The sequence below is a fragment of the Ovis aries genome, chromosome 19 (genome assembly GCF_016772045.2).
Source record: "Ovis aries strain OAR_USU_Benz2616 breed Rambouillet chromosome 19, ARS-UI_Ramb_v3.0, whole genome shotgun sequence".
Classification (NCBI taxonomy): Eukaryota; Metazoa; Chordata; class Mammalia; order Artiodactyla; family Bovidae; genus Ovis; species Ovis aries.
In genome coordinates this window covers 58,956,244-59,078,404 of record NC_056072.1, presented here as the reverse complement: position 1 = coordinate 59,078,404, position 122,161 = coordinate 58,956,244, and the positions used below count along the sequence as shown (strand labels likewise).

General features: G+C 54.7%; 4 protein-coding genes and 1 long non-coding RNA gene across 12 annotated transcripts; 2 read left to right on the top strand and 3 right to left on the bottom strand.

Annotated features, from left to right (window-relative positions):
* Nucleotides 1-18,638: 18,638 nt before the first annotated feature.
* LOC101106288 (histone H1.10) lies at nt 18,639-20,061 on the top strand. Its single transcript, XM_004018554.5, has one exon. The coding sequence runs from the start codon at nt 18,993-18,995 to the stop codon at nt 19,635-19,637; it is 645 nt and encodes a 214-aa protein (XP_004018603.2). The 5' UTR covers nt 18,639-18,992; the 3' UTR covers nt 19,638-20,061.
* Nucleotides 20,062-26,840: 6,779 nt separating this feature from the next.
* On the bottom strand, nt 26,841-40,955 carry HMCES (5-hydroxymethylcytosine binding, ES cell specific). 2 transcript variants are annotated; one of them, XM_060402692.1, is made up of 7 exons: nt 40,850-40,955; nt 39,964-40,169; nt 34,656-34,799; nt 33,812-33,937; nt 31,956-32,137; nt 29,136-29,328; nt 26,841-27,977 (listed from the first exon to the last, which is right to left on the bottom strand). In XM_060402692.1, the coding sequence occupies exons 2-7, from the start codon at nt 40,144-40,146 to the stop codon at nt 27,741-27,743; spliced, it is 1,065 nt and encodes a 354-aa protein (XP_060258675.1). In that variant the 5' UTR covers nt 40,147-40,169; nt 40,850-40,955; the 3' UTR covers nt 26,841-27,740. The 2 variants fall into 2 exon arrangements, with proteins under 2 accessions (XP_060258675.1, XP_027813656.2); XM_027957855.3 differs by lacking the exon at nt 40,850-40,955 and adding an exon at nt 40,396-40,449.
* Nucleotides 40,956-41,342: 387 nt separating this feature from the next.
* On the bottom strand, nt 41,343-59,470 carry COPG1 (COPI coat complex subunit gamma 1). Its single transcript, XM_027957854.2, has 24 exons — nt 59,336-59,470; nt 58,387-58,439; nt 57,735-57,815; nt 57,424-57,495; nt 57,217-57,296; nt 56,194-56,269; nt 56,000-56,092; nt 55,439-55,525; nt 54,464-54,621; nt 54,239-54,372; nt 53,880-53,947; nt 53,479-53,667; nt 52,795-52,890; nt 51,501-51,744; nt 50,866-50,941; nt 49,710-49,813; nt 49,236-49,361; nt 48,876-48,944; nt 47,105-47,247; nt 46,664-46,835; nt 45,786-45,883; nt 44,021-44,159; nt 43,470-43,568; nt 41,343-41,831 (listed from the first exon to the last, which is right to left on the bottom strand). The coding sequence occupies exons 1-24, from the start codon at nt 59,370-59,372 to the stop codon at nt 41,701-41,703; spliced, it is 2,625 nt and encodes an 874-aa protein (XP_027813655.1). The 5' UTR covers nt 59,373-59,470; the 3' UTR covers nt 41,343-41,700.
* A 90-nt stretch (nt 59,471-59,560) lies between these two features.
* Nucleotides 59,561-117,799, top strand: CNBP (CCHC-type zinc finger nucleic acid binding protein). 7 transcript variants are annotated; one of them, XM_060402697.1, is made up of 7 exons: nt 59,561-60,161; nt 60,777-60,919; nt 78,886-79,135; nt 115,566-115,703; nt 115,802-115,894; nt 115,999-116,197; nt 116,801-117,799. In XM_060402697.1, the coding sequence occupies exons 3-7, from the start codon at nt 78,907-78,909 to the stop codon at nt 116,916-116,918; spliced, it is 777 nt and encodes a 258-aa protein (XP_060258680.1). In that variant the 5' UTR covers nt 59,561-60,161; nt 60,777-60,919; nt 78,886-78,906; the 3' UTR covers nt 116,919-117,799. The 7 variants fall into 7 exon arrangements, with proteins under 7 accessions (XP_060258680.1, XP_042092624.1, XP_042092625.1 ...); XM_042236690.2 differs by lacking the exon at nt 60,777-60,919; XM_042236691.2 differs by having other exon boundaries at nt 60,777-79,135; nt 115,566-115,682.
* LOC132658195 (uncharacterized) lies at nt 85,426-87,774 on the bottom strand. The gene is made up of 2 exons (XR_009597476.1): nt 87,053-87,774; nt 85,426-86,218 (listed from the first exon to the last, which is right to left on the bottom strand). It is a non-coding gene; the product is annotated as an uncharacterized LOC132658195 (long non-coding RNA).
* Nucleotides 117,800-122,161: the final 4,362 nt, after the last annotated feature.

Below are 122,161 nucleotides of genomic sequence, written 5' to 3'. Positions count from 1 at the left end.
CTCTGGCCCTGCCTCGTGGGCTGGGTGTGGGGGGCCCAGCGGCCTCCCCTGGTGCTGGGCGGCGGTGAGTGGACCCCAAGTGGCACGTGATTCACAGACCAGGGTGTTGCCCTCTGGTCCTGACCGTGAACAAGGTGGGGACATGGACTTGGACCTCCGACCTCAACCACCTCGTGAAACTAGTGACTATCGTTACAGTGACCCACCTTGTTTTTTAAATATTTAATAGTGCTATCACCATGCAAGCATTAAAGTCACCTTTAGACAGAGTGAAAAGGTAAGCCAAAAGTAGGAGAAGCTATTTGCAGATCACATCTCTTTCAGAGACCTTGTGTCTGCAACATGGGAAGTAATAGCTTATAATCAGAAAACAAGCTTGAAATGGGCAGAAGACTAGAATTAAACATTTCATCAAAGGACACATTCAGACTGTCTTCTAAGAATTGGAAGGAAACGTTCTCAAAATTGTTAGTCACTAGGGAAATGCCAATTGAAACCACGATGGGGGGACCTGACTTCCCTGGTTGAGGAATCTGCCATCCAATATCGGGGACTCGGGCTCAGTGCCTCTTCTGGGAGTTGAGACCCTACGTGCATCCAGGGAAGTACCCGTGTGCTGCGGCTGCTGAGCCCGCACGCCACCACGCAGACCCGATGTAGCCCAATAAATATTTAATAAACACGCAGAGGAATTTCACTATACGTGGACCAGTCACTATAATGCAAAAAAGACAATGCCAAGCCTTACGAGGACTTCAAGAAAACGGAACCTCCCCACAGTGCTGGTGAGAACTAAAATAGTACAATCCCGGCTGGAAACACCCGCCAGTTTCTTAAGAAGCTACACATAAGCTTAGCATATGACCCAACAACTTCACTCCTGCGAATCCAAGAGAAGTAAAATCATACCTGCTCAAACCCTCCTGTCAGCGCTCTTGGCAGCATCGTTCATAACAGCTGAAATATGGAAGCAAAGAGTTGGACGCAACTGAGCGAATGACCTGATGGGAGCAACTCGGCTGGCAGATGGAGACAGAGGTGTGGTGAGCCCGTGCGGTGGCCACACAGAGCCAAGAGGCGGGCGGGCAGCGCAGACAGACCGCAGCCTCAGCAGAGGCCGGCGCAGAGTGACGCCGTGCGGCTGCGCGCGCAGTGTTCAGAAACGTCCAAACAGAAGTCAGACCCGCCGTGACCTGGCGCTGCGTGGGGTGGGGCGGGGGCTGGGCTTCAGACAGGCTCAGGGGAGACGTCTGGAGTGATGAAGGCATTGTCAGACCAGGCCACGGTGACGGCATAGCTCTATAAACCCACCAACTTATTTTAAATAACTAAAATGTATTGGGCCCAAAGTCTCTTCAATGAAGTTGTTAAAGTTCTCTTTGGGAAATAACTTTGAAGAACCGTAGAGAAAGTCTCTGTACTCAGATGACGTTGGGCGGTAGGCTGCGCTTACAGAACGGCTCACTCCGCACGCTCCTGCACAGGCCAGCCGTGCTCTGGAATGAGCTCAGGCGTAACTTCGTGGCCCTGAACCCAACCGCAGCCAGCCGATTTTAAGTCAGATTTGACTTTGACCCTGACTCGCATCTCAGTTTCAACTCCTCACTGACAAATCATCCTAAGCATGGTCCCCTTGAAATGACCTTGAATCTGACCCTCCTCCTGACCCTGTTATATTCCGACTTGAAGTCACACTGAGCCCCTACCCACTGTGACAACTCTCCAACCTGGGGCTAATCCATCTTCACGTTCCGTCAGCCCAGCATCGTCTTCCTGTGTCCTGTACACACAGCTGCGCTTGCCTAGACTTGGTTTCTCCTCAGTAAGAAGCGGGTGGAGACAACTCCACTGGCGCAGTGTCTTCCCCATATTCCTACCAAGACTGCACGTGCTCTTGAGACACCAAGTTTGCTCCAACAAGGAGTAAGGTGTGCTTTTGAAGAGAATGGGGCTTGCAGGGTTTGCACGGATGCAAATTCTTACCGTCCTCCTCCTCAGATCCTTTGAATTTGCTCTGCTTCCAGGGAGAATGTGAACTGAGACGCGTGTGGGGGGGTGTGCCGGAGTCCAGCTCCAGCAGCCGGGGGTTCAACCTGACGGGGCGAGCGGTGTCGGCGAGAAACTGAGGCAGCCTCTTATGTTTCTTGGACTGCCTGTTTATTTCAAGCTTATGATTCTCTTTTCTACTTTTACAAAGGCATTAGGTCAGAGGTTTGACATTTTTAGTTCCCGTTGACCCCGATTTATTTTTCTCCAAAGATCATTGTTGCCCCTCAGAAAGAGTTTCTGCCTCAGCGATTCTCTTACCTACTTTTTCTCATGTGTCCTTGTGAATACACTGTAACTCATGCTAATGTCTGGGCTGCGTACCGCATTCCTGTTTCTTATCTTTCTAAGTCCTGTCTGCCCCTAGCATCCTAAGCTCACTATTTCTTAGAAAGGGCTTCTAGCTAATAATATCTCTGAAGTCCCTAATTTCTATAAGCTATAGTAGAATATTGTAACATTACAGCAATCCTTAAACCTTTAGTTCCTAACTACTTTAATTATTCCTAAGCCCTAAATTCAGCAAACTCCTTTCCCATAAACACTTTTCTCACAAATAAGCTTCAGATAGAATCCCTCCCATGGCCTCAAGCTGTGGCCTGCATGCTCACCCTGGAACACTTTTTTGTAAAAGTCCTTGAACAGATGTCAGTGATTAACTTTATGGATTATTCTTTGAGCACAGCTGCAGAAGGCTTTATGCCTTCTCCTGCTCCTCTCAAAAACAATAAGTACCTTAATATTCTCTTCCGTCAACTCAGCTGAGGAAAGGAAAACACAAGTCAGAATCACAAAGCCTAACTCCTTCATTCCGGGTCCGTGCCTACGGAACAAAGGGAGGGGGTTTAGGGCCGTGCCCCTATTTTGTCAGTAATGCCTAAGGCGGCTCCTGACAGTGGTGTGTCTACGTTCATCTCAGTTCCAACAAAGAAGCGGTTCCTTTGAGAAACAGCCGAGGGCTGTTGCGCCGATGCTGACCCTGACACCCTCGGCCTTGAAATGACTGTCACTCACTCACTGTGCCCACGTCTTGTCCTGACTTTCGGTTGACTTCATCCTTAACCTCAGGCCAGGTCTTTACCTTGAAACTGGCCTTGAGCCTGACCCTGACCCATCTCTCACCCTGTGAGGGAGCGTGCGTTCCACCTGACTTGCCCTGACTTTGCCCATGAGCCGAACGTGTGGAATCTGGAGAACACACAGTGAAAACCCAAGTCCGCAGATGCGGAGAGCACACGGAACCAGGGCCAGCGCGTGTGGCGAGCAGCGTGGGTGGAGGGCCGGGAGGCCAGGAAGGCCTTTACGAAGTCAGTCCTGGGGAGGTCACGCACGGCCCGGTGCCTGGTTCGGAAACCTGCATGTGTGGAGCCACCGGGAGAGCAGACCTTAACATCCTCGTCACAAAAACGCCAGTGCGCGTGACGAAGGGTGGTGGTCGTTTCACAGCGTGGACAACGCCGAGTCACGACGGCCCGAAGCTCACCGCACGTCACCCGGGGGGAAAACCAGCTAAACCTTGCACGGGATGCAAAACAGCTCCAGATGGATCACAGCCTGTAAAGCTCTGAGACTGTAGGACTGGACACTTGGGAAAAACACAGGAAAAGTACTCAAGAGCTAAGGCTTGGTGAAGAACTCTTAAACGTGGCTCCAAAAGCATCTTCTATAAAAGGAAAAAAACAATAAATTGGACTCCATCAAAATGCAGAGCTTTTTCTCTGGAAAAGCTGTTTAAGGGGGTGAAAGGACCGACTACACAGCGCAGCTCCCAGTAGCCCTGGCATCCAGAGTGTTCCCTGGGGCTCCGTAATGGCTGATGATGGCCCATGGGGCGTCTCGGCCTCCGTGTCAGGATGGCGCCTGGGCTGATGAGCTGATGGCCGTGAGCATGGGGTGGGGGGCCAGGGGAGGCCCCCTCACGCCTGCTCGTCCACCCAGGGGAGCTGACAGCATGCACCCTCATAAAACTGACACAGGGGACACGGTGCGACCCTCGACCCGGCCCCAGCTCACACTGCAGACTTTCCCCGTCAGACGCGCCTGCCACGGACGACGTGGGGCGCCTCCCTTGGGCAAGGCCACATTCTTTCCCACACACCAGGGGGTTCACCCGTTTGAAGGGGGTGAACACAATTCGCGTTTGAGAAGAGCGTCCCAGGAACTTGTCTGGGAACTAGGGGGGTGGGGGACCCTGCAGGAAGCATTCAGCATTCCAGCTCTAGACTGGACGCTCTTGTGGCCACGGACCCCAGACTGGAGTTGCACGCGCCCCACCTCCAGCCAGCCACGCTCGCTGCAGACCTGCCCCCCAGTCCTAACCGGCCAGCGCCGAGCTCGTAATATCTACGCTGAGCTCCCACCTGCCCTGAATCCGGGGCTTTTTGTACATGGACAGACGCCATGGTTTGTCCAAGTCTGAAGGTCTGACAGCAGCCCAGGGCTCTGTTCAGTCCGGAGCAGGCTTTCCCTTCAGGTGCTCGGCTTGTCCTTGCACTCTCCGCCAGCGGATGTATGAGGCGTGCAGCTGTTCAGCCCTGGTGAGGCTCTGTTTACTACACTGGGCACAGTGCAATACCCTGCACCCTTGAAGCTGCCTGTCCATCTTTATTTCAACAATCTCAACACACGGCCAGTGAGTATTTAAGTTCGGTGTCTGATGGTGCAATTTAAACCTGAATACGATAGTACACACACCCCTAAAAAGTGCACAGCTCAGCAGTTTTAGGATCCTCCCAGCATGTGCAGCCACTAACTCTAGACCATACGCATCACTCTCTCACCCCCCACTTCATCGTGTTCCAGTAGAAAATCGAGGGCAGAAACACGGTCAAAAAGGTTGGTTTGTTCTTTTCTCGCTTAACTTACGTGGAACCCAAACATCAAAGTGATGAAGATGACCAAGCTGCTGCAGATGCTTTTCAAAGCTTGATTAGGATCAGCTCAGCTCAACCGCTCGGTTGTGTCCAACTCTTTGTTGACCCCATGGACTGCAGCACGCCAGGCCCCCCACTCCGTCACCACCTCCTGGAGTTTACTCAAACTCATGTCCATTGAGTCGGTGATGCCATCCAACCATCTCATCCTCTGTCTTCCCCTTCTCCTCCCACTTTCCATCGTTCCCAGCATCAGGGTCTTTTCCAGTGAGTCAGTTCTTCGCATCAGGTGGCCAAAGTATTGGAGTTTCAGCTTCAGCTTCAGTCCTTCCAATGAATATTCAAGACACTTGATTAGGATACTTGGAGTATATCTGCTATCTCCCACATGGCATAAACATCGATTGTTCTCAATGTCTTGATCTGATTGCTATCAACTTCATCTGATCTTCCCAACCCTGGAGCATCATGCAGCGAGAAATCTCCAGCAGGAAGCTTCACACACCGCCTCTGACACCTTCGGTCACAGCACTTTGTCTGTATACTGCACGAAGCTCTCCGTGAGCTTCAGCTGTATTTTTACCTTCACTTTCACTTCACTTTCAAGATGCTGAAAACGTGGCTTACTTCCCCTCCCGTCTTCAATACTGAAATGGTGCCGGGGTCCAGCCCCGGTGGATCCAGGGAGATTCGAAGGTGGGGACGGAGTCGGCGTCTTTGGAAAAATACATATTTAATCACAGATATAGAGAGATTAGAAATGGATAGTGTAGTAGGAAGATTAGTGGAGAAAAGGAGGCTGAATAACTTGGATTACGTGGAATAGCATCCATGCTCCAGATGGGAATTCAGCCAGAAAAATGGGAGCAAGAAAGAAGCGACATGGGGGAATCAGTCTTTCTGGAAACTGATCCGATTTCTTTATTTTTGGGTTAGCTTATATACCTTTTGTTACACATAGCGATGAATACAGAGTCACGCGGGGGTCAGCAGTCCTGACCGTTATCAAAATCAGGTGCTTCACATAAATGTATAAAAAAGGTACATCATCTTCTGGCCATGAGTGAGACCTGCTGACATTTTATGATCCTTTCTTTCTGATAACCAAAAACTTATTTCTTCCAAGGGTGTTTTTTTCTTCAACCCGACACCACCCTCCAAATAAAGTTACATTCCTATAGGGTGAGGGTGTAGTGAGTTACAATCAAGAAAGGAATTTATTTAATCCAAGGTTAACATGATTAGTCTTAAAGGTTAATACTTATTTCTCCTATATGCTTAAAGGTTAATACTTATTTCTCCTATATGCTAGTTATATTCATTATAAGGGCAGGGAACATGGAGATTTAGCAGCAAACATCAGCCCAACAAATGAAAATCCTTTCACCTATGCTCCCCTTAAGATCTATTTAGTTTTAAGATATGATAAAGTTACATTTTTACGTAGCAAGGACACAGTGATTTAAAACAAAGTACAGTGATCTTTTACAAAAGAGAAAATCCATTAACTCAAAAAGTCTAGTATTGCTAACATCAAAAACTACTATATTTCCTTTGCTATATTCCAAATACATTGATTAATATATTCCCAGGTGCCTAAGGATACGGAGGCCTGGCGGCAATCATTGACTCAACAAGAAGAAAAAGCCCTATGCTAATTAAGACTCTCAAAATACTCCAAAACTCTCTGTGCTGTTTATGGTTGAGAGGTAGTAAACAATCATGTGGCAGGAGGATGGATAATCCTGTCACACAAGCTAGTCTGTCAGCAGAGAGGTTTGACCTGAGACATCCTTGTCCCACCCAGGGCAGGGAATTAGCAGCAATTATTGACACAACAAATGAAAAACCCTTCACCAATATAATTCCTAACCAACCCACTATACTAATAATTTCCAACTCCCCAAAAGAATTTGCCTTTAGTAAGTCTAAAACATCTCGTGCCTCTCAGGTTGGGAGGCTGTAAACAATCACATGTGGCCGGAGGAACCTGTACAGGCGGGCTAGATAACCTTCAGAGGAGTCCGTAAGCTGAAACACTCTTGTCACGCCCAGGAATTTTTATTGCCTTGGAGCTGCACGTTTACTCCTTCTCCGAGAGAAACGGTTATGGGGGAGAGCCCCCCGTAAAGTCAGAGGTGTAGGTGAGAGCATAAAACAGACTCTGGCTTTGGGGTTAGATGCTTGGGAACAGGGGGTTTCCTGAGGCTTGATCACGCCTTTGCGTATGCCAAGCCTCCTTCCTCATGACCTTTGCCATGGGCGGAGTTCCTCACACTGGCTCGCGGCAAAATGGCTACACAAAAATTCACCAATTTTGATTTTTTTTAAATGCATACTGATGAGACAGCTGTCACCATACAATGGCACAAAATTGTTTCAAATGAAGACGAGTGAGCGCTACCAGAGCCATCTTACAGAAATAAACGAACATTTTGGCCAACCCAGAGCAACACTGCTGTCATCAGTACAGTCAGTAGTGGTCCTGGCACAGAACAGAAATAGACAAAGATGGGACAGTATAGAGAGGGCAGAAATAAGCCCGCAGCCCTGTGCTCAGCCACTCTAGACAAAGGGAGGGGGGATACACAGTGGAGGGAAACAGCCTCTTCAAGAAACGGGACTCGGAAAGCTCACAGCTGTGTGCAAACACCAGAAATCAGAACCTTCCCTAAGGACGTATACAAAAATAGACTCAAAAGGGACTGGAGCTAAGTGTGAGTGGGTGCAGCCGCCGTGGACACCAGTATGGGAATTCCTGAGAAAACTAAAAACGCAGCTGCTATTAATACACAACCCGGCAACCCCACTCCTGGGCATGTATGTCCAAACAGAAGTGTCAATAAAAAGACACGCGCACGCCTACACAAAAATTCACCAATTTTGATTTTTTAAAAATGCATACTGATGAGACAGCTGTCACCATACAACGGCACAAAATTGTTTCAAATGAGGTTGAAGACGACTTCAGCGCAGCACTATTCGCGGCGGCCAAGACAAGGACACGGCCTGAGCGACCACGGGCAGACGGACAAAGAAGGTGTCATGGGGCTTCCCGGGCGCTCCGGTGGTTGAGCATCCGCCCACCGACGCAGGGGACACGGTTTCTATCCCTGGTCCAGGAACTAAGATCCCACAGGCTGTGGAGTAACCCGGCTCGCGCGCCACCATTCCGGAAGCCCGGGTGCCTACAGCCTCTGCTCCGCCACGAGGAGCCCCCAGTCGCCGCAAGTAGAGGGCTGCCTGCACAGCAGCAAAGGCCCAGCGCAACCAAAACGAAAGACAACTTTCAACCCGGAGGATCCCAACTACGCACTAGCTCTCCTGATCGCCACCCCTAGCTGGCGCCCTGCTCGTATTCCTTGGGTCCACTGCCCCTACATGCATCCCACCAGCATTTTCAAATGTGCACAGTCCAATTCTCCAGCCGCGCCTAGCTGCGGCCCCAGCGCACGTGCCTGTCTCCGCGCATGCGCCTGCTTGCGGGAGCCGAGAAGCGTGCGGCTGGAAGCCGGTGCTGCCGGAGCCCTGGCGTGCCTAGAGCTGATGTGGCTGCCCTGCCCGGCTTCCCTCCGACCGCCGGGTTTCCTGGCATCCGGAAGAGACGCGAGTGTCAGCCCGGCCCTCCGCCCGCCTTCCCCCGGCGGAGGCCTGCCTCGGTTCTCGGGGCGCGGCGGGAGGGGTCCCTGTCACCGGGAACTCGTCACTTTGCTGGAGCTCCAGGGGAAGGAGCCGGTGCTGGAATGCCGTCCCCCACTCAGGGTCTTGTCTAGTCCGTGGGTTAACGGCGAGTCCAGGGAGGAGGAGGAGGGGTGAGGGTGTAATAAAGCCCCAGCTTTAGGGGAGCAAAGGCCCACCGACCGCGGTGGGGTCCGCATGGGAAGCCCGCACAGCTGTCAGCCCAGAAAGGCGCCCTCCCTCTCCCCCCAGTCACGCCTCCACCCCTGGAAGGGCTGTTTGGGGGTCGTCTTGTCCCGGGGCTGCTGGCTTCACCCCCCACTCCAGGTCCCTTTTGGGACGAGAGGACCCTCCAGCTCTGGCACCCGCTCAGCTTGCCCTGGGCATCGCCGGAGTCCTGTCAGGGGATCGCTTCCCTGCCTCTTTCCCCTGAAAAGGAACTGCTAGAGCATCCTGAAAGGACGATGCACTGTGGCCAAGCGGCGTGTATTCCTGGAATGCATCTGCGAAGTCTCCCAGTGCAGGACGTTTAGAGGGAGAAGATGAAGGCCCAGCATGACCATCTCAAATGGTGCAGAAAAAGCACTCCAAAGAATTCAACTATGACGTTTCCGCAGGGGACTTGCCCAGTGGTCAGGACTCCCGAGCTTCCACCGCAGGGGCCACCTGGTGGGGGAACTAAGATCCCGCCTGCCAACTGGGGCAGTGAAAAATATAATGAATTTCATAAATAAAAATTTTAAAAGTAAGCCAAACTCAGACACACGGAGCAGACTGGATGTTGCCACAGGTAGAGGATGGGGGTGAAGGGCGGAAGGCCTCCAGCTCCTGGGGCTGCAGCACCCGTGATGGCGACTGGCGTTAGTCACGCTCAGCTAACTGCATATTGAAAAGCTGCTAACGCCACTGAACCAAGCTGTCTTACCTGACACGGAGCAGGCCACACTCCACGGAGACGCCTGAGATGCCAAGGTTTGAGGGTTTATTCAGAAGGCAGCCAAGCATGGAGACAGGAAAATGAACCTCTGGGCAGGCAAGAGGCTGGGGCATGATGGGATCAGGAATAAGAAATAGGGAGAGGTGGTGGGGAACGGCGTCCCATCGTGGGTCTGTGCAGGTGGAACCAGGGCCTGGCGTCTGCACCTTCCAAAGGTCACCCTGTGGACACCCGTGCCGGCCCAGTTGGAGGGGCCGTGGTCCCACAGCTCAGCTCACACCAGGGGCAGCTGAAGCCGAGTTCTTGGAGGACAACTCGAGCAGGCATGTTGTTTAGGCTCTGAGCTGCGTGGAGGACACGTGGCTCTTTATGCAGCAAAGGTTAAAATGAGCTTGAGGCGTCAAGGCAGGTTACAGGTGAAATGGATTTAACTACAGACTCCATATAGTTTCACAGTGAGGGTAGGTCTTAGAAAGTCCTCATCAGGACAAAAAAAAAATCTGGAACTGTGTATGGTGAGGGACTGTGCTGTCTCACAGTACATACAAACATTCAAGCACCTGGTACACTTGAGAGCTTCCCAGGCGGCTCAGCCAGTGGTCAGGAGCCCGCCTGCTACTGCAGGAGACGCAGGCTTGATCCCTGGGTCGGGAAGATCCCCTGGAGGAGGGCATGGCAACCCACTCCAGTATTCTCGCCTGGAGGATCCCATGCCAGAGGAGCCTGGCAGGCTGCAGTCCCTGGGGTCACAGAGCCAGACCCGACTTACTGACTAAACAAACGTTTAACCACAAGAGATTACATACTAAACAAGATCATTTTCCTACTTGTCTTCAGAGTATTTTGCAGCCCTGAGCCTGCCCTCCGCCTGGCATAGCAGCAGGGGCCGCTATCAGTTGCCCCCTTATGGACCCACCAGGCCTTGCAAACCACCTCATTCACTGGTATTTTCTACCTGGTCAAGTAGGCCTGTATGTTTGTGGACCCTGGGATAGATACAGTTGGTGCTTTTGTCTGTGGTTTTCTTGTGGGGTTTTTGGTTTCCTGGGACAAAGTGTGAATAGACAAGCATCCAGACAGAAGAATGGGGAGCAGGGAGAAGGCGGCACAGAGGTGTGTGGGGGGGCCCCGTGAGGACGCAGCTCTGGTGGCTCACCATCAGGGGAGTCTGTGATGCCCTGCTCCCCGGGGCCCACAGTCCCCACCCGGGCTGGGGGCACGGATTCCCGACCGGCCAAGGCCAGCAGGTGCCGACTGGACGTCCTTGAAGGCAGCACCAGGGAAGGGCGGAGAGGACGGTTGAGAGGTCACTCTGGAAGCCAGCTCTGCCGGCTGGGGTGGCCGCAGGTCCGGTGCGCGCCAGCTGTCACCTGCCCAGATGCCTGGAGAAGCCAGCCTCCAGCTGGGCCAGTCTCCACTGGGGCTGTGGACATTACGCGTGTGTCTGCGGGGGTGCAGGCGGCAGGGATGTCCTGTGAGGAACGCGCGCTGGTCTCCTGGCCCGAGGAGAGGGGCCCAGGCTGCTCTCTGAGACCACAGAGCCCGGAGACCGCGGTGGGGGCCGGCAGGACGGCGTCCCAGGGCGCGGTCTCCGCACGGGCCCGCACCGCAGAGCCGCCTCCAGAGCGGCCCTGCACGAGCGACCGCCAGCGAGGGTCCAGGTCGCCGGCTCTGGCTCAGCGCCTCTCCCGGAGCGGCTCCCTCGGCGGCCGCGCCAGCCCGCGTCGCCCCGAGGCCCCTCCTCCGCCGGCCCCGCCCAGGGCGCGCGCGGTCTCCATGGAGACGGCCGCGGGGACGCGCGCCCAACGCCCGCCGGCGGGCCGGTTGGGCGGCGCGCGCGGTCTCCATGGAGACGGCCGCGGGGACGCGCGCCCAACGCCCGCCGGGGCCCACAGCCCAGACCTCCGGCGCAGATGGAGGCGGGCGGGCGCGAAGGGCCGGGGGCGCTTGGGGGAAACGCGGAGGCTGGGCGCCCGCTCCCGCGTCCCTGGGGCAGAGACGAGCGTCCCCACCCCGGGGACCCTCCCCCTTCTGTCCCCAGAGGCCGCCACCCTCTCCGGGGGTGATGACTGTGCTTGCCGAAAACCTCCCCGCTGCCCACACGGAAGGCTGCCCCCAAGTCCTCGGAGCCCCCCGCCCAGGGCTCCAGGCCACAAGCGTCCCGCTGGCAAGGCTCCTTCCTCGCTTGGGCCCGCTGCTAGCCCCTCGCAGGCCTAGTGGGTGTGTGTGTGCGGTAACGGGAGATGCCGCCTAGCTCCCCGCACTCTCCAGACAAGCAGCCAGGACTGGGGGCCGAGAGGAGAGGCCGCATCTCGGAACTCCTCCTAGTCAGGGCCCTTTCTTCTCATTCACACAAACTTTTACTGAGCACCTACTGTGTGCCGCCTACAAAGGGTCCGGTGACCCACAAGCCAGACAAGCAGAAGCTGGGTGGGGAAGAGAGACTTCGCCTATAACTGCAGAAGCTACAGCAGTGTCGAGTGCTTTGAAGAACCAACCTGGGAAAGGGAGAGACGCTGGGGGTGGATGGCCCTACTTCAGATGGGGTGCTCAGGGAGGGCTTCCCGGAGGAGGTGGTATTCACCTGATTGGCAAGAATGGGAGGCGAAGGAGGGCTCACCAGCACAAAAGCCCCAAGTGGAGGGGCGGGTAGGGGCCACGGTGTAGGGCAGGACACCGAGGCAGCACGCTTGGATTCTATTCTAAGGGCCACGGGAAGCCGCCCGAGGGTTTAAGGAGGGATGGGCAGGATCTGATGGGGTCCAGTGGGGGCTCTGAGAAAACGGTGGCTTCTGTGAAGATCTGGCCACAGGGAGGCCCACTCGGAGGCGCTGTCTTCTGGGGCTGGTAGTGCCTGGCGGACAGGTCCAGGGTGAGCTCAGAGGCCAGGAGACAGCTCGGGCTCTCCCCCGGGTCCCCTCCCGATGTTCCTAAGCTCTGGGGCCTGGCCCCAAAGGACAGCCTTCTCACCCAGACAAGGCGGGCACATGGCCAATGTCCGTCCTCATCCAGGGGCCTGGCCTGGCCTCCCCATCCCTTCCCCATCCCCAGCTAACTGGCTAGATGAGATGTCAGGAAGGACAAGAGCACTGGACTGGGAATAAGACTTGGAGCACAACCCAGAAACCCCGGGTGGGCTTGGCCCCTTCCCTGCACCTGGTACCTCAGCTTCTTCAGGTCCCGGGGGGTCCCTTCCCCTGAACCCATCGAGGATGCTCCCAAAGCATTCAGGGGGCCACCTCCTTCAAGCAGCACTGGCGGATGAGAGGGGAGGGGCGGAGGAGGGCTCAGTTTTGGAGAGCTGTGTATGCCAGGCTCTCGAGTTAGGAGGAGGTGTGGTCTCCTGGGCTTTGCTGGCCTCTTCATTTTCACAAGTGGGTCCCCTTGCACCTATCTTCTGAAACAGCAGTTAGAGCCCCTTCTAGAGTCTCATATTTGAGGCTACACAAGACAGAGGGGTCTTGGGGGCAGATGTCAAAGCAGAAGATGATTCAGCTAAGGAAGACTCAATGAGAGAAGAAGTTGGGATGGCCAGGGTTGAAGGAGCTGGGGTGGGAAGCGGGCTGCGGAAGGGAGGGCAGGTGAGCCGGTGGTATAAAGTCGAAGAGGTCAGCAGGGCCTGGATGCTGTGGCCAGGGCGGGTACCCTGAGTGGGAAAGCAACAAGCTCCCACTCTCCTCTTCAAAGGCCTCTGAAGCGGGGGATGGTGGGCAGTGGCGGGCAGGAGGAGGGGCACCCCCAGAAAGTGGCAGTTAGGGAGCTTTCAGGGCAGCTGGGTTGGTTCTAGATCAGGAAAGAAAGTCAGGACCCAGGACTGGGCGAGCCTGATCGCTCTGAGATGAGCTTCTATGAGCCTTGCAGGCCCTCGTGCTAACCCTAAGCCTGCCCAGCTTTGACTCCCATTTCATTCATTCAACAAATATTTATTGAGGGCCTACTATGTGTCAGGCCCTGTGCAGCGTGGCTTGAGCGCATCCCTGCTCTCGTGGGGGTGACAGGCACAGACAGGACAATCTCAGAGAGCAATTAACGGTGTAAAACCAAGTGCTACTGCTAGAATCGGGGTGGTGCCGCTCCTTGAAATGAGGGGAACAGCAAATGCTTTGCTGTCTTCCCCGGCCGGGGGGCCTTGCCAGTGTGGCCACACTGGAAGATGGTTTCTCTGCTTGTCAGGCTCTGCCCTGGCCCCAGCGCCCCTCCCAGAACAGTGTCTGGACGCGACCTTGCCCCAGCCCCTCGGCCTTGATCCCTGGGGGCCCATGGAGAACAGATGTCAAACTCTACCACGGCCGAGGCCGGACAACAGTTCCGACCTTGGCCTCCCTGGTGCATGGGCCAACCCACCCCCCAGGAGACCCTGCCGGAGGAGGGAGGCAAACAGGCAAGGGGGCAGCCTCTCCCGGGCCTCCCTGTCCATGGAACACGGCTCGAAGTCCACTCAGCGCCACTGTCCCCCCAGAGCCTGCCCCCCTCTGCTGGGCAGCGATCCTCCTGCAGAAGAGGCCCTTCGGGGAGGCAGGGGCAAGCCTCTCCTAGGCTGCCGTGCCCACAGATCACGGCTCAAAGGCCACTCGGCGCCACTGTCTTCCCAGAGCCTGCCCCCGGCCGGGCAGAGATCCCCACAGGGGAGGCCCCTTGGGGAGGCGGGGCTGTGGCTGAAGGAAGAAGGAAGAAGGGGGGGGCAGAGCCAGGCTGTGAGGGGGCAGGAAGCCAGGCCATCCAAGCCTCCAAAAGGCTGAATTCGATGGGGGAGCCGGGAAGGCCCGAGGCTGTGGCCAGGTCACCAGGGGTGGCCTGATGGCTGTGCCTGAAATGTGGGGCAGGGATGGAGTTGGGAGACACGCGCAGGCCAAGCCGGGTGGACTCACAAGGCCCAGGATGGGTGCTCACGGGGGACGTGGGTTGGGGGGCACACTTGGAAGCCTGCCGGGTCACAGGGCATCAACACTTACGTGGATCTATGAGTGGTCTGGAGGCTCGTTCTGGGCTGGTGTACAAAGGACAGTCAGGGAAACACGTCAGGAACTGAGCGGCCTGCCCCGAGGGCACGACCAGACGGGCACAGGCCCCCGGACTCGGACTGGTGTCCAGGGCCGAGACGCGCCCCTCGGCTGTCACCTCACAGCCTTGTTCCCCCAGTCGGGTTTTATACCACAAATAACTTCACTAAGAAAAGGGCTCTTAAAGGAAAAAGACGTAAAAGGCCTGGAGAAGGCCATGTGGCCGAGCAGGTCCCCAGCTCTGGCAGAGCCGGCTGCGGGAAGCTGAGGGGGACGCTCCAGACACAAGCCTCTGCTCAGGTCCAAGGGAACAGCACCACCTGCCAGGCCCCGTGTCAGCTGTCGGCTCCGGGGCTGGGGGGGCGCTGTCACTTCGTGCCCCTCATCCACAGGCCCCCAACCCCCGGATGAGCTGGGACCCCAACACACGGCGCCTGGCAGTAGTGGGTCCTTGCACGCTGAACAGCGCCCATCCCTTTTTTACACACTGTCTTCTAAGCACAGCTGCACTTTGGGGGCGTCTGCAGCGGGGAAGCGGAGGTGGATGGGCATGGGGCTCCGGGCTCGCTGCACTGCTCCCTGGGGACAGGGCATGGTGGTCTCTCAGTCGCTAGCCCTGCCTCAGCAAGGGGCCCGCCCGCCGCTGGCGGGGAGAGGGGAGACCAGAGGCCCCCAGAGCACCCCCATTCAGGGCTTCACAATACACATTTGCATCTTAAAGGTGACCTTTCCCCACCCTTACACCTGGTGAATTCCCCCATTTCCCTTTACATACTAAAAAGCACCTAAGGCCTCTTACTTCCATTTTAAACCCCAAACGGGGCCAGGCTGGAGCCAGCCTCGCTGTCTAAATCAGTGTGGGAGACAGAGCTTCCTGTCAGCCCCGGAGCCCGCTGGGCCTTCCCACAGGGCTGCGGCCCCTCAGACCTCTCGGCCTCGCGCCTGGGGCCCCATCCCAGGCTGTCTAACTGTGAGTGTGTGAGTGGATCCCTACAGGGGTGGGGACAGGGCTGGCCCAGGGCCCAGGCTGGTGGCTCGCATGGGGACTGTGTGGGCAAGCGGGGGTCCAGGCCAAGCCACATGTCTGCTGCAGGGCCGGTCCAGCTGGCGCTCAGAGGGCCCCCTCGCCCCCCTACAAATAGGCAACCTAGGCTCAGATAAGGATAAGTGCTATGAGGAAAATAAAGCGGGGCGGCGTGAATGGATTCTGGAGGAAAAGGGCCGGCCACGTGGCTGTGCCAAGGCCCCGAGCGGGATCCCTGGGCGTGGAGAGAGCCTCGAGCGTTGCGGGAGCCCCAGCAAGGAACAAAAAGGCCAGAGCCAGGGGGTGGGGCGGCGGAGGGGGGCGCGGCCCCTGCTCTCTACAAGTGTCGGGGAGGGTGGGATTGCAGGGGAAAGAGGGAGACACAGAAGAGGCACTCCAGACTCCCCGGAGGGGAAGGTGGGCGCCACGGGCCGCTGCTCAGGAGAGAGACATGGGTGTCACCAGCGTATGGATGGTGTTTGGAGCAGCAGGACCCCAGGACCTGAGGAAGGGGCGGCCGTCCCTGCCAGGCCCTGGCCAACTGCAGAGGCCTTCGCCACCTGTCCTGTCCTTACAGGGGGGCAGGCGGCTCCCCGGGAGTCGGGGGTTCGCGGGCCATGCCTTCCCGAAGGCATAGGCCCAGTCCTCTGTTTGCTCATCTGTATGCTGAGGTCAGTGAGAGGAAACTGCTCCATCCCAGCAGCTCCCGGAGCCCACTGGGCTGGAGGGGCCTCTGGAGCTTGTGCAGCACGTCCTCCTGGTGGTCTGGGCTGCGCTGCCCGGCCTGCATGCGTGCACTCTCTGCTCCGAGTGCTTCCCTCCTCCCGGTACGGCCAGGCCTACCCCTGGCCACAGAGCCTTCCCCTACTCCCGCTGACCCCCTTCTCGCCAGTCAGGTGCTGGACATCAGCCCACTGTTCCTCAGCCGCCACCCTGCTTCTGCCCCGACCCAGGTCCAACCTGCAGGTTTTTTTTAAAAGGGAAAATTGAAATCTGGACTGTATTTTTGTGTGAAATGGCCTGATTTTTAAATTTCACCTTTTTAAATACACTGGGCTGAACAGGCAAAGTCCAGGCAGAGGTTCTGAGAAGTCGGAAGCTGGCCAGTCGGCTCATTCAACCAGTTTCCTGAGGGGCTGCCCTGGGTAGACAGGTCCTCGGTTCTACGAATTCTCTCAATCTGCAGGGCCTGGGCGGGTCCCCTCCTCTCTGACGGTTCTTCCTCCGTCTCCAGAGGACAGCCACTGTCTCCTGCCAGCCCACACCCTCCCCTTCCAACCAATGTCCAGCAGCGGGGACAGGGCCCTCATCCAGCCTCGCCTGCAGCTGCAAGCAGCTCGAGAGTCTCATTTTCAGCCCATCCCCCGCCCCCACAGGACGAGCAGATTTCAGTCTGGGGCCTCGCCCTCTGTTCTCTCTTTGACCTGAGTCCCTCTCGCCAGTCACCGGGTTGCCTGGGCCAGCTGTCTCCTGGGTGCCCCTGCTCACTCTCCACCTCCGTGCATCCTGAGGGGGACAAGGCGTCTCCACCTCGCAGCTTCTCGCCCTGCACACACCTTGCATCTCTGGAACCCGAGGTCTTCGCTTGAGCCCTGTGTGTCCGCAGGCCCCTGACCACTGCTCCCCATCTCCCTCTGGACTCGGGGCTCCAGGCCGCTGGGCTAGAAGGGGCTCCGCCTCTCCGCAGGAGCCTACGCGGAGACTCGTCTCCTCCTCTCTCGGGCTGCATGTACTCAGTGGCCCCTTTTGTGGCTCCCAGCCCCTGACCGCCCCCCATCCCCCTGCGGATCCCGGCAGCCTCACACTTCCCTGGGTCAAAGTCCTCCTCTCCTGGGGTTTATTATAACCGCAGCTTGTTGGAGAGCACACCGGGCCGGGCAAACGCTGTGGCAGGGGTGCGCAGACCTCTGAGGGGCCGGCGGTTCTGCTCCACGCCCCCACTCCGTCCCGCCAGCCCCTCCTCCATGCTTGGGCCTCAGGAGACTGCAGGGCGCAGGATCCGGCCTAAATCACTCACCCTAAAAAGGATCCACCCTCCTCCTGGAGCGTCTCTACGTGTCTCAGCTTTTCCCAAGTGACGGCTCCTTTGGCTTGGAGAAAGATGGTCCGACGCCTCCTCCTCACCCCCAGTACTGGACCCAGCGGCAGGGCCACCAACTGAAACAAGCTTCCGCCTGGTACCCAGAGAGTGTCCCCGCTCTCAACTGCGCTCCCCACACGAAGCGGGGGGGGGGGGTGTTGCTGCCCAGAACGAGGAGCCGCTCCCCTCCCTCATCCTCCTTGGGAAATCCTCCCGGGGCCAGCGCCTCCCCTCGCCCCCGCCGGAGCCACCTTGTGGCTTTGGGGTAAGGGTAGAAGCTACTTCGCACCGTAAAATGGGGGCACTTGTAGCATCCGCGGCGGCGGTGGGGGGGGGAGGGGGGACGCCTAGGGAATGTCCCCAGAGAAGCACCTACAGTCCTCCTCGCCGCCTCCCGCGTGGTGACCTGGGCCCTCGAGGCCTAAGGAGGCCTCGGGTACGCAAAGGAAGGCGCCTGCATCCGCCCTCCCCTTGCACTCAGGCGGAGACCCCCCTCGAAGCGTCCCGGCTCCTTCCACACTGCCCCAGCCGACCGCGCGAGGGCGTGCCCTGTGTTAGTTGGGACAAATTAAAGCTCGTCCAGCGGGCAGGCCCGGGGTCCCCTGGACGCGATCTGGGCTTGGGGGCCCGTGGAGCACTCTTGGCTGTCGGCTGCGGAGCTCTGGGCTGCGGGGTCTCCCTGGGGGCGCGCGCTATTCGGCCTCAAACGGGGTGCCCCCCTCCTCTCGCGCTCCCTCAGCCTAGGGTGCGCCCCTCCGTTCCCCTCTAGCGAGCCCTCCGTGGGCGCGGGCCGCCTCTCCATCGCGCCGCGGGCTCGGGCCCTGTCCAGGGTGCACAGCGGCGCGCACAGTGGTGCCGGGGAGGCCGGGTCTGGGAAGCCAGCGGCCGGGGAAGGGGCTCCAAGAAGCACAAGTTGGCGCCGGCCCCGGACCAGGCTGTTGTTGTTCTCAACGTGGTCCGCCGCGGAGCCATAAAAGGGGAGCGCGGCGCCCTCCCCGCCAGAGCGCAGCGCGCACGCCCAGCGAGTTCCGGTGTAGGCAGCGGTGGCGGCAGCTCGCTAGGCCGACTCCCCGGCTCCCAGGCGGTCTTTGCTCCGGCCACCTCGCGCCGGACTTCTGCGTTCCGATCGCTCCTGCGCCGGCCCCGCTTCCGGTCCCGATTCGGGACCCCCGCTCCGGCCGGCCCGGCCCCCACCCCAGCCCTGCCGCCCGGCCCCAGGCCCGGCCGCGGCCGCTCCCGCCTGGAGCCGCCGCGCGCCCCCAGTCCCCCGGCGCCCCCGCGGCCCCTCGCCTTTCTCTTCCCGGCGCGGCCTCCGGGTTTCCGCGCCCCGCCCGCCACCAACCCGCTCGCCACTATGTCTGTGGAGCTCGAAGAGGCCCTCCCGCTGACGACTGCCGAGGGGGCGGCCAAGAAGGCGGCGAAGGCCGGAGGCTCGGCCGCATTGTCCCCGTCCAAGAAGAGGAAGAATAGCAAAAAGAAGAATCAGCCGGGCAAGTACAGCCAGCTGGTGGTGGAGACCATCCGCCGGCTAGGCGAGCGCAACGGCTCATCGCTGGCCAAGATCTACGCGGAGGCCAAGAAGGTGGCGTGGTTCGACCAGCAAAACGGGCGCACCTACCTCAAGTACTCCATCAAGGCGCTGGTGCAGAACGACACCCTGCTGCAGGTGAAGGGCACCGGCGCCAACGGCTCGTTCAAGCTCAACCGCAAGAAGCTGGAGGGTGGCGGCGGCGAGCGGCGCGGTGCCCCGGCGCCCGCCTCGGCCCCGGCGCCCGCTGCGCACAAGGCCAAGAAGGCGGCCCCGGGCGCGGCCGCCCCGCGACGCGCGGACAAGAAGCCGGCTAAGGGCCCACAGCCCGAGAAGCGCTCGCACAAGAAGGGCGCCGCTTCCAAGAAGGACAAAGGCAGCAAAGCCAAGAAGGCGGCGGTCGCGGGGGGCAAGAAGGTGAAGAAGGCGGCCAAACCCAGCGTCCCCAAAGTGCCCAAGGGCCGCAAGTGAGCGCGGGGCCCCGGCGCGCACTTTTCCACCCCCCAGTGCACGTAGGTTTTGCGCGGAGCCCGAACCGCCGTGCGCGCTTCGACATCAGTGGGCCCGGGCCCCGCCGGCCTGCCCATCCCCCAACGTGGGAGCGTTTTTTTTTTTGTTTCGTTTTTGGTTATTGTTTGCTTTAGATTTTTGAAACGGCCCTGGCGACGCCCTTATTGGCTCTCGCCCTTGGCCCGGGCTGTCGCCTTGGTTACCGGCTCTGGGGCGCCAATGGCCGGGCTGCGCCTGCCCGCCCCGTCCCTGCGCACGAGGACGCCACGGCGGCGCAGCCCTTCCCGCCTCTGGGCGCGCGCCGGGTAATGGCGCGGGAGCGCGCGTGGCTTTCCTCTCTCCGGTCTCCATTTTTGGGGCAAAATAAATTGTTTAAACCTTTCAACCGCTCTTGTCGTCTTCGGGTGGAGTAAGGCTGGGCGCGGCCGCCGCGGGGCTTGAACTTGGGCTGGATGGGTAACGGAGGGTACCTTCCGCGCCGAGTCCGTTAAGAGATGCAGGCGGGGAGCTGGGCGGTTCGTCCCAGAAGGTGGCATGGGTTTACCTGGGTAGAATGGCAGTTTTGCCCCGGGGCTGGGGGAGCAGGGGCTTGGCGAGGGTCTGCTCTCAGTCGCTGCAGGGTGGGTCTTCACAGAGCTTAGTGAACTCGAGTTCAGTGAGGCTCCGTTGATGTGATGGGACAGCGGACCCAGGCTCACCCACCGTGATGCAAGTAGTGGTCTGAGCAAGGCTGACCCTCTTGGAGCTTGTCAATCTGCAGCCTACGTGGGATCCAGAGTTAAGGGTAAATTGGCAGGAATGAGACGGCCCGGGCAGGTCCCTACCCCTTTGTGTTGAGCATATGAAATAGTTGTTCGTCTAGTTGGGCAGTAAACAGGCCTATTTTAATATGTTTCTATGAAGAGACAACCCTGCAAAAGGAGAGAACTCTGGAGCGATGGGGAAGCCAGCGAAGATTCCAGAATAATGCATATCTATGTACAGACCAGGCTGAGCAAGCCTGGGGCTAGATGAGCGCGGAGAATCCCGGCAGAGCAAGTTTCCTGAGTGCTGCCTGGCAGCCACTGCCCTCAGGAACAGGGAGGAGTAACAGCGCAGACCCTCCGCGCGGCGGGCAAGCGGCCACCCAGACCCGATTGACCTCTCCCGGCCCTGCTGGGGGTCCGCACTGCCTCCTGCTGCAGGGAACTGCGGGGCCAGCTGCCAGGGTTATTGCTCAGCCTTGTCCTGGGCCAAGACAGCTCAGGTGCCGGCCCTGCCCACGCTTTTGCTGGGGGTGGGAGGGAACCACGTCATCCTCTCTGAAGTGACCAGGCCGCCAGGCGGAGGAGGAATGCTGGACTTGGCGGTGGCTGTCTGGATTCTTGGGAAAAACACCCACCCTGCCAGCCCAGGTTTTGGCTACAGCTTCATCTACTCTGCAGCTCTGATTGGGGGGCAGTGTGCCCAGTACCCTCCTGCAGGGCCACTGTGCCAGAGTGGGCCAGTCCCAAACTGTCTGCAGAGCTAGCCAATAGGCTGCCAGCAGCTAGCAGCCCTGAGGGATCTTGGCCTCCCCAGGGTCCAAGGGATGGTGCTCCTGACCCACTAAACGTGAGCCCTCAGATTCCACCCTCTCCCTGAACCAGATGCCACCTGGGCTCACCCCAGCTGTCCAAGTCAGCCTCGGGCTGGGGCCTGGCTCTCTGGCCCTCTCCCAGGTGGCCCGGGGAGGGGTGGGGGCAGACCGGCAGTGAAGTCTGCCTCTTCTGGCCAAGCTCTTCACACCAAGCAGCTGCCCCGTGCAGAGCTCCCCCGACCCAAGCTCCTCCCCTTGCTAACTCCACCCTTTGATGACCTCCCTCCAGCTCCACACCCCCAAGCGGCCCTGCAGGCCGGCGTTCTGCACGGTCTTTCCAGACTTCCCTCCTGAATTGGCTCTGCACTGCTCAACACCCAGTTCTCCCAGCAGCCTCCAGCTCTGATGCCGCCTCCACCTCTCCTGGCACCCCCTTCCCTCTGCTCTTTGAAGGCTGGGCCCCTGGCTTGTTGCCTTTTCCACGCTAAGGCCTGTTTCTCCAGGAGCACTGGCGCGCCTCTTCTGATGCTAAAAAGCAGTTTCATTTTCTCCCAGGGACAGTCATGCCCCATGTTGTCCAGCCACAATGCTCTGGGGTCTGGCTCTTCCAGTCCCAAGGGTGGTCACGTGGCCAGAGAGCTGGCTGATGCCTCTTGAACCTGTTGCCTGGCCATGATCAGTGAAATGAGTTCTTGACCTCAACGAGTCAATTTGGAAGTAGTGAGAAAGAGGTGCTCTTCCGCCCAGGACCACTAAGGGTAGGGACATTGGGCCAGAGCTGCTGGTGGCCACCCTTGTCAACACACGGAGAAGGCCCACCTGAAAAAGAGGCCAAGGCAGAGAAAGCTGGAGCCAGTACACAGAGAAGCAGATCCCTAAGGATGTGAATGCGAGGTCCAGGGCCAGCCGTGCCCGAAGCTGCTTAGACCCGGCTGTTCCAGGAGTCGACGCTTGCTTTTCACATAAGCTAGTCTGACTCGCGTGTTTGTTACCTGCAGTCTGGTCTCCCTCCTTCAACTCATTCCATCCTCCCACGCCCACATCCTGGGCCTTGTCATCCATTCCAACTGCTCTTCCTTAACCCCCCGCCCAGGACCTCCCTGGGTGTCCAACGGAGGAGACGCAGGCTCTCACTGGTCCAGGAAGATCCCGTGCGCCATGCAGGAGGTGAGCTCGCGGGCCACAGCTGCTGAGCCTGCACTGTGTAGCCCGAGCCCTGCGCTACGGAGCGGCTCCTGCAACTAGAGGAAGCCTGCGCGGCCGCAGTAAACCCGTGAAGATGGACACGCGCTCTCCTAGGGGCCTTCACTCCACCCACAGGCCCCTCCTCAACTCTGCCCAAGTTGCCTTCAGCCGAGCGTGGCTGGGTCCCACACCCTGAAGTTGAAGAAACACTCTTTGTGTGCCGGGCACCCCAGGAAGACTGCAGAGACCTCAGCCTCAAGAGAGCCCTAGAGGGAGGTGTTCCAACACCCACCTCACTGGTGCGGGAGGTCTGTTTTCTGCTCCTGCACAGAGTGGGGGCGGATCTACTTACTGTGTCTCTTGGACTTGGCTTCAAGCGGCCTCAATTCCAGGCAAACACTGAAGGCACGTGACACCGTGGGGCCCTGGAGGAGGGCTTCCTGGATGAGGTGAGCGTACTACAGCAAGGAGGCAAGTGACCACGAGCACGGCCACAGCCCAGGCCTACATCTGCCAGGCAGAGGGGCTGGGTGGGGGTGGGGGCCCACAGTGGCAGGGCAGGGCTCTGGACCTGGCTCCACCATGGTCTGATGTCTGGGGCAAGACTGCTCTCTCCAGGCCTCGGTGTCCTCATCTATAAACAGAGCCGAAAGAGGTTCCTTTTGCTCCCTCATCTGCTGAGCAGGGCTGTCTGACCCTCTGGCCAGGGTCTCGCGTTTTCCACCACCTCTGGGTGTACGGCCCTCTCTGCCGCGAGGCTGCCTGCGTCCTCTGTCTGGGCTGGGACCTGCCTCTCTGGGAACCTCCTCAGACCTCAGGTCTGCCTCTGTGTTCCAGATCCTGCTTCTCCCTGGGCCCTGGATGGCTCGACAGACGCTGCAAAGGCCCCTTTTAAGGCCAAACTTCCCGAGCAACCCGTAGAATGGGCTCTTGACCCAGTCAATTCCAGCTCAAGCTGTCCTCCGCCAGGACAGGACCTGATGCTGAGCACAGGACTGAAACCCAAGTCCATGTTGCATCTGACCCTAGTCTGCAGAGCTGAGACTCTTCGTCCAGAGGTGAACATGTCCATACCTGGCCCGGGAATCAGGAACCCTGAGAATCCAGGGAAAGCAGACCACCAGCTGCGGCGCCACTTCCCACCGAGGAGGTAAGCGGGCAGCCCAGCAACCACAGCGGCGGCTTCCACCCGAGTCCGGCAAGAATCTGCCCGTGGCTGCCCCGCAGGGAAACATACAAGTGAGGGCGGCCCCGTGCGGCCCAGCCACATCCACCATGCAGAGATTGCCATTCCCCACCATAAGGTGGGTGCATGCCAGCCGGAACTAGAGTCTCAAACAGAGGTGCACAGACCCCAGAGCCCTTCTGATGGTGTCCAGGCAACAGGGGGACAGAAGGGAGCCAGAGCTTTCTCAGACACGGCAGAAGCACCTGCAAGTTTCTGAGCTGCCCTCTGGAGGAAGGGAGGGGAGTGGGTTATCCAGGGAGGCTGGCAGGAGGGTCCCCCAGCTGCCTGTGGTCCAACAAGGTGCTCGGTCATCCGAGGCACCTCCTGAGAAGTTTTTATGTGGCGATCACACATTTTGTGTGTGTGTGTGTGTGAACCCTCTCACTTTCAAAATGTGGGCTTGAAACTGGAACTTTGTGCATTCATGGCAGGAATGTAACGTGGTGCAGCTGTTGGAAAACAGTATGGAGGGTCCTCAAAAGATCCAGCATAGACTTGAGCCATCAATTTTACTTCTGGGGACACAACTGAAAGAATTGAAAGCAGGGACTTGGAGACCCGCGCAGCCATGCTCAGGGGGGCACTCGCCACCGCAGCCACCCAGCAGGAGCACCCAGGGCCCATCGGTGGCTGACGGATGAACACACCGTGCACTGTTACTCAGCCTTAAAAGGAGGTTCTGACACTGCGCCATGGATTAACCTGAAAAACACTGCGCTCAGTGACACAAGCCCGTCAAAAAGGGACAAGCACTGCACGATCCCGCGTATGCGAGGGCCGACAGGAGCCAAGTTCCCAAAGACAGGAAGGGGGAGGGTGGGTGGCAGAGGCTGGGACAGGGACGGGGTCAGAATCTCCGGTTTGCAAGATGGAAAGTCTTCTGGGAACGGATGCTGGTGATGGCTGCACAGCAGTGCGAGCCTCTTTCATCCCACTGGACTGTGCACCGAAAAACGAGTGCGACGGCACCCTTACATCGTGTGGCTATCACCAAAAATCCTGTAACAAAATCCGTAGCAAAATAAACTCCTAAGCCAAACAAAACCACGTGTGACGTGCTGTGGCCTGCAGTCGCCACCTGTGTGATCCCTCATTTTGATCTTTGCGGGTTGTTCTGGCTGTTTCACGAGACAAGCAGCTTTGGATGGCGGTCTCCTGATGGAACAGGAGGCAGAGCAAAGCCCCGCGGTGGTGACGCGCTCAGCCTGCCGCTGCTGAGGGCCTGCACCCTGGGTGACCACCTCCCCGCAGAGCCCTGCGCTGTGCACCTCCGGGTACGTGCTTCCCTGTTCTCGCCCAACTCCTCTTGCCTCTCCCAAGTGTGCTCTTTCTCCTGGCCACCTCCATCGGGGGCTAAGAGCAGGGCAGTGAGGCCCTGTCCCAGCACCCCCTCCGGCGCCTCCACTGGGAGGGTTGCCCCTGGAGTCTGCAGCACGTCTCCCTGGAGCCCGGGACCCTTCTCCACATGAGCAGCGCCGTGACAGCGGCAGGTGTTGGCTCTCCAACAACCAGCACCTGTTGCTGTGGGCTCCTGGGAGTTCAACTGTGAGCACCCACTGTCCTGATTCAGAGATGGACAAACCACACCTCAGGGCAGCTTTGTATGTACTGGGGGCCTCCCACGCAGCCCAAGCCAGAGCTCCTTCCCCGAGGACTGGGGCTCTACCCTCCCCCTGGCTGAGGTCAGCCATCGGCCCCTCTGGTTCCCATCACTAACCTACCCTCTGGGCTTTCCCAGTAGAGAGCAGGGTGCTGTCCTCATCCTGCAAGCTGAGACCCAGGCCAGGAGCCCCTCCATCTGCCCCTGGGGGCAGAGTCTCTCCCCTGCCTGGGTCTGTTCCGCTTGGGTGCGCAGAGCTTTTCAGGTACAAAGCTTTCCAGGAAGCTGTGAAGCCAGGTGGACTGCACACAAGAGTCGGGGAGCCATATGTCCACTGCAACAGAAATCTGGAGTCTAGGGGACCCTCTGCTTCCTCTGAGGCCTGGCACCAAGCCTTGTGCCCGCAGGGAGGGTGGGCTGAGGAGAGCCTGCTGGCTGGGAGCCCAGTGAGGGGTCAGAGAGCCTCAGGCAGGAGCTGGTTGCCCTTCTCCTGAGACTTATTGGCAGAGAGAGGAGAAAACGGCAGTCCAGCGAAAATCTGGAGCGCGATCTGGCAATGCCTAGAAACGCTGAGGAGTCAGACAAGAGGAAACCTGCATAAGAAAATGCCTGCCTATGACGCCGTTTACGTAGACCTGAAAATCACAAAACCATGTTTTGATATGAGAATGCGCCTTTAAGCATCACATTTCTGTCGAGGTTATAAGAACCGGAATGAAAAACACGCACACTCGGGGAACATTACATGCTGTGTGGTAAAAGCCCCCATCAAACTGCCAACTCTGGAAAAAAAGAGTGCGGAAAACCAAGGAAATTGCCCTCTTGCTGCTCTGCTAAACGAAGGAAACGCGACAAGTCTTCACAGTCGACATTCCCGGACGTGCTCCACGCAGAAGAGCCCAGAGGAGACGGAAGCGGGAGGAGAGCGCCCGCCCCTCCGCCGGCTCCAGGACACCCTCCGCGGCCCCGGAAGAGGAACCGGGGAGCCCGGGCCGCGCGGGCCCCGCCCCCGGCCCCGCCATTGGCAGGAGCAGCGCCGGGCCCCGCTCTGATTGGCGGCGTTGCGATCCCTGATTTGCATAGACCCGGATCGGGCTGGCGGGCCGGGGCTCGGTCGCGGAGGCGCCGGTCTGCAGCAGCCCCCGGGACACCTGCGCGGCGGGGCGGACGTCCTGGGGGCTCGCCCTGGAGCCGACGGGTCCCTCCGCCTCGGCGCGCCCCACCCCGCGTCGGCGCCCCCCCATCCAGACGCGGCGCCCGGGTGAGCCTGCAGAGCGGCGCGCAACCTGCCTTCGCGGATCCGAGCATCCGGGCGAGGGGCGGCCGGCCACAGCCACACAGACGGACATCTGCCTGCAGAGCAAACGGGGGGGCGCCGGCCAGGCTGGGCGGGTGGCCGCCTCCGACGCGTGTCCCGGTCTGTGCGCTCCTGGCCCCGGGCGCTGCGCACCTGAGCCGGGGCTGGGCTCGCGCCCGACCTGCGCGCCCGCCCCCGCAGCCCCTCCTGCCCGGCAGGCGCTCCTTCTGGTTGCTTTAAGCCAGTGGATTCAGACAACTTCCAGGTATTAAGAGTGAAAAAAGACTCAATAAAGAGCCCCTTGCCAAGTCTTTATTGTTCACCAAAAAGCAGTTTTGCCAACAAAACCCCCAGCTGCCCCCCCACTGGTGACAAAATCATTCCCCAGGGCCGTGGCCAGGAGGAAACAGATCAGAGTTCCTCCCACCGGCTGCATTTTCTAGACAGGTTATCAAATACAGTTTATTCAGAAAACAAGACAATGTTTTAAGAACCTAACTCCCAAACACTGAAAGAGCCCATAGGCTGAGCAGAATACAGCCTCTGCTGAGAACCGCCAGTAGGGACAGGCTCCGAAGGAGGGCCCACCCGGCCACCTGGAGAGGGCGGTGGGCCAGGGCTCCCTCCCCTCCCTCGGAACTGATGGGGGTGGCCCGCGCCTCTTCCCAGGCTGCCTGCCCACCCCGCCGGGCAGTCCTGGTCGCAGCCAGCATGCACTGCCTGGGGAGGCCGAGACCCTGAACCAACATCGGGCTATGATGGCGCCACTCCGCCACCTACCAGCCCCCACAAGTGCCACCGGAGATCCCAGCAGGATTGAGCACAGCACTCCCCCAACACACACACACATACACCACACCACACCATACCACACACACATACAACCCATGAGCCCAGCAGGATTGAGCACAGCACCTCTGGGCTTGGAACTCCCCCAACACACACACCACACACCACACACACACACACACCCTGTGATCCCAGCAGGATTGAGCACAGCACCTCTGGGCTTGGAACTCCCCCCCCTACACACACACACACACGACCTGTGATCACACACTATTCACAGCACACCTCGGCCTGGGAACTCCCCCACCACACACACACACACACCACACACACACCCACACACACGACCTGTGATCACGCGGTATGCAGCGCTGTGCCCCTCGGCCGCGGTCTCCGGAAGGCCTGAGCTACTGCGTGTGAGGCCGCTTGGCCACAGGCTCTTCCTCCTGACCCCGCTTCAGCCATCGCTCCAGGAGGCTGGCGCTGCCTCTCTTGGGGGTTACTGGGCTCTTCTGCAGGAACTGGCTGGACCACTGGGGCGCATCTGACTCTGCCTTTTGGGGTGTTTTGGGCTCTTCCTTTTTGGGTGACTTCGTGGCCAGCCACTGCAGCATCTTCTGGCTGCTGGCACTCCCCTTGAGCTCCTAGGAGAAAGCAGCAGCAGCTCAGACCCCCAGCTCGAGCTCCCGGGAAAGTGGGGAAGAGGCGCTGCGTGAGGGACCGACCTGGGCACGAGGAGGGGAGCAGGGTGGGTTCCCAGGGCAGGAAGGGAGAGGGGGCAGCTCGTGGTGGGCGAGACCGGCCACAGAAGATAGCGGGCAGGCTCTCCAAACCCGGGCAGAGGAGGAAGCAAGCGCAGGAGAAAGAGCGTCACTCGGCCTGAGCAGGCCGTGCAGGGAGCAAGCTGGAGGGCGAGCAGCCCTCAGACAGAGGCTGGGCGAGAGGGGCTGCTGCCTCCTGCGCCCAAGCCCAGCACAGGATGCCAGCTCTCCAGAGCGCGAATTCTGCAGAGAAGACCGTGGCGAACATGGGGACGGGTCTGGTGCAAAACGAGTATCTACAGTTGCATTTTTTGAGAGACAGGCAACAAAAAGCGCTACCAGGGATACAAGGCTTTGAGAGAACCGAGAGAAAAAGGCTGATGCTGACTGTGTGAAAACGTAAGCGGCTTTGAGGGAGATGGGGCGGGGGCCGTGGTTCCGGCTGTCCCGTCCTCTGGCCCCCGAGGAGCAGCTGCCGCCCCCATGCCTCACCCCAGGTGTCGGCAGGGCCAACTGCTGCTCTGGGGCTTATCACCCAGGCCTCTTGTCTATCTACCTTCCTTTCAAAATACAGCCCCGCGATCCCCGCCAACCCTAAAAGCTGTGCTCGTCACAGGAATGCTCTCCAGTCTCCTGAAGGAGAACGAGGACTGAATCCCCTCCATGCTGCAGCTGGGAAAGCAGAGAAACCAGACAGAAGCACATCTCCCATCCGGTCGGCAAGAGACAGTTCTGGTCAGGGCCCCTCTGTCCTTTTCACAGTCACCCTCCAGAGGAGTGCTCAAAGGGGGCTTATCAGACCCACCCGAGCAGCCTCGTGAAGTCACAGAAGGCCCGGCCCAGCCTGAACACTGACAGGCACGCGCCGGGCCAACCCGCAGCCCGCTCTGAGGGTCACACCCTGGGCCGCCCTGCTGTGCATGGGGGGACGAACTGTGGGTGCTTTGGATTCAGTGTCTGGCGGTAAAGGTCCCAGCGTGCACGGAGAGGCCCCTCAAAGCAGGCGGAGCTCGGCAGGGACAGTGGGCGTCCGGGCCCTACCTTTCCGGCCAGCAGGTGGAGCGGGAACAGACACTCTGGAGTGTTGTTCCAGGAGCTGTTCACCACGGACGACACCGGGTGGAAGGCGATGTTCTCCGTGGGGCCAATCAACTTCAGAGCTTCCTGAGCTGAGACCTCACCAAAGTCCAGCCACTTAGAGACCGCTTCCTCACCATCCAGTATGGCAGGCATCCTGGGGGGTGAGCGCAAGACAGGGGTCAGGGGCACCGGGGGGGGGGGTCTGGTCAGCTGAGGCACAGGCTGCCCCCCTCTCCACGCCTGCACCCTGCACGCTGTCCCGTGCCCCCGGGAACAACAGGGCATGGAGCTCAGCACAGGAGAGCCAGCTCAGAGTGTGGTGGCGAAGACCGTGCCCGGTGCTGCAAGTGGGTGCCCTCCCGCGCAAACGCTGCAGACTGGCGACCTTTACGGCGCCCCGGCCTAGACTCCAAGGGGAAACAAAGCCTGGAAAACCTGTGTGTCATGAAGACCCCAGCCTTCCCACCCACGTCAGGCTTATGTAAGGAAGAGCTATTTATAACTGTGACCAAAAGGCAACCGAAATGCAACTGTGACTGAAATGGCTCAGAAAAGTGAAGAGGCCGCCCCAGACGACTCCCGGTACCCACAAGATGTTAGGAAAAGAGCTCTTGGTTAGCTTCCAATTTTATGCTCTAGGCCAGTGCAAAGCGTGTACACACTCCATTGGGGGATGGTGCGGCTGACTGTAGGAGAGAAATGCGTGACTATCCCTTTTAATAATTATTGTTACTTCAACAAATTAAACACATACTTGCTTTACTATTTTATTTTTTGGCTGCGCCACACAGCTTGTAGGATCTCAGTTTCTCAGGGATCAAATTTAGGCCCTCAGCAGTGGCGGCATGGAGTCCTAACCGCCGGCCTGCCAGGGAATCTTCCCAGGATATACTTTTAAGCAGTATTTTTAACCCTCTGCCATCTAGATTTACAACGGATGGCACCTCTGCACTGAATCACGACTTCATCGGCAGTACTTGGCAGCAGTTTACTTTTCTTAACTGTATAAGACAGTGGAACAGAATCTTAGATTTGATGAAATAGGACTTTATTTTAAGGTGAATTAGCAAAACCAGAACTATTATATCCCAGGAAAGCATCATTTCAGACAGAATGCTTCGGACAAAGGGGTTAAAATAGATAACCCAATAAGTGCCGTACTGGATTCTTCTCAGCAAAACATCATAAAATTACCCCTGAGGGCACTGAGACCTGGCAAAAATCCTGAAATCATCGCACAAGTATGTCAGTTCTGCTAATGCTTGTTTTTAAAATGAAAACTTATTCCAGTGGGATTGGCTGTTAGACAGCAATTTAAACATAATGCAAATTTTGCATTTGCTTATACACAGTTTCATCTGTGAGGAAACCCAATGTGAACACAGAACGCGTCCCCCTGCTGAGCTGAACCTTGTAAGGGCACGGACCCGCGCCTCAGACGCTGCCGGCCGCCTCGGCTCTGCGCACGGTCTCCTCCAAAGTGGCGGTCTGCTCTCACTTTGCCCTTGTAAACGCTTCTGTTCAGAACCTGCTCGTTTAACACCTCAAACATGTCTTAAGCTTCCTGGCTCAGACATTCCAAGCAGTGCACGAAAATGGAAAACGTGAAAGTCTTGGGGAGAAGGGTGAAATAATAATAAACCATCTTGAAAGCCAGACTTCCCAGGTGGCTCAGTGGTAAAGAATCCACCTGGCAGTGCAGGAAACGTAGGTTTGATCCCCGGGCTGGGAAGATCCCCTGGAGAAGGAAACGGCAGCCCACTCGGTACTCTTGCCTGGGAAATCCCGTGGACAGAGGAGCCTGGCGGGTTACAGTCCACGGAGTCGCAAAGAGCCGGACACGGCAGACTAAACAGCGCTCCCGAAAGCAGGGAGACAGCACGTGGTGTCTCCCGGGCAACAGGCACACAGGACCCACAGCAGCGAGGCGGCTGGAGAAGGGAATACCCACGGCCAGGACAGGTGCCAGCAGCGTGGAGAGGCGCACCGACCAGGCTCGAAGGGACAGACGCGGCGGGAAGGTTTCTCAGTATGCCGACAAAGCCAAACAGTGAAAAAAAGGGGGCCTTTCCCACAAAGAGAATGCGCTGTCTGTACACAAAGAGCGTGGGGGGGCGGGGGGGCGCCTCTCAGGCCTCCGGCGGCGGTCTGCGCGGCTCCAGGCGGGTCGCTGAAGCTAACTGGGGGAGGCGGCCCATCGCCTCAGAACGTTTGGTTCTGATTAAATATGTATCCACTGTGAAGGCCAGCCTCGGAGGAACAACAGTTCAAAGGCAGAAGTAAACACCCCAGGATTTAAGACCGGAAAAGACAAGCACTCCGCATCACCTCCCTCCCACCACGTCACAGTAAGTCACGAACTGCGGCTCCCCCAGCACAAGCTGACCTCAGGCCCTTCTGCGGCGTGCTGCCAGACTTCCCGTAGCTTCCTGGTGCTTCTCAGCCACGGAATGCACGCATCTGTAGTGCGGGCTCTGTTAGATCCCTGTCATCTTTTTAACTGGGTCACTGACGAAATGTTTAAGTGCTGTCCCCTTATCCCACTTTTCTGTAGGCTCTCTGGGTTTCACTGCACTCTTGCACAGCGTGGCAGCTTCCAGGGACGGGTGTCGTGTTAGCCTCACGCAGACTGTGCCTGCATCTTGTGAATCGGGCTCAGTTTCCGACTCTCTAAATCTGCGCATGCAGAAACTCTGAATTCCGAAAGCTGCTTGTTTAAACCCAAAGACGACAACCCCTGCCCTGAGTCCCTCTGAACGCAGGCGCGGGCGTGTGGCTTGCCTGTTATGGATGTCGCTCATGACTCTGCAGGAGTCCACCGTGATGATGCTGTAGGAATAGAGGCAGTCTCCTCCCGCCGGGGGCTCCCAGCAGTCAAAGATCCCGGCCATCGTCAGCGGCCTCCAGTTGTCCCAGATTTTGTCCCAGTCCTCGGGGCTGGACACAGCGCCCACCTGCTCGGACTGGAAGCAAACCCATGGCAGATCAGGCAGTCCTTGGCCGCCCTCCCCTGCAGGCGACACCACGGCCATCATCTCAGCACGGAGGCCCTGGACCCGCTGTCAGAGGACAGAGGCTTGGTGGCAGAGCCTCCCCGAGGCAGATTTATGGCCCCGGAATGCTTTCCGCATACGGTCTAACACCTCCCGTGGCACTCAGGCCTTCAGGGATCTGGAGCCTCACTCCAGCTTTCACGCCCAAGGGGAACTTGCGACCTGCCCAGCTGTCTGTAAACAAAGCCTTCGGGTCAGGGAAGTAACTTTCCTCTCCCTGCCCGAAAGGTCTCTTCTGCCAGAGCTCAACGTGCTAACTCCCACCTGCCTTCAAGATTCAGTTCCCAGCTTCCAAAGGCTGGAGAGTCGCCTCCAGCCTCCCCCTTGACAAGAACAGATAGAGACTCTCCATAACCGTAACTTTCCTTAAACTCATCAGAGAACGCAGGCCATAGGGCAGCCACTTAGCCTCAACTGTAAAGCAAAGACAGGGTCATCCAAAGGGAGAGGAGACCCTACTGTGGGCTTCCCAGTGGTGACAGGAGGCACACGAGGCCTCCTTTATGCAGCAGCTAAGCGTTCAGATAAAACGATCATCCAGCTGCTCTCTGCAGAGCGCGGGCTTGCCCGAGAGGGCTGCAGGCATCTGCACCAGCCTCCGCGGGTGCTCACGAGACAGACAGGGCCGGGGACAGAGGAAGACTCCCTGCCCGGCGTGTCCAGGTGCTCGGGGACAGCAAGAAGCCTCACCCCGCCCTTCTCCTCCAAGGAGCACCAAGCTTAAGGAGCCAGGGGAGAAGGGATAAAGCTTGTCAAGGGAAGCCCCGCTAAGGCTGCAAAAGGGCGACAGGAACAGCTCTCTGCTCCCCTGGGGAGCAGCAGGCTCACGAGCTTTCTCGAGAGCTGGGGCCACAGTTCCGCTTAAGACGAGGCTGAACTGGGACAGCAGACAGCGCTCTGCAGCCTCTGTGGACGAGCAGGCCCCGGGTGACGGGCAGCAGCGGGTGCCTGGGGAGAGCGTCCTGAGGGCTTCAAAGCGCGGGGAGCAGGGCTCTTGAGGAAAACCCTCCGGAAAACCAACCCTCACCCTGAACACAGGGCAACACCAGACAAACAGCTGAAGCGTCTGGTGTGCGACGAAACCCAAGTCCAGCCCAGCTCCCGGCAAGACCAACGGGGCCTAAGGGCAGACACACGTGTCCACGTCCAGCGACAAATATGAGCCGTCTCAGTCTCTCTCCTACCTCCTGTGTCTGGCAACCAGTGAAAAAACAAATCTAAGATATACACAACAGCCAGATGGCCAAGGAACTAAGATACACCGAGATCAACAGGACCAGACTCGGGAGTGAATAAGAAGCAAGAGCGAACTTGAAAACAAACCAGTAAGAATGGCCCCGACTGAGACGCAGGGAAAAGAATGAAGTTTATGAAACACCTGGGAGCTTGGGACAGCGTCACACCGGCCACACGCGTGTAACGAGACTCCCAGAAAGAAGAGATGATGGGACAGAAGGGAAATCTGAATAGACAACTTATGGCTGAGAATTTAAAAAAAAACAGGAAAGACACCCAACCGAATGTCCGAAAAGCCCGCGAGCCAGATGGAGGACGCGCCGCCGCCACCGCTGCCGCCGCCGCTACCTGCTGGGCCCCGATCTGCGGGAAGTAGATGAAGTAGGGCTGCCGATGGTTCGAGGCCTGCCGACGCTGCCACTCGTAGAAGCCGTCCGCCAAGACGACGCAGCGTCTCCCCTTGACCAGAGGCACCTGGGGGAAAGCACAGGCGACCTCAGGGCGGCAGCTCCTCCGCACGTCGTGTTTCACAGGTGTGAAGGCACACGTACACAGGTGCTGGAAAGATTAAATAACGTGCCCAAGAGGACACAGGCGCTGTGGAGCCAGTCTCCAAAGCTGGCCGCCCCCACAGCGAGCCCCACCCAGCAGGATTCACAAGCGATGAGGTCCCCTCCCTCAGTGACCTCAGGCTGGCTCGGTATAAACCAAGGAACACAGCAGAGGTGATGCTTGGGACTTAGGCAGGGCCATAAAGCCCAGCGGCTGTGCCCACTCGCTGGAGGGTGGGCAGGATGCCGCGTGAGATGCCTGACTGCCCACCCTCACGAGGCACGTGGGCAGGCCTCCCACTGTCCCCACATCCCGGCTGAGGGCGGGACACGTGGGTTAGAAGCCACCTGGACCACCAGCTGTCCTGCGACCCAAGCGCTACACAAGGACCTCTGGTTGGGTACCACGTGTCCAGCTGGGCCCGGCAGCCCACAGCTGAGTGGGAGGAAAAGCCCCGCTCTGTCCACCGGGGCACAGAGAGCAGCACTCAGCGCGGAGCGGGACACAGCCTGGAGCTGTTTGGCAGGCGTCCAAGGCGCCGCAGCTCTGCGCGCGCCCGCCGGCACGCGCCCGCCGGCACGCGCGCCTTCTCCCGCCGGCACGCGCGCCTTCTCCCGCCGGCACGCGCGCCTTCCCCCACCTTGAAGGAGCGCTTCTCCATGATGGTGTCGCTGCGGCAGTTGCTGGTGTTGATCTGCAGCTTGGCAGGGTCCTCTTCCCTGAACCAGAAGGGGACCAAGCCCCAACGCATGGGCGCAATGATCCGCTCGGACGGGTCCGCGTCCTGCCACGAGAAAGGGCGCGGTGCAGCGAGGAGACGGTGCAGCGAGGAGACGGGAGGGGCCCGCGGACGCCCCGGAGGGCTGGCGGCACGCCGCGTGGAGGAGGGCACGGCCAGCCCCTCCGGCGCTCTCGCCTGGAGAGCCCCGGGGACAGAGGGGCCTGGCGGGCCACAGCCCAAGGGGTCGCGAGAGTCGGACACGCCTGAGCGGCCTACCCACCACCGCCGCCAGTGCCGAAACGCAGAGGCGGCGCCTGTGGACAGGGAGAGCTCCTGCCAGCAGTTCTGAAGACTTGTTTCTCACGATGTGCGTGGCTGGCGCTCTCAGGCAGCCGTGCTTATCAGGACGGTGACATTCTGCCCGCGGGGTGGGGGGTACAAAGAGGTTCAGCTCCTGTAAGCTGGGAGTCAGTGCCGGCCACAGGAGAGACAGGCTCTGAGGCCCTGCACCTCACGTGGCCCAGCTCTGACAAGGCACACACGACAGGCATCTCACGGAAGGTCCGTGCGAAGACGGGGACACACCGAAGACGTGCCCCATGCCTTGTGAGGCCACACAGACACTGAGCGACACGGGGCGAGGCGATGCCACGGGCTACGGCCCTGTACGTGGTGCCACAGGCGTGCTGGGAAAGTTCAGCGGACAGTGATCTGTGAGAGGGGGCCAAGCGGTCAGCTCCTTGGGAGGGGCAGAAGGGGGATCGGGTGAGGGGGTTCTCGGATTGGACCCCAAAAGAGGAACAGGACTGGGACAGAGAAGAGATGGGAGGAGGGACCAGAGGGGAAATCAGAGGCCGCGCCAAGACTGGGCAGGAAGCGGTTTCGCGCAGCAAGCATATAGCAAGCCTAGGATGCTATTTTTAGGAGGCCCGTTCACAGGGCTGGCCCTCAAAGCAGCATGTGAGAGCTTGGCTTTGGAGAGCGCCCCTCTTCCCCTAACTGACTGGGATGGCATCCTATGCCCGCTTCAGGCAGGAAACAGGTTCTTGCTGAGCACCGGCTTTCCTTCTGGGCGTCTGGGAGGATGCTGCGTGCTGGGCAGAGCGCCCACGTGACCAGCGCCAGCACACCTGGGGCCTGTGTCTGACGGGTCTCTCTGGGCAGAAACGCTGCACACGAGTTACCACCTCTTTCACTGCTGGAGAAGGAACTTGCTCGGTGTGTCCCCTCCCAGGGAGGGAGAGCAGACTGTAAAGAAGCCTGGGCGTGAATTTCTCCGGATCTCTACTTGCTTCTCTTCCCCTGCTGATCCTACTGTGTATCCCTTCACCGTAATAAACCGTAGCCACGTTACATGCTGCTTCTAACCAACCTCCAAATGCGAGGGTAGTCTTGGGGCCCCCGCCCTGAACGTACGGTTGCTAAACTTTTCTGGGTACCTGGCCCCCCGAGAATTTGACGAGACCGGCAGATTGAAACGCACTCACTATTCTCTCGGCACACACGCTGGGCTGGCACAGGCTGAGCAGCGCGTGCGTGCTGGGCTCTGCTGCAGTGCAACGGTGGGTCTGGGGAGAGAGGGGAGGGGCCTCTACACCAGATGCGCGCAGACTTCTCTCTGGAAGGCTGAATACTAAGTCTTGCCGACTTTGCAGACCCCACGGTCTCTGGCGCGTTAATAACCACTATGACAGGGGCAGCGCAGCCACAGGCAGCAGGTAAACAGGCGCTGCTGTCCCAGAAAACTTCATGCAGGGATATGACCAGAGGACCTTGGCTTTCTGCCTCCTGAGACCCTAGACTCCAGGGAAGAGACAAACCGTACCTGCAAGGCCTTGCCCTAATTCCTCACTGGTTAATGAAACAAAAAGGTGTTCTGAGTCACCAGAATGAATCCACAGAGAGATGCTTCCTGCGTCCAATGAGCATGTGGAGCTAAAACTGAGGAGATGGCGGCCTGGCAGAGGGGCAAGCAGGCTCTCCTGTGACGGGCCAGACAGTGGGCATCTGTGGCTTTCTGAGAAGAAAAGCTTTCTGCTCTTGCCTGGAGAACCCCAGGGACGGGGGAGCCTGGCAGGCTGCTGTCTATGGGGTTGCACAGAGTCGGACACGACTGAAGCGCCTTAGCAACAGCGGCAGCAGAGCCCATACAGTCTCTGCTGCCACTCAGCTCAACTCTGGCACCCCTGGCATGTCAGAGCAGCTGAGAGCCAGTGAGCGTGGCTGCCTTCTAATAAAGCTGTTTTATAAACTCAGCTCACAGGACTTGATCGGAAGACCATGGTTTGCCGAGCTCTGGAATAAAGGCAACAATAAGGTCTTCGTAAGAAGACCCTGGTTAGACGTGTGGCAGGGAGTAGGCACACACGTGGTAGCTTAATATTTTTCGAGGTTATGACTAAAAAGAATCTGCAAAATCTACATAAAGGTGACTGGTGAAGCCATGAGGATAAAATTTCTTACAGAGTAAATCAACCACGGGATGAACCTGCGGGAGGTGGTGGGGGGGAGGGGGTGGAGAAAAAGGGAAAAAGAGGAAAGTGCAGTCCAAGAAAGAGTATCCAGAAAGGATGGCAGGATGGAAAGAGCTGAGAGCAAGGGGCTCCAAGAGCACAGGAAACCATCAAATAGAATCTTAGGAGGCTTTCCCTTTTTGTTCCAAGCTAATGCATCACTGACTCCATGGACATGTGTTTGAGCAAACTCCAGGAGCTGGTGATGGACAGGGAGGCCTGGCGTGCTGCAGTCCATGGGGTCGCAGAGTCAGACACGACTGAGCGACTGAACTGAACTGAATGCCCCAACTGTGCTCTTCACAAGATCCTGTCTCATTTCTTTCAAAACCTTGCCTGTATTAATGAGCCAACCCCTCCCCCACACACCACAGAGGCCATGCTTGTCCCACATGCAGTCAGCTTTCGCAAAGTCACTGCGAACAGCAAGTCAGGGAAACCCAAGAGCTGCTCGGGGGAAATACAGAGTTAGGTGGCCAGGAGCCTGTAGTGATGTTTTCATTAACTGGTCCGTATACAACCGTGCCTTCTCTCTATTTCTGTGCACCATATTTACTATTATGTGTTAGACTTTATTTAACATATATTGTTGGTTCATTAATTTTGAATTCACGACCAACAGTCACAGTAACTCATGCCTGAGTGAAGCGTCTGACACCCGATGTTCTCTGTAAGGCATGTTACCTCCTTCTTGCTTTTAGGAATCCTCGCCTGCACTTTACCACTACGCCTGGAGACAATTTTAAACAGCGAGATTGCTGGCAAAAAGCACAGAAATGCAAAAAAACCCAGCAATAAATAGACCTCAAGAAAGACATTTGTTTATAGTATAAAAGCCAAACGAGAAGGTGGAGCTTTGATCTCAGCTGGGAATGTGTATTTGGGACGCAAATTTCACCACTCTATGAACACAAGGGACTCGAAAGCAACGTGAGTATTATTTTGGGGGGTTCCAAAGTAGGCCAGTGATGCTGCTAGACAGTCTACAATGCAGACAGGTCAGCTCCCACAACAAACATTTCACTCAGGGTGTCAGCAGTGCCGAGGCTGGGAAACCGTCCTCTTAGAAATTCCACGCATCGCCTTTTAACTTGAGTCGTTCACTCGACAACTGTAAACCAAACCCAGGTAAGGGGCTGCCCCACGGGGGGGGACATGATGAATAGAAAGTACTTCTAAGCCAAAATGCTGAGAATACTGCTCACTATTACTCATCTTCTCCTCTGCCCTCTCGGACCTGTGATCAGAACAGCCGGTGGCACTGGGGTTGGACAGGGAGAAGGGGAAGTAGGGAGCAAATCGGCGGTTTCAAATGCAAATGTTACAATCTGAACACCGCGCCGGTCTTTGATGATGTGGATTAACAAGCTGAAATGGTTCTATTTGGCTTTACGATTCCACAATTTTTCATTTTCACATGAATGAAAACTATTTATCAAAATCAGGAAATTCTAGCGATCTTTATAAAATTTATGCGAGAGGTGCCGTCAAAACACGGCATCACGAAATGCGCAGCACTCACAGGCGAGGAGGGCTGTGTGCGCTCCGGAGCCCCACCGTCCCATTCCTGGTTCCAGGAGGCATCACCGGAGCGGAAGCATGGACTGGGCCTTCGCACCAGCTGCCCCTCACCAACTGGGCAACCTGGGACCCCTCACAGCCTTTCTGCACTTCTGTCTTCACACCTGTTAAGCTTGCTTCCAGCTGACACTCACTCGATGATGAGGTGGTACAAAGAGAACCGTGGCTAAACACCGAGACGCCGCATACAGTCGGTCCTTGTCTCCAGACTATGCTTTCTTCTGAAATGTTTTTTTTTTTTCTTTCCCAGTCAAGGTTTCCCATAGTATTTATTTTGATTTTCTGCTCATTAAAAAGGTTTTTTAGTTTCAATAGGGAAGTATGCACCGACTAAAAATGGCTCGAGTAACTATTTCATGTAAATAATGGCTTCACTCAACCAAAAAAATCAGTTATCTCATATGTTGATTTCAAAATATGATCTTCCTAACGTAAAGATGAACCTGTTGACTACCCTATAAACACAACACTTCTGAAGAGCACGCAACAGGGACTTCCCTGGGGGTCCAGTGGCTAAGACTCTGTGCTTCCACTACCGGGGCGCAGGCTCAGTCCCTGGTCACTGAACACTTTCCCTACATGCTGCATGGTGGGGCCTAAAACGTGAAAAAGAAAAAAGTGAGCAACAGGGGTTCAAGCAACTTTGTGAAGTGTCTCATGCATTATGGACCAAATTGAAGAAGGAAACAAGCAGGATTTTAAAACATATCAAAGATATTCAAAATACCTAAGACAAGGAGAAACTATCACTCTCCGGAATGAAGCACTTTTACTACACTGCATATATACAGACACTCCCCCTCTCTCTCTCAGGAGATAAAGCAAGGAAGCAAAACATTATAAACTACTGACCACTCCAGGACTACAGATGTCGATTCTAGAAACACAAGAAAGCAATCGAACTCTGGAATACCAGACCAAACACCTCTGTTCCTGGCTTCAGTTAGAGATAAAACGAGCAGAAAGGGTAGAAGCTTCAGCGTTCAAGAAACATCAGAGGCGTTGGAGGCTAGTGTTGGCGCTGCCCTAAGCCTAGAGAGTCTGATAAGCTGGACTCCTAAGGGGCACAGCGATCCCCTTGCTCCTTTTTCTCTTTAAGATCCCTAAACGACCCAGATCAGGTCGGCGCTCACCTTCTCCAGGTGCAGCCGGGACAGCAGCACCGGGCTGCTGGACCGCGGGCTCTTGTTGTACGAGGGGCAGTACCGGTCGGGGTCCCTCCACTCCGGGAGCCGCTGGTGGCCCTGCCGGTCCCGGTAGGCGCAGGCCCGGGCCAGGACCTCCTTGGGCAGGTGGCAGGACGTCCGGCCGCACATCCTCGGCGCCCACACCGCGAGCCCTGCGCGCGGGGCCAGAAGGAGTCGGACTCGGGCCTCGCCCCACGCGGCCCGCCTCTCCCCAGCCCCAGCCCCGGCCCGCGCGCCCGGCTCCCGGGGACGCCGCCCGCCCCGCGGCCCGGCGCGGCCCGGCCCGCCGACAGAAGGGAGCCCGCCCCGCCTGGGCCGCCTCCCGCCCAGCCGCGCCGCCGCCCCCAGCCCCGCTCCGCCCGCTCCAGGACCGCTGACCCCGAGAGCCGAGCGCCGCCGCCGCCCGCGCCCGCCGCGACTCGCCCGCAGCTCGCCCGCCGCTCTCGCGCGCCCGCGCCTGGCCCCGCCCCCAGCGGCCGCCTGGCCCCGCCCCGTGACAGGCTCCGCCCCCCGCGCGCCGGCGCCTCCTCCCGGCCCGCGCTGCGCCCGCTCCCGCGCTGCGCCCGCTCCCGCGCTGCGCCCGCTCCCGCGCTGCGCCCGCTCCCGCGCTGCGCCCGCTCCCGCGCTGCGCCCGCTCCCGCGCTGCGCCCGCTCCCGCGCTGCGCCCGCTCCCGCGCTGCGCCCGCTCCCGCGCTGCGCCCAGGGACTGCCCGGGAACGTGGCTCTCCTGAAAGCGCCCGACAAGGAGACGGACAAGGAGACGGATAGTCTCGGGGTCCACGTCCTCCGTGTTGGCCGTGCCCCTGCGGGGTGAACTGCCTGCATGACTAACCTCGGGGAGGGGCCGGGAACGGCCCGAATCACGGGTCACTCACACTTCAGTGGGCACCGGAATACTTTGCAAGGCCTCCACCTTTACCCCCACCCCAAATACGAATCTTTAACGGTCGACGCCAAGGTTTTTAAAAATAGGCAAAACATATGTATTGGCAAAACCACCACACCTGGGTTTAAAAGCCCAGCTGCGGAAACCAGGGCCTTCCGCTCTGCGGGGCTGTTCCTCCAGCCTCAGGACTGCACCCCCACCTCAGACCTTGCACTCGGCCCACCCAGACCCCCAGACCTCACCCATCTCCTACAGGAGGGTGGTTGTGCCCGCCCACGGCTGTCATCCCCTCAGCAAGCCCGTGCTGCTCCCGCTCCGGGGTGTGGGGCACGGGCAGAGGCCCGTGAGAGGGTCCTGCCTCCTGTAGGTACTGTGGCAAAGGGCTACGGGCGGCAGAGAAGCCGGACCCCTAAGCACGAGTCTGCAGAAGTAGCAGTCATTCAATAAATACATGCTGATTTATTTGTAGGGATAAGATGATGGTTCCAAAGGGGATAAAGTCAGGTGGTGCAAGCACTTTATTCATTTGCAATGCCCCTTCCCTGGCAGGCAAGGCAGCACGACGTTCTAGGATGAGCTAAAATTACGCCATTTAAAGAGTCACTGTCAGCAGCGGGGTTTGGGGCGGGGGGTCAATTTAAGAAAACGAAAAACACAACAAAAGACCCTCAGTGATTCCTAATTGCTTTTCAATACACAGGCTTGGAAAGGAGCTTCCACTGGGTTCAGGAGGAAGGCGCGACTCCTGCGTAGTGTTCGGGGAAAGGGGAGGACGTGATCCGATGCAAGCTGGCCCCTTAGCCCACAGACGCCAGGACGATGTCCACAGGCAGCTCCTCCGAACTTCTGGCTGTTACCTGCAGAGTGACCGTGTCCAACAGCAGCAGCCGGGAGCGCACCAGGACATCATGGCCGCCCCGGAACACGCCTGCAGGGGAGGGGAGAAGGCAGGCGCGTAAGGCCGGAGGGGGCTGCGGGGCTGGGCTGAGGGCGGCGTGCCACAGCTGGCAGAGGCAGCTCTGGGGTGAGACGGGAGCTGTGCGAGGCGCTGGGCACGTCACTACACCTCTCTGAACTACAGCGTCATCAGTGACCTCGGCAGAGATCAGTCTGCATGTCACGCTGCTGCCAAGCCCCGATGCACCACTGGACGTGTATGGTTCTGTGCGACATCACCGAGGCTCTCAGACCGCATCGAAGGTCACAGACCGAGGGACAGCCCCACCAGGGCAAAATCGCAGTGCAGGCGTCTGCAAAGCCCAGGGGATGGGGCGCCGCACTGCAGGCTTGGGGGCGGCCAGCTGTGAGCGGGGCACTGGAGCAGAGCCACTTCCTAACCCTGTTTATAAACACTCAGAAAACAGAACTTCCCTTTGCTCACAGTCCCAGGTGCAGCAAGCGCACTGGCTCATTAGCTTTTGGAGAACCAACGGGTCAGAAATATTTACATACGAAATATCTATGTATGGGGCTTGCCCTAGAATAATCTGGGGGTGGAGACCGCATCTGGGTGGAGATGCTTGCTGCTACGGCTGGGGGAGGAGTGCACGGGGGTTCCGTGTGTGTGTTTGAAAATTCCCAGAACTGCTTAAAAACCCCATTCCTATCAGAAAGGAATAACCAACTCAGTGGAAACTATAGAAATAAATAGAATGCACGCGCTGTTTCACGTCAGAGGGGGTGAGAGCAATCATGGCAGATCGCACTTGAGATGCTGAGCGCCCGTCAGTACACAGGACACTCAGAGTGAAGCCACTCGAGACACACGGACACGCCCAGCACAGGCCGCGCAGGTTGCGAACACGCTGCCCGGTTGGAAGTGTGGGAGAGAAGGCACACGATTCCTATGGAAGGCAGCTGGAGATATTTACCGAGATGAAAGATGCACTTTGACCTGGTAAAGCCTTGAGAAACTCACCCTACAAATACCCAGAGTGCACACATCCAAAATAAAGTGCCTAAGCAGACACGTGTGTGTGGGGTTGTTCCCTGCAGCGCAGTCTGTAATGGCAGAACACGAGAACCACCTAGGTGTCCCTCAGTCCACGTGCTGGTTCTGAGAGACAGTACTCAGCCATGAGAAACAACCAGAGCTCAGTCTGGGAAGACGTCTGGGAAGACGGGAAAGTTCTGGAGGTGGGTGATGGCGATAGTTGCAAAACAGCGGGAATGTACTTAACGCTGCTGAGCTGATGTGAAAATCACTACATTGGTAAATTTCATGTTATTAAAAAAAGGAAAAAAACCAGGAGGCTCTCCAAGATGCACGGTGAAGTGAACAGCCAAGTGCAAAGCAGCGTGCCCGCCGTCTGCATACGGCTGTCTGACTCTGCACAGGGCAGCATGCACACTTGCTCTCACACCCTTAGGATCACAGGGAGGCGCCTGGAGGCCTGTGTAGGAGCTCACTGGCTGCCCGTGGGCAGGGACACTGACTGGCAGCAAGCGCCGGGGGAAAACGGCGCTAGCTGGCCTTCTCATACCTTGTGATGTTCCGCGCTGCGAGCCCTAAATCCCCGGGTTACCCAGGGGCACCCAGGCCCTTCCCACGAGAAACGCCACTCACCGGCCAGGAGCAGCGTGTGCGTGTTCTTGTTGTCCGGCACTTTGTCAGACCGCTCACAAGGGTGCATTCCTAAGAACTTGACGATATTGCCCACAGCCTCTGCAGGGAGGAGTCCCAGAGTTATTAACCCACGTAGCTCATCTCCACTTGGCGCTATCACCACTCCCCCAGCCCCAAATCCCACTGTATGCAGCTTTTAATGAGCAGCATCTGAACTGTCCCTTGTGGCTCAGCTGGTGAAGAATCCGCCTGCAGTGTGGGAGACCTGGGTTCGATCCCTGGGTTGGGAAGATCCCCTGGAGAAGGGAAAGGCTACCCTCTCCAGTGTCCTGGCCTGGAGAATTCCATGGCCTGCACTGTTCACGGGGTCGCAAAGCGTCGGACATGACTGAGCGACTTTTTTATTATTCTGTGTATCTGAACTGTATGCTCTAGACTTGGCCCTGGATCTTTGGGGGACGGGGGCGGGGACGGGGGGAGGAGGAGCACTTTAACAGTGGCCAAGGGTCTTGAAAGGCAGGCAAACCAGAGCCGGCACCCCCAGCATTTACCCTCGAGTGTCTTGATGGTGGACAAGGTGAACGTCTCCTCCTTCTGGAACTCATCCCCGACCTCGTCCCAGGCTGCCTCGAAGTTCAGCTTCATGACCTTCTGGATGTGATCCGCTATCGTGACTTCCAGGTCCTCCAGCTGGGGGGCGATAGGAGGGTCCTGAGGCACACAGCTCCAGGAGAGACGGCGAGAGCCTCCGCTCCGCTCTGCCCACCCGCCCCTCCCACCGCGCAGGCTCCGAGCGCTGGGCTCCGGGGCGGGCCCCAGCGGACCAGCGGCCTGTCCTCAGCAGCTCACGGCCGGGTGGTGGCCCCTCGGCGGGACGCGCCCTCAGACAGCGAGCTCCTGGGGGCTCCAGTCCTCTACGTGGAGCAGCGCCGTGTTTGCGTTTAAGCTGCGCACGTTTTCCTTATGCTCTGCGCCACCTCTCAAGCGTTTATAATACCCGATATGATGTAAGTGTCATGGAAACAGACGTAAACACAGTGCAAACGCTAAGTACATAGCTGCCTTGTGTGACAAGCTCACGTTTTGCTCTTGCGAATTTTCTGGAACCCACTCCATTTTCCGTCTGTTGGTTGGATCCATGGAGGCAGAACCCACAGATATGGAGGGGCCCCTGTCCTCCTCTCGGGGTGTTGGCTGTGAGAGCGCGCCCTCCGAAGCCGCCAGTGCCTGACTTGATGGGGCGGGGTGGGGAGGAGTGCTCAGAGGCCGCCCCGAGTCAGCCGGGCCCGCTCTGGACGCGCACCCTGGACCGACTGTGTGGAAAGGCTCCCGCTCATTCACCAGCAGCTCTCTGCTGAGCCCCTGCTCCCGTGCGCGGGGAGGGCGTTCACAGGTAGGACACAGCCCCTGTGGCAGAAGCCGGGCTTCATACCCAGCCCTCCTGGCCTTGGCTGCGCGCACTGCTGGCTCAGGCCTGGACCCGGGAGGACACAAGTGCCCATCGGGTGTGCCCCAGCGACTGCCCCTCTGGCTACGAGGGCCCTGGCCGTCTCCATCCCAGGCTGCCTGTCAGGGTCTGCACTCAGATGGCAGGGAGCCGCCGCACGCCGGGCAAATCGAGAATGACCCTGCCCTCGGCTCTGTGCTAGCCCCGCGAGCTGGAGCCGGAAGGGGCACCTCACTGCGTCAGAAGGTCGCTGACAGACACAAACTGACCCCGTCTCTCTAGAAAGCGACTGATGGCAGGAACCAAAAAGCCCTGAAACCGTCCTGCGTCTTTGACCCGATTATCCTACTTGTTTTTTTAATTATTTTAAATGTTTTTTTAATTATTCTACTTCCAGTCACAAGACAGGTCTGAAACACAGGCACAAATTTTTACTGAAAGGGGTGTTTACTGTAGCACTCAAAAACAGTGAGAATTTGGAATCACAAATGCCCAATGTTATTGGAATACAAAGTGAGGTGAATTAGGATATGTCAATAGAAGGGAGTATTTTAAAGTCACTAAGACTTGTGTTTATGAAGTATTTGTACTGACGGGAAATTACACCCTGGTTCTAAGGGAAACCAACAAGATCTGTAATGTATGTAATGACATCAGACACAGCTTCTCTCCCCGCAGCCATTCCCAAGGGCTACAGTGAACGTTTCCCTGCCTGAGTGTACTTGTTTTTCTATTTCCCAGGTTTTCTTGTGACACTTGAACATGTATTTTTTAAGTTAAAAACAAGAACTCTTTTGCGACGTCTAAACCGAAACCAGCGCACACGCGTGCAGGCTGGCGTGAGCCCTGCGGGCCCCGCCGGCGCTTACCACATACTCATCCTCGTAGCCCTCATCGTCCGCCTCCCCGGTGGTGGGGTCGCAGTCCTTGACAGTGAACTTCATCATGCAGCTGAACGTGCAGGCCACTGCAGGAGGGAAGGCACGCCGTTGGGGGCCTCTGCGGGCAGGCGGCCACAGCCTGTCCTCCAGGCCTCGACCGCGCCAGCGGCCCAGGCCAGCCTGCCCGCGGGTCTGGACCAAGGGCAGTGGCGTGGGGAGGCAGGAGCCTGAGGAGCTGCCCTCACGAGGAAAGAGAAGCAAGGGTGGCAGAGACGCTTCAGGCTGGCCACGTCCACATGCCGCCCAGGCCCACCGCCCCAGGCCCGGAAAAGCCCCTGCCTCTCTGGGAGGAGAGGACTCAGACGCTTCAGGCTGGCCACGTCCACATGCCGCCCAGGCCCACCACCCCAGGCCCGGAAAAGCCCCTGCCTCTCTGGGAGGAGTGGACTCAGACGCTTCAGGCTGGCCACGTCCACATGCCGCCCAGGCCCACCACCCCAGGCCCGGAAAAGCCCCTGCCTCTCTGGGAGGAGTGGACTCAGACGGTCACGTCTGTGCCTCTCTCTGGCTCTTTCACGGCCGAGACAGAGTCCTGCCTGAGGGCCGGGGCTCGGCCTCGCAGCCTGGTGAACTCAGGCAAGCTGTTTACCCCATCTCGGTGGCCCTCTCAGAGAGAGAGAGCAGTGCTGCCCGCAAGGGTGTGTGAGGAGGAAACGAGCTGCTGTGTGCAAAGCCCCAGGTCGGGCCGGCCTTCTGCTCTGGACAGACCTCGAGGAGCTGAAGCTCTGACCAGAGACGAACAGCTGGTGCACAGGCCGCCCTCCCTACCCCGACCCACGGGCGCCTGGGAGGCCGGGGGAGCTCACCCGCCGTGGGGTCCTCCTTGGGCAGGGCCACCAGCGTGTAGCAGGTCCCGGGCTGGTTGTAGGGCAGGCTCCGGGCGGGCACGTAACACAGCACCTCGTAGGCCTCCGTGGGCTCCATCTGCACCGTGACGTTCTCCAGGGTCTGATCGTTGAGGGTGTTCGTGCAGTCAAACTGGACCAGGGAGCAGAGGGGCCGAGACGCTGAGCCGGGGGGTGGGGGGCCCCCCGAGTTGCAGAGGAGGCGTCGGGAGCCCTGCCTCCTACCCCAGGGCCACCCTGACTCTCGACCCAGGCCCCCTGCCCAGACCCCCTGTCTCCAAGTGGACACGCGGGAGCCGCACAGGCCCTGAGTCAGGGACTCGACACGTAGCAGCTGGAGCCGGCATCGAGCCCGGCTCCAGCCACTCGGCATGGGGGTCCCCCCGGAGGGCCCCCGCTCACCTGGAAGACCATGTGGTCCACGAAGGTGTGCTTTGTGCAGCGGACGACGTACTCCGTCTCCGACTCGGTGAGGGCCACGGGCTCAGGCGCGGACTTGAAGAGGGGCCCCAGCCCCTGGAACTCGGGCACGGCCGCCAGCTGCTCTGAAACCCATAGGCCGCGCATTCACCCAGCAGCTCAGCGGGGTCTCTGATCAGTCCTCAGGCCTCTCTCTCTCGGTTCCCCGAGACACCCGAGCACTCCCCGCTGTCCCACATGGGACGCCAGACCAACCGATGGACGTCAGGCCCACGGCCCGGCCTCATCCATCCAGAGACCCCCTCAAGCTTAGAAACTCAGCAAGGGTGCTCAGAAGAGGGAGACAGGGAAAGACAAAGAGGAAGCGAACGCTGCTGGCCACGGAGCCAGGCAGAAGGACAGACTGCTCTCAGACACGTGGCTGTCGGGACAAGCGGCCCCAAAGGAGAGGGGGCAGATTCAGTCACAGAACGCCCGGCTCAGAGCGGCCGGCGGGCACCCGGTGCAGGCCAGCTTCCGGCCCGGGTGCGCCTGGGAGAACGAGGCGCTCCCAGCTGGCCCTGCTCTCCCCGCTGTGCTCAGGAGTCACTGCTCCAGAAACACCCGGGGCTGCGGGCATGGCCACAGTGCAGATCCTCAGGCCTCCCCAGACACGCCCGTCAGAGGCCCCCTCCTGCATCTCGAACAAGCTTCCCCTCGTGACTCTGACGCACACGGATGCCTGAGGACCATGAGTCAAGATCCGTCACTCACCTTCCCGGCTACACTGACCTCCACGTGGAAAAGAACTCTACCTGAGGCGGTATGATCCTCTGCCCTAGACTTAGTAGGACTTCAGGGACAGAGGGAGAAGGCAGGCAGTATCATCATTATCCTGCTCTTTCCGCCCGTAACGAGGCTGAACTCAGGCCTCAGGACATGGGGTGGAGCAGCCTTGAGTGAAACCACCAAGTTCGTGCTGATCTCTGCCGGCAGCAAGAGGGAAGGACACACAGGGAAAGCCTGCAGGGAGAGCGACGCCAGCCAGCTCAGGGTCCTGGTTCAGCCACACCTGAGAGATGGCGTGTTGGTGGAAGACAGGTTCGGGAGTGGAAAGGACAAGGCGGACTTGAAATGAATCCCACAGTCATCGGGAGCCTGCTAGGAGGAGGCCGGCACCAGTGCAGTTACGGACAGAAAACAGGTCAGAAGCTGCGAGAGCACGCAGCAGGGCAGCAGAGGAGGCGAGTCGGGGCGGCGGGCTGGGGCCACCTGGACGGGAGGCTGCTGCTGGGACTCGAAGGCAGGAAGCTGATGGACAACGTGGTCTGCCAACTAGACACACAGCCTCTCCCCTGAGAAATGCGGGAGCAGACGGACAGACGGAATCCTCACCAAACCCTGCCAGACAAGGTGGCCGGAGCACATTTGGAGCCCGAGACACAGGACTGTGGCGTGCCCTCAGCTCCGCTGAGGAGCGCCAGACGTCCCGAACCGACTGGGCCCAGGGCCTGCAGCACTCAGAACAAGGCCAAAGCGGCTCTAAGCCAGCTGGAGCTGGACTTTGTTTCTGCCCTCCCCCTGGTGCTGTGCAAACTGGGGCAAATCACCCTGTCTCTCTGAACACCCAAATCCTCAGATCCCAAATGGGTGCACCAACCTCCACTAAGGGTCGAGCACGCTGTCTGAACACACTCAGAGCCAGCACGCAGGGGAGCCCCGATCTCAGCTCCTGCGGGAAGAGTCGCCGCGGCCTGCGAGCCCCCTCACTCACCCTGGAAGATCTCCTGCCGGGTGGCAGCCACCTTCTCGGGCTGCTTGGCGGCGGTGACCGGGGTGCTTTCTGCGGGAACAAGCATGCATAGCTCAGAGATGGCCAGGGCACATGGACCACAGCGCCATTACTCGGGAAGTGTGATCCCCACCTCCCACTGTGAAGCACGGAGCACGGGAGACGGTGCGCGTGACTGTGTGCAGGGGGCTTCCTCTCCAGGGCCAGAGGCAGGCAGGGGGACTCCCCCCGCCCAGCACAGCCCCTTCTACCCTGGGCAGCTGCGGTGGCCTCGCAGGCCAGGCAGACCCTCCAGAGGAGGCCTGGGCCCAAGGGCCTCTGAAGGACACAGGTGCGCCTGACCTGTCCTCTGCTCTGCCATGGGCGCAGTGGCCAGGGGCACGGACTTGAGGTCGAAGGGCTTCTCCGACGGCTCCAGCGTGTACTGCTGCAGTGCCCTCTCCAGACCCGGGATGGACACGGTCAGACCTAGAGGCCAGAGCGAGCCGGGGGCCGGGGGTCAAGGCTGTAGGACCCTGAGGAAACCAGCGAGACTGCCGAGCCCCGACTTCGCAGGACACCCTCCTCTGCAGCACTGTTGCGAGGAGCGAATGGACACGGGACAGGGGCTTGGACACAGCGGGGAGTGCTCGGCAGGTTCGTAGGACTGGCGAGCGGCTCAGCTCTCTGGGCTGCTCCCGCCCTTGGGGTCCGGCGCCTCCTGAGATGACAGTGACGCCCTGCAGTTGCCGCGGGAGGCCAGCGGAGGGCACGCCGCCCGGGAAGGCCGCCGCCCGGGACGGGGGCGAGGGGAGTGGTCGGGCGAGGAGGACTCACCATTCAGGATATAGCCTGCGTTGAGGGCCTTCTGCTTCTGCTCCAGGACGTTGAGGTAGAAGGTGGCCCGGTCCCTGACCTCATTGTCGTCGTCCATCACACACCTGTGGCCACAACACGGAGCTCCTGACGGGCGCCCATAGGGGGCAGGGGGGCGCTACAGGGCCCCAGCAGAGGGCGGGCAGAGGTGGCAGGTGCTTCCACCCCCATCACCAGAGGCGGTGCCCGGGTATCAGAGGCACAGGGGTGGCAGTATTCACTCTCCAGGGACCCTCTCCCAGAGCCCACCCAGGGAGGGAGCCACGAGCCTGTATCCGGCAGCACATGTCAAAAAAGACTTGAACTCGACTCCGCAACCCCCTCCTGGGTGCACACCCCAGAGAACTGAAAGCAAGGCATGTGGAGCCTCGTGCACGGATGTTCATAGCAGTGCGACCCACGCAAGCCAGGAGCCGGAAATGGCCCAGACGCCTCCCGACCGGTGGCCAGACATGCACACGGGGGCTCTTCATGCCACACAGGAGAACCTGCCCATAAAAAGGCATGGAGTGCCGGCACGTGAGCCCTGGAAACCCCATGAAGGAGCCGCACTCGTGAGAGGCGCCACGCTGAACGCCTGCAGGCGCGTGACAAGCCGGCACAGGCAAATCCAGAGCCGGGGGGCAAGCGAGGGCCGGGGCAGGGCTGGGGCAGGCTCGACTACTCGCTGGTACACGGTTTCTCTGGGGTGGCAGAAGTGTTTTCAAGAATTCCCTGGTAGTCGAGTGGCTGGGACTCTGCGCTTCCACCGCAGAGGGCCCAGGTTCGATCCCTGCTCAGGGAACTAAGATCCCAGAAGCTGCATAGCGCAGTCAAGAGAAAAGTTCTCAACTCAGACGGCGGTAATGGTTAAATGACTCTGAATGTAACAAACCCATTGTGTGTGCACTTAAGATGGGGACACTGTGCGGATTACGAGCTATAGCTCAATAAAGCTGCTTCTTAAACAGAAAACACCCCGCGCTGACACCCAGGCAGGGGCGCTTCTGCACAGCACCGTGTTTCACGCTTTCCTGTGTCTCCACTGCTTTCCACCATCAATAGCTGTGCATCTTTCCCCACCTTTCCAGCTACAGAGACGGGGGGCAGCCGCCAGCCGAGGGGACGCCGCACGCACCTCTTCAGCAGCACCAGGATACTGGGCAGCATCTCTTCATTCTGTGCCCCGAACTTGGCCAGAGCGCTCACGGCACCTGCGGGCGCAAGGCAAACACGGCTCAGGCCAGGGCTCAGAGCGGGCCGGCCAAGCAGCCTCCGGGCCTCGCTTCTCCCGGGGGAGACGGCCCCGTCCTCGGGCCCAGCAGCCCTTCTCAGCTCTGACCACCACGCGGCCACGAGAGCTGCCCTCGATCTCTGTGTCCTAACGGCCTCAGGGGCAGCGAAGCCTCACCTGACCGCAAATGAGGGAGAGAATGAGCTACAGCTGAGGAAGCAAGAACTGCTTGGGGACCGCCTGTCCAGAGCAGGCAAGAGAGGCAACAGCAGTGAGTCTGAGTGAAACGAAGGGTCGGATGGCTGCACGTGGAAGTGCGCACTCAGCGAACAGAGTGTGTTATGTGAGTCACACGTCAAGAAAGCCACCATGAAAAAGAAAAACGAAATACCGAGGAGAAAGGGAGGAGAAAGGCGGAAAAAGGAGAAAGGCGGAAAAAGGAGAAAGGCGCAGGACTACGTGCAGTGGAACAGAAGGGAGCGCCTGCCGGGGGCGCCCTCAGGCCTGCAGGCCCCGGGGCCCGCGCCGCGCCCACGCACCTGCGCGGACCTCCGCGTGCTCCAGCACCACGCGGTTGTAGATGAAGCGGATGTACTTGGAGGGGTTGCTGGTCTTGGGCCCCTCCTGGCCCAGCAGGTGCAGGATGCGCGTGGCCAGCACGGTGAACTCGCAGTCCTCGATGAACTCGCACAGGTGGGACAGCCCCGTCTCCTTGCTCTCCGCGTTCTCCTCGATGATGCTGATGATGCAGTCCACGATGGCCCGCTTGTACTCAAAGCCACCCTGTGGGCCAGGGCCACAGGAAGCTGAGCACCAGGCGCTCTGCGGAGCCCGGCGGCAGCCCGGCCCAGCGGCCCAGCCGGAGCCTGCAGGCGAGGGCCTGGCTCCCCCGCTGCCACCTCCCTTCTGTGTGAAAGCTAAAGGCTCAGGCTGAATGCTCGCCGGGGCCATTCTGGACTAACTGAAGACGCTTTAATAGAAACCTCTGGGACTTGATTTTCTTCCCACCTTTGAAACAAAGGAAGAGTGGGCGGTATAAAGACTGGAGGGGTAGAGAGTAGGGGGTTATCGTTAAATGGCAACAGAGTTCAGTTTTGCAGGATGAGAAAGTTCTGGAAATTAACTGCACTCCTGTGTGAAGGTATTTAACAATACTGAACAATATACAAGGTGACGAATTCTACTGTGACAGGCACTCGGTCTTTGTGACCCCATGGACTGATGTCCAGGCCAGAATACTGGAGTGGGCAGCCTTTCCCTTCTGCAGGGGATCTTCCCAACCCAAGGATCGAACCCAGATCTCCCACACTGCAGGCAGATTCTTTACCAGCTGAGCCACCAGGGAAGCCCAAGAACACTGGAGTGGGTAGCCTATCCCTTCTCCAGCGGATCTTCCCGACCAAGGAATCGAACCGGGGTCTCCTGCATAGCAGGCGGATTCTTTACCAGCTGAGTTACATGGGAAGCCCTTGATGAATTCTACGTCGTGTGTATTTTATGACAGCGGTCTCCAGCCTTTTTGGCACCAAGGACCGATTTTTGTGGGAAAATTTTTTTTATGAAACATTGCAATGGCTAGAATATTTCTATACCAGATGACACCAGACAGATTGTTATTCATCTTCTGCTTAAGCATCGCCTTGGGCATCTGCTGAGTCTATATGGCCAGGGGGGCACGTTGTCAGTTACGACTGTAACCACAGTGACTGGGGCATGTTTGCACTGCCTGCACACAAGGAGCCAAGGGGGCTGCGGGCACCAGAAGCCAGCCAGCTAACAGGTGGCTCCAGGCCCGCCTGCCCGGGAGCCAGCAGCCAGGCCACCCACGCTCACCTCTTCCCGCAGCATGGAGAACAGGAAGTTCATGAGCACGGCGTGCTTGCGGGGGTACTTCTGACACAGCGCACTGATGGCCTGCACGACCACGACCTGTGCCGGAGACAGGCGTGAGCCGCGGCCCAGCCCCGCGGGCGGCTCCTCCAGTCCCCGAGCCCAGCAGAGCCCCTCCTCAGGTGGGGCCGGGCCGCGGCACGGCAGGCCAGGGGCTGAGGGGACCTCCGAGCCCCCCGGGCAGGGCAGCGAGCACCGCGGTCCAAGGCCCCGATCCACACTGTGGGGCTCCCCCGTCTGCTCATCTACTCAGAGCTCAGGGCAAGCGCACACACGCCCTGGCTGGCCCTTCCCAGGTCCTCCCAGGCGGCTCCCCCGGGAACTGCCGCCCTGAGGGTCTCCTCGCTGCTCCAGCATGGGGGACGATCCCGTCCACTCCGGAGTCAACTCCCGTGGTCCCGCCCCAGAAAGCGAGCTCCGAGGGCAGGCCGGCGTGCGCGCTGCTCTGCTCGCCCCTCCAGACTTTGCCCAGCACAAGACAGCGCGCACACGGGACACAACAAAGGGCTTGACAGGCCTGGAGCCGCCCGCCTCGCCGACGGAGGCTGGGAGCAGCGCCTCGCATGGCGCCACAGCGAGGCCCCGCGGCAGCCCCGGCCCGCCCCGCAGCAGGCGCAGCCTGTGCACCTTGAACTCGTCCGAGATCTCGGACATGAAGGAGGAGATCTGCTTCATGAGACGGTCGATGCTGCCCTCGCTGCCCGTCTTGAGCAGCGTGGTGATGGCCAGCGTGGCGATGCTGCGGTTTGCGTCTGTCACGAGGTTCTCCAGGTCCAGGTTGCAGGCCGTCACCGCGGACGGGTGCTTCATGGCCACCTGTCCGGGAGCAAACAGGTGACGACACGGACGGGCCACGGGAGGCCTCCCACTGTTCTGCTGGCCCTTCAGGTGGGCTCACGCCAGCACCTGGGGGATAGAGGCCAGCTGCACCTCTATCTAGCTGCAGGAGGGCTGCACCTCCTGCCGCGGGGGCCCCCGCCCCCAGCCCTGTCGGAAGGCCGGCCCCACTCTGTCCACTGCGAACTCACCTTGTTGAGGGTGCGGACGGCGGCGTAACGGAGGGCGGCCTTAGGCGAGCTGCAGAAGAGCTGGAGCACTGCGGGGGGAGACGCCGGTGAGGGCTGCCCCCGCGAGGCAGAGGCCGGTGAGGGCTGCCACCGCGCCGCAGCCAGGAAACCCAGGGGCCCCGGAAGGGGCACAGACAGGGCACCGGGCGCAGTTTGGGGACCAAGGCTCAGAGACTGTTCAGACCCAAATCCCCCACTCACCTATCCCCCAACTGGCATGGCCTCCCCAAATGAGGAGAGCGCACCTGTCCACCCCAGGCAGGGCCTCGCCCCTGGGAGACCCAGCTGCACGGGGCGGGCGGGGGGCGGGGCCTGGGCACCTGAGACAGCTGGGGCCAGCTCCTTGGCGCTGCACCCGGGCAGGTTGACAATGGCCGAGGCGGCCTCGTACACCACCATCTCGTGCTTATTGCGCAGGCAGCTCTCGATGAAGTCGAACAGGGGGCTGTCACGGCTGCAACGACAGGCGGCAAGAGGACGCTGGGGGGCCGCCTGGGGGCTGGGCGAGGGCTCGGGGGGGTGTGCGGCTGGCGCGGTGCCACTACCTGCCGTCCTCGTCCTCCAGCTGCCGGCTGGCCACGCGAATCATCATGCAGTAGGCGAAGGGGGATTTGAGGCCATGCCGCGTGAACTTGCTGATCATCTTGCTGACCGCCAGGCGGTCGTTCTTCCGCACGTGGTACAGGAGCCCCAGCGCGTGGTACTGGGGGTTGTAGAGCAGCGCGAGTGAGGCCTGACGCCACGGGGCCCGCTCCCCACCTCTGGGGTGGGCACAGAGCCCAGGTGTGGGCCACGCCCACTGAGCCACCTGGGACTCTGCAGGCCTCCGTCCCCCAACCCCGCCAGGCGCCGCGCAGACGGAGGAACTGGAGACCAGGGGTCTCCGCCCAGAAAGAGGAAGCGGAGCCGGCCTGGGCTGAGGACATCTCGGGGGCCGTGCAGACGGGCGCCCTTACAGCAGGCCCTCGGCCCCCCGGCCCCGCCCCAGGATGCGTGGCTGCTGCTGCGAAGCCAGCAGGGGGAGGGGAGGCACAGACCATCCCCTCTGCCCTCCGGAATCCTTACTAGGGCGGCGCTCAGGGCCTTTTACGTGGGAAGAAGCCTCTGTGATCCTGGAGGGTTTGAGGGGCCAGAGTGGGCCCTGGAAACGAGATCCACCACTAAGACATGGGGAGAGGGAACAGATGCCCACACGGGGGGCCTGCAGGTCTGGACAGGAGGGCAGAGGCTGCCACTGAACCCTCACCAGGCACCAGGGAGATGGCATCACACACCCAAAATAATACTCGCTGGTTTTTAAACCAAGCCAGTATTTTAGCATGAGCCCATCAAGTCTGTACACCAATTCTCCCTGTAAGAGATGACCTGGATTCTTTTCCTCAAACCCCCAAGTCTCCCCACCACGAGATAAGGACTGAAGCCTGCTCCGGCCAGGGGCCGCCAGGACCTCCGTGATGAAAGCCCATCCTGCTGGCCAGCGCCTGAGTATTTTTAGCATCCCTGCCCTGTTCGCGACTCACCTGGACCATGATGTTGTCACTGGACGCGGCCTCCTGGGCCTCATTCACCCAGCGCTTGACCACGTCGAAGCTGCACTTGAGCAGGTGCTGTGGGGCACAGGGCACGCTGAGCGGGGCGGGCAGGACACCTTGCTGTCGGGGTCCTCCGAGAAGGCGCAGACTCAGCACGGCTCCCACCCTCACTCCTCCTGCCCTGGCGGACTTCCTGCCAGGCTCAAATCCCCAAAACCTGTCACCCCAGGGCATGGGTCAAGGCCGCCAACTGGGCCCTCAATCCACCCAGAGACCCCTGGGCACTCTTCACAGAGCAGGGGGTGGGACTCTCACAACTGGGGCCACACAGCTTTGGTTTTCCTTGCGAAAGCGATCTTTGATGTCTCCTCAGCTCAGCCTCCGGAGCAGCCCCTGCCCCTGCCCCTGCCCCTGCCCCTGCCCCTGCCCCTGCCCCTGCCCCTGCCCCAGCCCCAGCCCCGCTCCGCCCCAACCCAGGCCCCGCCCCAGCCCAGGCCCCGCCCCAGCCCAGCCCAGGCCCAGCCCCAGCCCTGGCCCCAGGCTACACACCAGTGAAGACACGAGAGCGGAGCTGGAGACGCTGGGCACCTTGTCCACGATGGCCTGCTTCATGTAGCGCTCGATGGCCTGCAGCATGGTGCTCTGTGGGGGCGCAGGCGACAGGATGTGGGGCAGAGGCCAGGAGGAGGGGAGCAGGTGTGCGCCCTGGGGACCCCACGCCCCTCCCCAAGCGGGGCACTCACGTCGGTGATCTGGCATAGGGCACGCACGGCCGGGCCCCGGTAGCTGTCCTCCTTGCCGGTCATGTCCTTGGTCAGGCTACGGGGACACGGCACAGGCCTCACGCGGGGGCCGGGCCTGCTCCCACACCCCACCCACCCCAACCGGGTCAGCAGGCCCGTCTCCATTATTAATGGGTGTCTGCTCTGGGCTCCTAACCCTTCATCAAGAGGTCTCCATGAAACTCCACACTGCCCGGGTCACTGCCCTGCTGCGACGGCAACCTCCCCAGGTGGGACTTCCTGCCACTCTCCCCGTTGAGGGGTCACGGAGAAGCCCCTGGACTGCCCCCAGGTCCTGGCAGCTGCACTCCACCCACCCCACCTTTGTCCTGCTCTGCCTGCCTTGCCCTGCAGGACTCCACTCCCCCAGTTCCAGGAGGCCTTGCCTGACCCAGATTCAAGCTGGCGGTCCTCCTGGCCTGCTCTCACAGCCGTCACACCCCTCCCCCCCCAGTGCCGGTCTGTGGGGTTACCTCCCGGGAAGCTCTGGGGCTGCGGAAGCCACGTCTGCCACACTCTCTAAGTGAGCCTACACACGCATGGGTAGCAAACCCCCAAACTGCGTCGAGGAGAAGCACGCGAATGGAGCCCAGGGGCGGCCCGGAGCCGAATGCCTCCTGAGCACAGCAGCCCTTCGTGGGAAAGTCTGCCTGGGGGCTTCGTGCACCCCACCGCCCCCCGTCCCCGTCGCTTCTTCCCGGGCTCTCCTGGGAAGAGCCGGAGTCGCCGTGGAGGCTCTGGGCTGCCTCAGCGGACCAAGAGGAAGCAGGGAAGGGACGGTTTGTGCCTAACTCCAGGCCAGAGAATTACAAGCAGAACCGCCCCCCCTGGAGGCGCCATGGCTGGGCAGAGTAAGTGAAGGAGAGGGCGAGGAGAGAGCAAAGGAGGCAAGGGCGCTGGCAACACGTGGCCGAGGACTGAGCGGCGGGAGCTCGGAGAAGACGGGCTCGGCATGGGTGCAGCCATCAGGGACCTGGGACTCGCCTGCTGGTCACGATGATGACGTCCTCTGCGATGCACGACATCTCTTTGATGGTCAAGTAGCACATCCGACGGAGGGTGGGCTGGGCAGGAGAGGAGAGAGCCCGGTGACCCCCGGCTCAGCCTGACCCAGGGGCCGCCTCTGACAGGGGCCCTCCCACCATCCTGAGAGCTGTCCCCCCGGAGGAGGGCAGGGGTGGCGGCACTTACGTCATTGGACTGGAAGAGTTTGGTCATGGCGAAGAAGGCCTCGGTCGCTTCCGTGGTCCCCAGGTGCTCCCCCTGTTGCAATTCAGAAAGAAGCCTCAGCTTGGGACAGAAAGGCCGGAAGGCTCTTCCTGCTAAGACAGCCCAGGTCGGAGCCTCAGACCCAGCCGAGGCTGCATCAAGGGCAGCACCTCAGAGTGGGACCCTGAGGGCACCCGGAGATGGGCCGCTGGCTGCAACCACACAGGGGCTGTGCCCCTGCCTCCAACACACCCCAGTACCATTTTCTGCACCCCCAAGCCTCACCCTGTTACCTGGTTTATGAGGTAAAGGATCTTGGTGAGGATGTGGGCACATTTCCGAGGGTTGATGGGCGTTTCGTTAAACACACGGGCCTGAGAAGAAGCGATCAAGGATATTTACCTTCTGGCTGAGTTTACTTCCCTTCCATGACTGTCCTCAAGCACTTCAGAGATCTGAGCAGGCCCAGGGTAAAGAAATACACTTGTCCTACCTTATTTTCACATGAAAGGAGCTTTGTTTCCCTTTTTTCTTTAAATTCATCTATTAACAACTCCTGAAATCCTCCCTAGATGTTACCTGGACATGTGCTGACTTAGAGACTAATGAACACTCAGTAAAGGCTTTATTTTTTGGGGGCGGGGGCCCACACCCCGTGGCCTGCATGCAGGATCTTAGTTCCGCAAACAGGGCTGGAGCCAGTGCCGAAGTGCAAGCGCAGAGCCCTACCCACTGGACCACCAGAGAAACCCTCAAAGCTTATTAATTAACTGGCAGGAGAAACAAAGAAGAAGAAAAGGATCAGCATGATGAATTCCCCATCTTTCCACGACCAGATTTCTCCCCTAATGTCCTACAGACCAGCACTCTGAATGTGCTGGCGTTTCGATCACATTGACTGTGAGCATTCTCAGCGGAAGACCCAGGGGAGCAAAGGACACTTGCCTCCTGCAGCACCGCACTCTTCTCGAGGTGCTGGAACGGGTTGGAGCCTCCACCTTCCATGGGAGAAGAGACGGGACTGAGCAGAGGTTGTGACCCTGAATTTCAAAACTCTCCCAGTTGTAGACGATGGAGAAAGACGTCCCTATGGCTGGGAGGTTCAAGCTCCAGCTGCTCTGAACAGCAGTGAAAGATCCAGTAGATCCCGCCAGCCTCCTCCAGGGAGCTCCCCTGCCCCCAAACCACTAACTCGCAGTCACCCAGCAGCCCTGGTACAGTGCTCGTGTGCCTCTCAGAGTGTCCTTTCATTCATCTATGCCACTGGTACCTAGCTGCGCCTCTACTGCGTGAGGGACCACCATCTCCAGTGACTAGGGTTTCTGCACACAGCAGAAATCACACTTGTAATTAATGACACACTTGAGTATCTGACTGACGTCTGTTCCCTCCACTCCGCTGCGACCATCCTTATATTCTTAGCTTGCTCACGAGCGCGTCTCACTAGCTCTGCTGCAGAGTCAGGGCGCAGTGCAACCTGGCACGCACCGGGACCTCGAAACGTTTGCTGGATAAATGAATCGGAGTCAGGGTTCTCAAGCACCGATCCGGGCACTACCGACTAGGCCGCCCCAGCACGGGCGCAGCCCCAGGGAGTCCCCAGAGGACCACCGGGTCTGGCCCCCTCCCCTGACAGGCGGGGACGCAGAGGCCCAGAGGCGCAGACCCGCCCAAGGTCACCCAGCGAATCGCGGCCCGAGCTGCCGGGCGAGGGGCAGCGGGGCCCGCTCGGGCTCTCCGGCGCCGGCCGCGGGTGGGCGCCGCACCTTCGCGCAAGTCCCCGGGGCCTCCCGGGGCCTCGCGTCCAGACGGAGGTCCGGCAGGAGGCCTCCCGGGGAGGGCGCGGAGGGCTTGCGCGGGCGCCCGGCCTCCCCCGGGGCCTCGGCCCTCTCACCCGACTCCTCGTCCTTCTTGTCGAATTTCTTCAGCATGGCGACGTCGCTTCGGGAGCCGAGCGGCAGCCCAGGGCGGACGCGGCGGGCGGCGGCGGCGGTTCCGCACTGGCTGCTTCCGGCCGGCCACGTCGCCCGGGCTGCGCGCAGGCGCACTCCGCGCAGGCGCACTCCGCGCAGGCGCACTCCGCGCAGGCGCACTCCGCGCACGCGCACTCGGCGCACGCGCACCCGGGCCGCGCCGCCGCGCCGGGCGCTAACCCCGTGCCGGCTGCGGGCGGCGGGGCCTGGGCCGCCGGGCCGCACGCGCTCCCGCCAGGGCCGTCGTCCCCGCCCCGCGCGGCCCGGCGGCAGTCTGGGCGGGCGCTGTGGCGGCGAGGCCGCAGCCGCGCTCCCCGGGGCCCCCTGATCTGGCCAGCGCCCCCGGCGGCCTCGCCCCCCGCCCGCCGCGCCCGCGCCGGCCTGCGCTGCCCGCTGGCGGCGCCCGACACCTGTCACACGCTCGCCCGCGCCGGCAGCGTCGGCGCCCGGCGGGCCGCTGCCTGCCCGGACGCCCGCCGCCCGGCGCTCCCGGCGCGCAATGCCGCGGGCGCGGCTCACCGGCGGGGCCCTGACGGACCGCGCTGCAGGCCGGCGCGGCGGCGGCGGCGGCCCGCTCTGGAGGCGCGCGGGCGCTGGTGGAGCGCCCGCTGCACGCGCCGCCGGGCGCTGGGGGCGGGCAGGGACGCGCAGGGCACACGGGCGGCGCCCAGGGCCACCCCCGCGGAGCCGGGAGGACCCGCCGAGGCCGAGGCGAGGACGCGCGCCGGCCCGAGGGCGGGAGCGCAGGTGAGTGCGGGCGCCGGCAGGGCCCGGGGGCGCGGGGACCCGGGGAAGCGCGCGGCCGCGCCCCCGGGGGGCTGGCTCTGCGAGGGCCGGGGCCGCGGTCGGGGGGCCGCAGGGGGCCGGGGCCGTGGGTCTTGCGCCGGCGGGAAATAAGGCAGGAGTCAGAAAGGTGCGCCCAGCCTTTAACCAGTAACTCCACCCCTTGTCCGGAGGAAATCATCCGAAAGAAGAAATTAAGTTGCTCGCTGCGGCGCTTTGCGGCAAGAAAATTGCAAGCATGGAAACATCCTAAACGTCCGGCAATAAGGGGGTGGTTAACGGAATTAAGGTGCACCCATTGGTTGAAAGATTCCACATCCGTATATAAAGGGATATTTCTGATGGCTTGGGAGGCAGTAATCCAAACTTCTTAAACAAAATGAGACATTAACAGAGAAGAGCAGACTGTAAACGTCTCCTTAATTCAGTTGAAATAAGAACCCTTCTTGGTTAAAAACCAGGAAAGAACCCCAGAGATTTGCGTCGTTGGGTTAAGACCATGAAATACGGATAAGTTATGTAGAGTAAAATACAAATAAATACAGAATACCCTTTTATGTTATGATATGAATTCTACAGAATTATATAGTGCTACTGCTACTAAGTCGCTTCAGTCGTGTCCGACTCTGTGCGACCCCATAGATGGCAGCCCACCAAGCTCCCCCGTCCCTGGGATTCTCAAGGCAAGAACGCTGGAGTGGTTTGCCGTTTCCTTCTCCAAGGTATGAAAGTGAAAAGCGAAAGTGAAGTCCAACCCTCAGCGACCCCATGGACTGCAGCCTTCCAGGCTCCTCCGTCCATGGGATTTTCCAGGCAAGAGTATTGGAGTGGGGTGCCATTGCCTTCTCCAATAGAATTATATACCAAGGGCAATTTTTATAACACCTCATTTTTACAGTGAGAATTGTGGGTTGTGACTCCAACCCTGAATATGAGGTCGTATATCATTGTGGGGGTTTTACTGCTTTTAAACAGTAATGTACATTCTTTGGATAATTGCTAAATCCTTTGTAGAAACACAGGGTATGGGGAAGTACAGAGGAAATTAGGGAAATCTGAGTAAGATTTGTGGGTTGAGCCAATATCAGTGTTATCCTGGTTGTGGTATGCTCTCTCTCTCTCTCTTTAAATTTTTTAAATTAATTTTGCTAGTTAAAAAAAAATTGAGATGTAATCCACACGCGTTAAAATTCATTCTTTGGGACTTCTGTGGTGGTCCAGTGGCCAAGTCTCCCAGCTCCCGATGCGGGGGGCCCGGATGTGACCCCTGATCAGGGAGCTAGATCCCGCGTGCTGAAGCTAGGAACTCACAGGCTGCGACTGGAAGACCGTGCGTGCCGCAGTGAAGATGGGAGATCCCGCGCGCTGCAGCTGAGAGCCGCGCAGCCAGATAAACATAAGCGGTTTAAAAAAACAATGAACTCTTCCGTAAGTGTAGAATTTGGTGGTTTGTAATAAATTTTAAAAAGATTGTGCCTCCATTACCACTAATTCCAGAGCTTTCTCATTATCCCTCAAAGAAGCCCATCTCCGTGAGCAGGCCCTCTCCATTTCTCATTCCCTCCCCCAGCCGTTACCCTCCTTTCTGTCTGTGGATTTGCATGTCTGGGTATTTCATGTAAATAGGATCATACAACTTGTGGCCTTTTGTGTGTCTGGCTTCTTAGCATAATGTTTTCAAGGTTCATGTCACAGTATGAATCAATATTTCATTCTTTATTGCTGAATAATATTCCATTTAGGGACACACTCGCACACACACACACTCACTCACAGAGACACACACTCACGCGCACACACACAGATACACACAGAGACACAGACACACACACACACACATTTTGTTAACTTTTATCAGTTAGTGAGCACTTGGGTTGTTTGCACTTTTTGCCTCCTCAATAATGCTGCTGTGAAGGTTTCTGTACAAGTCTTTGTGTGACGTATGTTTCCGTTTCTCTTGAGCACAAATGCTGTGTTGTGGTAACTATTTTCCCTAGCTGCCTGATTTCCAAAGCATCTGCTCCCCCTCTGTTTTCCCACCAGCAGTGTGTTACAGGTTTCGATTTCTCCAGGTCCTCGCTTACACTTACTCTCTTTTTTATTACCAGTCACCGTAGTGAATGTGAGCTGGGATTTCACTGTGGTTTTCATTTCATTTCCCCGATGGTTAATGATGTTGAACATCATTTCTGGTACTTTTGGCTGTTTGTACATCTCCTTTGAAAAAATGTTTACTCAAATACCTTGTCCATTTTTAAGTTGAGTGATTTATCTTTTTATCATAGACCTATGAGTTCTTTATAACCCCGGCTAGACCCTTACCAGGTCCATGGTTGACATGTACGCTCGTTCGTTCGTGGCTGTCTTTTCACCGTCTTTACAGTGTACTTGGAAGCACAAGCGTGTTTTACTGTGATGAGATGCAATTTAGTCACTTGTTGCTTAGGTCTCTACTGTCTTTCTTGTACATAAGAAATCATTGCTTGATCCAAGGTCATGAAGATTCACCCATATGTTGGCAAGAATGCTATAGTTTTACCTCTTACAATTAGGCCTTTGGCCCATTCTGAGTCAGTTTGTGTAAAAGGTGTAAGGCTGGGGCCCATTCTGAGTCAGTTTGTGTACAACGTGTGAGCTGGGGTCCAGCCTCATTCTTTCGCATGCATCCAGTTGTCCCAACACCGTTTGTTGAAGACCGTTCTTTCTCGACCACAAATGTATGGCTTTATTTCTGAACTCTCGTTTCTATTCCACTGATCTTAGTTTTGCAAGACCTTACCATTGGGGGAAATTGGGCAAAGGGCATGAAAGGTCTTTCTGTATTATATGTTACAGTTGCTAGTGAGCGTACAGTTATGTTAATACAAATTTACTTTAAAAAGGCAGATATTATTTTCATGAGAACGTTCTCACCACCACCACCACCCTGACACCACACCCCATCCCAAATAAAATAACTGTTCTGTGTTAAGAATTTCCCCAGCCTTCCTCTGTGGTCCCTGTTCTTTACCACTAGGTGGCACCAACTCTCTTTTTTCAGAAGCTACCGCAGGAAGAGGCAGTGCCAGGACTTCTTGCCAAGAGCAGTGCCCTTTGCCAGGCCCTGGCTGCCACCGTCATGATTCAGGGCAGTCCTGGCCGCCCTGACTGTGCCGAGATAACAGGGAGACTCAAGGCTGCCTCTGCTTCAGAGGCTGCTTGTCGCTTTGTGAGATGAGCTCTCCGCACGTCTCCTCTGCTCAGGCTTCGAGAGCGTTCCTTCACTCACGCATTTGCTGTTCAGTCGGCCACTCGTGGGCAGCTCTTTGCAACCCCGTGGACTGCAGCACGCCAGGCTTCCCTGTCCTCCACTGTGTCCCAGATTTTGCTCAAACTCATGTCCACCCATGATCACATAATGCTCATAAACACAGCTGGTACTTTATCCAGGTAAGTCATTGTTAGTCATAAAAATTAGACCTTTGGGGAATTTCCTGACAGTCCAGTGGTTAAGACTTGGCAAAATCACTGCTGAGGGCCCAGGTTCAATTCCTGGTCAGGAAACTAAGGTCCCACAAGCTTCGTGGTGTGTGTGGGGGTGGAGAAAGCCAAAATAACTCTAAAATATTGGATTTTTAAAGGATGTGATAAAGAATATAACCACCCCACACAGCTTTGTAAACTATAAAGGACTACTCTTTAATAAGCTATGATTATTCCTGGAGCTAGGAGATCCCAAAGAAAGTTCAAAGTGAATATCATTGTGCCTTCATAGTCATAAAAAGGAATCTCAGAGAGGCTTGTGTACAGCGTGAAGTACACGGTAGAGAATCTGCCTGCCATGCACGAGACCCTGGTTTGATCCCTGGGTGGGGAAGGTCCCCTGGAGGAGGGCACGGCAACCCACTCCAGTGTTCTTGCCTGGAGAATCCCATGGACAGAGGAGCCTGCCGGGCTACTGTCCATGGGGTCGCAAAGAGCTGGGCAGCTGAGCGACTAGCGTACAGGGCGTGTGGAGGTTACGTGGCCGTAGTTCCCCGTCCGCACTGCCGCATGCCACCCGGTTGTGAGTAAACCACAGCATACCCGTCTGTTTTCTTATTGCTCGGCATTTACATTGTTTCCAGCCTTTTTTTTTTTTTTTTTTTAAATCACCAAGAATAAATGCTACTGTGAACATTCTTGTCAAGGCTATGGTTTTCCCTGTGGTCATGTATGGATGTAAGAGTTGGACTGTGAAGAAGGCTGAGCGCCGAAGAATCGATGCTTTTGAACTGTGGTGTTGGAGAAGACTCTTGAGAGTCCCTTGGACTGCAAGGAGATCCAACCAGTCCATTCTGAAGGAGATCAGCCCTCGGATTTCTTTGGAGGGAACGATGCTAAAGCTGAAGCTCCAGTACTTTGGCCACCTCATGCGAAGAGTTGACTCATTGGAAAAGACTCTGATGCTGGGAGGGATTGGGGGCAGGAGGAGAAGGGGACAACAGAGGATGAGATGGCTGGATGGCATCACTGACTCGATGGACGTGAGTCTGAGTGAACTCCGGGCGTTGGTGATGGACAGGGAGGCCTGGCGTGCTGCGATTCATGGGCTCGCAAAGAGTCGGGCACAACTGAGCGACTGAGCTGAACTGAACTGAACATTCTTGTGCCTGTCTTCTGCCACACGTGTTCACACGAATGCCTCTTGCACAGACACATCCAGGAGCGGAATAGCCGTGTAGGGACATTCAGCCTTACCAGATAGTGCCAATTGCTGCCCAGAGTCCTTGTACCAATTGGCACTTCCCACCATGGATCCACGCCTTCTCCAGCTCAGTGTTATTAAATCCACTTTCTGCCAACCCAGCGGGTGTAGATGGAATCTCACTGAGATCTAACCTGCTTTTCCCTGAAGTTCCAAACCTCTTGCTTATTGAACAACCATGATCCTCTCTGAAATGCCCATTCATTTCTCCTGGTGCCCAGAGTGCGGGCACGCTCTGTAGGCGCGCGTGCTGGTCTCGGTCGATGGATTTCTCCTGGTATCCAGAGTGCAGGCGCTCTCTGTATGGCGCGGGTGCTGGTCTTGGTCGCTCTCTGTATGGTGCGGGTGCTGGTCTTGGTCGCTCTCTGTATGGTGCGGGTGCTGGTCTCGGTCGATGGTGTGTATTGCAGCTCTCTTCTCCCAGTTTGTGACTTGTGTTTTCATTTCCTTTATGGTGAATTTTGATCAAGGTAAGCTCAAAATTTATTATTTTTAAATGATCAGTGTTTTCTTTTGTGGAAAGTATATAGTGTGTCTTTTATTTTTTGTTTTGAATGGCATGTAATTGATTACCAATGTTAATTTCAGGTATCAGCAGAGTGATTCAGTTATACACAGACATGTATCTAGTCTGTTATGAATTCTTTTCCAATTTAGGTTGTTACAGAATATTCAGTAGAGTTCCCTGTGCTTGGCAGTAGGTTCCTGTTGGTTATTTTATATAGTGTGTGTGTACATGTCAGTCCCAAACTCCCAATTTACCCCTCCCCCACCTTTCCCCTTTGGTCACCATTAGTCGGGCGCGACTGGAGCAACAGCAGCAACAACGACTGAAGCGCCTCAGCGCAGCAACAGCAGCAGTCTGTTTTTAAAGTCTGTGAATCTGTTTCTGTTTTATAAATAAATTAATTTGTGTAATTTTTATTTATATTCTATATAAATGATACCATATGATATTTGTCTTTATTTGACTTAGTTCCATTAGAATGATAACCTCTAGGTCAGTCATGTTGCTGCAAACGGCATGCTTTTGTTCCTTTAATGACTGAGTAATATTCCATTGTATATATGGACCGCACCTTTCGATGCGACGCTTAGGGTGATGGACACTTAGGTTGCTTCCATGTCTTGGCTGTTGCAAACAGTGCTGCGGTGAACATTGGTGCGTGTGTCTTTTTGAAGAAGAGTCTTCGTCTTTGGATTCCGGGGTCAGTGCTGCGGTGAACATCGGTGTGTGTGTCTTTTTGAAGAAGAGCGTTCGTCTTTTCCTGATTTATGCGCAGGAGCGGGCTTGCTGGGTCATATAGTAGTTCTATTTTCAGTTTTCCTGTTTCTCAGGAAGCTGCACAGTGTTCTCTACAACGGCTGTATCGATCTACATTCCCCCCAACAGCTAGGAGGACTCCTCTTGCTCCACACCCTCTCCAGCATTCATTATTTGTAAACTTTTTGATGATTGACATTCTGACTGGTGTAAAGTGATACCTTGCTGTAATTTTAATTTGCGTTTCTCTAATGGAAACAGTGTCAGACTTAATTTTTTGGGCTCCATAATCATTGCAGATGGTGATTGCAGCCATGAAATTAAGACGCTTACTCCTTGGAAGGAAAGTTATGACCAACCTAGATAGCATATTAAAAAGCAGAGATATTATTTTGCCAACAAAGGTCCGTCTAGTCAAGACTATAGGTTTTCCAGTGGTCATGTATGGATGTGAGAGTTGGACGGTAAAGAAGGCTGAGCACCAAAGAATTGATGCATTTGAACTGTGGTGTTGGAGAAGACTCTTGAGAGTCCCTTGGACTGCAAGGAGATTCAGCCAGTCCATCCTAAAGGAGACCAGTCCTGGGTGTTCATTGGAAGGACTGATGCTGAAGCTCCAGTACTTTGGCCACCTCATGTGAAGAGTTGACTCATTGGAAAAAACCCTGATGCTGGGAGGGATTGGGGGCAGGAGGAGAAGGGGGCGACAGAGGATGAGATGGCTGGGTTGCATCACCGACTCGATGCACATGAGTCTGGGTGGACTCCGGGAGCTGGTGATGGACAGGGAGGCCTGGCGTGCTGTGATTCATGGGGTCACAGAGAGTCGGACACGACTGAGCGACTGAACTGAAGTGAATGATTAGTGATTTTGAGCATCTTCTCAGGTGCCTGTTGGCCATCCTGGCATTTTCTTTGGAGAAATGTCTGTTTAGACCTTCTGCCCATGTTTTGGTTGAGCTGTTTGGGTTTTTGTTGTTACAGTATGTTGAACAACACAGATTTATGTTTTCTTCCAAAGATTTAAAATTTTGCCTTTCACATTTACGTTCTGACTTCATTATACGTTTTTTTTATGGTGTGCGGTAAGGAGTTGATTTCATTTTTTTTCCACTTAGATAATCAGTTGACCAGCACAGTTCACTGAATAATCCTTTCCTTCCACACTGACTTGCAGTCCATTTCTACCTCATGTCAAACTCCCGTCTATAGCCCGTGCAGCCCGTGGGTCTGTTTCCGAGCTCCCACGCCGTATCATCGTCTGTCTGTCCCTCTGTTGGTTTCGCACTGTCTTAATCATCACAGTCTTAGGCTAAGTGTTCACATTAGTATCTCGGAGGGTGAATCCTTCCATCTTATTTTCGGATGGCTTGACTTTTTTTTTTTTTTTTTGGGCCTTTATTCCTGGGTAGAAATCCTCTAAATAAAGCTTGTTTCATAGACACACCTGTGGGATCTTAATCAGAGTTGAATTAAATCTGCAGGTCGTCTTGAGCACTCTTCCGTGTAACCATCGCTGTGTGCACACGTGCATGACTTTCCACCTTTTTAAAGCTGACCTTGGCACTTGTGCGTCCCCCCGGTGGCTCTGACGGGTGCCAGGTAGTTATGATCTGCGCAAGCTGTCTGATTTAATTCTCACAGTTCCCATTTCCCGAGTTCACCAAGCCTTGCAGGATTCGATGATTTGCCAAAGCTCGCCTGGGGGAGGCAGCGGAAGAGCCGGAGTTTGAGCCCGTCTCTCGGAGCCACAGCTCTGGCTTTGCTGCTCGGGGCTTAACTGGCTCCAGTCTCTCCACGTGTAAGCGACGCATGCCGAGTGTGTCTGGTGTTCATTTTGCCCCCGTTCCCAGAAAGCTCACGCCACCGGTACTTCCCCAGCTTGTTCCAGCGCCAGCATTTTCAGTCGGAACCTGCGGTGAATAGCAAGCCAGAGACACCGACACTTCCTGAGCCGCTTCTTAACGCCAGACACAGCCCTAAATCATTCTCTTGTGTTATCTCCTTTGATCCTCACAACACCACCAGGAAGCTGAAGCTCAGAGAGACACACGCATTTGCTCGAGATCACACAGCAGACTAGGGACACAGAGGAGCCCGAGGTTAACGTCATCTCAAGAGTGTCCAGAGGCTGCCCCTCACCTGGGAGTGAAATGCGGACTCCTCCCTGCAGTCTGTGAGGCCCTAACACCCTGCGTCCTGCCCTGCTCCCGCCTGTCTGGGATTCTCCCTGTTCCCCGCACTCTCTGTGGCCCTGCCCTGCAGGCAAGGCCTCTGCCCAGCTCGCGCCCACAGTGTGTAAGTGGCTGCGCTCTCCCGTGCGGTCAGCTAAAAGGCCACCTCCTCAGAGAGGCGTTCCAAACCTCTGTAGCTGAAGTCCCGCCGCCTCTCTTTTCCATGGAGTTGTTCGGCTTTCTTCATGGCAGTTTCTCACTGTCTGGGTTGATCATTTGTAGTAAAAGTTCTCCAAAAAGGAAAAAATAATAGGATGTGTTAGCGTGTGTGTGTATAGACAGACAGGGAGGTTGAGGCTCATTGTAAGGAACTGGCTCAGGCACTTATGGGAGTGGGCGGGCCCCAAGACCTGCCAGGTGCTCAGCAGTCTGGAGCCCCAGGGGAGCCGATGACTTGGTTCCAGCCCAAGTCCAAAGGTCTGAGGAGCAGGGGAGCTGATGGTGTGGTTTCTGTCTGAACACTGGCAGCCTCAAGACTCAGGAAGAGCGGACATTTCAGTTTGAGGACAAAGGCAGAGAAAAAGCCAATATCTTAGTTGGAAAGGCTGTCAGGCAGGTGTAGCTCCCTGTTATTCAGTGAATTTTTTTTTTTTTAACGCAAGCCTTCAACTGATTGGGCGAGGCCCACCCACATTGAGGCGCGCCATCTTCTTTACCCAGTCTGGTGTTTTAAATGTAATCTCATCCAAAGCACCATCACGGACACACCAAGGTGATGAGTGAGCAGATATCCAGGTGCCCCATGGCCAGTCAAGCTGACCTATAAAGTTAACCATCACACCTGTTGACTGTCTCTCGCTGCCTGCAGCTGCTAAGGCAAGTCTGGCGTGTTCCTGGCGCACAGTAGGGGCTCAGTAAATAGCAGTGGGGTAAATGAGTGACAGCCCAGATTCCCGCCCTGCTCTGAGCAGCTCCGTGTTGATTCCTTCTCTGCAGTAAGACTCTCCTTCAGATTGATCCCTTGGTCGACTGAAAAGAAAAAAAATAACATCTGAAGTCAAACGAATGCCCATGTGCAAAAGCTTGGTGTTGGTTTTGTGTGATGAAAGCGCCCAGGATGGGGAGTGCCAGGCAGTTCAGCTTCTCCTGGACCCCTTGGTGCCCAGGAAAACAGAGTTAACACCCACCCTGCTCGTCTCTGGATGCCCAGCTGTAAGCCTGAGAGGCCTACAGCGTGGCTTCAGGCTTCCCGAGAGACGGTTTTCCCGTCCTTGCAAGGCAGGAGGAGAAGCAGCCGTCACCAGGCTCACCCTCCAGGAGGGGCAGCAGGGCTGGGTCCTTCCACGGCTCACCAGGAGCTGGCGACAGTGAAGCGAAAGGGTTGGGAACATCTCCAGCTGCCTGCAGACTGGAGGACAGCCCGAGAATAGTGACAGTTCAGTGAACGGACAGGGAGTGTCTGTCAGGAGCTCCCCGAGGCCCGTGCCCACCTCGCGGGGCCCGCTGACCCCCGGCTGTGCCTGACTGCGCAGACTCTGTAGTCAGAAAGGCCCCGGGACGAGCTTGCCTTTGCACGAACTGCCGAAACGCGCGGCGCCATGGAGTGCTCACAAGTCACGTTCATGCGCAGCGATTCAGTGCAGGCGCCTCTCTGGAGGGTGACCCTGCTGCGGCTTGTGAAGGGCCTGGGACTTGGAAACCCCAGGAAGTTCAGGCACTGGGGCTGCTGTGTCTTCCTAACCGTCGTTAGGGACCTGCTGGACATTGTGCCCTGCTCAGAAAAGACGTGACCGAAGGCTGGTGGCCGAGGAGGAAGCACATGGGCCGCATTGCCTGAGACACAGACGATGCCCCAGGCCTGCTGCAGAGCCACCGCGCTTTGCGCGTGGCCAATGCTTTCCCACGGTAAACACGCGAAGAGAGTGAGCCCTCCCTGGACCACTCCTCCCTACATGTCTCTCTGCTCCAGAGAAGACTGTAGACAGCCTACAGAAAGCACACGGGTGACTCCGCAGACGTGCCCTTGTTCCAGTCTCCACCTCTTTGCCGCCAGCCTCGCCGCTGTGCCCTTTCCACGGGCTCTTGTCCTGCCCAAGGCCCCCAGCTCTGGCGCTCTGACGGCCCCGAGACCTTGCTTTCCAGCTCTCTGGCTCAGCCTTCCCACGCCATCAGAAACCAGTAGCCAGTCTGCTCTTGGAAGTCACACAATGCGATGGTGTATTACTTACCACTGTACAAAAGTCACCCCGAAATTTAGCTGCCTAAAGTGACACCGTTTAATGAGACACCAGCTCGTGCCCTTAGGATGGCCAGCATCGAAAGAACAGACCAGCTAGCGCTGGTGAGGGTGTGGAGGAACTGGGGCCCTTGTGCTCCTTTGGTGGAAACAGGAGAAGGAAGACATGCAGAGGCCTCCCCCCAACTCGGCATAGAGTCTCCGTTCGATCCAGCAACTCCGTCTCTAGTGCACACCCAGAAAAATGGAGAGCGGGGTCTCCAAGGCATGTTTGGAGATCAGTCAGACTCCTGTCCGTTGCGTTGGTGCTGCCATCCAGCCATCTCATCCTCTGTCTCCCCTTCTCCTCCTGCCCTCAGTCTCCCCAGTGTCAGGCAAGAGTACTCAGCCTTAAAACAGGAAGTTCTGATACACCTTGCCACTTGGATGGGCCTGGAGGATCTCGCACTCACTGAAATGAAGCAGTCGCAAAGGACGGCTACAGTCTGATTCCACGCCCAGAGGCACCTAAAGCCATCACAGCCACCGAGACACAAAGCGGGACGGTGGTTTCGGGGTCTGGGGAGAGGCGGGGGAGTTACTGTTCAGTGCGGTAGGATTCCGGTTGCAAAGAGAAGGCGCCCCGGGCGACTGTCTTATGGCATTGTGCCGGTAGCTGCCAGGGCCGAACAGCACACCTCAGGTCGCTGGGATGGTCCGTTTATGCTGCGTACTTTTTACCGCAACAAGTCTGTGTTTTAAATCCCTTTCTTATCTCACGGTTTCTGTGGCTAGGAATCTGGACCTAGCCCAGCCGGGTGGTCTGCCTCAGGGTCTCTGACGAGGCTGCACAGGGGCAGGGGTCTCATCTGAAGGCTGAAGAAAGGTCTCTATTGCCAGGGTTCACTCCACTGTCAGCCGTCGGCTCGAGGGTGTCCTTCATTTGTAGGCTTTGGCCAGAGTCTGCCCTCAGGCCCTTGCCACGCGGGCCTGTCCATGCGTCAGCACACTTCTTCAGGCTGTGCCCACCACACAGGGTGGTATAGCAAGACGGCGCGTGAGGTGGAAGTCAGCATGTTCGCAGCCTGACCGCAGGTGTCATGGGACCTCGCCTTTGTCACGTCCGAGGAGGGAGGGGCGAGTGATCGGGCCCAGCCCACGTTCAGAGGCTCTGCATAAGGGCTGGCCTGGCTGGCCTCTGCTCTTCCATTCATCATTCACGTTAAGTCGCTTCAGGCCTGTCGGACTCTGGGACCCTGTGGACCTGCAGCCCACCAGGCCCCTCTGTCCATGGGATTCTCCAGGCAAGAAAACTGGAGTGAGTTGCCGTGCCGTGCCCTTCTCCAGGGGATCTTCCCGACCCAGGGATCCTGCCCACGTTTCCTGTGTTGCCGGCACTGCCTGGCGGGCTCTTCACCATTGGCGTCACCCTGGGAGCCCTCCCTCTGTCCATGGTGCCACCCAGTTGCGTCACCTGGAGCCTGAGCTCCAGCCTCGAGTCCGTCCTTCCCCTTCTCCGCATCCAGGCCCTCTGCAGGCTTCTTGTTCCCTCCAGCAAATACACCCAGAGCTCCTATTTACGGGCCAGACTGCATGCCTGGCTTCTGGCTCAGCAGTAACCCAAACAGGCTCCCTGCCCTCCTCATGCCCCCAGGCTTGTCGAGGCAGTGGTTTTAAACTTGTTTCCTTAGCTGTAAAGTCAGATTGTGTAAATGATCACCAAGTGAGCTAGTATGAAGTCACATGCTTTGAGCAGCGTCTTAGCACACAGTAAACGCCCAGCAAGTCTTAGCTGTGATTGTCGGAGAAAGTGGGGACACCTGTGAGTGAGAACACAGGAGGATGCCGTGGAAGGGGACAGCGAGGGTGTGGCCGCCTCTCCCAGGCGGGCGGGGAAGGCTTCTCCGAGGGGCACGTCTTACGTGAAACTGGAGGGGCCGGAGGCGCCCGGCAGGCGAGCACAAGCGGTGCAGGGGACCAAGCTGGCGCTGGGGAGGGCTTGGGCGGCCAGGTGGGCAGAGGACGGAGGGCCTTCGCAGATCGGTTTCAGAAGCAGACTGGTAAGGAACCCACCTGCCACTGCCGGAGGCACAAGAGACTCGGGGTCAGCCGCTGGGGAGGGAAGATCCCTGGAGATGGAAATGGCAGCCCACTCCAGTGTTGCTGCCTGGAGAATCCCATGGACAGAGGAGCCTGGCGGGCTGCAGACCATGGGGTCTCACAGAGCTGGACGTGGCTGAGCAGCTGGGCACACACACTTGGGCGGGGCAGGGGAAGGAACGGACCAGAAGATGCTGTGTTTCTGGCTCTAATTAGCCCAGTTGGTAAAGAACCCGCCTGCCGTGAGAAAGACCCTGGTTTGATGCCTGGGTCGGGAAGGTCTGCTGGGGAAGGGATGGCTACCTGCTCCAGAATTCCTGGGCTTCCCTGTGGCTCAGCTGGTAAAGAATCTGCCTGCAGTGTGGGAGGTTCAGTCCTCGGGTTGGGAAGATCCCCTGGAGAGGGAAAGGCTGCCCACTCCAGTATTCTGGCCTGGAGAATTCCGTGGACTGTATGGTCCGTGGGGTCACGAAGAATCAGACACAACTGAGCGACTTTCACTTTCACTTTGCACCACTACCACGTGGGAGCCCGGAAACCCCCGATTTGGGCAAGATGCCCCATGAAGAGGCCGCCAGCTCCTGGCCATGTGGCTGGTGAGTCAGCCCTGTCCCTTGCTCCTGGTCTCCCTCTCTGCAGGACAGTGGCCTCACCCACAGCAACCTTCTCCAGTCCCTCCCTGGCATGCCTGTGGCTGCCTAGTCAGATCAGAGATCAGCAGATGCCTGTTGACGCAGGGAGCCGGGAGGGGCCCCAGCAGGCCCTACTCCAGCTGGTCAAGCAGTCTTACTGCGTCCACACCTCTCACCCTGCTCTGTCCTTACAAGAGGCCATCCGCGGTGCATGGTGATGGGGACCAGGCCCTTGGAGTCAAGTGGAACCTGCATCCAGTTCAGATACATTACTTAAGCCCTGGGACCCTAGACATTCTGTCTGTGGAGGAAACGTTTCCTGTTTAGTTGGTATGTTGGAGGTCTCCAGGTCTACCCTCGGCCTCAGTGGCTTGGTAGAAAGACTCATAATTCAGGAAAGCTGTTCAACTCATGCTTACAGTTCACTCTAGTAGAAGAGTAGAGGTTAAAATCAGGAAAGGAAAGTGTATACAGAGCAGAGCGCAGGAGCTCCCAGGTGTGGCGGTCTGGCTGTGCTGCCCACGGGAGGCCTGCAGATGGCGCTTAGTTCTCCCGGCGACTGTGTGTGACAGCGCGCACAGGAGTGGCCAGCGGGGACTCTCATCCAGTCCCCCGTGTCCAGGGTTTGTGTGGAAGGGCAGTCTCGTAAGCAGAGAGCACCCCCATGGCTGACCACAGATACACGGTCTCCATTGCGAGCACGCGTGCTGAATCACTTCAGCGGTGCACAGCTCTTGGCGACCTACGGACTGTGGCCCGTCAGGCTCCTGTCCGTGGACTTCTCCCGGCAAGAATGCTGGAGTGGGTTGCCGTGCCGCCTCCAGGGGATCTTCTCGACCCAGGGACTGAACCCAGGTCTCTTGCGTCTCCTGCACTGCAGGCGGATTCTTTGCCACTGAGCCACCACGGTCTTCATTACCATCCCCCAGCCACGGCCCCAGGCTACCTCACATGGTTGGCATCAGCTGTCTGGGGTGGCCCTGGGCCCCAGGCACACAAAGGCACTCTTCCCATGTGGACACTGCAAGGGCCTGCGTGCTGCCCCCCAGGAGCTAGGCCAGGGCCCGTCCTCGCTGTGGGACGGGCAGGGTGTGGACCTCCCAAGCGTGCTGAGCTCTCTCTTTACTGCACACTTGATCTGGACATTCAACACGTGTCCCAGTCAGGGTCCAGACAGGAAAGCTGAAACCACTGTAGGTATTTAGAACAAACAATTTAACACAAGGAGATTGTCTCACAGGGGATTGAAGACCTGGGAAGCAACACAGGAGGCAGGGAGCCCAGGGACCGGCGGCGGCAACCGCAGGCCTCTCCAGAGTGACCCAGGCCTGGGGGCTGCCTGGTGGGCCAGGGGCACGCAGGGAGAGCTGTCGGCTCACGCCGCCCCCCAGCAGAGGGAGCAGGGGAAAAGAACCCGGGTTCTTCCCCGTCCCGCCTGCCCTGCCCCCTCTGGCACTTCCCAGGGCGGGGGCTCCCCAGGAAATGACTCCGACTCCCGTTTACTCAGGGCCTGTTTCAAGGTGCCTGACAGCGTGGCAGCCACAGTCACCCACCCCACCCCGTGTGGCCCTGCCCGAGAGCTGCCCTGCAAGCAGATACTGCCTCTGCTCTATAGGGATGACAGCGATGAGGGGCAGATAAAGAAAAACAGCCTGTCGGGGGAGCCGGAGCCAGGGGGTGTGGAGGAAAGGAGGCAGGGCCGCAGGGAGGCAGAGACATTGTGCGGAAGCCTTCCTGGCCAGGAGGCGCCCGCAGCCAGCAGAGGTGGGGAGCGAGGTGCTCCTTCAGCACACTCGTCCAGCCAGGAATCCCCTGCCTGAGCCCCACTTCCTGTCTCAGTCCAGCTGTCCCCACCCACATTGCCCCCTGGGAAGGCCTGGGTTCCCTCACCGCAGAAATCGTTTGCAGTGAATCTTTTGTTTCCCCCTCGTGCTTGACTCGTGGCTACAGTTTGTTTCGTCTCTCAAAGACCTGCTCGATTCCATTTTTCATGCCATTTCCACACTGCTGAGGGGCATGTCGGCCTGGGACTTGCTCACACACAGGCAGTTCAGCACTGGCGCTCAGAATCCAGGAACCACGGCGCTCCCATAAATGGTTTTAAACCCGGTGCTGAAGCCCAGCAGCTCCACGCCTTTGCCTGGCCTCGGGAATCAGAAAGCCCTCCTGTTACCTCCTCCCACACTTGGCCTTGCACGCTGGCCAGCTAGCCTGTGCTCCCAGATAAGAAGTGCAGAGAAAGGCGGGCTCTTTCCCCCAAGCCCCATGTGCAAAGACTGTGTCTCACGGTGGTGCTTTTTAGGTGTGACGGTGCTGTGGTGGTTGGATAGGAGAACTGAAACTGCCTCCACATCTTTGAGGAAAACACACACACTCACATTCACATGTGAACTGAATATGGCAACTTAGTAATTATTAGATCTTTTTAGTCTGTGCATTTGACTTTTTTAATGATAAAAACAATTCCCCTTCCTCCCTTCCTTAAAAATTTTAATGTATTCATTTTCACCTGTAAAATTAATTGCCCTTTTTCTGCTTTCACGCCAGCAATCATAACTTCTAATCTGAGATTAACTGTGTTGTCACTTCGGATTCCCTTTATTCTGTCCAAGGGGGAAAAATAAGGCTTTCTACTTAAATGTAGGTTTTAAGGCAGTACAGAGTAGGGTTTGTCTCTTGTCTTTTAAGACATGAATGAAGGTCAAGGTTAGGCAGACCTACCCTGTTCTCTCGCTCGCTCTCCTGGAGAGCAGCTGGTGCGGGGCGAAGGGTCCAGGAGGGAAGGCCCAGGGAGAGGGCGGCAACCTGGCCGCAGCGTCAGCAGGAGGCTCACCCGGGCAGGCCCAGCTGCCTCAGCCTTGCACAAGCTGTGTGGTCGGGAACAAGGCGTGGGATGGACCCACTGATGCCTCTGGCATAACCTTAAAGATTGTGGAGGAAACGACCAGCACCTTCTCCATCACACACTTAAGTAGCACAGAGATTAGCATGGCGAGTTCAATAAACTGCTCAACGAACTATGGACTAACGTGTGTGGGATGCGGGCTGAAGCGCAAAAGCAAAGCTAACCGTGTTGCGGCCCTTTGCCACCTCGGTTTCTGAGCTGTGGACTCACACAGCCGTTCCAAATGGAAAGGAAGCTGGCGTTTCAGCTACTTACTGCTAAAGTCAGCATGTCAAACTTGCTTGAAACGTGACTGCATATTTCCCCTGGCTCTGCACTCTGGGCTGGGCTCAGCTGGGTGGTTCTTCCACCCTGCCAGGTGTCTTCTGGGGTGGAAGGTTCCAAAGAGCATCTTCACCCAGACTTCTGGGGCGTCAGCTGAGGTGGCTGGAACAAGGGGATGACTGGCACACTTGTGCCTCCATGCCATCACAGCAGCTGGACCTCGTCACAGAGTGACTCAGGACTTCAAGAGGCAGCATCCCAAGAGGACAGACCCCAGCATTCAAATCTGTACCAAGGCTCTGTGCCCAGCACATCTGCTGCCACCCCATCGGCCAAAGCAAGTTAGTTATGTGTCCAATCCCGGAATATACCTGTGAGGGAGAGGGCTGACAGTCAGTAGAGACCACCAATGCATGGACCCCCCGCAACCAGGAAGAGCCCTCATCCAGCAGCGCGTAAGCCGCCGTGGGCCACCCAGGATGGAGCTCTCCTTCCGGTTAGGGAGACGCCGTGAAGGATCTCAGTCATTCATTCATTCAACACGCGTCTCTCGGGAGTGCAGATGCTGGGGATTGGTACGGACGAGACAGGTGAGCTCTTGCTTCTGAGGCTGTCAGGTAGTCCATATGCAGTGAGACCGTTTCCAATGACGACCAGCACTGTAAAGAAAACAGCATAGCAGGGCAGAGAGTGGGCAGAGGTTGAGGGTGGGTGCTGTAGCCACAGGGATCAGGGCAGGCGCTCCTTGAAGCAGGAAGCTCAGCTGAGACTTAAACGAGAGGGCACCAACCTCGTGGAGATCCGGTTGCACATGTTCTAGGAGGAGGGAACCAAGGGCGGAGGAAGGGGGCAGGAATGCACCTTGACCAAGTCTCAGCTCGACGTGTTTCAGGGATAGTAGACTAGGGCGTCTGGAGTAGCGGAAAAGGGAGGCAAGGTTCGAGGGAGAGGCCGGGCCTCGCCGCGCCTCTGAATGCACTCAGAAGTATGACGGGCATCGGGAGCCGTGAGCTGTAGTTCCTTGCCCATCGTCCTGCCCCTTCCCGGCCCTCCTCTGCATTTCCAGATCCATTCTGAGAAGCTGTCAAGCTCTGTCAAGCCAGAAGGTCGGGGGGTGGGGCGCTCAGAAGAAAGTTAAAAAATACCCTAGCGTTGGAGGCTAACTCCCTTGCTCCGGACACTGGGAGGCAGTGCGCAAACCTCCCACCGCCACCGTCGTACACACAGACAAGCCGTCTTGACACAGACTCCAGGGCGCTGTTGCCCATTTCTAATTATAACCGACATTTGTTTTCACATACATCATCCCACGTTATCCCTTCGTCCAGCCAGAGCCAGTCCGCCCAAGGAAGCAAACATTTGAGCAACCTTCGTGCTCAATCTCGTGCTCAGCAGCCCTGTGCATCTGGCTAACCTTCCCCCAAGCCTGTGCAGGTTTTAACTTCTTATCTCCATCTCTCTGTGGAGGACGTAGGCTCAGAGTCACACAGGAAACAGCGGCGCTGCAGTGCCAGCCTGAGGCCTTTGAGCCCGAGTCACGGGCTCCACCCCCTGCAGCTCCTGCAGGCTGCTGAGCCGGGCCTGCCCTGGGCAGGTGGCCAGGTTGCGCATTCTTCCAGAGCTCCATCTCCATACAAGGGCCTCCGTGAGCCGGAGATGAGAAGAAGGATTGAAACAAAATGCTCATCGTATTACTTTGAACTTTGGCTTCCTTAGTCAAGCCAGTGCGCCTGAAGTGCGCCCTGAGCAGACAGGTGTCTATAGAGGGAATTTTACACGATGTGCATAAAAACCTCCCTGTGTATTTACCGTGCTTTTTCAAATGGACAGTTGGATCTATTATTTTCAATGTAGATGTTGTTTACCGGAAACGGTTGCTAGAGATTAAAGAAAAAAAGTATTCAACGTCTTATCTGAAAATGTAACTAAGATATTATTTTAAAATAACCTTTTCCAAAATACCCTGGTGGTGCAGTGGTTAGGACACAGTTAACCCTTTCCCTGCCAGGCCCCGGGTCAGTCCCTGGGTGGGGACTGAAGATCCCACAGACTGTGTGGCACGGTCAAAAATCAAACAAACTCATCCTTTTTCCTGACTTTGAAATGCATCTATACTTTCCAAAAGGAAATACACATATCTCCATCCATATGTATACGCACACGTAGTTACTTTTATACGTGTATGTAATTCTGTAGTCGCCTTTAGCCCTATTAAAAATGCAATGTGTGTGTTTTGAAAGTGTTAATTATCTACACATTTAAAATATCACAATTTGGAACCCTGACTTGATACTCCTTCCTATTAGAAGGTCAGCAGTGGCTGGAGCCTCTCACACCCGAGAGGCCCCTCGTCCAGCTGATTTAAACCGTATCAAGTCTAGGATTGCATTTGTTTTTTTGAATTGCAGGGCAAGTGACTTGCTTGGGTCATGCTCAGTCTGCAGTCTGTGTTCAGACATGGTGCAAACATCCCCCGAGAACTCGGAGGAGACTGCCAGGGAAGGCCTGGGCCTCCTTCCCAGAACAGCCTGCTTCAGACCAGCTCGGTGCCTCCTCCCCGCGTCGCAGCGACCCCCTGCCACAGGTGGGGCTGGAACCCAGCAGGATTGACGGGAATGTGGATCACAGCCTCCCCGCTACCCCATTTGCTTTCCAAAGGTCAGCGGCTTGAGATAATGTGTTTTAGGGATTTCCCAGTCGGCTAGTATTTAAAAGATGTTTATATTGAAAAAAGAAGATAGAGGCTCTGGCAACTAGGAAAACACAGAATAAAAGTTTTCCCTGGACTCTTTTTTTTTTAATTTTAAATTTTTATTAAAGAACAATCGATTTTGACACTAACAATGTTGCGTTAGTCTCAGGCGTACAACAAAGTGATTGAGTTATACATGCATAAATCTGTTTTTTCCCAGATTCTTTTCTCTTGTAGATTATTACAAGATATTGAGCAGAGTTTCCTGTGCTCCACAGTAGGTCCTTGTCGGTTATCTGCTTTATATATAGCGTGGATGTGTTAATCCCAAACTCCTTATTTATCCCTCCCTCCACTTTCCCCTTTGGCAGCCATACATTGGCTTTCTATGTCTGTGGGTCTGTATCTGTTTTGTGTATAAATTCATTTGTATTATTGTTTTGGGAGGGTGGTTACACAAACTGGTGATGTCATAGGCTATTTGTCCTTGTCTGACTGACTTCACTTGGTGTGATCCTCTCTGAGTCTATCCATGTCACTGCAGATGGCTTTCCCCTACTCTTTATTTGCAGTTTTTGCAATAATAGTGAAGGAAATAGGAATTAGAAACCTCAGACACCTCAGCCTTCTTCTTTCTAGTCCTTGTCCTTACAGGGGTTTATGTTGACAAAGCTGATAACATTTGTGTTGTCTTTTCACCTAATGTCAATAATTCCATAAAAGAGTACGTCGCTTCTCAGAGAGGAAGGGTTACTTTTTATTCTAAGGTGTTGTAATATTACATACGGTTTGGGGAAAGAGAAAAAAATTATTCATAAACCTGCCGTCCTTCCTGAACCGCTCTAATTTTTGCATTTTCTGTCTCTGCTTTGTTCACGGCATCTATATTTTGCATGTTTTATATAATAGAACTATTCTGGTTATTGCCCACAAGCATTCACAGGTTTATAAAAAAAAATGTATACTCCCACACTCCACAAAACTCTTAAAAACCTGTTTTGAGTTCTCCTTACAAATCCTTATCCACGTGCATATTTCATTTTTTCCACTAGTAATAAAAGCACGAATTCAATTTATTGTTTTTATCCTATTTTATATTATAAAACACTTAGTGATTCCCTATACTCTTTATTACTTTTTGCTTAAACTTTGTTTAAGACTCGAAAGAATTACAAAAGTAATTCATGCTGATTTTTACAACTGAAATAATTCAAAATTTTGTGAAAGGAAAATCATATACGCCCTACGCCCTACTCCAGTCCCATCCCCTGAAGTAATAAATGCTAACAGCCTAGTGTGCTCAACACATATTTTTCCTGTCTTTCAGATATACATACCATATTTTAAAATATATGCTTTTTTTTTAAACCATAACGTGCATATTCCTCAAGACCAGAAGATACTAACTTATTCTTTTAGGTGGGTTTATTTTACGTTAAGGATGCATCGTGATTTATTCATTTAGTTCCCTGATGATGAATATTTCCATCATCCATAGTTTGTTATCTCTAAGAAACGTTGCGATAAAACGTCCATCGGCATAAGCTCTTCTGTACGGGTACTTTCACCTCTGTAGGCCTGCTTATCCAAAATGGGATTTGAAAGATAAAGAAACATATATTTTTGTCTTTTAAAATTTTAAATCAACTTTTTGCAGCCGTCACGGCCATGCGCTGAAATGCTCCCATTTGACTGTAGCGTCAATGAGGTTTGATGAGTATAGTCAGCAGTGTCACCACCAACACAACTCAGGCGCAAACCTTTCCAGCCCTGAAACAGCCCCTCTTGCACCTCTGCAGGCGCGCCCCACCCCACCCCCCGCCCCCCGGCCGCCACTGCCCAGGAGGGTTTCCCCTTCCTAGAACTCCACGTACCTGGGATCCCCCTGCGTGTCTCGCCCAGCTCTGGCTTGTCCACTTGGCCCAACATCCTGGACATTCATCCGCCTCGTAGCTCATGTCAGAAGTTTCTTCCTCTTTGCTGTCAAGTGTGGTTTTCAGAGAAGCAAGTTCCTTTCCAGAAAAGTCGCAGCTGGCCGCGTTCCTACCAGCAATGAGCAGGAATGTCTCTTTCTCCGAATCTCTACCGGCCCTGGGTGTTACTCTTTTCGGGTTTTGCCAGCTCCTCAGATGAAAGTGAGGCTGTTGCTTCTGCCCGAGTTTGCATTTCCTTGTGTGTCGAGAGTGCGCGTCTTTTATTTTCATTTGTTTATGGCTGTGCTGGGTCCTGTTGCGGGGAGCTGCGGCGTGAGCCTCTCTGCTGTTGCGGGGCGCGGGCTCTGGGGCGCTCGCTCTGCGGCAGAGGCGGCACGTGGGCTCGGCGTGGGGCTGGGGCTTCAGAGCGCAGGCTCCGCAGTGGTGCCGCAGGGTCCTGTCGGTCCCCAGCATGTGGGATCTGCCCAGATCAGGGTATGGCCCACGCCTCCTGCGCTGGCAGGAGGTTTCTTCACCGCTGAGCCACCAGGGAAGCTCTGGAGTTGTGCTCCTCGCATTTTCTCTTCTATGGATTGTCTGTCCAACCGCTGACTCATTTTCCTATTGGATTTTAATTTGTAGAAACTCTTCGTTTACTACAGATCTTAACTTCTTTGCAGATGGTATCATTTTTTTCCTGCTCTATGCTTTGTCTTCTAACTTTTAAAGTGTTTTTTGTCTTAAAACTGAGAATGTCAAGTAGTCCAATATGCTATCTGCTTTTGTAGCTTCTGGATTCCCTGATAAGCATAATCTCTATATACTGTCGTGTTCTGTTCCTTCACTTAAGATGTAAGCATTTCCCGTGTGAGCGCCTAGTCACTCAGTCGGGTCCGACTCTTTGCGACCCTGTGGGCTGTAGCCCACCAGGCTCCTCTGTCCATGGGATTTCCCAGGCAAGAGTACTGGTGTGGGTTGTCATGCCCTCCTGCAGGGGACTTTCCTAACTCGGGGACTGAACCCGCATCTCCTGCAGCTCCTGTGTTGCCGGCAGATTCTTTACTGCTGAGCCGGCGGGAAAGCCCTTCTCGTGTATTACCGCCTGCACAACTGGGATTGTTAAGGCGGCACTTCGTCACACCCAGAGATAGCCCATGAAGTAATTACGATTATTCTTCTCTTGGATGCTTGATGTAATTATTAATTAATAATTGTTAATTTAATTACTTTGAATAATTTCCCAAGAGTAATGTCCTAGGTTTTGAAGGTTTTTTGTAATTTTTTTTTGGCTGCACTGCACAGCTTGTGGGATCCTACTTCCTGATCGGGGATCGAACCCACGCCCATGACAGTGAAAACGAAGAGTCTAACCACCAGACTGCCAGGGGATTCTATATTACGTGATTCTAAAAAAATATGTCAGTAATCTGGAGAAATACTCCAGGCCAGAATACTGGAGCAGGTAGCCTGGGTCGGGAAGGTCTCCAGCAGACCTTCCCAGCTCAGGAATCAAACCAGGGCCTCCTGCAGTGCAGGCGAATTCTGTACCAACTGAGGCATCAGGGAAGCCCAGCAGGAATGCCAGCATCTTGAGTGGTCTCCCTCTCTGAGGGCACCGCGGCCCGTGACAGACACGGAGGCTCCAGGCGCGACGCACCAGCCCCGAGTGTGCCTAGAAGCCCTGCTTCCTGGTTCGTGTCAAAACAAACCCCCAAACAGTGATACCTGCTCTGTGGGCCCCTGCACCGCATGTGGAGGTCCCGTCTCTCCCCTGTCCCTACCTCCACGTTCCCTCTACAGCTGCCTAGAGAAGCTGGGGGCTGAGCGGTGGAGCCAGGCCTGGGAATAACGTTTGCACGGCACAGATCCCTTCCCCGTTTACAAAGGCCCTTTCTCAGACTTCGGTGTCGGAATCCCCCCGCTGCTTTTCTCAGCCCAGCGAATGCCCTCTCACTCTTTAAGACGGAGGAAGACATCTCCCCCTCCCAGCAGCGTCCCCCTACTCTCTCGGGATGGTCTTAGCACTCGCACGGTGTTTCACCGCAGTCTCCCTGACTGCACCCGGCCTCTGCCCAGCACTGGGGGTTTCCCTGAGGAGTGCAGAAGTGTGTTGCAGGTGGAGCCTGGGGCTGGGTCTGTGGCAAAGTGAGATTAATGAGGGGCAGCGTGGAGATGCGTGGTGGAGCTGGGAAGGCTGGCAGGGGCTGGGCCGCTGGGATCCTTGCTTGCCAGGCAGCAGGCTGGGCATTGTCTCCTGGTCAGTGTGGACCCAGTGGAGGGCTGGAATGTGAGTCGACTTGGGTGAGTGGTGGCCGTCTGCAGGCTGGTGACAGTGAGGGCCTAGCAGAGGCAGCTGAGAAGAAAGAAAAGGAAGGGGCTGAATTCCAGAGAAAACCTGGATTTTGAAACAGTGAGTCTTGGCCACTTGGTGTCCACGAGGCTGTACCCGCCCAGGCCCCAGCTTGTTTAGGCAGCGGCAGAGAGGGCGCAGGGGTGGGGAGGGGAGGGGCAGGACTCCGAGATGAGGTGTGGGGGCACACAGAGAGGGCACCATTGTCTGTTTCTGCCACAAACCAGGAAGCAGGAGTTCCAGGCACACCCGGGGCTGATGAGCGGTCCCTTGAACTGCTGCTCTTCAGGAATGCCTGGACTGATGTCTCCCCTGAGGACTTCCCCCGCCAGCCCGCGTGGGGTGTATCCACAGTCTGGGGTGGGCGTGGCGGCGAGGGGGTGGGGAGGTCAGCGGTTGAGAGGAGAGGCAGGCTCTGGGGCTGGTCTGCCTGGGCTGATGAGTGGCCCAGCGCTCGACGTCTGAGTGCTTTTCAGCTTCAGAGTGAGAGGAGCGTTGATGCCGTGTGAAGGGGTAAGCTGAGGAAGGCCGAGTGCTGGGCCCAGAAGGAGCTCCCGGTAAGTATAAACTGCCGTGGGCGTCAGAATACCGCAGCTGGGCCCGGAGAAGGGTGTGCTCGCGTTGGCCTGGAGCAGCCCTAAGAGGCAGAGAAGGGTGGGGGAGGCAGGGCGCCCACCCCAGCGGCACCGATGCAGAGGGCCCAGGGGCCGGCTTGCAGGCGAGGAGAGGACGCCGCAGGCTCGCAACCTGTGGAGCTTGGCTCTTCTCCTTTGTGGCCAGCTCCCAAATATTCATTAAATGAATGAATGCTCCCAAAATATTTGGAAAATTTTTTTGATTCTTTAAAGCTTTAAAAATTTTTGTCTAATTTTTAGAAGGTTACTTTGCATTCACAGTTATTACGAAATACCGGCTCCATCCGTTGTGTCTACAGGACATCCTTGAGCCTGTCTTAGACGCAGCAGTTTGTTACTGCCCACTCCCCCTATATTGCCCCTCCCCCAGATTATTTTTTCATTAAAAAATGCGTGTTGCAAACTTTCCTGCCTTGATGGAAGAACCTTCAGACAGCAGACATTGTCCAGGCTGCTCAGTGAGCTGAGCCGCAGCCACACCACTGCTCTGGCAGCACTGACACAGAAGCCGAGGCAGCCTTCCCAGGCCCCGCACGCGCACCGTGAACGTGCCCACCCTGACACAAGGTGCGCGGGTGCCTGACCTTCCCGAGCTTCCTGTTACACAGATCTGTGTGGGGTAGGCGCGGAGGCCCTCCCTGGCCCCGTGGCGTCTAGTGTCCCGTTAGGGGGCCCTCCCCCAGCTGCCCAGGCCTTTGACCACTGCGGAGTGGACCCAGGCCAGGGCCTCCCCCACCTCCAGAGCTGGAGCCTGGAGGACAGCCTGCCTCTGTGGGCAGAGATGCCACCACGCAGGGCCCCCACGCTGCGTGCAGCTGTGGCGTGAGGGCTCCATGAACACGGCAGGCCCTGGGGACGGCGGCGCTCGCGGGGCTCTGCGGAGGGTCTGAGGAGCGTCTAAGACAGCAGCCCGTGCTGTGCTGAGTGGGTCCACCCCCGGATAAGGCAGCGCCCCATGGGCTAGTGATCGCTAAGATCCTGTGCCCTGTGAGACTTCCCTGGGGTCCAGTGGGTGACTCTGGGCTCCCGGTTCAGGGTGCCCAGGCTGGATCTCTGGTCAGGGATCGAGATCCCATATGCCACAAGTAACAGATAACACACGCTGCGAGGAAGAGCTGGTGCAGGCAGTAAGCACGTGTTGAGAAGAGAGCCTGTGCCTGCCTCACGCACAGACCCATTCGACACGTATTAGCCAAAAGGAAGAAATGCACAGTCTCATAATCCCACCACTGCATTCTGAAGAGGTTAGATGTGAATTGCTGAATGTATAAGTTGTTATGTCTTACAGATATGTGCAAAAACATGTTTTGAAAAAAAATCAAAACTATAGCAATAAAAATGAGATAAAACTACACATATTGTTATAGACCTTATTTTTTACTTAAACATAAATTAATCGATATATTTCTGGGCTTGTCATTTATTAACAAGGTGGTTTTGACCAAGTTCCTTCACTCCCTGAGCTTCAGCATTCTCATCTATAAACAACATGTGTTTTATCACAGTTATATTATGAGGGTTAAATGAGGTAATACACATGGAGTACATAATTAGGGTTCAGTAAATGTTAGTTACTGTTCAGTTCAGTCGCTCAGTCGTGTCTGACTCTGTGACCCCACGGACTGCAGCACACCAGGCCTTCCTGTCCATCACCAGCTCCCAGAGTTCACTCAAACTCATGTCCATTGACTCAGTGATGCCGTCCAACCATCTCATCCTCTGTTGTCCCTTTCTCCTTCCGCCTTCAATCTTTCCCAGCATCAAGGTCTTTTCCAGTGAGTCAGTTCTTTGCATTGGTGGCCAAAGTATTGGAGTTTCAGCTTCAGCTGAAACTAGTACTAGTTACTATTAAGTCATTAAATATTCTTCCTCAAAAGTCTAACTGGCCGTATAGCAAGCATCCTACTGTATCAATAACGCTCTCCGTGTTTCAATAACTCAGTCATGTCCAGCTCCTTGCAACGCCGCGGACTGCAGCCCGCCAGGCTCCCTTGTCCTTGGGGATTCTCCAGGCAGGAATACTGGAGTGGATTGCCATGCCCCTCTTCAGGGTTCTTCCCAACACGGGGACTGAAGCCAGGTCTCCCACATTGCAGGCGGATTCATTACTGTTTGAGCTCCCCGGGAAGCTTTTATTGAAAACACTGACATCTGTGAAATAAATATGTAGGTTTATATAAGATATAAACATACTTGTGTGTTATTTATATTATACAGTATTTATATATGTGGTAAATGTCTGGCATACGAATTGATACAATAGCGTGCACATATACTGCTGTATGTTTCCAAGTATGCTGCTCTATCAGTACCGGTGTGTGTGGTATATGCATGTTTAAATATACGTAAAGCCTATTCCTTAAGGCATGCAGATTGTTTGCTTTTTCACTATTGTAAACAATAACCTCAGTCTTCTTTGGGCTGCCATAACTACCTGGCTGGTTTAAACAGCAGGCTTTTTTTTCTCATCGTTCTGGAGGCTGACAACCCAAGATCAAGGTTCCGGCAGAGCTGGTGTCTGCTGAGGGTCCACTTCCTGGTTTGCAGACAGCTCTCCTCTCATTGTACTCTCAGAGAGCAGAAAAGGAACCTGCTCACTCTCTGACTTCTTCTTATAAAGGCACTAATCCTCCTTAAGAGGCCACCACCCTTCTGAGCTAATTACCTTCTAAAGGTTCCACAGCCCGATACTCTTAGTATCGCCTTGCTGATTAGAGTTTCAGTGTGAATTTTGAGAGGGGACAAACATGCAGTCTGTAACAACCATCCTCACTGAACGTGCTCATGAGTCAGCAGTTGTGCACATCGCTGAACATTTCATTGGGATAACACCCAGAAGTGCTCATCTCAGGCTGTGTTGCCCTGGGGCACGTGGGATCTTACTTTCCCGACCAGGAATCAAACCTGCTCTTCCTACATTGCAAGGTGGATTCTTAACCACTGGACCCACGGAAGCCCCAGCTTCAGCCACGCCTGGATGCTCACCGGGGGGAGCTGTGCCGCAGCTGTGACTGGAGGCGCGCCGTGCTGCGGCCGGGAGCCGCGCTGCCGCTTTGTCGTCGCCGTGTAGTCTCCCGCCGCCACACCTGTCTTGCTGACCCCTCCTAGTTGCTTCTACGTTCAGCGATGCATCAGAACACCCAGATTCCCTCCAGTGTCTCAGCCTTGCGTTTGTGGGCGAACAGTAGAAAGAGCAACTCGTGTTACCTCTGGGTAGTTTCTCTAGGAAAATCCGAATACTGTAATGAGCGCTGAAATTATTGCGTAACTCAGCCTCAAAACTCTTAACTTGGGTGCATTAAATTTTTTTTTCATTTATGTCTCAAGAAACCATAGAGGCTGCGCCAGGTGCCCTGATGGGAATAAAATCATCAGCTGAAAATGTCAGGAAAAGGTTCTCCTTTGAAGCAAGTTGCTTCTGTCTAGCTGTATTTTGTGCCCGAGTTTAGTCCCCATAGCCTGGAACTCAAAACAGTCTTGGAGATCCCTGTCCAGCCCTCTCCTTTTACAGACGAGGAAACAGAGGCACAGTGGCTGGTCCTCCGTCACTCTGTTAGCTGGTGGCAGAGGAGACCCAGGACCTCTGTCCTCTTGACGCCAAGTCCACTGGCCTTTCTGTGTCCCAAGCCGTGGCCTTGGCCAGCCCTGCCTCTGCTCGCTCTCCTACCTCTCAGAGTTCATAAGATTACCAAGCAGAGAACCCAGTGAGAGCCCGGATGACTCAGAGCTGAGGCCTTGGAGGGGGCAGGGTGGGGCAGTAGGTGGTGCAGGAGCGACCAGTTACTCACTGGAGGAGGCAAGGCTCTCAGACCAGGAATTGGCGAGGGCCAGTGGAGCTGGGCCAGAAGGACCGGGCGTCGGCCAGGAGCAGCGAGGAGCCTGGAAAGCAGAGGAGGGCCGCGCCCACCAGGTGGGTGTGCGCTGTGAGTTCCGCGAAGCTCTGCTGCCGCTGAGGGGCTTCCGCTTGCTTGCTTTTGTTTGCTAGTTCATTTTGGTGGGGAAAGACAGATGTGTATAATTGGCCATTCTCACTGTTTTAAACTGCGCTGTTCAGTGGCGTCAGTCACAGCGTTGTGCAACCATCAGCACTGCCTACTTCTGAAACTTTTCCGTCACCCCAGACAGAAACTCTGTCCCATGAAGCAATAGGTCCCCTGTCTGCCTTGCTCCCAGCCCTCAGTAACCTTCCATCCACTTGGTGCCTCTGTGAATTGCCTAAGACAGACAGTTCGTGCACGTGGAATCGTGTGGTATTTGTTTCTCGTGTCAGCCTATTTCATTTATGAATGTTTGGAAGATTCGCCTGTGTCAGCGAGCACGTCAGAACTCCATCCGTGTGTGTGTGCGCGCGCTGAATATACCATGCTTTTGTTTTCATTTTGGTAAAATACACAGAATTTGCCACTTAACCATTTGTTGAGTGCTCAGTGGGTGGTGGTAAGTACATTCATGTGGTTGTCTAACCGTCACCGGTCCATCTTAAGAATTTTTTCATCTTTCCAAACCAAGATTCTGTCCCCATTAAACACACTTCCCCCACCTCCGCCGCTTCTCCGGCCCCTGCCAGCCCCCATCCTACCGTCTGTCTATAAAATTGACTCCTCTTGGGACCGCATCTCAGTGAAGTCAGCCAGGGATTGTTCTTTTGTGACAGCTTATTTCACTGAGCATAATGTCTTTTAGGGCCTTCCCTTGTAGCTCAGCTGGTAAAGAAATCGGCCTGCAACATGGGAGACCTGGGTTCGATCCCTAGGTTGGAAAGATCCCTGGAGAAGGGAATGACTGCCCACTCCAGTGTTCTGATCTGGAGAATTTCATGGACTGTATAGTCCATGGGGTCACTAAGGGTCTGACACAGCTGAGCAATTTTGACTTTTAAGGGTTTTAAAAGCCTTTTTAAAAGCGCCTTTCGCTTTTAGTGTCTTCTGAGGTTCATCCGTGTTGCAGCATGTGCCAGAATCTCTCTCATTTTTCAGGCAGAATATTGGTTCACCCGTTGTCTGTCCTCTCTCTCTGTTTATCGTTCAGCCATGGCTGGATATTTGGGTGGCGTCCACCCCTTGGCAGCTGTGAATAGTGCTGCTCTGAACAGTTGATGTCAGGTATCCATTCAGCTCCGTGCTTTTACTAGTTTGGGGTATATACCAGAGTGGAATTGCTGGATCGTAAGGTAATTCTATGTGCAGGTCTTTGAGGAGCCAGCAGAGTGTTTCCACGGTGGATGCACCGTTTCACGTTCCCACCAGCGGTACACGGTGGCTCCGGCTCCTGTCCGTCCTTGTGAGCACTTCCTTTTCTGTTTTCATTCCTGTTTTAAGGCTGAGTAACACTCCGTTGAGTGTCTATATCACTGTTTACTTATTCATCATCTACTGATGGACACTCGGGTCATTTCCACCTTTCGGCTGCTGCGAACAGTTCTCCAGTGAGCACTGGCCTACGTGTGTTTATTCTGAGTGTTTTCAGTTGCTTGGGTGTATGCCTCAGAACGGAGTGCCCAGGTCATACAGTAGTTCTATGTTTAACTTTTTGAGGACCGTCGAACGGTTTTCCACAGGGGCCCCGCCATTTTACATTCCCAGGGATATGGTACAAGGGCTCCTCCAAGGTTGGGAGCAAGGCTGGAAGAAAATAACAGCCTTCCCCAAGCCGCCTCCCTCCTGGCCTCCTGTCGTATTTTCCAGGGGTTAGGAAATCACTCCTCCTGTGTGAACTGCTTATTTCTGGGCTACTTCAATGCCATACCCGAGGGTCTCTTTTCTTTTCGGTGTCAGTATTTAATTCTGACACCGAATATTCTGACACCAAGTCAGTAGGATCGCCTTTCTCCTTAAGCCGAATGCAACCCACTGTATCGGTTCAGTTCAGTTCAGTTCAGTCGCTCAGTTGTGTCCGACTCTTTGCGAACCCCATGAATCGCAGCACGCCAGGCCTCCCTGTCCATCACCATCTCCCAGAGTTCACTCAGACTCATAAAATTGTTCAAAAAAAAAAAAAAAATTGCTCTGCAAAACAGATCCCCCTCTCCCAGCACGTTTCTGTCTTGTATTTTTTCTCCTGCTTGCATCTGGGGGAAGGGTTGGTGTCCTGGCTCCGTGACCAGCAGCCAATCTGTGAAGTTTTCTGAGCTTGTTGCTTTGTGGAGAATGTCGGGAGATGTGAAATCTGAGTTCCTGTTTTCAGAAGACTGTCTTGATACTTGGAGTGGAAGAACTTGATTACATACTGTATTTTCGCAAGACTTGCGATATTCTCAGCTTCCGTGTTGCCCCACGGCGTGTGGATCTTCCTGAACCAAGGATTGAACCCGCGTCCCCTGCATGGGCAGGCAGATTCCTGTCCACTGCACAGCCAGGGGAATCGCTCATTTTCAACTAATAGTGTTTATTTTGTCTTGAATTTCCCTGCTATGGTGGATGTTGATAAAACCATCAAGGCAGCTTTTATTTCTCGAAATTTATACACTTGGAGGCGGTCTTTTCAGTTCAAAACCAGTAAATACCAGGCAGTTTTATATCCATAAGGACATTTTTACATATTCTTCGTAATAGTATAAGTATGTATAATGTATACATATATATATGGACTACAAGCACATTTTAAAGGTGATAATGTAAGAAAGCAGTGGTTTGGGGTTGGATATTTTCCCTAGCGCACCAGCAGTTATTGCTTTGACTTTTTGGTTTGATAAATTTACAATAGGAAGAGGTGATAAAATTACCATATTTAGAAAATATCATAGAAAAAAGTATATACAGTAGAATTTTAAGTTATGAGAATAAATCATTAGCTATTTGATATATTGTCATTTTCCTATAGACTGGAAATTTCCTTGCCTCAATTAATGCTCACCTTTCATAAAGATTTGTATAATGCGGTACAAACCCCAACTGACTAATATATTAGTTGCCTTGTCCTAGATTAGGAGGGCCTGAGATATTTTGTTTATGGATGCTGCCAACTCATTTGTATCTTTCTGGGAAGCACAGTTGCAGGGCACAGGCTGAGAATCTCCGAGCCTGCCTGATAAAGTGAAATCTCTAAAAGCGGACAACGTGTGCGGTTGCTCTGATTCAGCACAATTTAGATTCTCTTTTGGCAACGAAATAATAATAATGCTAAATAATGCTCTGCCACTTCCCAGCCACGGTCAATAGAGAGGTTTGAGCTCCGTGAGCAAATGACCATCCTTGCAAAGGCAGCAGCGTCTGGAGACGGTGGCTTGTTGTGGTGTCTTTGGCCAGCTTTGCACAGCATGTTCATTTGCTAAATCAGGATTGATTTGTACTGTTAAAGTTTTAATTTGAAACAAAATGGAAAAATAAAAATCCAGATAGAGATGTAAAAATAAAGGAAATTCTGCCAGTCCCAAGAAGACAAGTGCTGTGTGACCCACTTTCATGAGGCCCCTAGAGCAGTCAAACCATGGAGACAGAAAGCAGGGTGGCGGGGTGGGGGCTTCCTGGCGGAGGCGGAGAGGTGGTATGTAGTGGGGGCAGAGGCTCAGTGTGGGGGGATGAGAAAGCTCTGGAGGCGGATGGCGGTGATGGCTGCAGAGCGGTGGCAGTGGACTTGATACCGCTCAACTGTGCGCTGGAAAATGTTCGAGAAGGTAAATTTTACCTAGGTATATTTTACCCCAATAAAAAAATTCAAAAGGAGAATGTAGTCCAAATCCCCGGAGCTTGGTACATTTAGGCCCTGGCTCATTAAACAGAAATCTGCTTAGTTTTCCTTTACTGAACACTGAGCCTTTTAATTTAAATGGTATAAATCAGCTTAAAGCATAGGGAGGTGGAGATTTGGACTTTTTTTTTTTTTGATGATTAAACCTTCCAGATTAGAGTTACAGTCGGGCTTGGCTCAGATGCTGCAGATTCAGTGATGTTAGCACTCAGGGCGGAGACTCTTCTGTGTGGCACGGGGTGGGAACGTGGTCCCAGCCTGCTCCCAGGCCACGTGGGATTAAAGTAGCAATGAGTAACAGGGAGACCTGGAAAGCCCCTCAATACTTGGAGATTAAACAACACACTTCTAAATAGCACATGGGTTAAAGAGGTCTCAGAGAAACATTTACATCTTCTGAATATACAAAGAATTCTTAAAACTCAACTGTAAGAAAAAAGAACAACTCGATTTAAAAATGACCCAACAGCTGAATAGGCACCTCACCAAAGAGTACGCAGAGCTGGCAGCGGTGAAGGGATGCTCAGCGTCGTGTGTCATCAGGGGACTGCGGACTGAAACAGCGGGCAGAGGACTTGCCCGGCGGGCCAGAGGGCCAACCCCTGCCTCGCCATTCAGGGGACGTGGGTTTGATCCCTGGTCTGGGAACACTCCACGAGCCATGGGGCCACTAGGCTTATGCTGCCGCAACGCCTGAGCCCTCTTGCCTAGAACCCGTGCCCCGCAACCTGAGAAGCCGCCGCGACGGGCAGGCTGTGCCTTGTGACGAAGAGTGTCCCCTGCCCTCCACGCCTAAGAACGCCTGCATGCAGCAGCGAAGGCCCGGCGCGGCTAGAAATGATGCGCTGATGAATAATGCTCCCACTCTGATGAAATACCACTGCACACCTGTCAGAATGGCCACGAAGCAAAGACTGACTCCGCTGGCCAGGATGTGGAGCGGCACGGATTCTCGCGCGTTGCTGGTGGGAAGGCAGTTTGGCAGATTCTTGCAGAACTGAACGTCCTCTTCCCAAACGATCCAGCAGCGAGTCATGCGCCCCGGTATTTCCCCAAAGGAGTTGAAAACGTATGTCAACAGAAGAACCTACACACAGACATTTATAGCATATTTATTTATAATTGCCAAAACTCGGAAGCAACCGTTCATCGTTCAGTAAGCAAACGGATACACAAACCGTGGTACATTCAGGCCACAAAAGAGTGTTATTCGGCACTAAAAAGCAATGAGCTGTCAAGCCGTGAAAAGCTGTGAAGAAAAAGGAAATGCGTGTGATCAAGTGAAAGAAGCCAGTCTGGAAAAGCTACAGAACGTAAGATTTCCACTCTACGGCACTCGGGAAGGGCAGAGCCAGGAGAGAGACCGGAAACGCGGAACCAGGGGAGAGAGAGGAGTGCCGGCTGCTGGGTAAGACTTCGACTCTACGGCGCTCCGGAAAAGGCAAAACCTGAAGAGTGAAATGAGTGCCGGCTGCTGGGATTTCCGGGGCAGGGATGGGGGAACTCTGTACTCGCTACTCAGACATACTCTGAACCTAAAGCTGCCCTAAAGAGAAGCAGCAGCCGCCAGCATTTAGTTAACGGTGGTGGTTGCATGGCCCTGAGAAAGCACTAACGCCCAGTGAATTGTAGACTATAAACGGGTGGCTTTTATGGCATATCTGGATGTTAAAAATGGCTCCATTCTTCCCACTTTATTCTCATAAGTCTTCAATTGATGGTAAGAGTGAATGAGATGGCAAGTCTTGAGGTATTTTGCCAAAATGATTAACTGACCACAAATATTGAAGAATCAGTGCTTTGTCACAAAGAGTAAAAATGACCGGGTGCAATCTCCTTGTGAGGTCCTTGGTGGTTTTCTGATGTTGTAATACTCAGAACAAACGGATAGCACTTCACAGTGTAAACAGTGCTTCTGACATAGATCATTCTAAAGTCAAACCCTCCACTGAGCTAAGTGTCAACGTTCCCTTGAAAAACCTTTTGTATTAACATCAGTTCTGGGTATTCCACATTGCTTGCTGTATCATCATCGCAAAGGCAGCATAAAACCCGTGCCGGTGACGCCACCGGAATGATGCTGGAAGGGACCCGGGAACAGGAAAGGCCTGTGGAAGATGCCTTGTCTTAGCAACTTTCTAGTGAGGCCTGAGAAATGCTGGCTCTGAGGCCCGTGGGCAGTTGGGCAACCTCCGCAGGGCTGCATTGGGGGACAATAAAGCCCTTGTTCACCCAGTGAGGCCCACTGCCAGGCGCTGCTTCTGGAAACCGCGGTTCCATCTTGCCTCCCCTTGACCTTGGAGGGTCTACAGTTTAGACTCCTGTAATGAAACTAACACTTGCTTTTTCAAAAACTCCCTCTGACTTGACTTTTCAGATTTCCTTTCTTCCCCCTCCTTGCAGACCTTGAACTGCAGGTTTATTGTGTATGTCCTTGTGTAACAGGGCTGTGTGTGAACATACGTCCCTGTGTAAACCCAACTGTCCTTCACAGAAGAATGTGCAAAGGTCTTAAAAGATTGTGGAAGGAAACAGTAGGTAAAAGTCTGTGGTTAATACGTGGAGAGCCTTGAGGAGACGGTATTTGTCAGCCTCTATGCACTCCACCACGAAGGGTTTAACGGGGTCTCCAAGAGGGACCCATGGAAGAAACCCTGGAAGAGCTAAAACCACTGGCGAACGTCCCCTGACCTCTGCAGCGGAGGGGCCTGTGGGCTCTGTCCAGCGGGCCACGACCTGAGCATCCTGGGACAATGATAGACTGGGAAAGGGGGTGTGAGAACGGCTAAAGGAGAAAAGCGAAGACGAACCTTTGCCTGCAGTGGCGTCTCAGATCCCCTCGAGGCAGAACACCGTTGGGTTGTTTGAGAGGGCCTTCCACCACTGTGCTATTCCAATCTTCCACTCATGAAAGGTGTGTGAGCTGCTGCGCGCACACGCGCGCGCACAGGCACGCGCACGCACACGAGCACGCACACGTGCGCGCACACGCACACGAGCACAGTCAGACTGTTACTCTGCACTTGAGATGCTGCCTGTGTCGAAAAGACCTGCCCCCCCCACACTGAATTTTTCAGGCATGCACTGCTTTCGGGGGTGGACCTCTCTGCAGCCGCTTCTGTGAGCGCTGCCCTCCCCGGCCCCGCGCAGCAGCCCCACAGGCGGCTGTCCTCCAGTGGCGGCTCAGGGCTTCCTCGGGCTCCCACGCTGGGCCCGCTGGCACGCCCCCGACGCCCATCTGTCCCTGTGACTGTTCACGCGTGTGTGCTTGCTCTCCTCCTGTGTTCTCGTTTAGGCTTCCCTGGCGCTCAGATGGCAGCGAATCCGCCTGCAGTGCGGGAGGCCCAGGTGTGATCCCTGGGTCGGGAAGATCCTCTGGAGAAGGGAATGGCAACCCACTCCAGTGCTCCTGTCTGGAGAATCCCATGGACAGAGGAGCCTGGCGGGCTGCAGTCCATGGGGTCGCAGAGAGGCGGACACGAATGAGCAGCCGACACACACCATCTGCCCCCATTTCCTGCGTCGTGCTTTTAGGCTGACTCACATTTTATTCTTATTTTAAGAGGGAGCTTTCAGAAGCAACCTAAGTGTCTTTTGGCAGATGATTGGATACGGAAATTATGTACCTATAAACAACAGAATATTATTCAGGCGTTAAAAAAGAGAAGGAAATCCTGCCATTTGTAATAACATGGATGGGCCTTGAGGGCATTACGCTCAGTGAAATAAACCATAGAAAGATAGTTCCTGTGTGAGCTCTCCTTTGTAGAGTTAGAAAAAAATGAGCTCATAGAAACAGAGAACACACTGGGGGTTGCTGGGTTTGCGGGGAGTGGCTCGGTGAAAATCAGTGAAGCTGGCCAAAAGGTACAAACTTCCAATTATAAAATAAAGGTCCTGGGAGCATAACAGATAGCATGTGGAACACAGTTACAGAGGCGTGTGTGTTCAGGCGTGTGTTGCTCTTTGCAACCCCACGGATCACAGCCCACCAGGCTTCTCTGTCCATGGGATTTTTCAGGCAAGAATGCTGCAATGGGTTGCCATCTCCTCTTATAGGGGATCTTCCCGACCCAGGGATTGGACCCAGTTCTCCTGCATGCAGAGCCATCGGAGAAACCCTGTACTTAATGATGCTCCATCGCATGTTTGAAAGTTGTTTAGAGAGTGTCTTTCTTTCTTTTTTTTTCTTTTTTAAATTTTGGCTGTGCCGTGTGGCATGCGGGATCTTAGTTCCCCAACCAGGGATGGAACCTGCACCCTTTACGCACTGGACCACCGCTGCGGGGGCGGGGGGTCCTGATAAGTCTCTTTCTTTTTTAATTGACGTATAATTGATTTCCTATCTTGTGTCAGTTTCACGTATGCGGTACAGTGATTCCGTTACACACGCGTCTCTACTTTTCTCAGACTTCCTTCCCACACAGCTTATTAGTGAGTTTCGATGATAGTTCCCTGTGCTGTGCACTAGGTCCTCCTTGGCTGTCTATTGTATATATATAGCAGTGCGTGTATGTTAATCCCAAACTTCTTCAAAGTCTCATCACACACACACACAACGAGTCACTGTGTGGTGATGGATGCTAACTAGACCTTTGACTTTTGTGGTGGCCATTTTCTGATATATGCAAACGTCGAATCATATGATATACACCTGAAACCACGATCATTCTATATTCAGTTATCTCTGTAAACACAATGTGCAGAGTCCACAACTTTCTCTCGGGTGGTTCTGCCAGAAAATAAAATATGTGTGTGTGCCTGAAAAAGACAAAAAGAGCAGACTCTGCCACACAAGTGAGGAAGCACGCTACCTTGCGTATTATGTTATATCATCACGTAAAACGGTAGCACCCAGCATGGCCACTCGACCTAGGCGCCCCTCGTTCCGGAAGGTTAGGCGGTGTCACAGGGGAGCTAAATGCTGGTAAGCACCAAACTGAGACTTCTCCTTGGTGCTGGAAGGATTGAAAAGGGCTTGAGAGCAGGTTTTATTACCACTCGACTCAATTGCAGTCTATGTCCTGCCATGTACCACGTGAAAGCATCCAGGCATCTCGCCTGTGAAAAGCAGTAGGTCACGGTGCTAATGCCTCCTACTTAAATATCCAGATCCCAGGACCTCTCTGGTGGCCCAGTGGCTAAGACGTCGTGCTCCACATGCCCCAGTGAAGATAGAGGACCCGGTGTGCCGCAAGGAAGACCCAGCACAGCCGAATAAACAAGTCAGCCAGCTACTCTCATTTAGGGAGGCCGTGCTAGAATCTGTGAGGTTTCTAAACCTCATAGGTTCACAGAATAAGATGGCAGCTAAGTAACGGAGCAAAGGTGGAACTGCCCAGCAGAGCGAGGTACATGATCCTCTCACACTAGATTCCTACTGAAGTTTTATTATTTTATGAAGTACTGTGTGAATGAGGTTATTATTATCCTAGCATACTAAATGACATCCTAGCCCCTGGTGGAATGGGCTGGTCAGCCTTGCAGAGAGAAGGAAGTGGCCCTGTTTGACTCAGGAAGTCCCGAGGAGACTAGATGTGGTTGGGGCGTGTCCAGAAAGAAGAAGTCTGGAACCAGAGGGACGATCCAGTTCGCCACCCATTTCAGTTGGGTCCAGAGCCGTCTCTGAGTGCTGTGCCCCCAAAGCAAACTTCATTTTGGATAAATCGTCAGCATCAGTAGCTTTTAGAATCAGTTTTAGTCCCCTGAGAACTCTTATTGCATCAAATGAGGAAACCAACCCCTAAACAAAGAGAAAAATTACTTCTGATCACTCTTCAAGTGCAATAGAAATACTATGATTACTTATTCAAGGGTCCAAAATATTTCCGTTATTTGTAATAAATCAGTGTAGAAAAAAGAATTCTATGACATGTGTGAGGCCAGAAATAACTGATCTTAATCCCAGTTTATCTCGATAAAACATGGTAGAATTTGCAAAGCATTTTCGGATATTTCATCTCTTTGATCTTCACCACAGACCTTTGAGTGGGTTTCCCAGGTGGCGCTAGTGGTAAAGAGTCTGCCTCCAATGGAGACCCAGGTTCGATCCCTGTGTCGGGAAGATCCCCTGGAGGAGGGCATGGCAACCCACTCCAGTATTCTTGCCTGGAGAATCCCGTGCACAGAGGAGCCTGCGGGCTGCAGTCCATGGGGTTGCAAAGAGTTGTACTGAGCATGACGTGCATAAGGGAAACCAGTGAAGATAATTTCGGTCAGTGAATGCTTTACAGGGTGATTTACTGAAGGGAAAGCTGACTTTGGACTTGTTGACCCGGCTCTGCAGACCACTGCGCTGGGGGTACTGCGCCCCAGCCAGGACTCCAGTGCAGACGGCAGACTGCTCGCTGAGCTCAGAAGGAGAGTGCAGGCTGTGCCAGCTCGCCTAGTGCACAGCTTCACGGCCAGGACTGCAGGGGCACGGCCTCCGCTCCTGCCAAGGCAGGAAGAGCAAGAGGCTGAGCGATGAGACGGTTAGGAAAGGGCCCCCTGGCACCTGAGATTGCACTGGCCTGGGCTTGTCCAGAAGCTGTTTCCCCCATCAGAGTCACTTGGAGAGCACTGACCGTGCCAGCGTCATCAGCATTCTCGGTGGCTGGCTGGAGGGTGAGTCAGGACTCTAAGCTGGCTGCAGCGCTGGGGAGAACAGCAGCATGCGGAAGGAAGTACATCATGAAATCAGCAGTTTTCCAGGGCAGGTCGAGACGCTGAAAAGCAGGGTTTTGTGACGCAACGTGCGTCCAAATGCCTCCTCTGAATGAGACCAAAACGTAAAGATGCCTGGCGTTTGCCCTGCAGCAGGCAGAGGCTGGGATGCTCGCTGTCGTTAAAGTATATTCTTGGCATATAATGGAGGCAAAGGAGATGCTACAGGGCATGGAGGGGGGGCGCGTGTAGCCATCTCCCCAGATTCAGTGCAGGCAGCCTGAACCAAACCCGTCTGTCCTTTCATCAGCATCCAAATCCACGCTTCACAGGCTCTTTCTCAATTCCCAGTCTTAACATCACGTTGAGAAACAGTGATCACCGAACTGTCCACAAAGATGACCTGGTGTGACAAAGGACTGGCATACAGAAAATAGAATTCTTTCAAGTCTATCAGAGAAGAGCCCCAAGAAAATAGCAAAACTGAGCGGACTCAGCCATTCTCACAGGAGGAAACTTGAATAGCCTGCAGACACATGGAGGGTGTTCAGCTCACTGAGATGGGGAAGCACCATAGGAAGAGGGCAGCGGCACACAAAGACCTTTTCACAAATCTTCGCAGCAGCTTTATTTGTGATGGTCAGAGATTGTGTAAGCAGAAGAGTCGGAGGGTCCCTGGAGAAAGGGAAGCAGACCTGGCTTGGCTGACATAAAGGAAGCCATTTTTGGCCGAAGCCGCGTTGTGATCGAGGCCCGACCACGGTAACTGCCCATGAACAGGCCCCAGCGATTGAGCATCTTCAGGGAAGTGAGAGGAAGCAGCAACAAGGAGAAGGCAGTCAAGAAACACTAGTTGCGGAATAAGACAGCCCTAGTTCCTCCTAGGGGATAGGCATCACAGTCTGATTTGTGTCTTCGAGTTCCGCTTGAACTCAGCATTGCAGCCCTTCAGCTCTTGATGGCAGAGACGGGTACACAGACCTGCACGTGAGACACGCGTATACAACACACACGTACAGAGTCCAGGAAAGCTGAACAGAATCAGGGGATTTTGTGGCTTCAGTATCTGGTTGCAATACTGTATCGTACTTTTGCAAGATGTTACCATTAGGGGAAATCGGGGAAAGAGTACATCTGGTCTGTCTGTATTATTTCGTTCAGCCACATGCGAATCTACAATGATCTCAATAAAAGCAAACGAGAGACCTTAGGTTTCACCCATCAGATTGGCAGAAATCAAACCATCTCAATATAGTCTCAGCAATGATCGAGAAACGCGGCGCCCATATCCTCTGTGACTGGGAGTATCGTTTGGTGTGTTCACTTTGAGAGTCATGGCAGGTGACCTGCGAAGTGTAAATACAGCCTGTTCACTGTCAACACCTCTCCCTGGGTCTATATGCCCTACAGAAGCCCTCCCTCAAGTGCCCCGGGAGACCTGTACACGCGGTGGTTTTTACAACATTGTATAAAAGAGTGGGAATAGCATACGTACCCTCCATTAGGGAAATGGACATGGATGAATCCCTGGTGGCTCAGGCCTCCCTGGTGGCTTAGATGGTAAAGAATCGGCCCACAATGTGGGAGAGCTGCGTTTGATCCCTGGGTTGGGAAGATTCCCCTGAAGGATGGCACGGCAAAAACAACAGAATGATCTCTGTTCGCTTCCAAGCATACGATTCATATCGCAGAAATCCACATCTGTGCCCCAACAGTTAATGCCAAAGAAGCTGAAGTTGAATAGTTCTGTGAAAACGTACGAGACCTTCTAGAACTAACACCAAAAAAAGAAAGAAAGAAAGAAAGAAAGATGTCCTTCTCATCATAGGGAACTGGAATGCAAAAGAGCAGTCGAGATATCTGGAGTAACGGGCAAGGTCGGCCTTCGGGTGCCAAATAAAGCAGGGCAAAGCCTAACAGCTTTGCCAAGAGAACACACTGGTCATAGCAGACACCCTCTTCCAACAACACAGGAGATGACCCTATACATGGACGTCACCAGATGGTCAATATAGAAATCAGATTGATTATATTCTTTGCAGTCAAAGATGGAGAAGCTATATACAGTCAGCATAGAGCTGACTGTGGCTCAGATCATGAACTCATTGTTGGAAAATTCAGACTTGAAGAAAGTAGGGAAAACCACTAGGTCGTTCAGGTATGACCTAAATCAAATCCTTACGATTATATAGTGAAAGTGACAAATAGATTCAAGGGATTGTATCTGATAGATAAGAGTGTCTGAAGGTCTGTGGACGGAGGTTCATAGCACTGTGCAGGAGGCGATGAGCAAAATCATCCCCAAGGAGAAGGAATGCAGAAAGGCAGAATGGGCCTGAGGAGACCTTACAAACAGCTGAGAAAAGAAGGGAAGTGAAAGGCAGAAGAGAAAAGGAAAGATACACCCATCTGAATGCAGACTCCATCAGAATGCAGAGTTCCAAAGAACAGCAAGGAGAGAGAAGATCTTCCTAAGTGATCAATGCAAAGAAATAGAGGAAAACAATAGAATGGGAAAGACTAGAGATCTCTTCAAGAAAATTAGAGATACCAAGGGAAGGTTTCATGCAAAGATGGGCTCAATAAAGGACAGAAATGGTATGGACCTAACAGAAGCAGAAGAAATCGCAAGAATACACAGAAGAATTATACAAAAAAGATCTTCATGACCCAGATAACCACGACGGGTGTGATCACTCACCTAGAGCCAGACATCCTGGAATGCGAAGTCAAGTGGGCCTTAGGAACATCATTACAAACAAAGTTAGTGGACGTGATAGAATTCCAGCTGAGCTATTTAAAATCCTAAGAGATGATGCTGTTAAAGTGCTGCACTCAATATGCCATCAATTCTGGAAAACTCAGCAGTGACTGCAGGACTGGAAAAGGTCAGTTTTCATTCCAATCCCAAAGAAAGGCAATGCCAAAGCATGTTCAAACTACCACACAATTGCACTCATTTCACATGATAGCAAAGTAATGCTCAAAATTCTCCAACCCAGGCGTCAACAGTACGTGAACCAAAAACTTCCAGATGTTCAAGCTGGATTTAGAAAAGGCAGAGGAACCAGAGATTGAAATGCCAACATCCACTGGATCATAGAAAAAGCAAGAGAATTCCAGAAAAACATCCACTTCTGTTTCATTGATTACGCCAAAGCCTTTGACTGTGTGGATCACAACAAACTGCGGAAAGTTCTTAAAGAGATGGGAACACCAGACCACCTGACCTGTCTCCTGAGAAATCTGTATGCAGGTTTAGAAGCAACAGTTAGAACCGGACATGGCACAAAGGACTGGTTCCAAACTGGGAAAGGAGTACATCAAGGCTGTATATTGTCACCCTGCTTATTTAACTTATAGGCAGAGCACATCATGCGAAATGCTGGGCTGGATGAAGCACAAGCTGGAATCAAGATTGCAGGGAGAAATATCAGTAACCTCAGATATGCCAAAGAATTGATGCTTTTGAACTGTGGTGTTGGAGAAGACTCTTGAGAGTCCCTTGGACTGCAAGGAGATCCAGCCAGTCCATTCTGAAGGAGATCAGTCCTGGGATTTCTTTGGAAGGACTGATGCTGAAGCTGAAACTCCAGTACTTTGGCCACCTCATGCGAGGAGTTGACTCATTGGAAAAGACTCTGATGCTGGGAGGGATTGGGGGCAGGAGGAGAAGGGGACGACCGAGGATGAGATGGCTGGATGGCATCACTGACTCGATGGACGTGAGTCTGAGTGAACTCCGGGAGCTGGTGATGGACAGGGAGGCCTGGCATGCTGCAATTCATGGGGTCGCAAAGAGTCGGACACGACTGAGCGACTGAACTGAACTGAACTGGTGGTCCAGTAGTTACGTCTCCATGCTTCCAAAGCAACAGGCCTGGGGTTGATTCCTGGTCTGGGAGCTAAAATCCTACGTGGTGTGGGTATGACCACAAAAAGAATTTTTTTAATCAATGTTTTCACATTAAAAATGTACTTTTGGAAGTGTAGTTGATTTACAAGGCCGTATGGTGCAGTGACTCCGTCGCCCATGCATCCTCTCCCGTGTTCTTTTCCGTCCTGGCCTTTCGCAGGGCGCTGGCGATGCTGCTCTGCGCTGTGTGTGAGCCTCCCCGGTGGTTCCAGCAGCTGAGAGCCCGCCTGCAGTGCAGGGTCCCGGGAGGACCTTGCCGTCGGCCTCTCTGCCTGTGCCGTCCCGACCTCCCCGTCCGTGCCTCCCTCAGCCCCTGCCCCTTGGCAGCCACAGGTCTGTTCTGTGTGTCGGTGAGCCTGTCTGTTTTGTGCATAAGTTCACTTGGGTCATAGTTTAGATTCTACATATATGCGATACTATATGGTATTTGTCTTTCTCTTTCTGACTGACTTCACGGATACGATGCTCTCTGGATTCATCCATGTGGCTGCCAATGGCATTATTTTATTTTTTTATGACTGAAAATCATTAATATACTTGCAGGAACTCTGTGCAACTCCATTGGTCTCCTCTCAATTTAAATTTAAAATGAGAAGACTAGACTAAATACTCTAGGATTAGGCTAAATGTCCTTTTAGATTTTTTATCCTGATTTAGCCAATTATTTAGTGTGTGTGTGTGTGTGCTAAGTCACTTCAGTCATCTGTGACACTTTGAGACCTCATGGACTGTAGCCCACCAGGCTCCTCCATCCATGGGATTTCCCAGGCAAGAAGACTGGAGTGGGTTGTCATTTCCTTCTCCAAATTATATAGTAGTTCTTTTAAAATTTAACCTTTAAAAATCACTTGCATTGTTTCTATAGATTATGAGAACTACATGATCCAGTGTTAAACTGTATAACACTCTCTCAAAACACAACTGAAGACATCCTGTAAAATACTCTTTGGAAGCAATTTAAACACACCATTATCTTGCTGTTCACTCCCTATTTCAAAGTTTAACTGAATAATGTAGATGCTTGATACGAAATTCAGTTCAGTCGCTCAGTCATGTCCGACTCTCTGTGACTCTGTGGACTGCAGCATGCCAGGCCTCCCTGTCCATCACCAACTCCCAGAGTTCGCTCAAACTCACGTCCATCCAGTTGGTGATGCCATCCAACCATCTCATCCTCTGTCATCCCCTTCTCCTCCTGCTTTCAATCTTGCCCAGCATCAGGGTCTTTTCTAATGAGTCAGTTCTTCACATTAGGAGGCCAAAGTAATGGACTTTCAGCTTCAGCATCAGTCCTTCCAATGAATATTCAGGACTGATTTCCTTTAAGACTGACTGGTTTGATCTTCTTGCAGTCTAAGGGGCTTTCAAGAGTCTTCTCCAACACCACAGTTCTAAAGCATCAATTCTTAGATGCTCAGCTTTCTTTATAGTCCAGCTCTTACATCCATAATGACTACTGGGAAACCATAGCTTTGACCAGACGGACCTTTGTTGACAAAGTAACGTCTCTGCTTTTCAATATGCTGTCTAGGTTGGACATAGCTTTTCTTCCAAGGAGCAAGCAGCTTTTGATATCATGGCTGCAGTCACCATCTGCAGTGATTTTGGAGCCCCCCAAAATAAAGTCTGACACTGTTTCCACTGTTTCCCTATCTATTTGCCATGAAGTGATGGGACCGGATGCCATGATCTTTGTTTTTTAAATGTTGAGTTTTAAACCAGCTTTTTCACTCTCCTGTTTCACTTTCATCAAGAGGCTCTTCAGCTCTTCTTTGCTTTCTGCCATAAGGGTGGTGTCATCTGCGTATCCGAGGTTATTGATATTTTCTCTGTGGCCATGGCTGAGTTTTCCACATTTGCTCGCATATTGAGTGCAACGCTTTAACAGCATTATCTTTTAGGATTTGCAATAGCTCAGCTGGAATTTAGGATTTTAAATAGCTCAGCTGGAACACCTCCACTAGCTTTGTTTGTTGTGATGGCTTCCTAAGGCCCACTTGACTTCACACTCTGAGATGTCTGGCTCTAGGTGAGTGAGCTCACCACTGAGGTTATCTGGGTCATGGAGATCTCCTATGTGCAGTTCTTCTGTGTACTCTCGCCGCCTCTCCCCTTCTGCTCCTGTTAGGTCCTGACCGTCTCTGTCCTTTATTGACGTGAAATTACTTTTTCTGAGTACCTACATCTACTTTTCTTTTAGGAAGGAAAAAAACAAAAAAACAATGGAGGTTTTATTTTGAAACTTTTAAAACTCATTTGCAGATAAAGTTTTCTTTCACCAGTTAGTTTGCAGAAGGAGAGACCGTGTCGTTGTTAAGGTCACAGAGGAGGAAGCCAGCCAGTGGGAAGCTCACTAAACTGTTAGTATTTCGTATTTTCCTTGCCATCACCTGCCCTCCCCTACTCTGTCACTTTAAGAAGTCTATGGGAAATTGTAGGATTGGGTCTCAATAACTACGGAGGCCAGAAGCTTTGTGTGAAGCCCTCCGGCTGCCTCTGTTTGAAGGCAGCCCAGTTATTTATTTGCTCTGTGACCTTGCTCAGATTATATTCTCTGGACTAATTTCCCCATAGGGATAATAAAAGTACTTATCTCAAGAGGGTTTTGTGAAAAATTACAGAGAGGTTATAAACGATGCCTAGCATCGAGTCAGCACTCTAGAATGATAACAACAATAATGACAATAATGACTGATAATCCTTTACAAGGAGTTACTTTATGCCAGGCACTGTTGTTATACCAGGGGCTTCTCAAGTGGCACGAGTGATAAGTTACCTGCCTGCCAGTGCAGGAGACAACGGAGACATGGGCTTGATCCCTGGGTCGGGAAGATCCCCTTGAGGAGGCCATGGCAACCCCACTCCAGTATTCTTGCCTGGAGAATTCCACGGACAGAGGAGTCTGGTGGGCCACAGTCCATAGGGTGGCAAAGAGTCTGGACATGAGTGAAGTGACTTAGCAAACACCCACACATGTTCTAAGCACTCTCTATGTTAACTATTAGGTATGATTAGTACTATATAACTAACTCCTATTTCAGGATCAAAAGCTGACATGAGAAGTGGGAACGATTCATTCTCCTCAACCTTAGCTGCAGACTTCAAGTAAAGTTATTTCCCTGTTGGCAGGGAAAACAAGACATAGAAGGGTTTAGAAGGACAGACACAGTATCATCTCCATTTAACCACGGGATCTAGGGCTTGTGCTAGGAACAGTTCGGCATTTTAAGCGGAAATGAGGAGTTGGCAGTTATTGCGGCTCGACTGGCATTCCTTTGAAGGAATCCTGAATCATGCTGAATCACAGCATCTTAGCTGGTCCTCTCTGAGGACACTTAATACTTTCTTTTGGCCCTTGTCATCCTGCAAGATATTCAAGGGCACGGTCTGTCTCATCTCACCTGTGTAACCCCTGCAGAGATGAGTACAATACCTTGGGGAAGACTGGACATGGGAGGGCAGGAAGGGATAAAGCAGATTTCCAGGGGAGGGAAATACAGAAAACTCTTCAAATACAGGTGGCAGTTTATCTTTTAAGTGGGGTAGCCTTTTCTTTCCTTTGTTTTCAAACATCACTAATGAACAGGTATACCCAGGGGCATATCCATGCAACAATAGTCACTTCATCCCAGACCTTCTCGGCCACAGTCAGAATGACTTATGACCAGACTGGCTCTATTAAAAATCATCATTACAGAAAGCTGGATGCCAAGTAGAAAAGAGCCATTAGCTGCTCCTCCCAGAGCCAAAGAACAAAGGGTACATGAGGTCTCCCCTCCTTAAGTCTCCTAAAACATGGAGAAGAACACTGTGTCCAGTGTCTTTATTTCACACCCACCTTTGAAAAAAAATATTAGGGACATTCAGTCCTTGTGTAATGAATATTTTATGCAGCACATTGATTGGAATGGTGAACCAAAATCGAGTCAGAAAATACTAATTTCTGGTTCCTGTGACAATTTTAACTCATCTCCTAGTGTGGCATGGAGGCTTTCAGGCTGGACTTGCTACAAAGCCTCCTGTGTTACACTGACTCACTGGTAGGCCTTAGGAAATCACTAGGTAAGTGTCTCTGGTTACCACACTACAACTTACCTCAAGATATTATAAAGAGTAATCAATTAGGGAGGGGAAACTGAAGTTGTGGAAGCTTCTTGGTGATAGAACTATGTAAGCACAAAATGCTTTATTTTGGGGGGGTTCCAAAATCACTGCAGATGGTGACTGCAGCCATGAAATTAAAAGACGCTTACTCCTTGGAAGAAAAGTTATGACCAACCTAGATAGCATATTCAAAAGCAGAGACATTACTTTGCCAACAAAGGTCCGTCTAGTCAAGGCTACGGTTTTTCCAGTGGTCATGTATGGATGTGAGAGTTGGACTGTGAAGAAAGCTTAGCGCCGAAGAATTGATGCTTTTGAACTGTGGTGTTGGAGAAGACTCTTGAGAGTCCCTTGGACTGCAAGGAGATCAGCCCTGGAATTTCTTTGGAGGGAATGATGCTGAAGCTGAAACTCCAGTACTTTTGCCACCTCATGCAAAGAGTTGACTCTGATGCTAGGAGGGATTGGGGGCAGGAGGAGAAGGGGACCACAGAGGATGAGAAGGCTGGATGGCATCTCGGACTCGAGGGACGTGAGTCTGAGTGAACTCCGGGAATTGGTGATGGACAGGGAGGCCTGGCGAGCTGCGATTCATGGGGTTGCAAAGAGTCGGACACGACTGAGCGACTGAACTGAACTGAAGCACAAAGTACCATTGCATTATGGGTAACTCGGTGCAGAAAGTGCCGGCAGTTCAACCGTTATTAGAAACTGGACATTTTCAGTGACTTTTAAAATATTTTAAATTGTCTTGATTAACACAAGCTAAAATCATGGGTCCTTAAAATAGTCCATCCACTCCAATAATTGCTCCCAGCTCTGCTAAGTGCTTTGCAGTGATCGATTTGAACCAGGTTTAAGCCTCTCAGCACCCGAGCTCCTAACCACACTGCTGCGCTACCTCCTCACCACGTGCTGGAAGAAGCCATACATACAGCCGTGGTACTAGGATTCAGTGAGGTGCAGCTGGGGGCAAATGAATACAAGTCTACAGTCACCTGCGGATGGAACGAACTATCTTGCAAACAAGGACTGGTCACCCCAGTTTTCACATCTTAATAGACGCAAGCACTCACTTTCCAAGAGTAAGACAGTCATTAAAAGAATGGAAAGTACACCCCCGGGCTGTAACGGCCAGCCCGGGCCGAGGGCAGACCTCCAGAGCGCACCGAGTTTAGTGTGAGACTGCGGTCATTTTAGGGCCTTTTCGGGCTTCGAGAGACTGGAACTCGTCCATTTTTCTCCTCATGGTTTTAATGAAAGCCTTTCCAAAATGAGACACCAAGGTCTGTAACTGCTCACTTTACATCGAACAGTTTCACTTGATTTCACCGTGACAGCGCGTCTGCGCTACGTTCACTGTCTCTTGGGAGAACCCCCGAAGGCCTGCAGGGACGGTGACACCCCGGGCCCGGTGGCCCTCCGGCCGCGGGGGCCGTCGCGCGCCACGCGCTCCCCGGGTGACAGGCGGTGTTGGGGCGGCGGTGCCTCCCCGCGCCCGCTCCCCCGGGGCGGGACGCTTATCCGGGAGGGGCTGTGAGGCGGGACCCGCAGCCCGGTTCCCCCCAGCCGAGTGGCCCCGGCAGCGCCCGGCTCCGGCGGCGCTGAGCCCGACCCCGGGAGGAGGCCTTCGGACCCCACGAGCACAGAAAGCGGCTCCCGGAGCCCCTGGCCGCCGCCGCCAGGAGGGTCGTCGAGCCGGAACTCCGAGCGGCCCGACAGGGGCCCGGCCTCGAGGCGGGAAGGCCGCGCGCAAGGCCCGGCGGGAAGGGCCGCGCACGCCGGGGGGGAGCCCCGCCCCCAGCGCCGCGTCGGGCGCGGCGGCCCGCCTCGCGGGCGGCCCTGATTGGACGGCCGAGCCGCGCGCGCTGATTGGCCGCGTGGGCGAGGCGGCGGCGAGCCGTGCGCAGCGGCGTGTGCGGGGCCGTGTGCAGACCCGCGTGTGGCGCAGGCAGGGTCCCTGAAAATAAACAGCCGCCGCTTCGCGAGCTGCCCTCCCGGTCTGCGCCTGAGTCTCGGCCGCTGCGGGCCCCTGCGACGCGGAAGGTGAGGCCGCGAGCGGGCCGGGGACCGCGGCGCGGGGGGAGGCCGCGGGCGGAGGGCCGGGCCCGGGCGGCGGCGATGGCGGCCGCGCTCCGGCCTGCTCCGCTGCTGCGTCAGGCGGGAAGCAGGCCGCCGCCTCCCGGGCCCGGCCTGCGCCGCACGGCCGGGGGCCCCCGCGCTCTGCCCGCCGCCCGGGACGCGGGGCCGCCTCGCTGGGGCCTCCGGGACCCGGCCGCGCCCGGGCCGCCGCCCGGCGGCGTACGAGGCCGCGCGTCCTTGGGACTGAGGCGGGGGCTCCGGGCCGCGGGGCGGGGGTGGCTTGGCGGGAAGGTGCGGGGAGGGGGCCGCGTGGGGAGGGCGCGGGGCGGCGGGGGGCCGGGGCCGGGCCTGGCGGGCCGCGTGCCAGAGGGCTCTTCGGGCCCAGGAGGGGCCTCGGAGAAGCTGTCCGCTCAGGGCGGGAGACACCCCGCCGGAAAGCCCGTGCGGCTTCGGGCCTCGGTCTCGGTGCTCCACGGCAGCTTCAGGATTCTTGGATTTTTATCGTCACGGACGTGCTAAGTTACTGGTCTTAGGTTGCACTAAGGGAAAGGGCAGATAAGGCTCGTTTTCCTTGAATCAGCACGACTTTTAAGTTCGAGAGGCCTCTAGAAAAAACCCCATTATCGGCAAAACACATGAATCGGCCAAACTTCCAAAATCATGGCAGCAGCAGTAACCTTTGCATCATCTCCCGGGTAGATGAATGCAGTTTAAAAACGAGGCGAGAAGATGAGTTAACCAATCTCCATTTGGTTTTTCCAAACGTGAAAACCTATTTTAGTAAAGGCATAATGGCCCACATTTGGGTTCGGGTGTTGATTTTATTATGGATAAGGCTTGTGCTTATTGCCACATGTTAACCACATGGCCTCAGCCCCAGGACACTTCCAAAGGAAGTGACTGCATCTGGTCCTGGGGGTCCTAGGAAAAGAAAACATTGCTTGGTTTTCATCTGTGACTTCAGATAGTATGTTTCAGGCATTGTTCAGAAGGACCCACGAAAAGTATAAGGTAAATAAGCCGAGTCTGGATTAGCGTGCCTTTTTTTTCCCCCTTTCTTTTTTCTTTTTAGCAGGATTGAATTTCATCCTTATCTTGTACCCCCAAAAGACAAGTTTTTAAGAAAAGATTTTTTTTTCCCCCTTTTTCTTGTTGTTTGACTCACTTTTTTGGAGAGAAACATAACTAGTGAATTTCTGCCTCAGTGAATTAACCTTAATTTAAATTAATTTAAGTTAACAGCTTTTTATTCTTTTGCTCAACCCCTGTTAGTTGAATGTAAGGTCTTGACGGTCTTAAAGAGATGAATAAGAGGTTGTTCTTACCTCTAAGACTTTTTTTTCTCTCTGCAACGCAACTACTTTCAAATACTTAAAAATTACTGTGGTCATGGCTTAATCAAATACCTACGAAGTGCCACGTTCATAGTTTGATGCTGTTTTAGTTTGTTGAGCCTGATTCTTGTTTAGGAGGAGCTCTATGTACTGAAATATAAAAGGGATAATTTATTATATTCCCAAGGGCTGAATAAAGAACTTAGTTTTTTCCAAGTTGTAACTCTTGGCAACAATTAGGAAAAAAACAAGGTATATATTTATATAGTTATATGACACAGAGAACTTGGGTTACGTTTTTCTTAGCAACCAAAGGTCCACAGTCCTTTTCCTGTTGATAACAAACTAGGTATTTTAAATGTGCAGTTTAAGGGGCATTTATTACACTTATATTTGAACATCTGGAACAGGCAGAATATCTTTTTAAGGCACTATAAATGAGGGTTCTTTTTACTTTTCTTGAAATCTTTAAAAGTATGTGGCATCTACATGGAAAGCTTAAAGACGAGAACCACAGTTTTAACTACTTGAGGGGATTGATCTCTTGTCTAAATGCTTGACCATGAGAGAGAGACTGCTTCCCTCCTCCCGCGCCTGCAGGAATGAGAGTTTCTTTTTTAAAAAATTGTTGGCTTCTTTCCTTTTCCTAGCCTCTGACAGTAAGTGGAGAGCGAAAGCGTGGTGCCAAGGCCGCCTGGCCTGCTCTGTGGGGAGCACCCTTTCTGTACTGGCAGGTTTAATAGAGCTCTTGTGCTGGCCGCGTCCGGTGCTACTGCAGTCAGGGCCTGGTCTTGAGAGATTCCAGCAAAGTGCACACCATTTTCATGTTAAAAAGACGCTGGGCTAATTCAGTAAAGATTGTAGCCAACAGCATTCACATTGGAGGGGGTGGGCTCTATTAAAGGGGACTGGAAATGCAATATGATGTTCACTTGGAGTGGCTTGTTAATTACAGATGAGGGTGTTAACTAGGGAGGTCAGGTTGCCAGTCTTTGCCACTCCTAAATTCTGCCTTGAGGAAGGTTAAAATCTAAGATGACTTTAAATTCTTTCATGGGCATAGGTTTTTAAAAACATATCAGGTCTATTTTATTTTGACTTATCCAATTTGGTATACTTTTCTGATAGCATTTTCATGAGCCTTATCACTTAATCCTAAACCTCTGCAGAGGACTTGAGCTCACAGTTGAAATCCTGACTCACAAATCCTGCCTTTCTAGTTGTGTGGCCTTGGGAAAGTTACTTGGTCTCAGATCCTCAGTTTCCTTATCAGTGAAAGGGGAACAAGGATACGTAACTTGCAAAGTTGCAGGGATTATGGATAATGAGTAGTAGGTATTTAGCTGCTAACTGAAACCTCTTGGGATAAGCAGAGGTGGGTGTAAGTAACCCGAGCACGTGGGAAATGCAGGAGAAGAAGCCCGAGGTGCTCCTGGGGGTGGTCTCTGTCCTGCAGCCTTTGGGCAGAGTGCAGGTAGCCCGCGGTATCACTGGCTTCCTTTAGTTTATTTTTACTTCAAGCTGAGGCGGCTTGGTACCACGTTGGTACTGGGAACTGGCTTAGTGGAGCGCAGTGATGGGTGAGTGCGTTCTGAGGGCAGAGGGCCCCTCGGCTTGGGGACGATGCGTGGCGATGGCGCTGATAGGAAGCAGGGCCGTGTGAGGAGAGCGGTCTCACCCGTGCTCCTCAGCCACCGGCGCCCTTGGCTGCTCTTACTTTAGATGTGTTTGTAGACTGTTGCTGGCTCCTATTCACTGGAGCGCGTTGTTCGTGTTGACCAGGTGCTGTGAAGGTTTAATCAAAGCAGTTTCCTGGCTTTGTTGTGAGTATCAAAAATGCGGTAAATTTGCCTCAGTGAAGACAACTTTGTGGAACTAGTTCCAGGACTTCAGCACTCACAGCCTAGATGAGTGCAGAATCGGGATAGTTGGGCCTCCCAGTTCAGCTCACGTGGCCCTTCTCAGGTCGCATTTTGACTGCGCCAGGCATGCCCTGGGCCCTGCCACATCTTACATGTGACTTGTGCCATAAAAATTCAGTTCGCTGTGGCTGAAGGGAAACATTCTGCTTCCTGGGGTTGGAAATGGGAGCTCATTTGGAATTGACCCTTTTGCTTCTCAAGAAGGGGCGTTATAGGCTGGGAAACTGGAGTGTAAGCGGAGTTAGGCCCACTCTAAGCCTGCTGTGTAGATTGGCCGTGTTGTGAGGCTTGTGGGCTGAATCCCCGAGCAGAGAAAGAACCGGAGCCCTGGCAGTGAAAGTCCGGAATCCTGACCAGCAGGCTGCCAGGGAACTCCTTAGAGTGAGTTCTGCCTGTCTGCACTTGAACCTCAGCAGGGGAAGCGTGGAAAGGAGAGAGGAGCTGTGAGCAGCAATCATCAGCCCTTAGGAGTTTAGTTGAGCGTGTGCTAAGCACAAGGCACCTGGAAACAATTCTGGCTCCAGATGAAGACAGGAGGGGCGTCAGGTGTCCTGAGGTGACGCAGCAAGCAGTTAAGTGGTTAACCCTGTGGTTCCCAAATCTTTTTACATTGTGAGAATACATGGGGGTGGATAGCAGCAGTGATTTTTAGCAGCAAGAAGAAAAATACGCTCTCTTACTGCCAAGTGACAGTGAAAATACAGCATTTGCTTTTTAAATTAGTATATATGTGCTCTGCAGCATTCCATAGATTACTGGGTCTCATTGAATTCTTGGAGTCATAAGAGTGTGGGTGGCAAGCAGAGGTCCTGGTTTGGCTACTGACTTCAGTGACCTGGGGTGAAAATTTCTCCGTCACGTGTGGGGATTGTAACAGATAATCTGAAATGCACACTGAATCTGGATTGCAGTCAGGCCTTAGTGAGGATGTGGAATTCATCGGTGCTCTGGCCGTACTGCGACCGGGGGCGAACCTGGGCCCGAGCCTGGGCCTGAGCCTGGGCCCTGGCAGTGAAGTGCTGAGTCCTAGCTGCTGGACCACCAGGGACTTTCCAGCATCATTCTTTTAAATGAATAGTGCAGCAGCTCATCTGATGGCAAAAATTTAGGTGGTTTTTTTTCTTTTTGGTCAGTAATTACTGGATTGGGTTGGGTCTGTACAAGAAACACAAGTTTATTTCATTCAGCAAATGACTATTGGCCCTCGCCCCCCCCCCAAAAAAAAAAAAAAAAACCTCAGCAGCTAAAATCCTGAGTTACAGAACTGCTGCTGAAAGGGTGGTTGTATGGGGTTTTCTTCAGAGGTAAGTAACTTGGTCTGTACCCTCCAGGAGGATGATAAAAAGCAGAATGGTAGAGCAGGCCAAGTGCCCTGAGTCTTGGTAGGAAAAAGGAAAGTTCCAGGCTGGTGATGTGGTCAGGTTCCTTTATAGAGCTGGCATTTATTTGAGTTGGCCCTTGAAGGTTGGAAAACGTTGTGACAGGTGTGAGAGGCGGAGGCAGACAGTGCCGCCAGACTCCCGGCCAGGAGCAGAGGGCATCGTGGAGCCGCGATGAATTCGCAGCTCCGTCTTCCCTCACTGCCTCTAGTTTTCCTGAGGAACAGCATGAGACTCTCTAAAGACCTTGTAACTGAATGTGCTCATATGTAAGATGAGGACTAGGATAGCGACCTGTCTCCTAGGATAGGTAGCATCCCTTTAAAACAGCAGGAGTCAGTTGGATTACTGTTAATTATCTAAGAGCTCTCTCAGTAAAAATGTAGAACAGCTCACTCAGATTGGCTTGGCCAAAGAGGAAGAATCCGCACATGGGCTAATCGCTTGGTAGGAAGCTAAATTTTTTTTAACTATTATTTAGGCTGAAAGTAACCCTAAAATGTTACAGTGTGCACTGTTAATTTTCTTCCGCTGATAAGACATCTGATGACTCCGTGTAATGTGCTTCCCTTATCCTTCACCATTATGAAGCAAGCAAGAGGTCTTCTTAAAGCAGCAGTGTAAGAGTGAGATTGCCCAAACTACCATTTACTTTAGCTTTGAAAACGCGTGTTGAATATTGGGTTGTCATTTTTCTAAAAGATAAATATCTCATTAAAGTAAAAAAGTATAAAATGCTTGGAGCCTGTCCGCTTGCCCGGATTGCCTTGTGAAAGGAAAGGACTCCTTGGGACCAGGAGCTACAGTGCTCGGATCCGCGTGCCTGCTCAGTACTGTCTGGCTTTTGGCCCTGTGGAGAGGAGCCCACCAGGCTCCTCTGTCTACGGGACTTTGAGGCAAGAATGCTGGAGCGGGTTGCTGTTTCCTGCTCCGGGGGGTCTTCCCAGCCCGGGACGTGAACCCGGGTCTCGCATCCGCTGCGTCGGCAGGCCGGTTTGCTGCCACTGGGCGACCTGGGCAGCCCACCTGTACTCGGATTGGTCCTTGGTAAACCAGAGAAGACGCAGGGTGGAGGTGGGATTGGGGGGAGGCCCAAGAGCCATAAGCACTTTTCCTGTGATTGTTTTATGTGCTATTCACTTTTTAATCTCAGTGTTTTCTCTGGAAACCAGCCCTCCACTTGACTTAAAATGCCAGCACCCATATAGGAAAGCAGATGTAATTTTGCCAAATGCCTTTTTAATCGTCACGGACTGGTTTCTTCTGAGTGGAAACGTGCCTTGGGACAGCGTGGGGAATGGGCGCCCTGCTCGGGCGCGCTGTCCCCCGCTGTTAGGGTAAGTGTGCAGGGCGAGTGTGCAAGATGGCAGTGTCCTCTGAAGATTTGTCCCAGCTCTGGTTTCAGGCGCATGGGACAGGTATGAGTTCTTTTGGATATCTGACAGCGGAGACTTTTGAAGCTAAATTCGAGCATAATTTGAGTCACTAGGTTTTGCTGCATCGAGTTAAAAAACTTTGTGCACCATTGTTTGACACTGGAATTAAGGGCAAAACATGTCTAGATGCAGGGAAGTGTGGAAATGCCAAGGTCACATCGCTTCCAGCGAGCTTTTTAAAGGCCGGTTTAATGGGAGTCTGTCCTGCAGCACTCCATCCTGCTCTTCTCCATTCTTTTCTAGGAATAGCCCCTGCTTATTTTTAGATTGTTACGTAAGAAGTATAAAATGGGTTTGCTTTGGAGTTTCGCTTTTATTTTGAAACAATGCCCAATAAAGGAGTCTACTGTGAAATTACAAGTAACCTTGTTTTAGATGTAAAATTACAGAAGAAAATTTGGAAATGGGAGAAACTAGAGTGTGGGAGATGGCCCCAGTGCTACCGGGACTTGACTTTGGCGTTTCTCTTTGTTGCTTTTCTACTACTTTAAGACTGCGCCTCTCCAGCCAGCGCTTGCTGCGCCTCTTCTGGCGCGCCTGCCCTCCAGAGCTCAGTCGGCAGGCAGGGCTGCGGCGTCATTAGGCGCCGTGCTGGCTGCTCTGGTGCACGGGGGGGGGTTGCCTCTGCGCTGCAGCGATGCTGCAGACCCGCGGGCTGCTCCAGGCTTGTAACCAGCACGTGGCTTTCAGTGCCCACCATCGAGTCTCATCGCTAGTGATGGATATTCATTTACACTAAAACCCTGAAAGTCCTCTTAGTAACCGGGTTAACGCTTATGCGTAATTGGAACGAATATGCGAAGTGTTTCTGATTCATTTTTTAATATATTTCATAATCATGATGCCTAAGTATATGGTTATCTGACTGTTTTTCTAAACAGTATATTGGTTGGCTTTTGTTACTGAAGAATAATTATCCAGAAATACACTAGACGGCATAAAAGCTGGAAGCGGTGGTGAGTGGCTTCACGTTGTCGTCTCTGCTGTCTTGAAGGTCTGACTGCAGCCATGAGCAGCAATGAGTGCTTCAAGTGCGGACGGTCTGGTCACTGGGCCCGGGAGTGCCCCGCTGGTGGAGGCCGCGGTCGTGGGATGAGAAGCCGTGGCAGAGGTGGTTTTACCTCGGATAGAGGTATTTTTGTCGAATAAAAAATTCTGAAGTGCTTCCGTATTCGTGAGCGTCAAGACTGGGCTAATGGGCCACGCACGCTTTGTCTTCGTCCAAAACAGGCTTCCAGTTTGTCTCCTCGTCTCTTCCAGACATCTGCTACCGCTGTGGCGAGTCTGGCCACCTTGCCAAGGACTGCGACCTTCAGGAGGATGGTAAGTGAGGGGCGTGCGGAGGAGGGGCCCCCCGGGGTGCGGCGCGGGGCCTGGCGGCACCCATGAGGTGCCACAGTCTGCCTGACCTTTCCCTGCTGCCGAAGCCTGCTATAACTGCGGCCGAGGCGGCCACATCGCCAAGGACTGCAAGGAGCCCAAGCGGGAGCGGGAGCAGTGCTGCTACAACTGCGGCAAGCCCGGCCACCTGGCCCGCGACTGCGACCACGCCGACGAGCAGAAGTGCTACTCCTGCGGCGAGTTCGGGCACATCCAGAAGGACTGCACCAAGGTCAAGTGCTACAGGTGAGCTGCCGGGGCTGCGGGCGCCCGGGCTGCCGCCGGTGGGAGGACCCTGGGCGCTGCCGCCCCGACCTGGCCCCAACCACACGAGGGGTTTGTGTGCGTGAAAGAGTGAGGAGTGATGGTTTGGCACCTTCAGAGACTTCGTAGAAAAGTACAAACCGTATATTCTGGTTTGTGTAATTCATACACAGATCTTTTTCATGAAATCAGGAGTCTCTGCTTGTGAATGTGACATGATGATCTATGTACATGTTAAAGCATGCACTTTGACAAGTTTTGATATGTACATACTTGTGGGATCCTAGGGGCTCATTTGTGTGAAGACAGACCATGTTGGCCCGTGTTTGGTGGTGGCGGTGGGGGAGCTGTGTGGTCCGTGTTTGGTGGTAGTGGGTGATCTCCTGTGGCCTGCTCAGCTGAGTGGCTTAGCTGTCGGGTTCCTCCTCCTCGGTCTTAGTTTAGGGGTTAGTGAGACTCACTGTCTGAAGAACAGAAATGCATGCTTCACTCATCATTGCTTTTGTCTCGCAGTAGCTGATCCTTCGGTACACTGTGACTTTTTCTGAGCGCTCTCGTGACAGCTGTTTTAATTTCCCCTCTTAGGTGTGGCGAAACTGGTCACGTAGCCATCAACTGCAGCAAGACGAGTGAAGTCAACTGTTACCGCTGTGGCGAGTCAGGGCACCTCGCGCGGGAGTGCACGATCGAGGCCACGGCTTAATCGCTCTCCTTTGTCGCCCCTCCTTTTCTGATTGATGGTTGTATTATTTTCTCTGAATCCTCTTCACTGGCCAAAGGTTGGCAGACAGAGGCTACTCCCAGGCCAGTGAGCTTTACTTGCCGTGTAAAAGGAGGAAAGGGGTGGAAAAAAAATCGACTTTCTGCATTTAACTACAAAAAAAAAAGTTTATGTTTAGTTTGGTAGAGGTGTTAATGTATAATGCTTTGTTAAAGAACCCCCTTTCCGCGCCACTGGTGAATAGGGATTGATGAATGGGAAGAGTTGAGTCAGACCAGGAAGCCCGTTCTGGGTTTCTCGAATATGTTCCCATGTAGGAGGTAAAACCAATCCTGGAAGTGTCTGTGAGCTTCCATAAATAACTTTTAATTTTAGCATAATGACTGCCTTGGATTGTCTGACCTCAGTAGCTATTAAATAACATCGAGTAACATCTGTATCAGGCCCTACATAGAACATGCAGCTGAGTGGGAGTAAACAAACAAAAAGACAAACACGCGTGTTAATGGCTGTGCGAGAACACGCGGGATAGAAGCCTGAGCAGGGACAGCCTCACCACAGCGTTGATGCTGGGTAAACAGATGGTGATGGCAATGGTGTAGAACACGTTTTCAAAGACTAAATCTAAAACCCAGAGTAAACATCTATGCTCAGAGTTAGCATAATTTGGAGCTATTCAGGAATTGCAGAGAAATGCATTTTCACAGAAATCAAGATGTTATTTTTGTATACTATATCACTTAGACAACTGTGTTTCATTTGCTGTAATCAGTTTTTAAAAGTCAGATGGAAAAAGCAACTGAAGTCCTAGAAAATAGAAATGTAATTTTAAGCTATCCAATAAAGCTGGAGGAGGAAGGGGAGTCTGACTAAAGTTCTTTTTGTTTCAACTTTTCATTAACGTATATGGTGCAGAATGCCGCATTAAAGGGGAGCGGAGGCCCGGAAGCTGGCAGTCTTCTGGAGTTTTCTTTTTGTGCTAACTCAGTCTGTCCTTCCGTGAGGAAACGTAGCTGTTGGAGGGAGCACAGGCTTCAGACGCTCCATCAGCTCTGCGAGGACATAGTTTACGTTTTCTCGTCCATTATAATGATGGCCTTTCGTTCCACGTTGATTCTGAACAGTTCTAACACCATGGATGGATGGCTTTCGTTAAAGTTTATTTTTTTTAATGTGGACTCTCGTTAAAGTCTTCATTGAATTTGTTACTATATTGAAGTTGATTTATGATTTTTTGGCCTCAAGGTGTGTGGGATCTTGGCTCCTGGGCCAGGGATGAACCTGCGCCCCTGCACTGGAAGGCGAAGGCTTAAGTGCTGGACCATCAGAAGTCCCACCATGACAGTTTTACCATTTCAAATTTTCCTGGACTTCACAGGGATCTGGAATGTTGGATTCCTTGTGTTTTCTCCTAGGGTGTGATCTAGAGTTGACATGCACCTTAGAAGTCATTTAATGAACTCACTTCATAGTTGAAGACTGTGCAGCTGCCTGGAACCTCAAGTACCCTTCCTCCCCTACAGCTGCTGAATGCCCCTGGCCCTCCCCGTTGCTGCTGCCCCGAGCTTCCCAAGGTGGCCCATTGGCCTCTTCATCCTGCCGGGGGGTTTCCTCGCCTCGCGTGTGCTGCACGCCGCGTGTCATCTGGTCAGTGTGTGATGGTGGGTCACGCAGCGCTGTGCTCCCCAGAGCAGCAACATGGCGAAACCCCAGCACCGGTCCATTTCCTTAGAGTGTCAAGCTTTCCGTTCTGTTTTGCTTGTGTGGCTGGGTTACATTGTTTCTTTGTGGCTCAGTCGCGCCTCTGGGATCTGGCTTCCCTGTGTCTCCGGCCAGGAAGCTTTAGGTCTTTAACCTGGCACAGACAGCGAAGTCCCTTTGATATTTTTATGAAGCAAGTGCTGTATCTCAGACGTTAAGCATGTTAGAGATCATGATAATTTTAGTTTTCTGGCACAAGTACGAAACAGTGATGTCGCATTTCATCAGTTTTACTGCTGACAGAGAACTTGACCTCTTGCATTGAAATGACAAGCATTTCCCTTGAAAAGTCAGTAATCTATCATTCATTTACCTGATGATTTTAGCATTTCCTGTTCTTTGTGTACAGTTGGGAGAAATGACCACGTTGCTCCCTGGTTCCACAAAACCAAGTTGTAGTAAGTGATACAGTGCCCTTGAGGGTTTTGAGGATTCTGGTAAATAATGAGTATCATCCACTTAGGAAGAGTTGATTTTTTTTAGATAGAAATAGTCAGATTTGTTGCAATTGTAGGGAAAACAGTGCCTTGAAGGATTTTGTCTGGGATGTTGGTAGCTGTTGTGTTTGAGTTATTTTGACTATTTTATATGTTAAATTATTCGTGGAACAGGCTGTCTTTGACTTTAAGGCAGTAACACGGTCAGTAGGTGAGGCACCTGGCTTCCGACGAGACGTCGTCTACTCTTAAGTGACAGAGGCAAAATCTCGAATTCGGGGCTGTCAGAAGTCCGCAGCGTATACTCGGACCATCTGTTCTCTGTTCCCTGTTTTGGGATCTGTTTCCCTTCATTATTTATTAGTACTGGTCGTGACAGTCCTTGTTAAACTTCACTCTGTCATTTTTAAAACCTGGTAGAAATTCTAGTTGTCCAAAAGATTTTGAGCACGTTCTATTCATTGGACTCATGTAACTGCTGCAACCCTTTAAAACATTTCTAATGACAGTTTAATAGAGTGGGTGTTAAAGAACATCTCTGTTAGAATTAAAGAGGCTAGCATTGGGCATGACTTTCTCAGGGAGGGTACTGAGCGGTATTTTGTAAGATGCTGGGTGACTCCCGGGATAAGGAGACCAGGTCATGGCCCCAGTGGTGTGGTTATAATTTGAGAACAAGTCAGTCCAGAGCTTGTGCTCTGAACTACAAAGGTTCATGTCCATTTACTTATCCTTGTTACTTGCCTTAGAATTGAAAGAAATTACATTGAACGTAACAGCTTTCCATCTGTTCATTTCCACCTCCACTGGCAATGAACTTGACTGCTTGTGATCTCGGTAAAGGTTTCGGTAGCCAGCTGAGGTGTCAGTTCTGTCTCCCAAGCAGGCTGTATGTGATGGTGATGAGGGTCACAGTGGTGTCTTCAGCATCACAGACTTCGTGTTTTCACACTTGGGTTTCTGCTCTTGTGCTTGTGGAAACATGCCTTCCTAGGCGGGCCTGAGGTGACCGAGGCAGCTGCAGTGAGCAAAGCGCACGCCCTTCAGCCGGTCGGGGTGCTTCTGTGTTCATTGCCGCATTTTCCATGGAAGGTACTTTGCGGTATGAACCACGAACCCTGGCCTGGAGCCTGACCACTCTGGTCTCCACTGGAGAACACTGCTGCGTGACCTCTGTTGGGCAAAGAGAATCTGGTCGCAGAGGTAGTAACTCCAGCGACGTTGTGGCAGGCCTTCCACAGTTCACCGAGGTTGGCTTCTTGCATGAGCAGGGCCCCCTGCTCTGCTCTCCGCCCGAGCCCTCCACCGTCCGCAGCTCCGCAGCTGCAGTCTGCTTGCCCTCTCGTGCCCTGTCACGACAGTTGCTCGAGCAAGATGAGCCCAGGTCTCCTGCATTGCAGGCAGATTCTTTACCATCTGAGGCACCAGAGAGCGCTCTCACAGTCTGGGAGATGGGGACTACGTCTATACTTCCTGGTCAGGCCACAGGGGTGTGTGCATGAGGCCCGGCTTTTTCAGCACTGCCATGTCTGAGGCAGCCTTGTTTGATCACTGGAGCTTTAGGGAGCCTTCCACCCAAGGATTGACTAGAGCCGGATGAGTGTCAAGGTCTAGAGAAGATTTCCAGCTGATGTATTAGAGGGATGGGCATTTCTTTTTGGGGGTGCTGTGCTGGGCCTTCGTTGCTGCGTGGGCCTTCTCTGCTTGGGTGAAGCGGAGGCCTACTCCATAGCTGTGGGGTGTGGGCTGCTCATTGCAGGGGCTTCTGTTTGGAAGCACCGGCTCTAGGGGGCATGAGCTTCAGGAGCTTTGGCTCCCGGGCTCTAGCACACAGGCTCAGTAGTTGGGCCGCACGGGCTTAGTCGCTCCGAGGTGTGAGGGATCTTCCCAGATCAGGACTCGAACTCGATTGGGAGGTGGACTCTACAGCCGAGCCACCAGGGAAGCCTGGGATGCGCCTGCCTTTTCGCGCCTCCAGGTGGTATTTTCAGTTTGGGTAAGTGAAACTGCAAATGATGTGGTCTGTTTAAATGCAGATGAGGTGACTTGTCCAAGCTGAGGCCTTTTGCTTATTCGCTAATATTCTGGGTGAAATATTTGGCAACAGGAACCTGGACAGATACAGCAGAGACCAGAGGTGGCAGTCACTGGCCGTGAGAGTTGCGTGTGTGACTTCTAACACCTGGCTAAGTCAGTTCTCAACTCCCCCCAGGGCTGTCTCAGTACCTCTGTACCCGGATCTCCAAAACTCTCCTGGTTTTAGCAGCAGAGCCTTGCTTGCACTTGAAGCTGTGTGGCAGCATGTAGGCAGCAGACCACACTGAAGTCTCTGCTCGGGGTCAGTTGTCAGCTTGTACTTGAAGCTCAGCCAGTCGCTCTGAGCTCATCTGTAAAGTGAAGAAAAGCTGTCCTGCAGAATCGCTGTGATGGTGATTGGGCGACCAGACACATCGTTGGTGAAGGTGGAATAATCAGTGGTGCCTCTTGTTTTCAAACTTCCTACAGTGCCACCACACTGCACGCTGCTGAGGGGAACACCTCTCAATGTCTGGCAACCCTGAAATGGGCCGGGGTGAGCCAGGTATCAAAACGCTCAAGTGTCTGGCCGCTAACTGCAGACTGCGGGGGGCAGTGGGTCGTGTGGGTGGAGCTGGTCAGCTGGCACATGGAGGAGGTGGTGCTGCAGGACACTGACGGGCCTTGCCCCTCTGGGGTCAGCAGCAGCGCTGCTCTGCCCCATTGAGTGGCGCTGCCCACTGCTTCCCACTTCATTCAATGTGCTCTTGTCTAACCTTGAGCGCATTTTGAAAATCAGCTCTTCTTGGATATTTAGACCTTGATTCAAAATTAGTTCTCATCCTAAAATTTTGATTATAAATGCAATTTTGAAGCAGAAACACTGCAAGTATAATGGATTAAAGTCTTATTAGTAACAGATTTTTAAAAAAATTTCGGGATGCTCCAATCACCCCTTCCCAAGGATTCTACCAGAACTCATTTCTACTCTTTTCTTGGGTGTTAATTCTA

Excerpts from the sequence above, each read along its gene's own strand:
- LOC101106288 (XM_004018554.5), top strand. The coding sequence starts at position 18,993 with ATGTCTGTGGAGCTCGAAGAGGCCCTCCCGCTGACGACTGCCGAGGGG.
- HMCES (XM_060402692.1), bottom strand. The coding sequence starts at position 40,146 with ATGTGCGGCCGGACGTCCTGCCACCTGCCCAAGGAGGTCCTGGCCCGG. Across the intron at positions 34,800-39,963 it reads CCCGGCTGCACCTGGAGAAG|GACGCGGACCCGTCCGAGCG; the intron begins GTGAGCGCCGAC and ends TTCTCGTGGCAG. Across the intron at positions 29,329-31,955 it reads ATGAGCGACATCCATAACAG|GATGCCTGCCATACTGGATG; the intron begins GCAAGCCACACG and ends CTCACCCCCCAG.
- COPG1 (XM_027957854.2), bottom strand. The coding sequence starts at position 59,372 with ATGCTGAAGAAATTCGACAAGAAGGACGAGGAGTCGG. Across the intron at positions 58,440-59,335 it reads CAAGAAGGACGAGGAGTCGG|GTGGAGGCTCCAACCCGTTC; the intron begins GTGAGAGGGCCG and ends CTCCCATGGAAG. Across the intron at positions 56,093-56,193 it reads CCCTATGCCAGATCACCGAC|AGCACCATGCTGCAGGCCAT; the intron begins GTGAGTGCCCCG and ends GCGCCCCCACAG.
- CNBP (XM_042236690.2), top strand. The coding sequence starts at position 78,907 with ATGCTCAGTCTGCAGTCTGTGTTCAGACATGGTGCAAACATCCCCCGA. Across the intron at positions 79,136-115,565 it reads ACCCCATTTGCTTTCCAAAG|GTCTGACTGCAGCCATGAGC; the intron begins GTCAGCGGCTTG and ends GCTGTCTTGAAG. Across the intron at positions 115,895-115,998 it reads CTGCGACCTTCAGGAGGATG|CCTGCTATAACTGCGGCCGA; the intron begins GTAAGTGAGGGG and ends CTGCTGCCGAAG.